The sequence below is a fragment of the Arvicanthis niloticus genome, chromosome 6, assembly GCF_011762505.2.
Source record: "Arvicanthis niloticus isolate mArvNil1 chromosome 6, mArvNil1.pat.X, whole genome shotgun sequence".
NCBI lineage: Eukaryota > Metazoa > Chordata > Mammalia > Rodentia > Muridae > Arvicanthis > Arvicanthis niloticus.
The window spans coordinates 26,420,579-26,549,917 of NC_047663.1; the positions used below are offsets into that span (position 1 = coordinate 26,420,579).

The window sequence follows — 129,339 nt, forward strand, 5'->3', positions numbered from 1 at the left end:
GGGTCAGGATGCTTGCCCGGCATGCACAAGGCCCTGGGTTCCATCCTTGGCATCACAAAAAAAAAAAAAAAAAAAAAAAAGTAGCATGCCCTCGTGGCTGAGCTCTTGCAAATCTTGAAAAATTGGCACAACAGAAATTTCTCCTGGCCAGCTGGGGCTTTGCCACCTCACTTGCACCCCTGTGGGTTCTGCATGGTACCCTGGTACACGGGAGTGGTGCTGCATGCTTAGCGGGGTAGGGCTGATCTCAGTCCCTGATTCCCACAATTCTCTCTCAGGCGGATTTTATATTTTTTTAAAGTCTATTTTAATGATGGGATATATGAGCTCTGGGAAGGGGGTGTGAGCTCCCTTTGGTAAAGTCTCGGTTCTGTGGAGGAGTTGAGTGGCCCAAAGGTGCTCTCACTCCGCCCGTGTGCTCTTACAAGGGCTGAGGCAGGCGTTGCGGTGTGTCCCTACCACGCCACTGTTCCCTTGTGGTGGTCGGACTCCAACCCAACCCTGAGCTCCCGATAAAGCTTAAAAGGCCGTCCTCTGGCAAACTTAGTAAATTGGAGAATGTTGCTTCTGTTTTTATCTAGAGGAGTATTTGACTGCTTATGCCTCTGTGAATTGTCATTGTCATTATGAAAGGTGTGCCTGAAAACAAACCAGAGTACCAGCCGCATTATGCACAAAGGGGTGAACACACTTAATTTATTAATCTACCAGGCTCAATGAGATCCTGTTGGAAAGTAACCCTCATGGAGGACAGTGGCCATCAGTTAAGTGAGGCTAGGCCTCCCCTCCTGATACTGACTGATTGTAATGCATGTTAGCCAGGTGATGCACTTTAGCTACCCTGGACAATACTACCAAGTGTGTGTGGAAGAAAGGAAGGCCTCTGCATGTGGAAAAGCCCCGTGCTCGGGTCCCACTTCCTGACATTGCAAGGACAACAGTGACAAGGCTACAGTGACTTGTGGGCGGAGTCAGGCAGTGCTGTGCGAAGTAAACTACCTCAAGGTGTGACGTTACCTCAGCAATGGTTTTCCTTTTGTTCCCTAAATCCCGGTTTTTAATTTTCTTTTTTTTTTTTTAATTTTTTTTTCTTTGCGGCTTGCTGATATTTTATATAAAAAAAAGAAAAGCAAAGCAAAAGAGAAGCTGATAGTCTTGAATATTTTATTTTTTTAATGAAAAGAAAAAATGAGAAAGTTATGTTTCATAATTTCTTAAAACATGAGCCAGTAACTCTTTAGGAGCTCTGTGGAGAACAGGCCCTGTGGGGAAGGTGGGGGTTGGGGGCTGGATCCAGGGAGGAGGCCACAGTGGACTAGAAAACCCCAAGGGACCCAGGTCCTCCCTGGGTTTTAATCTCTGACCTCGAGGTAGGATTTAAGATCTAGCAGAGCCTAAACCCTTGGGGGCCAAACAGCCGTGTCCACTCACCAAGTGGCCTGTGCACCCTCCCCCGCTGTCAGACAGGACCGTAGCTGGATGTTCCCACCAGTGGTACTGTTGTTTTATGATATTGCCTCCGTTTTATCGAGGAAAGAAATAATAACTAAAAAATATACTGTTTTAAGAAAAACCTGTATTTCTTAAAAAATAGGGGAGCCAAGACTCCGTTTATGGGAGAAAGACAAGGCCACCCTGTCACCGTCAGGCCACCTGGTTTGTCACTACAGTGCTTTTGCTGATGATTTTTTGGTTATTGTTTCATTCCCACCCCACTTTGTTCTTAGTCTGTGTCATTCTGCATAGACTGCAAGGCCAGCGGATCCTCAGTAACCTCCCCGTCTCCCTGTCTTCTTTAGGTTGATCTGGTTGATTCTAAAAGTGGACCTGTTAGGACATTCTTGGTTTTAGAGTGGTGGATAGCCAAGAGGGAAGAGGGTATGCTGACTGGGACTGGACCACTGCTCCCCATCACAGCCCCTCATAGGCTCCAGACCATGTAGCCCAAAGTCTTTAGGACGGTGACAGGCCAATAGAATTAAGCTTCCCACCTGGCTCTATATGCTTTGTCTCCATACAAAGCAGACAATGTTCAGACATCGGCCATTTAGTGATTTCAAGTGGATTTCTTGCAGCAAGCATGCTTTGATACCTGGTTCAGGTGACCATGGGGGATCCCACAGTACCTGGAATGAGATTGTTGGAGTGTTCCATTCCTTGGGGACCTGCTCCCTTCACACCTCAAGTCCAGTCCTTTCCTTTAGCTGAGTGAGCTCCCGGAAGAGATCAGAAAGTATGGCAAGGGACCTGAAAACTTACATGGACCGGGCAAGGTTCTACTCATGGCTGGACTTGCCCAGCAGCAAGATTGTGAAAGTTGGCTTACTAGAGAGAGTGAGAGTACGGACTAGGGGCAGAGGTCACAGGAAGGGAGAGCCTGGCCTATTTTGGGTTTTGTCTGGTGACTCAAGGGCCAGATCTTAGGGTGCTCCTTATCCTGCTTGTGACCTCTATTTTTTCCTCTCCCTGTCCTAGGTAAGATAGCAGATTATTACAAAAGCACTTGGAAGATTTGGATGGTTTTGAGAAAAGCAACTTTAAAAAAACTGCTTCTGTGCTCTAAGGTCTATGTATAGAGAGGTGTGTACGTGCTACGCACATATTTTTATGAAAGGACCATCTCTTGGATCTATTTTTTAAATTCTTGGAAACACATAAAAAGCCAAATGGTTTGACTCACTGACTTACTTTGAAGCTGCATCTGCTGCTAACACCGCAGTGGCTTTAAACCCTCTGGGGCCTGACTGCCTTTTGCAGTTTGTGGACTTAGTTGCTGGAAGGGGGTCTAGGTATGAGGACAGGGAAGTTGTGTGGCCTTTGACTCTTTCCAGTCCCTTCTGTCTTTCATTTTCTCCCTGAGCTCTCCACTTCTGGGGAAAACTCCTGCCTCACTATTGGCTGGAGACACCATGTAAAAACCTCCAAGGATGCTGGAGCAGGGTGCTCCAGTTGGTTCTGTATGTCCGTTTTCCTTTGTGCCAAAGACAGACAGACAGACAGAGGCTGAGAGGCTGTTTCTTAGATAAAGCAGTGGCCGGCCATCTTTCTACATCTCCTAGGCCTGTCTGTGAGGGGGAGGGTCCTGGAGATTGTACACTAAAGACAAGTACCACTCTTAAGCTCCGGGGGGGCATTTGGGAGTGGTACTTGCCATGGGCTAGGGAGCAGGGAAAAAGAGGGGGGTCCTTTGGCTCCCTGTTGCACTTTGGGGAAGGAGGGAATCTTTTGGGCTTCTTGTGGAACTGCTCTCCTCCCCTGTCCCCACTGCAAAGATGGCACCGTGGAGTTCCCTTCAGGCCTGGCAGACTGGCAGTGAGGAGGGCCTCAGTTAGCTCTCAAGGGTGCCTTCCCCTCCTCCCTTCCCAGACACCCTCTGCCAAACTGGGAACCAGCAGTGCTACTAACTACCTCAGCCCCAGAGGGCGCCAAGCCTAACTGAGCCCCAGGAGGAGCTGCCGCTTTAGGCAGCTCTTCTCCCCCTCTCTCGGGACGAGGTTGCCTCTCCTTTTCCTAAGTGTTCCTGGGGGAGATCCTAGTGGCTTGCCATTCAAACCACACAACTGTTTTGCCTGTTTGTTGAAAACCAAGGAGAACAGCTTGACAGGACATTGCAGGAAGATCGAAGAGAGCCCCCTCATCAATGCCAGGGGACATAAAAGCCATTTTCTTTCCAGATACTCGATGGTTTTAGGTGCAGAATGTTTCTCTTGTATTCAGACATAGAGTAATACCAGCTGAAACACCCTGTTTCTTTCCTTTGGATACATCTCAGTGAGGGTTCAAGATGGGAGAGGCCACATGCCTGAGGGGGTCTAGAGGCCCAAGCCTCAGCCCTGCAAAGTCTGATGTGGCACCATTACCAGTCCCCTCGAATGGTTGAATATGGACTGACAAAAGAAGAGAATTTGTTTTTCTTAAGTAGCAGGACGCTCCTGGAGCACGCGTTTTTCGTGATCGCAGATGATGAATACTACGAGTATAAGTGGATGAACTACCTCAATCCTTACAGTAAGATTGGAGATGAGGCAGGGACTCATGCCGAGGGGATGACTCCCAGCCAGGAGAGAGTTTTGGCTTATGCCACACAAGGTTTGTCATGGGGATCCGGCAGGCCTGCCAGGGTCCCCACTCACATTGGTCGGGTTGGCAGGGTTCAGTCATCTCGTGTCCCCTCCCCCCAACACCCGTTCCCCTTTTTACTCGCCTCACCTCACTCCCTTTACTCCAGCTCATCCCCCTCCCACCTGCTTTAGCTTGGATGGATGGACCAGCGGGTGAGGAAAGGAATGGTCTCCTCCCTTAGAGAGCCTGGCTGGTGGAGGAGAGTTCCAGGGCTGGCCAGGAATCCCCCAGTCAGCTCCTAGGTTTGGAACCAGGGCCTATTCAACAGGGTTTCTTGAAGATCCTCTACCTCCACTGAGTCCTCTTGCGGGTAGTGGGGGGAGTTGGCTCTGAGATGGAGTGGGATCTTTGCCCTGGGGCCTGGCCCAATCTACCCGGCTCACTCGGGACCTCCACTGAGTGCCCTAGCCCTCCCCACCCTCTAAAGGACCTCCTTAGAGAAGCCCGTTTCACTTTTGTTTTTATCTACCTCTTAGCAGAACAATATAGAGAAATTAGGTAGTGGCAACTCCACTTGCTTAGGTTAGGGGGGGAAAAGGTTTCTTTTTCCAAAGGAAAAAAAAAAATATTACCTTAAAAATACTTTCCAAAAAATCTTTAAAAAAAAAAATTAAAAACCAAAAAAAAAATTTTTTTAAGGAGGGAGACGATTTCTAGTAACCATGGGATTCATTCCCTACACTGTCCCCCCCCCCGACCCCCACCCCCTCATACATAGGGTTTTCCTCTGTGGCAGTCCTCACATAGTGATCTGGCTAGGAGCGGGTATCGCTTTCTCAGTGAGCTCCTTGGCTTGTCACATCCCCACCCCAGGGCTGCCAGTGAGACCCACCTGTGCTTCCTGTCACAGCTCCCCAGCCAGGTGGCTTCAGCATCGCAAACAGGAGCACTGGGTTGGGGTGCTTCGGGCCTTGGCAGGTGTCTGGGGAACCACTTGTGACTACAGTTTTATGTGAGCCGCTGCTTGTAAGCGCATTTGAAATGAATTTAAGCAGATTATAAATTTGCATGATGATAAATATCTTTTACCACCATTTGGAGTCACCCTTCTCTTCAGAATCTTGATTCTGGTTTCCGAAACCAGAGTTAAATCAAAAAGAGCCCACTCCCTTAAGGCAGAATGGATCGATAGACAGTCCGAAGACATGGCTTCCAGTGAGGACTTTTATTTTTCTGAGTGGAAATCTGGGAGGGATTGGAGGGCTGCTGCTTGTGACTGTTAGACTCTGTAATGGCGACAACTTTGGAATTGTATTTTACCAGAACTCTGCCGGCCATCACAACTCTGAATTGGATTGTGCCTTCCTCTCACTCTTCTCTGTTCTGGAAGCTGGGGGAGGAGGGACAGCTGGCTCGGACTTGGCAAGTTTGTTTTTTTGGATGGATGAGCACTCCGGGTGTCTTCCCGGTGAAAGTTGTTTCAGCCACAAAGCAATTTCATTCCACTGTTTTCAATCTCAAAATAAAAGGAAACTTATATTGAAAACTGAGTGTGTCTGCTTCTGGAAGTGGGGGGAGGTGGGATGCTCAGACTGAGGGAGGATGCTTTGCTAGGAAGGAGAGTACAACTCTGGGTGTGCCTGGGGGGCCCAGGGGGTTGACCGCAAGAGGGAGATCTGGCCTGACACTCTCTAGGCTTGGGCCGGGATTAATTAAAAACAGGAAGCTCAGAGCATAGGTTGCCTCTGCTCCCTTGCTGTCTGAGGAGCTCTTCCATTCTGCCATGTCCTTGCATTGATAACCTAGAACAATGGGTTATTTTTTTTTTTTAAGAATTATTTATTATATGTATGTATGAGTACACTGTAGCTGTTTTCAGACACACCAGAAGAGGGCATCGGATCTTATTACAGATGGTTGTGAGCCACCATGTGGTTGCTGGGAATTGAACTCGGGACCTCTCGAAGAGCAGTCAGTGCTCTTAACCGCTGAGCCATCTCTCCAGCCCAGTAAGTCTTTTTTAAAAAAGAAATAAAATTAAAACTTGCTCAGTAATGGAGCTCTCTCCTAGCACGTTTGAGACACAGGGTTCAATACACAGTGACACAGATGTACAATTGGCACATCCTTGAGTCTGGAGAGATGGCTTCCTGGCTAAGAGCACTTGCTTCTCTTGCAGAGGGCCCAGGTTTGGTTCCTCGTACCCACATGGCCATGTTCAAATATATGTAATTACAGTTCCCAGGAATGTGACATCCTCTTCTGAAGATGGGCGCCGCCCACAGGTGGCACACATACACAATAGTAAACAAAACACTCATACACACATCTGTATCGTTACCAGGGTAGTAAGAAATGCTAGTCATTAAGAGGCAAGCTGCAGAGCCAGTGTCCTCAAATCACAGTGAAGTGAGTAAATTCCGGAAAATCTAACCAAGATGTAAGGAAAGAATCATAAATTGAAAAGGAGAGAGAAGATACAGGCTGGGTGTGGTGGCGCCCACTTTAGTCCCAGCACTTGGGAGGCAGAGGCAGGAGGACCTCTGAGTTCAAAGCTAGCCAGGGCTACACAGAGAAACCCTGACTCAAAAAGCAGCCCCCCCCCCCCCAAAAAAAAGAAAAGAGATACAACTAGTAGCTATTAAAGAGTTACAAATGCAAACCTAGAACAATTGTATATTATTGAAAATCTCCACGAACTCTCTAGAAAACCAAAATTAGCACCTGACAGCCAGGAAGAAAGGCCTTTTGGATGGTGCAGCAGGTGAGCAGGCTTGCCTAGCATGCCCAGATCCCTGGCTTTCACCTCCAATACCACAAAGCCAAACCTAACCAAAACCCAAAGATGTCATCACTTCACAGCATTTTAAAGTTTATGTCATGGCAATTCAGAAAAACATTAAGTTGGGTGAGAAAAGTATAGTAGTAGCAATAATAGTGATAATAGTAATAGTGATAATGACAGCCGAGGCTGGGAATATGGCTCCATTGATAGAGCGTTTACCCCGCATTCACAACGCCTGGATACCATCCCCAACACCACAGATCCCTGTGGCAGTACAGGTGGTAGAGGTTTGTGGTTCACACTTGTATTCTCAGCACTCAGGACAGGAGGATCAAGAGTCGAGGCAGTTACAGAGAGAATTTGAGGCTAGCCTGGGTTACCTGAGAATTTTTTTGTCTCAGGAGTTAAGAGTACTTGCAGCTCTTCCAGAGAACCTGAGTTTGATACTCAACATCCAGGTTAGGCTGCCTGCAGCTGCCTGTAACTCCAGCTCCAGGAGATCCAAGGTGGAGGTATCCAAACTTTGCTAAGGTCCATTGAGGTAGGGTTACTTCCTGTCAGCTAAAAGAATAGAATCTGGGCTCAGGCACTCATATAGTACATATGTATATAAGAAGACAAACACTTATAAAAATTATATATATAATTATATAATTTTAATTATAGGAACTCAAATATGGCAGGATCCATAATTATAATTATAAAATTTTATGATTATTAATATATATAATATCTGAAAGGAGAGTACCTTAAATGAGAAAATGTCTCCATTAGTTCCAGTTGTAAGGCATTTTGCTAATTAGTGATTGATGGGGGAGGGCCCAGCCCACTGACAGTGGTTCCTTCCCTGAGCTGATGGTCCTAGATTCTGTAAGAAAACAGGCTGAGCAAGCCATGAGAAGCAGTACAGTAAGCAGCATTCTTCCATGGCTTCTGCATCAGTTCCTATCTCCAGGCTCCAATAGGAACCCTCACTAAGACACTTGGGTATCATGAGTGGGGTATTGCTGTATCAGGCCATGTTTGAGAAGGAGAGTAGAACTTTGGCACTTTGGGCTAGAAGAGCCATTGAGTGTTGACAGCTCAGGGGGATGTTCCCTGGGATGCAGCTTGGAAGATAAGAATATTAAGAGCAGTGCAGAGGACGGGAGACCAGACTTGAGCACTTTCCGAGGGAAGTTTAAAGACTGTCATGGCTGTCTGCTATGTAAGATTCTGTAGTTCTGGTTATCTGGGGCTGATGGATCAGGTGTGATGAACAAGATGCTAAACTACAAGATACTGGGAGCTACTAGAATGAAACCTTTGCTTTGCTGGGCTTCTCCATGCTAGTTGTCTGGAACTGAGAACTTATCGGTGATTAAGAAGAGACCAGTGAGCTGGTGGTGGTGCACGTCTTTAATTCCAGCACTTTGGAGGCAGAGGCAGGTAGATCTCTGTGAGTTCGAGGCCAGCCTGGTCTACAGAGCAAGTTCCAAGACAGCCAAGGCTAAACATAGAAAACTTGTCTTAAAAAACAAGAAAGAAAGAGAGAAAAGAAAGAAAGAAAAAGAAAGAAAGAGAGAGAGAGAGAGAGAGAGAGAGAGAGAAAGAAAAAAAGGAAGGAAGGAAGAAAGAAAAAAGAAAGAAAGAAGAAAGAAAGGAAGGAAGAAAAAAAAAGGGAGGCTGACCAAGCCATGGGGAGCAAGCCAAGGAGCAGCTCCCCTCCATGGCCTCTGTATCAGCCCCTGCCTCCAGGATCCTGCAATATTTGAGTTCCTGTCCTGGCTTTCTTCAGTGATGAACAGTGATATGGAAGTATAAGGCAAATAAACCCTTTCCTCCCCAGCTTGCTTCTGGTCATGGTGACTCATCATAGCAATAGTAACCCTAACTAAGACACGTGCTATAGAGAAGGGAGGCCTAATTATTCCTTTAGTGAGATACTGAGCTTGTCTTTCCCAGAAGCCCCTCCTGTGTACAGCTTCAGAGTCCATCAGGCAGGGCTGCAAAACCTGCTTGCTTTTCTGAGCTACTCAGAAACAGGTAACTGTTTTGAGACAGGGTCTCACTTTGTTGCTTTGGTTGGCCTGGAATCCGCTATGCAGACCAGGCTGTCACCAAGCTCACAGAGATCCACCTCCCAAGTACTGAAATTAAGGGCATGTGCCACCATGCCTGAGTTATTTTTTAAAGGGTTTGTTTGTTTGTTTGGTTGGTTGGTTGGTTGGTTGGTTTGGTTTTTCGAGACAGGGTTTCTCTGTGTAGCCCTGGCTGTCCTGGAACTCACTCTGTAGACCAGGCTGGCCTCGAATTCAGAAATCCGCCTGCCTCTGCCTCCCAAGTGCTGGGATTAAAGGCGTGCGCCACCACTGCCCAGTGTCTGAGTTATTTTTAAAGGTTTTACTTTGTATGTATATGTTGTGGGAGTCTGAGTGTATATATGTATCACATGCATATAGATGCTGGCAGAGGCCAGAAGAGGCTGTGTGATCTCCCATATGGATAGTGGGAAACAAAAACTGGGTCCTCTGGAAGAGTAGCCAGTGCTCTTGACCACTGAGCCCATTCTCCAGCCCATTGATGAGAATTAAAAAAAAATTACATTCAAAATTGTATGTGTGTATATACATATATGCATGCTTCTCATAGTGCACTCTGGCGGTCAGAGAACAGCTTGCAGGAGTCCATTCTCCCCTGCCAGCACGTGATTAGTTCATTAGGCTTGGTTAGCAAATGACTTTATCCACTGAGTATCTCACAGGCTTGCTTGAGGACAAGCATAGTAGAGTTTCAGAAATAGAGCCCTGGGGAGGGGAGCTGTGAATCTAAGTGTGAAGTGGAAACTTCTGGGTTCTTCAGAAAGTCAGTTGTGTTGGAGGCTGTTTTGCTGGGGCAAACACGAGGAGTGTTTTCCTGAAGTGGACACAGGTGAAAGCCTAAGGCAGGCTCATGAAGGAAGGTTTAGCTGAAGCAGACACAGGTGAAAGAATGTTTTGCTAAAGCAGGCACGTGAAAGGACATTCAATGAAGGATTCTTCGCTAACGACGTGCATGTATTAGTCTGCCTCACATTGCATAGTTGAGCTCCATTGGCACACGAAAAAAACTGGTGGTGTGCTGTGGCTTCTTGCCACTTCCTTGGACTCTGGCCAATTGGCAGAGTGATGTCAACTGAGACGGACTCACATGGAGTTTTGCTAAGACAGACTCATGTGCTGAGGCAAGACACGTGGTGAGGTAAGACCCATGAAGAACACAATATGTTTGGAGGGAGTATAAATAGGACTTAATGGACCATGGGGGGAGGGTTGCTTGTAGAGCTAGCTTTGCAGCACTTCTTGGTCTCACATCTTAGCTGATCTTCAATATGCTGAGAGAGGCACAGCTGAGTGTTCCTGGTGGTCCAAACCCTTCTTACTGACTCATGCTGATTCGGCTGAGGCCTGGCTGATCCTGCTGGGTCATGCCAACACTGCTGCTATCCCAACACTACTGAACTGGACTGCTGGTATGCTGCCGCTGCTGACCTGTGAGCTGAGCTACTGATTTCCTGACAACACAGATGGGATTTGCTCCAGAGAACCATTTGTAAACAGGTACATTTCCCCAGAATCCTAATAACCTTTCTTTTCCACTACCTCTGGTGGGTGATGGACTAGAAGGAAGGTAAAAGCATTTAAGAACCATCATTAAGCCAGGCGGTGGTGGCACACGCCTTTAATCCCAGCACTTGGGAGGCAGAGGCAGGCAGATTTCTGAGTTTGAGGCCAGCCTGGTCTACGAAGTGAGTTCCAGGACAGCCAGGGCTACACAGAGAAACCCTGTCTAAAGAACCATCATTAAAAGTAAGGTTTGAAAAATCAAAAAGACTACAGAGGTGGGAGATGAAGGAGAAGAAGGCAGCCATGCCCTTGGAGTTAGAGTTCAAGAAAGGCAAAATGTTCAGCAACAAAGGTCATGACCATGTTGCATGACCATGGTCATGCCGGCTCCATGCAGTCAGACACCGCACAAGGGGTGTTTGGAGAGCATGTTAGAAAGCCTAGAGTGTCAGGAAAAGCATGCCCAAGCCCTGGGCAGCAGTAGAAAGAAAATGATATTGCTAAAAGAGGGGCTGGGGAGACAGCTCAGGGGTGTTAAGCATACCAGCTGCTCTTCCAGACATCCTGAGTTCAATTCCCAGCAACTATATGATGGCTCACAACTGTCTATATTGGGGTCAAATGCTTCTTCTGGAGTGTGGGCATACATGCAAATAGAGAACTCATATACAAAAAATACATACATAAATAAAGAAATGAAAAAGCATCTCTTAGTTTTACATGCCTTTAATCCCAGCACTTGGGGCTGGTGAACCAGAGGCTAGCGTGATTGGCATAAAAAGTTCCAGGCCAGCCAGGGCTTTATAGTGAGATCCTGTATCCAAAAAGAAAAGGGTGTCTCTTGCTTCTCTTCCAAGTCTCTTTCTAAATATTTATTTATTTATAGTCCCCCCCCCTTTTTTTTTTTTTTTTTTTTTTGGTTTTCTGTGTAGCCCTGGCTGGCCTAGAACTGGCTCTGTAGACCAGGCTGGCCTCAAACTCAGAAATCCGCCTGCCTCTGCTTTCCAAGTGCTAGTATTAAAGGTGTTCACCACCATGACCTACCCCTAAATCACTTTTTAAAATGATCTTATTTTTATTTCTATCCGTGTCTGTGTGAGTGTATGCCATGTGTGTGCAAGTACCCAGAGGAGGTTGTCATTTCGCTGGAACTAGAGTTGGCAGGAACTTGTGAGCTGCCTGGCTTGTGGGTTCTGGGTACTTGAGTTCTCTTCAAGAGCAGCAAATGCTGTTAACCCCGGAGCTGCCTCTGTCGCTTGTGTTTCTAAATCCCTTATCAACAAGACTGAGAACCCAAAAGAGGAAACCCCAAATTCCTTGGTCACACTGTCTCTGTCACTGAGTGCTAGGAAGAATACAGGGTGAGCCACCAAGCCTGATTTTAGCGGAGGCCACTGAGAAACACGTGCTCTCTGCGTAGCTGCCAAGCTCCTTCAACATCTTTCCTGGAGATTAGTTTACATCGTTAGTCTCTTTTCAGTCCAGGTTGTGGCACTTTGCCAGAATAACTCTCAGAACTGAGCATGCTCTGTGTATTCGATCCCAGACAGTTTGATGGGCCAAAAGCCACGCCCACAGCTCTTTCACTATTTCTCCCCAGACTGGATATCAGATACCGGGCTTAACAAAAGGTTTATCGGGTTTTGTGGAACCACACAGTTAATCACTCTAGGAACTTTTTTGTCCGGTTGAACAGATCTGCAGCCCCGCCATAATCCCCTCAGACATCACTTCAAATGGATATGATAACCACACCTTTTGTTTAGTCTCTGCCCTAAAGCCTTGTGGTAGACTGCAGAAATGGCCACCAGTTCTTCACGCCCCTTTGTATTGTGACTGTAACAGTGCTCACAGGAGTTGGAATCTGTTTCTCACTTTTCATTGAGTTTAGCCTGGTGGCTTGTTCTCCATTAGCTAAGTAACAGAAGGGCTTGTCCAGGAGCCGGCGGCAGTGGCAGTAGTGGCACTCAAGAGGCAGGAGCAGGCAGGTCTCTTGAGTTCCAGTTTAGCCTGGTGGTCTACAGAGTAAGTTCCAAGACAGGGTTATAGATAGAAACTCTGTCTTAAAACAAAAACACAAACACAAACAAAAAATTATTTAAAAAATTAAAAAAACCATCCAAACCAAAGGCTTGTCAGAATAATGTGTTTGTCTCATGGTGGGGAGGTCTGGTTCAATTCCTAGCACTGGTCCAAGTTGGGGTGTCCCCTCCTGCTGACCTCTCAAACCCATCTTGTGAAGACACCTGTTGGAAGGTGAGGAGCCAGGTGGTTTAACTTTAACTTTTTCAAGGCTTTTTTTTTTTTTTTGGTTTTTCGAGACAGGATTTCTCTGTATAGCCCTGGCTGTTCTGGAACTCACTCTGTAGACCAGGCTGGCCTCGAACTCAGAAATCCGCCTGCTTCTGCCTCCCAAGTGCTGGGATTAAAGGCGTGTGCCGCCACCGCCCGGCGCTTTTTCAAGGCTTAATGATGGTACTTTACCCTTCCTTTTAGCCCACCACCCACCAGAGGTAGTGGACAAGAAAGGATTCAGGGAGGGGCAGGTAATGTGGTGGAGGGAGTAAATCTGTTTAGAAAGGTTCTTTGGAGCAATTCCCTCCCATCTGTGTTGTCGAGAAATCAGCAGTTTAGCTCACAGGCAGCAGTGGCAGCTCAATCCACCCGAAACTTGAAAACACCTCAAGGATATATCAGCAGTCTAGTTCGGTAGATAGCAAACACGAATCAGCAGCAGTGGCACTACCCAGCAGAGACAGCCAGGCCTCAGCCTCCGCACGAGTCACCAGGAGTTCTTGGCTGTGCCTCTCTGAGCAAACACTCGAGACCAATAAGAGTCGCACAGCTAGCTCTATAAGCAAGCCACGCTCGGCCTGTCACCTTCCGTAGTGTTCTATTTATACCCTCCAAACATCACGTGTCCTCCACGGGTCTGCATGTGTGTCTGTCACAGCTGACATCACTCTGCCAATCAGCCCGGGTCCACAGAAATGGCAAAAACGCCGAGGCGTACCATTAGAAGTGTTTTGGTGCATTTCTCTCTATGGAGTCCCGGCAAATGCAGCCCAACTATGCAATGTCAGGCAGACCAATAAATGTGTGTCCTTAGCAAAGAATCCTTCATCACGTGTACTTTCATGTGCTTGCCTTAGCAGAACATCTTCTATCCTGTGTCTGCTTCAGCTAAATGTTCTTCATGAGCCTGCCTTAGCCTTCTGCCTGTGTCCACTTCAGGAAAACACTCCTCATGTTTGCCTCAGCAAAACACCATCCAACACAACTGACTTTCCAAAGAACCCTTAAATTTCCACTTCAAGATGGAGCAGCCATCTCAGTGATTCCAACGAAGGCTTTCTCAGACTGCTCTTCAGGCTAACTGTGAAAGGCATGGATAAGACTTTCAGATCATTCTGACTCAGCCCCAGCTTAGTCTGAACCAAAAGCATCTTGCAATCAATCAGTCATGAGACAAAAACTTGTTTTAAGTCACCATGTTTTGAGGTAGTTTGTTATGATGCAAAACTAATCAGCACAAGTGAGGTGCTATGGTTCAAGTGTGTGTAGCCCTAGGGTTCCCTTTTTGGGGTGGGCTTTGTGGTACAATGTAGGTTACAGAATCTCTGCACTTGGTGCCTGGAGTGAGGATGCAGGGAAGTAGAACTATGTGTTGGGGCTAGCCTGGGCTACATAGTAGAAACCCTGTCTCAGAAAGAAAGGAAAGAAGGAAGGAAGGAAGGAAGGAAGGAAAGAGAGAGAGAGAGAGAGAGAGAGAGAAAGAGAAAGAGAGAGAGGAGGGGAGGGAGGGGAGTAAGGAAAGAAGAAAGAATCTAGAGAGGTAGCTCTGAAGTTCAGAGCTTATGTTGCTTTTCCCCCCTCTGAGACAGGGTTTCTCTATATAACTCTGACTATCCTGAAATTCACCCTGTAGATCAGGCTAACCCCAAATTCAGAGATCCTCTTGCCTCTGTCTCCTGAGTGCTGGGATTAAAGGCATGTGTCACCATGCCCAGAGCACTTGCTCTTGCAGAGGACCCAGATTCAGTTCCCAGCACCCACTTGGTGGCTCACAACCATTTCCAACTCCCAGTCCAGGAGATCTGATACTCTCTTCTGACCACCATGGGCACAGGCACACACGTGGTGAACACACATGCAGGCAAAATACTCATGCACGTAAAGTAAATCGGAAAGGAAAGAAAGAGTTCATTTGCTGGAAGCGTGGTGCTTGGTTTATTAATGTTGGGATTGTAACCAGAGTTTAGGATAAAAGTGTTGGCTCCTACAGCCCTACTGGCTAGGCCTGGCCACCTGTGCTACACTCTAATTAAAGAGAAAGGGGGAAAAGTATAGGCTTAGATTGTCCAAAACCTACTTTAATAAAGGTTCTTAAATGCTTCAACCTCCCTTGTAGCCCACCAACCAAGGGTAGGGGAGGAAGATTAATAGGATAAGGGGGATGTGGAATGTTTAGAAGCAGTTCCTTGTTGTCAGCAGTCCAGGCCACTCTAATGAGCAGTGGCAGCTTGATCCAGAAGAAACCTCGAGGCTCCACTGAGTCTAAGGAAGAGGCAAGAAGCAGCTGGAACACCTCCAGAAATTCTTTGGTGTGTTTCTGTTTACAAAGTCGTGATAAATGAAGATTAGCGAAGAAAGCAAGGCGAACCAATGCCAGGTTGTCGTCCACTGTTGGTTGCATTATACTTACACTCTTTCCAAACATCACGTTTCCTCTCAAGTGTCTGCTCCAGAAAAACATTGTGTGCCCTTTCACCAGACAGCTTCCAGAAAAACACTACATGTCTGTTCTTAGCAAAATATCTTCTCATAAGACAGCTTCCAGAAAAACACATGATCCAACTGAGTCGCTAAAGAAACCAGAAATTTCTATTTTGGAAAAAAAAAAAAAGAAGAAGAAGAATAGAGAGGAAAGAGACTATGTACATACGTCAGAGAGCGGAGCAGATAAAAGGTTCAGTGGCTCCAAGTTTATGGTGTATAGTGAGAATTTTGGTCTCTTTAAAAAGTCAGGGATTTTTTTTTTTTTTTTTTTTCTTGGTTTTTTGAAACAGAGTTTCTCTGTGTAGCCCGGGCTTTCCTGGAACTCACTCCGTAGACCAGGCTGGCCTCGAACTCAGAAATCTGCCTGTCTCTGCCTCCCAAGTGCTGGGATTAAAGGCATGCGCCACCACCGCCTGGCTCAAAGATCTTTTTTCTCTTTTCCTTTTACTTACTTTGTGTGCGTTTGTGCATATGCTCCTGTAGGTGTGTTCTTGCCACAGTGAATGTGTGCAGTGCAAAGACAACTTGTGGGAGTTGGTTCTTTCTCTGGGGAGATCCTGTAGCTCAAACTCAGGTTGTCAGGCTTGGCAGCAAGAGCTTTAACCAGCTGTGTTAACTTGCTGACGTTGTTTGTTATTTTGTTTTGAGATAGAGCCTCACTGCGTAGCTCACTGTTCACACCAGGGTGTCTTTGAACTGGAAGAGACCTACCTGCCTTTGCCTCCAGAGTGCTGGGATTAGACGTGGGAACCACCATGGTGGGTTTTATGTTGTCTGTAGCTCAAACTTGGGGCTTCATGTATAGTAAGTATTCTAAGTAGTCTACGAACTGAGCCCTGCCCCAATCTCTCTGTAATGGGCTGGGGTAAACTGAGGCAATAAAACACAAAAGCACAATCGAGTGTCCTGGTACATGTTTACAGTCCCAGCACTGGGGAGCGGAGACAGGAGGATCCTGGTTTTTAATAGACTGGCCAACCTAGTCTAATGGACAAGCTCCAAGCCAATGGAAAAATCCCTATCCTATCTCAAAAGCTGTGGATGGCAGTCTCCAGGAACACCAGCAGAGGCCGCTCAGGCGTAGCATCAGGCCTTGCATGCAGGAGGCCTTGGGCTCAGTACAAAAGGTTATTGCTTCCGTCCTCTGAGGGGAGCAGTCTATCTGGTCCCACTGGCTGATCATGCCTGCTCTAGGACACACAGCCTTGCCTTCATAGATAATGGTCCAGTTGCCCTCATTTAGGGATGGTCTGTCCTGCCAGGCTTTGTTCTTCCTGGGACCCAGTGTGACTTTAGTTTGAGGAAAGTCTTTGTTATCTCTGCTCCCTCTGCACTGTAGGGCAATGAGAGAAGGCAGGTGGACGGACCCCCCCTTCCTGGCTGGCTCGCCTGTGCAGAATCAAGCAGGAGTTGGAGCCAAAGTCTAGGCAAAAGGTTAGGCTGAGCTATAGTTACCTATGGTCTCAAGTTTGAGAACAAACAGCTTTTAGGTGTTTGTTACAGGAGGTTAGAAACAAGCTGGGGTCCAAAAGTCATCCCCCCCCCCCCGCCCCCAGCTGAAGTGTCTTCACCAAGGCAAGACTTACCCTTATTCAGGAGGGTGCTCTGCTTCTCCGATTGGAAAAGCAAGCACACCTGGGCAGGAAATACACTCGGTTTTTATTCAAAGTAAGGTGGGGACTGTGTCTTCTCCTCACTGGATGGACTCTGACCTGTTTTGCAAATGGCTAGTTTGAAAAGAATCAGTGAAGAGACTGGCTGGAGAGATGAGGTAGCTCAGTGGTTAGGAGCACTTGGTTGTTCTTCCAGAGGATCATGGTTCTGTTCCCAGCACTCGCACAACTGCTCAAAATAGGATGAGAAAAAGACAGAAGAAGGAAAGGTCACGACAGCTTCTAGGTATGGTGGAGGAGGAGTTTAGTGTAGATAAGGGGGAGAGAGCATAAAGAGGCCGGGACATCTGGGAGAGTCCAAAGGGAACATGACCCCCACCCAGGCCATGTGAGGAGGATGGGGAGAGGAGAGGGGAAAGCCAGACCAGGACGAGGCCAGGAATGTAGAGCAAAAGAGGGTAGGTGACCAAAATGGCTGGATTATATAGGGAACAGCCTCTTAGGGAAGAGACACCCAGCCCCTGGGTTGGAAAGTTCAGGGTTAGAGGGGGATGTGTGTCAGCCATACCCTGTAAAGGGTAGGGACCAAGGGATTTTGGGAGAACCTGATGGCTAGGTCCCCTGTGATATATATATGTATATATGTGATATATATATGTATATATATATATATATATATATATATATATATATATATATTTGGTTTTTCGAGACTGGGGAGATGGCTCAGTAGTTAAGATCACTGGCTGCTTTTCCAGAGGACCTGGGTTCAATTTTTAGCAACCACATGGGGGTTCACAACTGCCTATAATTCCAGTTCCAGGAGCAGGAGATATGACACCCTCATACAGATACACATGCAGGGAAAACACCAACACACAATAAATAAATAAAATAATTTAAAAAAATACTTAGAGGGGGTGGTGGTGCACAGAGAAACCCTGTCTCCAAAAAGAAAACAAAAATCATACTTGGAACCCTGGAACCAAGGTTAGGGTTAGGGTCAGGCTGACCTTGAACCCTTTGTTCCATTTCAGCCTCTGGATTGGCCGGGACTAAAGATGTCTGCTCTGAGCTGGTGATTCCTCCTTTCAAAATCAGCTCATTTAACGTGATATTGATCAAAGTGCTTTGCTGAGGGTTTTACCACAGTGTGAGGTAGGCGTACAGCCCCAGGAAACTCCCTGGTCTGTGTTCTAAGAAATAGGGAAAAAAATCTTGATCATTCATCCGTTATAAACAAACTTAATGAGAAACAGAGTAGTAATCACAGAGGCTACCACATATTAAAGGACCTTGACCAATTAGAAATAGCCCCAGGCTAATGACGGACTTTCTGACCCAGCATTTGATCCTTGATCATTTGTTCTCGTTTCTATCCATGGCCCCCATAGACTTTGTCCTGGGGAAGAGTGAGCGCTCCCTGTGATCTCAGCCCTAACTGCACGGATGGTCTGCGTGGTCTGCAGACTGGAACCTGGGTCACATCTCAAGGCAATCAAGTGTGCTCTGTGTGGACGGGAACTTGCTCTTCATCAAGGATTCCGATACTGAGGGGAAGGATGACCCGGGAATGACACCCTATCCCCTACAAGCCATGTGCTGTCATCCACAAACTTTCACCACAGGAAACAGCAAGGACCGAGACATCCTCGAAACGAATTAAACGCTCACCATCCCTAACCGACGTCCAAGGGCAAGCAGGGAATTGGCGTTGAATTGGCATCAGCTGGCTCAGTGTGGCGGTGCATGCCTTTAGCCTTAGCCGATACAGGAGCTCTGTGAGTTCAAGGCCAGCCTCTTCAACATAGTTCCAGGACAACATAGAGAGACCCTGCCTCAAAAACAAACAAAACACCAAACAAAAGCAAAACAAAAAGTCCTAGGAAGGGTTGGTTGCTTATACACATGTGTAAAAGTGGATGTGGGAGGTCAAAGGTTGATGATAGATGTCTCCCTATTATTATTCTCTACTTGTTTGAGATACAGTATCTCACTAAACCTAGAACTCTTTCATCTGGCAAGACGTGCTGCCAGGGAGGGTCCACTTCTCCAGTACCTGATGTGTAAGTACACTACTACCCGGCTTTTCAGGAAGCTGCTGAAGAACAGAGCCGACACTTAACTGACCAAGCCATCTGCCTCCCCAGGCTCAATTTATTTGTTTGTTTCAGAGTCTTGCTCTGTCCCCAACTTGTCATATGGATAAACCTGAGCAGTGGGCAGTTTGTTCCTCTGGTCATTTTGATGCTTCCAGACGTGTGACCTCACAGTTCCATAGCAGGTAGTCAGCCATATCCTGTGCTGCCAAATACCCTAAGGCCGAGAGTGCTGCTCAGTTGGAATGAAGCACTGTGTGAGACCCAAAACTGTGCTCCATCTGCCTCTGAGTCAACCAGAGTTAATTTCCAACTACAGGGTATCTCCAAGGGGAGTCAGATTACAATGCCATTAGATACCCCTTGAAAGAAGAAGTCTGTAAGCTTATATATATATTTAAAACCTACTTTAATATGTGCACTTAAATGCTTTGCCCTCCCTTCTAGCCCACCACCCTCCAGAGGTAGTGGAGAGGAAAGGTTCATAGGGCAAAGGAGGATGTGGACCTGTTTAGAAATTGTTCTTTGGGGTGAATCCAGTCTGCGCTGTCAGGGTCTCGGCAGTTCAGATCACACGGGTCAGCAGTACCAGCTTGATCCCCTCACAAACACCACTTGCGAATCAGCAACGGCAGTTCAATCCAGAAGAAGCCATGAGGCTCTGTTAGTCAGCCCACGTCCAAGAAGCTGCTGGAACACCACCAGAAGAAAGAAAGCGAAAATGAGAGAGAGAGAGAGAGAGAGAGAGAGAGAGAGAGAGAGAGAGAGAGAGAGAGAGTTAAGAGTTGTGTATGTGTACACCAGCAAACATGTATTACACATGCTTTCAGGTAGAGACTAGAGGTTGATGTCAGGTGTCTCTCTGTACCACTCTCTGTATCACTTTCCAGATTAACTTTGAGACAGGATTCCTCCCCGAATCTGGAGCTCACTAATTCAACTAGGCTGTCTGGCCAGTGAGCTCTAGGGGCCTGCCTGTCTTCCCCTCCTAGTGCTGGGATTATAGCCACTTGCCCCTGCACATGGCTTTTCCATGGGCACTGGGGATCCAAAACTCAGATCCTCACACTTTTGCAAGCCCTATTTGTTGTTGTTATTATTATTATTTTTACTTCTGTGTGTATGCCATGTGTGGGTATGGGTACCCTAGGAGGCCAGATGAGACCAATGGGTCTTCTGAAACTGGAGTGGTCACAAGCTCCCTGCTGTGGGTGCTGGGATCCCAACTTGGGTCCTTTGGAAAAGCAGTGGGTTTTTTTTGTTTTGTTTTGTTTAAAAAAAAAAAAAAAAAAAAAATCTGAGTTCTCCCTCTTCAGCCAAACATCAGCTTGGGAATGACCCGGACAGACTCTATTTGCTTTCCGGTTTAAAGGTTCCTCTTGATTATTTTATGGGCCAATTCACACACCATTCTAAATAGACCATTTCTAGTGACCCTACATAGAGAGGGAAATGGCAAATCAAAGCAATGATTCCACCCAAGGAAAGCGTGGTGGCTTTACTGGGAGTAGTCATCTCTCCTTCAGCTACTGTTTAGGAGCCAGATGCATCTTGGGTGACAAGATTCATAGCTGAGCAGGGTCTGCGACCTGAGTGTCACCTTCTGGGATTATATGAGCTAGTGTCTCAGTAAGGGTCACCACTGCTGTGAGGAAACGCCACGACCAAAGCGACTTGGGGAGGAAAGACTTTAATTTGGATTACACTTCTATGCCACTGTTAATCATTGACGCAACTGATGAACTCAAACAGGGCAGGAGCCTGGAGGAAGGAGCTGATGCAGAGGCCATGGTGGGGTGCTGCTTACTAGCTTGCTTCCCATGGCTTGCTCATCCCACTTTCTTATAGAACCCAGGACCACCAGCCCAGGGATGGCTCCACCCATAATGAGCTGGGCCCTTCCACTTCAATCACTAATGGAGAAAATGTCTTACAGCCTGACCTTATGGAGACATTTTTTTTTCAATTGAGGTTTCCTCCTTTCAGATAACTCTAGCTTGTGTCAAGTTAACGTAAACCTAGCCAGAATAGCTAGGAAGGAAGGACCCAGGTTAGAACACCAGCTTGATTTCTCCATACTCTGCACCAGAGCCTGTAATGTCTCCAGCAATAGGGACTTACTTTTTATTTTTGGCATGCTACTGACATCTTGTTTGGGGGCCTTAAGACCCTCAGTGATCAACAACTTATAGGTATCATTCCTGATACTAGGATTTTGTTTTATCCAGCAATCTTATTGCTTCCAGGGGTATTTTTTTCAATAGATACACACAAGATGCTTTCATCAAACATCTGGAATCATTCAAACATCTGGAAGATGCTCAAGAACTACTATTAGATGTTAGAATATATAGGTTTTGAAGACAGAGTCTCTCTACATATAGCCCTATCTGCCCTGGAACTCACTCTGTAGATCAAGCTGGCCTTGACCTCACAGAGATCTTGCTGCCTCTGCCTCCTGAGGACTGGGATTAAAGGTGTGTGCCACCGTGCCTTGCTTAGATGCTAGACTCTTTTTATTGAGGATAGGCAGACTCCCAAGGCCCACCATTGTTCATTCCAACCAAATGATGGTAGTTGAGGGGAACGCTAAATTAGAACAACAACAAAAATGTCAGCCAAGCCCAACACAGCACACGGAGAATCCCATCACTGTGCTGGCTGTTTCATTAATACTCTCCTAAATTAACTGTACTGTGAACATAGTCCCTTCAGGTCTAGGGAGCACAAACCATATGAACACTGATTTCAGGCAAGCAAGAACAGTTTATTGCACACACAGTCCACTGCTGGTCAGAGCAGGGACATAGCTCAGGGTTATCTGAACTGTGACAACAGACATTTTTTTCTATCAGCTTATAAAGGAAAAAAACCTCCACCAAAACCACAATGAGTTCATATGAAGGTGCAGGAAGTGCTGCCCGGTTGTCAGCTCTGACTCAAGGTATTTTAGACATGACAGTTCATACTGACCTTTGATTTGATGGGTCCTATGTAAAGCTTTGTGGAATTTCTTAAAATTAGCAAACCTCATACTGAACAGTCACAACCTACAGAACAAAACGGTATGTGGTCAGCATGTCCTTGCTCTGAGCCAAGTCACTTCTCTGTGTCAGTGACTGGCAGGCATGGAACAAAATGGTAACAGTTACTCTGGGGGTGGGGGTGTGTGTCAGACCATAACACTAGTGAAGTAACAGTTATCTAGGCCTTAATAAAGATTACAACCCAGTAATAAGTGTAGTCACAGGCAAATCTCCTGGTGACTGTGAAGTCAGTCCCGACAGGCTTGCAAGCAAGTGTATCAGGTGCTTCACCCAGGGCCTTTTCCTAGAAAGGTGCTATTCAAGGAGCTGGATGAGAATTGTAGATGCTGGTCCCACCATGTGGAAGCTAAAACTGGTCAATTCTCAAGATAAGTAGAGATCTTGTAGTGGGTTTTATGCCGTCTACCACGCTGGGTGTTTTCCTGAGAAGAACTGTTTCTTCGCTCATTTGCCACTTATTTAAAAAAAAAAAAAAAAAAATCCCAAACGTTTGATTTACCAAATGAAGACTTGGGAGCCAGATGCTGTGTTGTTGAAAGCCTGCTAGCTCAGAGAGCAGAGAAAGCACCCAGCTGGCCCTCCTACTCCACCAACATCACCGAGGAAAGAGTTCCTTCTTCTCCACGCTGCCTTAAGTACCCTTTAACTCTGTCTGTCCTTTTTCTTCCTTGTGCCCACTGGTTTCTAGTTCTGCCTGTTGTCTTAGGGTTGACTTTACTTAATGCTGTTTACAGAAAGCTCTCTGGATTAAAGATGTGTACCAGGGCTGAGCCACTCCACACAGTTTTTCCAGTTCACAGTTTTAGGGTTCACAATGTGATCAAATATCCTGCAACAATTTGATGACAAGGAGTCAAGCTGTTTTGGGCAAAAAGCACCGGCTCTTAGCGTGAGCCTAAAAGTTTTCAGCTGAAATCCTGTCACGTGGCAGCCTCTACTCCCATCTGTTGTTTACTTTGCAGGTTACCTTGAGTGAACAAATAATACATATCTCAGGACAATAAATGTCCTGTGACAAAAGTTGAATCAACCCCCAGGGAAGGTCGAGCTGTTGTTTCTGACGGGACCTCGCCTAAAGAACCTTTAATGCTCAACCAGACCTGTCTGTAAGCTTCAATTTTTCTCAACCCTATTTTAAATGATGGTCCTTAAATGTTTTAGTCTCCCTTCCAGCCCACTACCTACCAGAGGTAATGAAAAATAAAGGTTATTAGGATACAGGGAAAGTGAACCTGTTTAGAAATTGTACTTTGGAGTAAATCCCATCTGCATTGTCAGGAAATGAGCAGTTTAGTTCACAGAAGTCAGCAGCAGCTCAATCCACTTACAAACACTTCACGAATATACCAGCAGTCCAGTTCGGTAGCCTTGGGATAGCAAGCACAAATCAGTGGTGGCAGGACCTTGCAGAAAGAACCAGGCCTCATCTGGATTGGCATGTGAATTTGCATTTACATCTGAATTGGCAATTTTTTTTGCCACTTCTCTCTCAACAAAGGGTAGATCAACAAAGACATGAGACCAGGAAGTGTTGAAAAGCCAGCCATGCAAGCAAGTCCCTGTCACTGTCCATTCAATCGTCTTTATTACTTCCTCCAAACATCACATGTCTTCCATGGGTCTTGCCTCGATACGTGCCTTGTATGTCTCTGCATGTCTATCTTAGCAAAACTCCACGTGAGTCTGTATCAGTAGACATCACTCAGCCAATTGGCCAGAAGCTACCAGATCACCACCAGAAGTTTTTTGGTGTTTCTCTCTATGAAGCCATGACAAATGGAGCTCAGTGATGCAATGTAAGGCGAACCAACACAAATGTGTCATTAGCTATCAAAGGATCCTTTCGAGTTGTTGATTTAGCAAAACATCCTTTCACCTGTGTCCACTAAAACACTCCTTCATGTGTCTGCCTCAGCAAAACACCATTCAACACAGCTGACTTTCCAAAGAAACCAGAAGTTTGCCTGAGACAAATTAAAAATAAAACAAAAAAGTCAGAGAGAGGGCTGCAGTTGTAACTCAGTAGCAGAGTGGTTGCCTGGCATTTGTGAAGTGCTGGATTCAGTTGCTGGTCTTATGTAAAACCAGTCTTGGTGGTGTGTGATCAAGTTGGCTCTATTATATGGATGGTTCATTATATATAAAGGTGGTTCAGTACACACAAGACAATAGATGTCATACAGCACATTGGTAAAAACAAGGGCAAGGGCTGGAGACATGGCTCTTCCAGAGGTTCTGAGTTCAATTCCCAGCAACTACATGGTGACTCACAACCATCTGTAATGGGATCTGATGCCCTCTTCTGGTGTGTCTGAAGAGAGCAATGGTGTACTCATATACATAAAATAAATAAATAAATCTTTAAAAAAAGAAACAAGGACATAAGTCATCTGATTTCTCTTCGTTTCTTTGTCTTATTACTGTGGCTAAGGATTCAAACACTGTATTCGATAAGAATGGGCAGAATGGAAACCCTTCCCTCTTTCCTGATTTTAGAGGAAATGTTTTGTCTTTCTCTAGTCAGGATGCTGGATATGGGTTTATCAGCTATGACCTTATTGTGTTGAGGAGTTGGCCTGGTAATCTCAGCAGTTGGGAGGTTAAGGTAGGAGGATGTGAATTCAAGGCCATCCTGGGCTATAATCCTTTCCATCTTGGGGGGGGGGGTGGAGTGGAGAAAGAGGGTGGTGGGATAGAAATAGAAAAGAAATAATTCAGATTATTCCCATTGACAAACATGCTCGAGAAAGAAATCAGAACAACACTTCCATTCACAGGAGGTTACAAAATTACCTAAGCAAGGAACTGAAAAGCCTTCATAATGAAAACGTCACACACTGAAAAAAGATTTAAAAACAAAACAAAACAAAAAAAAAAAAAAAAACCAGGGTTTCACATATATATACCCAACTGGCTCGGAGCTAACTCACTATGAAGTTGAAGATGGTGTTCATTCTCTGACTTCTCTGCCTCCATTTCCCAAATGCTGAGAGAACATGTGTGAACCGCCATACTTGACTAAAGAAGGAGTTTGAAACAAGAATACATTAGCAGATGGAAAGAGCCTCCAAGTTCCGGGATTAGCAGGAATTCATATTGTGTAAATTCAAATCTACACATTCCATGCAATCCCCATGGAAATGTCAACAATATTCTTCACAGAATGGAGGAAGAAATCCTACAGTTCATCTTGCACAAGCACAAAGAACCCCCAGCAGCCACAGCAACCCTGACAAAATGAGCCACCACCATCACCACCACCACCATCACCACCACTACCATCATCATCACCATCAGAACACCAGATTCCAAATTATACTTCAGACCCATATGAAGTGGAAACTTCTGGTTTGTTTGGAAAGTCAGTTATGTCAAATAATGTTTTGCTGGGGCACGCAGGTGAAAGGATGTCTTGCTAAAGCAGACACATGAAAGACTGTTTTCCTGAAGCAGACACAGGTGAAAGGATGTGTAGAAAAAATATGACTGGGGAACCCAGGGATCCTTCGGCCATGCTGGGAATGCCCTGGGTTCCTCCAGCTGGAAGTTGGGCCTGGCTGCTCATTAACTAAAAGCCTCTCCACGGTTCCTCACTGCTCCTCACGGCGCGGCCCCAACACATGAGGAAGTCCTTGGGTTTCCAAAACCGGTTTATTGACATGGCGGATGGTGGATGGATCTGGATGCATACCCCATAAAATCCAGGGCAGACCTGAGTTAAATAGGGAGGGGAGGAGAGGAGAGGGTCTGGGGAGGAATGTTTAATAGGCTCCACCCTCTGGCCTTCAGGTACCTTATTAGTATGTAAATCTCTCTAGGGCCTGGATCTCGCCCTCCTGTGTAGGTGACGGAAGGGTGAAGGTGGAATGGAGATTAGACCTCGTGTTAGGCCCGACAAGGATGTTTTGCTATAGCAGACATGTGAGGGGGCACATGACGAAGGAATATAAATGTGACCGCACAGACGGTGGGAGTTGAGCACTGGTTTGGTTTGCTTCTCCTTGCTCTTCTTTGCTAACGGCACACATGTATTGGTTCACCTTACATAGTGGCGTTGAGTTCAACTTGTGGTGATGCTGCCATTGAGAGCATCAAACTTGCCAAAGAACAGCTTGTGGGGTTCCTGAAACCTCTTGGCACTTCAGCGGCACTGGGTTGGTTAGCAAGCCTTGCAGTTTCTTCAGGATTGAACTATAGCTGCTGTGTCTGCCTCTGTGGTGTCTGCCTACCTAGAGGACTGGACTGAAACTGCTGATACGTATTTGGTGCAGGACTGAACTGCTAAGAAAGAAGATTAAACTGGTCCCCAGAGAACTATTGCTGAACAGATCTACTTCCCCCGTATCCTAATAATTTTTCTCTTCCACTACCTCTGCTGGGTGGTAGGCTAGAGGAGAGGTTGAACCCCTATTAAAACAGGCTGCAAAATAATGTATGCCTACACCCATAATACCAGAAGAGCCTAATGCTGACACAAAAGCAAATACAGACCAAAAGAATCAAATGCAGAGTGTCCAACCTGTGACCTATGGGCTGCATATGTCCTAGGATAACTTTGAGTGTAGTCAAACATGTATGTATAGGGTACAGAATCATGTCTTAATGTCAAAAGAGATCCCAGACATAAACCCACACAGAGATAGCCACTTGAATTTTAACAGAGGTGCCAGGCAGCGTATATTGGAGAAAATACAATGTTTCACTAAATGGTGCTTGGGAAACTAGGCATTCATAGGCCAGTGAATGGAACTAGATACTTATCTCCTGGCACCCAAACAAAAACCAACCAACCAACCAAACAAAATCAATGCAAATGTATCAAAGGCTTCAATAGATGATGGGAAACTTTGAAGCTGCCTGAGGAAAAAAAGAAAAAAGAAAAACCTAGAGGATGTAGGCAGAAGATATACTTCCCAAAAAGTACCTCCATAGCCCAGGGAATAATCACGTGAATAAATGGGAATTGTGTAGAATCAAAAAGATTCTGCACAGTAGAGGAAACCAGAATGCAAGACAGACTACTGACTGGATTCAATGCCAAAGGGTGGGGAGAAGGTTCAATCAATAAGTGAGTGAGTTGAGGGCTGGAGAAATGACTCAGCAGTTAAGGCATGTGCTGCCCTCAGACAGGATGGCTTCCAGCATCCACGGTGGACAGCTCACTACTGTCTGAAACTCCAGCTCCAGGGGATCAGATGCCTCCGGGGGTACCAGGCATGCATTTGGTGCACATATACACATAAACTACGTATGAAGGCACATATGTATAATCCTAGCACTTGCAGAAACAGAGATGGAAGGATCAGGAGTTCAGAGTTATCTCCAGTTACATAGAGAGTTCTGGGAAGTTAGTGCTATGTAGTGAGACTGTCTCAAAGCAACACATATATGTGGCATAGGAGATTCCCGGGAAACCTGGTTTCAGAAGTATGGATGGATCCACCATCAATGACCTGCTAATATTTGACTAGCTACCTGACAGTTACCCCAGGTAGAGAGCCAATGACAGAACAAAGAAACATTCCACCCAAGTCCAGTGTGCTGAGCCAATGAATCCACAAGAACATGAGACAAGGAGTTACTTACCGGCAAGACCGCTAAGTCCCTCCGTTATGGCTGATGACCTCGTGGGGGCTACATCCTGGAGCACTGCTTCAGATAACCTCCTGTTCAGATCTCTAGCTCTTTCCAAGAGAACTTGCAGTGGTGTGCAGGAATGGGTAGTGGGTGGCATGTCAGGCTATGGTGGGCCTGGCATCCTCCCTGTCTTCTGCTAGGGAGTGGTGGTGGCTGTGCTATTATTACTGCAGACAGAACGGCTGTTTTCTTTACTGCGTTGCAGGGGTCATGAATGGTCTCGCATCCACCTGGAGGAAACAGTTCTTTATGTCCTCCTCACACCTACCCTTCAGGAGCTTATATTTATTCAGCTTCTACAAAGTCTCTTCCCCCGCCCCCCTAATTTTTGGAGACAGGATTTCACTGTGTAGCCCAGGCTGACCATGAATTTGTAACCTTTTACCTCAGCTTCCTGAGCTGGGATTATAAGAATATGACAAGAGAGGGTCTCACCTGGTACAGTCTGGAACTCCCTGTGTTGCCCAACCAGGCTGAACTTGAACTCATAACCCATTTGACTCAGCCTCCTAAGTGCTGGGATTATAAATGTGCATAAAGAAGATTTCCTTTTTTTTTTTTTTCTTTTTTGAGAAAGGTTCCCTCTATTTAGTAACTGGCTACTGGCTGTTGTCCTGGAATTCATAGATACCCTCTTGCCTCTGCACCCCAAGTGCTGGGATGAAAGACATCACCATGCCCAACCTTTTGGGTTTTTAATGGAAGCTTTACTGTATACCTGATACTAATAGACTGGATGAGAGAGCCCACACGGTGTCTATGATAGCTTGTATATGCTCAACCCAGGGAGGGGCACTATTAGAAGGTGTGGCCCTGTTGGAGTAGGTGTGTCACTGTGGGTGTGGGCTATAAGACCCTCATCCTAGATGCCTGGAACTCAGTCTTCTGCTAGCAGCCTTCAGATGAAGATGTAGAGCTCTCAGCTCCTCCTGCACCATGCCTGCCTGGATGCTGCCATGTTCCTGCCTTGATGACACTGAACTGAACCTCTGAACCTGTAAGCCAGCCCCAATTAAATGTTGTCTTTTATAAGACTTGCCTTGGTCATGAAGTCTGTTCACAGCACTAAAACCCTAACTAAGACAGTGTCCATATTCTTCTTGGCTTTTCTGTACTACATCCCTTCTTCCTTGTCTGAACAGGACCTCCATGCTGTGGGGTCTTATAGAGGCAGGATCAAAGGAACACTAGAACTTGGGACTTGGGTGGGGGAAAGGAGCCACTCACCTCAGAGTCTGGTTTGGAAGTTTCAGCAGCTAAGAGGAATACATATATATGTCAGCAGAATTAACAAAAATTTTGCTTTGACAGTGTCTTAGTTAGGGTTTCCATTGCTGTGAAGAGACACCATGACCAAGACAAGTCTTATAAGGATGACATTTAACTGGGGCTAGCTTACGGGTTCAGAGTTTGAGTCCATTATCATCAAGGCAGGAAACCTGGCAGCATGAAGGCAGACCTGGTGCTGGAGGAGCTTGGAGTTCTACATCTTGATCTGAAGGCAAACAGGAGAAGACTGAGGAGAAGGCCTCCAGGCAGCTAGGAAGAGGGTCTCCAAGTTACCTCCACAGTGACACAGTTATTTCCAGCAAGGCCACACCTCCTAACAATGACACTCCCTGGGACAAGCATATTCAAATCACCACAGACAGTATTTGCCTAAACACAATAGTCCTTTAATAGAGATTTCGTGGGTTAAACACATCAGTGAATAACTCAGAGTCATTGGCAGTGTTCTGGCGTCACATTAAGGGAGAAAATGAAAACCCTGTCCATGGAGTCAGTTAACCAAGAGCAAGTTCAGATTTGGATTCTCAGAGTCATGTGTTTGGTGTCTCTCATCCCTCTGTCTGTCCATTGCATGAGTCTGAATCCATGTCTGCCTCTGTACCTGTGTCTGTCTCTTGTCTGTCAGTCCCTAACAAAGGGCTTCAAGGTGTCTTTACTGAACAGCACAGAAGGCATCACGTGGGGAAAGAGTAAAGGGCACTTCATGGAAATCTTAGTTTACAAAGGGATTATATCCTTTGTATCCACTGTCTCCAATGGATCCCAACTGACGCAGACAGCAAACAGTACTAAAACATCACTGCTTACCCTCCAAAAGCCATAAACGAATCTTCACTTTAGGGGCATGGAGGGTACATCATAATTTAACTAATACATAGTCTAAGCTATGTGTTAGTGTAGGTCATAAAAACTGAGAGCTCTGTGGTAAATCCAAGCCAAGGGAGGTTATCTGTTACATTGTTCTCTTAAAGGGAGATTAAACAAACGGTGAGTACACAGTAGGATACCAGTCTTAAGGGACTTCAAAGTATATTATTAACTTTGGCTGTCGGGTTCAGCAAAATTCCAGACTCTTAAAATGTAAGAGACACGCCGGGCAGTGGTGGCACACGCCTTTAATCCCAGCACTTGGGAGGCAGAGGCAGGCGGATTTCTGAGGCCAGCCTGGTCTACAGAGTGAGTTCCAGGACAGCCAAGACTACACAGAGAAACCCTGTCTCAAAAAACAAACAAACAAACAAAAAATTTTCCCCCCTTGGGGCTGGAGAGATGGATAGTCCATAAAGTGTTTGCCATACAAACAGAAAAACTTGAACTCCAGCTGTCAGCACCCAAGCATAGAGGTCCATGTCTGTTGCCCCAACACTGAAGGGGCGAACAGGCAGATCCCCTGAGCTCCCCAGCTAACCAGTCTAGACAAACTGGTGAGTTCCAGGTTCAATGGGAGACTGTTTCCAAAAATAAGGAGGAGAATAATTGAGGAAGCCAAGAATCCTGGCTTCTCCTGATCAGAGGTGTCCAAAGAGAGGAACAGCTCAGGCAGAAGCCTGGAACTGTGTCTCTGGTCCACATCCCACTGCTAAGGACATTGTGATTCATTTTAAGACAAGCCGGGGAAGATCAGAATTTCTATGTCCCACTGAGAACCAATCACAAATCACAACACTGCAATGACACAGGAGTCATGATGGGATGACCCCTTTCCCACTCTGCCTGCGAGCTGCTGTGCTGCCCGCCCCGCTAATAACGGACTAAACCTCTGAATCTGTAAGCAAGCCCCAGTTAAGGGTTTTGTTTTCCTTTATAAGGGTTGTCGTGGGCATGTGTCTCTTCACAGCAATAGAACAATGACTAAGGCAGTCAACTTTGGTTAATCAGAGTAGACCTTCAATACTTAGGAATTTGCACGCCTTATTTATCAAAAAGACCGTTCTCATCAAACATATTGTTCCTTATCTAAATTTTTTACACTCAGGACAACAATTATCATAGAAAATCCATTCTAATTCAAAATGTCTTGAAGACGGGCTGTTGCCTCCTTAGTCTAAAATGGAGACATTATGATAAACAGACCTCAGTAGGGCTACGGAGTGTTTGTGAGCGCTCCCTTAGTCATCGAAGTCAGATGGTGGTGAACTTACAGGGACTCTCTTGTAATTTAAGTAACGGTGGCTGCCAGCCTCATGGTTGCTTCCGCTCTGATGAAGTCATTTGCCAAGATGGAGGCAAGCCACGTTGTTACAATTTTAAAACATCTATTTCCTTAAACAAGAGCTGAATCCAAGATGCATACACACTCTGCTTGTAGTCAGTTAAGATTACCTTATGTAAGGTTTTTTTTAAACTATCAATCTTTTGTTATAATCTTTTGTTATAATTTTTTTTTTTTTGAGGCAGGGTGTCTCTATGTAGTCCTGGTGGCTGTTCTGTAAATCAGGCTGGCCTCAAACTCTGCCTCACTCTGTCTCCCTAAAGGTGTGGACCATCATGCTTGGTTGCTTGTTACCACCACCACCCCACCTCTTTTTTTTTTTTTTAATTTTTTTTTATTTTATTTTTTTATTTTTGAAACAAGCTTCTCTTTGTGTAGCTCTGACTGTCCTGGAACTCTCTTTGTAGACCACACTGGTTTTGAACTCACAGAGGTCCAGCTGCCTCTGCCTCCCGAATGCTGGGCTTAAAGGCATGCATTGTGACACCTGGAACATATCTTACAGATTTTAAACCATACCTAATGAATTTACGAATCTGGAGATAAAGAATTTACATAATAGTCTTAAGAGATTTCTTTATGAGAGCAGACAGGAGAGAAATTAGAAAGATAAGTGATCTTTCTTTCTTTCTTTCTTTCTTTCTTTCTTTCTTTCTTTCTTTCTTTTTTTCCAGGCAGGGTTTCTCTGTATAGCTATGGCTGTCCTGGAACTCACTGTAGAGCAGGCTGGCCTGGAACTCAGAAATCCGCCTGCCTCTGCCTCCCAAGTGCTGGGATTAAAGGCATGCGCCACCACTGCCCAGCGATAAGAGATTTTTTAAAAAGAGTGGATGGATAAGTAGAAGAAAGCTTATAGATAAGAAACTTTTGGGATCATTTGTTTGTGTGGTGGCAGAAGTTGTTACAGTCTGTGAGAATTGGACAATTGAGTGTCATTTTGTGGCCATGGATCTGTCCTGAGGCCAAGGCATTCTGGGGAAGATACTGAGGCTAGCGTAATCTCTGAGTCCAAGGATGAAAAGAGAAAGGGTTGTGAACAGAACTCTTCCAGAGGGAAGCTTCTGTTGTGCCTCATTCAAGAGCTCCAAAAGACGACCAAGTAGCCCACTCTGATGTAATCGCACTCGGGTCTTCATTCAAGCTCGAGCTTGGGCAACAATGCAGTCTCTTTGATGCCTCAGAACGGGAGTGTGAAGCCAGAGTTCTCAGAGGGACAAGGCTTTATAGGAAATGGTGAGCAAGCAAGGGGGTTTGAACCCAGCAAGCACCTAATTTATGACTATTGTAAACTGATGGGTGGGTGTTCTGAACCAAAAACCAGGAGCAATTATAAAAGCTCTGAAAGTACATTTGAAACAATTCAACCAATCCTTGATTGACTGTTGCTAGAGAAGCAGCTAGAGAATAACTCTGGAGTATGGGTCAAAGATAAGCCACAGAGTCCTTCCTGGTACTTGGGTGCAGCTTGGGTTCAGCTATAGGTCACATTTTTTTTAAGATGGAGGCCAGTCCCAAGATGGAGTAGGTTTGGCCTTTCAGTTCCAGTGAGCCCCAGAAGGGAGCTGAGAGACAGCAGGGACAAAGGTCACAAGCAGAAATTCTGCCAGCAGGATTCCAGTATTGTAGAGGTCCAGAAGGGCATAAGGAAGAGAGTGAGAGAGTAGGCAGCTCCTGGGGGAGGTGAGGAAGAGCCAGAAAGGAGCTGAGAACATGTGGTCCTTGTGACAATTTCAATTTGAGACATTCCCAAGTAGATCAAGAGAGTTGTCAGAGAGAAATATCCCAATTTGAAGATGAGGAGAGGCATCCCTTTCCAAGTGATGGGGGGGGGGGGGGCAGGAGGGTGAAGGAGCATCCTGGCACACCAGTGTGGCTTTTATAGTAAGAGTAGGCTCCTTTGAGCCAGCAGAGACAAAGTAGGCAGCTCCAGGGTGACCCTTACCCAGCCAATGAGGAGAGAGCAGGTGGGGAGAGAGAGATGGGACTTTCCATATGATGGACTCCCAGGAGGGCATTGCAGGCTCCAGGAGTTAGAGAGGCTGAGAGATGCCCTGAATCACAGTGGAGATGAAAGGCAGACCCCAGAATTTGGAGGCAAATATGGTGAGTGACAGAAGCCAGCAGAAAAAAATGATTCCTAGATCCATATTTATACTTTAGTGGAACGAAATCTGCAGCTTGGTTCAGTTAGGAAGCCAGGTCCCTTGGAAAGGGGTTTATTTCTGCCCCACTGGGAGGTCTCAGCATCAGATGTATAAAGTGAGGGTGTGGCCACCCCAAGGTATGGTTGAGGGCGTGGTTTCTGCTGTAGATGTGTGGGAGACTACAGTCAGAGGCATCTGGAAGAGTCTAGAGCATAGAGACAAAGTAGATTGGTAGACTGAATGTGGCCAGCGGACTGGACTTGGCTATGGGAAGGCAGGGAGCGAGAGAGGAAGGGAGGGAGCCCACAAAGAGGAGCAGGAGAGAGAGGACCAAGAGGGAACAAAGGAGAGAAGTCAAGAGTGCATAGCTGAAATGGCAGGGTTTTAAGGGAGTGAGAAAGCGAGGCGGTGAAACTGAGGGAGCCTGGAGGGCAGCACCCCCTTTGGCATACTACTAAATGCCACAAATAGTCTTTTGTCTTGACCTGACGGGCACCATATCACTACCCAGAAAGCTGAATTCATATCCACCGTGAAAAGAAAAGGGGCTCTCTGACCACCGCCCCTCCCCCTTCCCTCTCTCTACCCCTCTCTCAGAGTGTTCCCCACTCTCTTCCCTTCTCTCTCTTTCTCTCTCTGTCTCTTTTTCTGTTTCTACTCCCTTCTCATCCCCCCTCCCCCCAAAAGGAAAAGAATAGGGGAGACCAGACTTATGATGGAGTTGGAAAAAAATGGCTTTATTCTTTCTTTTTGAGTTACGTGCCTATTCCATGGTGTATAGCTAGCAAAGATTACCCACCCACCCCCCCCCCACCCCATTCTGTGGGTTGTATATTCATCTAACTCATATGTAATTAAGGGTGACCTTGAATTCTGTTCCTTCTGCATCCGTGACTATATCTTTCTTAACTGCCTGGGTATTTACTTTGATTACTTTGTTTTTAACTGTACTTCCTTTTTGGGACACAGCAAGGTATACCGTGTAAGCAGACGATTGCACACGATCCTCTGTCTACCTGAAACTAGCCTTACGCACGCAAGCGGCCAGGATCAGAATAGTACAGTACAATCACATTACAGAAGTGACCCCGGAAAATCACCCCCAACACCTTTCGAAAAGGGTTTCACAAATGCAAATGCGGAACGATTTCGTGTGAAATTCGCTTCCCACGACCCAGCAAAAAGGCATCATGAGGTCGGATAGGTCCTTGTAAGAGGGATTGGGTTACGGATGCAGTTTTATTTTCTTGTCACTACAATTTGCAGTGGAGTGTTGAGGGAAAGGTAAGGGCAAAGGCTGAATTAGAGGGAAATAAAATTTGAACTGTAGAAGTGGCCGAGGTGACAGGGAGACGTAGGAGTAGGCTACGAAACTGTGTTTCTCTCTAGGGTGGACAGAAAAGTTTGATGATCCACCCGTGCAGGCAGAGAAAGAGGATCAATTTGGAAAGCAGCACAGGGGCTGGGTTTCGGAACTCAGTAAGCGCCCAGGTTACCCAGACTGTGCTAGGACCGACCTTGAAACCCGGAGGACGGCGCTCCCCGCTTCCGGAGAGAACAGATGGAACGTAAGGCTGTATCTGTCTGGGATGGAGAAAGCCGAGGTACGGGATCGTACTTTCTCTAGCTACACCTAACCTAGCTCCACTTTATCCTGAAGTTTGGTAAAACTCTGAATCCACTCTATCTCCCTCCGAAAGACCTGCCCACCAAAGAAATGTAGTGGGCTGGCCTGGGGGAAAGCAGAGGTGGCTTGCATTTTTAGCCCGGAACCCAAGGGACATAAAATACCCCAAAGTGTGTTGAGATGGGGTTACGCTGCTTACTGTTTGATTATCCTCCGCTTGCCTAGATTTCATCTGAAAAGCAAACCTCAGAACTGTCGTTGGGGCTGTTATAGTTTAACAAGTAAATTAAATGTTAGGACCTGACTGTAACTCTTCTACTAGGAAAAACTGGGGTGTTGTTGGTCACCGGAGGGATCATGTAGTACCCGGAGCATAGTCTCCTGCCACAGCACAGCCACAGTGGACCAACTCAAATAATGACAAAACCATTGGAACACAGCCTGTCCGCGAGGCAAGGTCCAGCGCCTGGGCGGGGGCTGTGAGATAGGCGCGGTCCCTGGAACTCGCAGCTTATTCCTGCTCGCATCCGGACCTGCGGTGGGAAGTCTGCAGAGGTGGTTGGAGCTGCGATGACTTTCAGGTAGTGAGTGTCCCTGGGCCAGAGGAACGTGGGCATGAAGAGTTGGGGAGGAACAGGTGTAAGGGCGGCAGCCGGCGGTGCTCAGACAGCGGGTAGCTGGCTGGTGGAGCCCCGGGAATCTTCGCGTGGGTGATAACGATCTCTGGGCACAGCGTGTGCCCTCCTGCCATCCCCCTGCCATCCCCCGTCTTAGCCGCTACAGCGGCTCAAACCTGGATCCGATTTTCTCATGGAAAAATCCGACCTGGAGGTTGTTCCACGGCCAAGAATAAACCGGGAGTGGGGGTAAAGGGGGCAAGCTCGAGCGTGGGGTCGTGCCTTGGGGGTGCCGGGTGCCCAGCTTGTAGCCCTAACGGGCTGAGGGGGGGGGATGGGGGTGGGGGAATGGGACTGGGCGCCTACCTGACTGAGCCTGGAACCCAGCGGTAGGCAAGTAAGTTCAAGAGCCTGGATTCTTTCCAGAGAGTTTCACGGCAGCCCTGCAGAGCCGATTTCAGAACCTTGGATGGGTCAGGAGTAAGATGCTCAAAGCACCACACAGCACGGAACGCTGAAGAGGCTTAGAGGTTAAACCATAATGAACGTGGAAAAAATTTTTTACTTGGGCATGTTCGATTAAGTTTTACAAAGTACCCAGAAGGATCAAAAGTGCGTGTGTGAGTTAGAAATCAGTTTTGTGTGTTACACCTCCCAAAGGTTATTTTTTCTGATTTTTTTTCTTTTTCCAAATACAAATGCAGTTAAGGGGCATGTAGCTCAGTAGGTGAAGTGCTTGCCTGATACTCAGGAAGCCAGTCACAGCTACTTAACAACTTAGAAGGCAGAGGCCCGCAATTCTCAGACCAGTTGGACAACCAGACTCAAAACTTTCAAATGGGCTGCGGGAGTTGGTCGGTGGGTGGTAAAGCGCTTGCAGAGTGCGCACCAAGACCCGGTTCTGGGGTTTGATTTTGTTTTAATGGCACACATTTGTTCCACAAAGGGTGCAGAGAGAGAGAGGGGGGGGGGAGGAAGGCAGATATTGTGTGTCCCCTTGGGCACTGCTAAGGGCTTCAGGAATCCCAGGGTCCTTCAATATTCTTTCTAGCTTCCTGCATGGGGGAGGGGCTGGGAGCTGGGAATCATGTTTAATAGGTCAATCAATATATGTTGATGAACTTAAGGCTGGCACATTTTAGGGCAAATTTTGTGTTTTTCCTTCACTTATAAAAAGCTAGAATTGTACCTTTAGATCTACGATTTTAATCCCTGCAGTTTGCTATTTTCCTGTTTCGATTACACAGTGCTGGCCAGAGTGGCCTTGGGGAAACACATTTCTTCTAACCTCTGACGTTCTACTTCTGACATGGGACAGTTCCCCTCAAAAACAAACAAAACACACAACACCCCAAAACAAACAAACAAACAACCCCCCAAAAACAAAACAAAAACCCAAGGAGAGATTATTGTCCTATAAACTAAACTGACCATATATTAATTATTCCAGTCATTTCAAAAGCCAGTGTGGTGGTGCATGTCTGTCATGATGGTTCAAGGTCATCTTTTGCACACTGTGAGTTTGAGGCCAGTCTGGGCTACAGGAGACCTTGGCCCCAAAGGTGGAAAATGTTCAATTCATTTTGTACCCTGTGGGGCAACCTAGGACAGGTTGCCAGGATTACGTGTCTCTGTAAAGTGGACAGAAAAGCCTGATAAAGGAAAAGGGGAGACCAAGATGGAGAGGTGCACTCCCTCCAATGCAGCACTGATTTGGGGTGTACTGGCTGTGTTCTGGATTCCCTCAGCAGCCTTCCTAACAACTCCTACAAGAATATACTGCTCAGATCTCCACAGTACAGTTGGGGAAACGGAGGGAGAAGGTTGTCTGAGGACCTGCTGGAAGAAGCTGGTTGTACTATAGCAATTGTTTACTAGAATTTTATTTAACAAGTGTTGGTAGGCTCTGGAGAGACTTTCCCTCCCTCCCTCCCTCCCTCCCTCCCTCCCTCCCTCCCTCCCTTTCTCCTTCCCTCCCTTCTTTTCTCCATCCCTCTCTTCCCCCTACCTCTCTCTCCCTCTTTCTCTCTGTCTCATTCTCACACACTCACTTAAAAAAAAACTTTAAAAGAAAAAAAAAAAAAAACCAAAACAAGCCCAGATATTGGATGATCCCTACTGTGTGTTGCATATCTTATTTACTCTATGTTGGGTATCTTACTCGGTCCTGGAAATACAAAAGTCCCAACTTTTTGGAGAAATGGTCACTGTAGTGTATTTGACACCAGCATCAAAACAGATGTCCTGGGCAAAGGCTTTCCTTCCAACATTACACTCTCCTCCCTTGGACCTTGAACACCACAGTTCTTTAAGTGAGCTTATATTACCTGCAGTGAAGTTGAGCATTTCTGAGGCTCTTGTCTGCAGGACAGGCACATGGAAGTCAGAGGACAACTTTTTCTTCTGCCTTGTTAGTTGCAGGGGGTCAAATTCATGTCTTCAGGGTAGCAAGTGTTACACTTTATTTTTTAAAAAAGGAGCCAGGATATGATTTATAGAGCCAGGTATGGCCAGGTGAGAGGGGTGCCTCAGTGGGCCCATGCTGAGGCATCCATTCCCCCTGAGGGACCAGCCATACAACGGGTTTAATATTGAATAGAGTTTATTTAGGATGTAGGAAGGGGAGTTGAGAAGGGAGTAGAGACAGGGAAGGAGGGGGGGTGTGGGCTGGCGGGGTGGGGGGGGTGAGGGGAAGAGACTGGCCAAGAACACACGGTGGGGGGAAGGGAAGAAAAGGGTCAAGGAGGAAAGAGAGTCAGAGAGAATAAGAGAGCAAGAGGGCAAACATCCCCCTTTATAGTAAGCCAGGCCTACCTGGCTGTTGCCTGGTAACTGCTGGGCGGAGCCTAGAAGGAATGCGAACAGCAAACACCTTTCAATTTGGACCTGTCTAGCCATCTTGCCAGCTTTTCATTTTTCCCTCCTTCTTTTTTTTTTCCCTTCTTTTCTTCTTTCCGATTTAGAGATGGAGTTTCATGTAGCCCAGGTTGGCTGTGAACTTATTAAGTAGCCAAAGGTGGCCTTGAATGCAGACTTTTCTCTCCACCTCCATGTACCACTGTGGCAGTTTTAACACCCTCTTCCTCTTTGGAATAGAATTCTTTTGGTAACCGATGAATAAGCAATAATTATTTTCTTGTGTCTTTTGTTTTTCTATTTACTTACTTTGTGTGTGTGTGTGTGTGTGTGTGTGTACATGTGAACATCTTCAAGTGGTGCATGTGTGGGGGTCATAGGACAAATTTTGGGTGTCCTCACCTTCCACCTTGTTGAGGCAGGCTCTTTCCTGCTTCTGCCAGTGGGAAGTGTAGCCCAGGCTACCCAGCCTACAACCTTCCTGATGACTCTCCTGGCCTTCCTTTCCATTTTGTTGGTTTTGTTGTTGGTTTTTTAATTATTATTATTATTTTTGTCTTTTGTTTGTTTGTTCTCGAGACAGGGCCTTACTACGTAGCCCTGGCTGTCCTAGAAGCTATGTAGATCAGGCTGGCCTCAAACTGGCAAAAGATCAGAGTGCCTCTGCCCCACAAACACTGGGATTAAAGACACAGGCACTTTGCCTGGGGTCCCCCTCCCATCTGTGGTAGAAATTCGGAGACTAGAGATGTATACTACTGCATTTGGCTTTTTATGTGGGTTCTGGGGTCAAACTCAGGGCATCGGGCTCCCACTGGCTGAGCTATTTTCCCAGTTTTTCTTTCATTTTAGGGCAATAGAAAGGTTATATTTTAAAAAGATTTTCAAGTTGTATGAAATATGCACAAAGGAAAGGGTTAACAAAGGCCTTGGATGTAGCTCTGTGGTAGGTGCTTGTCCAGTTTGCATGAGGGCCAGAGTTCATGCTCTATATCACCCAAAGCAGCGGAGCTTAGAAAGCTAAGATGTTTAATTCATACTTACTAAAGGATTACACTTCCCAAGCCAAGCAGTGTGGGTCTCCCCATTCTCATGGATCTTGGTCTACAAGGGCAGTGGGAGCAGAGATGTCCATCATCCATCGGGACATTCGGAAGCCCTGTGAGTGTGGAAGGTGAATAAACCATACCAGGACCTGCAGTCAGGAAGCAGACCAACTTTACTTAAGGCTTAAGGTGACTTAAGGCTTATAAAGGAACTGAGGGTAGGAACATCCAGGATGGGCAAAGGTCCTGGGCTGGGAGATTAGGGTATCTGGAATGTCTCATTAGTATGGAGGAAGCATTTTAGGAACCTCAGGTGGCTGAACAGGTTTTGTCAGGAGAAAGAAATTGATCCTGTAATCTAATTGAGGCTACACAGGGTTCCTCAGGTAGAGTTCAGGGATTTAGAATTGGAGTTCTCTGACCTTGACTTAGACAAGGTCAGAGAAGAAAGAAAATCTACTCAAGTAGGGAATCTCCCATATTGCTTGGAGCCTAGAGGCTATCCAGCCATGATGAACTTCTACTTTAATTAGCAAAGTCTTCCCACAAGGTATCGGTGGCACATTCCTTTAATCCCAGCACTTGGGAGGCAGAGGCAAGCAGATTTCTGGGTTCAAGGCCAGCTTCCTCTGTAAAGCAAGTTCTAGGACCGCCAGGGCTACACAGAAGAACCCTGTCTCAAAAATCCAAAAACATCCAAAAAGCCAATCACTGCTGTTAGTTTTTGTTGTTTCACATCAGTTTAGAGGAAACATCTATCATGATGAGATGAGACAGGATTCTAATCTCCTGGTCAAAGATCAGCCTCGGCTCAAGGGCTAGAGAAACCCTGTTTCAAAACAAAACAAAACAGGTTGAACAGCACAGAACAAAATTCTACTCTCTAAAACAGCTAGAGAGATTCTGTATGTTATAAAATTAATTCACTTGCCAGCTTGTTCTTATAAAGAATCCAGGTGGGTGTCTGTGAGGGGTGCAGTAAAGAAACTGCTGACATGACTACTCCATATGGTTAAAATTTTTATTATCGATGAGAGAGACAGAGAGACAGAGAGAGAGAGAGAGAGAGAGACAGACAGAGAGAGAGAGAGAGAGAGAGAGAGAGAGAGAGAGAGAGAGAGAATGGAGCAGAGCTAGATAGTAAGTAAATGAGAGAGAATTACGGGATAAGAAGGGGTACTAGCTGAGGGGAAGGAAATCTGTGAGCTAGTGGGAGAAAGAAAGAAGAGTCAGGATGCTGGCATGGACTCTGAAATGTTTAACAGGTACCTGTGATGTCAGAAGGTCAGCATGGGCATTGATATGCTGATAGGTGGCACAGGTTCCTTCTGCCAGAGAGAAGGGAAATGACTCTTTGGGCAGATGAGAACAGGCTTCAAAAGTCCCTGAGGAAGTCTGACTTTTATCTAACCACCAGAATCCTATAGTCCAGGTTGAGTTCATTTCTGGCTCTTTGGACAGCCTGAGACCCAACACTGAGAACCAGGTGGATGCTGGGAGCCAATTACACAACTACGAGTTCTTCAGATTAAATTCCTCAAGGGAAAAAAGTCTCTTCAGATTAAATTCCTCGTTAAGGGAAAAAGTCTAAAGGTGCAGTGCTTGGCTGGGGCTATCCATGTATTGTGAAAACAGCAGTAAGGAGCTGTTTTCACAATACAATACAAAACAAGACAGAAGTCCTCCTATTTTTCTAGGATGAAATACCCTGTGTAAAAAATTAAAAATTCCCAAAATCAAATGCAATGAAAGGTCTGGTGAGATGGCTCAGTGGGAAAAGGCCTTGGCATATCACAAGCCCCACAGAGCTGAGACTAACCCCTGGAACCACATGCAGGAAAGGGAGAACCAACTGCATGTCCTCTGATCTCCACATTTGCATGGGTATGTGTGCCCCACCTCATGCCTGTGCACCTGAGTACACAAACTCGCTCGAAGACACACACACACACACACACACACACACACACACACCCCAAGAGGGGCATAGTGGCTTTTTTTTTTTTTTTTTTTTTTTCTGAGACAAGGTTTCTCTGTGTAGCCCTGGATGTGCTGGAACTCACTCTGTAGACCAGGCTGGCCTCGAACTCAGAAATCCGCCTGCCGCTGCCTCCCAAGTGCTGGGATTAAAGGTATGTGCCACCACTGCCCGGCAGGTGCCTCATTTTTTAAAATCCCAACACTCTAGAGGTAGAGACAGGCAGATCATTATGAGTCTAAGGCCAGCCTGGTCTATGTAGAGCCAGAGCTATGTAGAGGAACCCTGTCTCAAAATAAAAATGAACAAATAAACAAAGCAACAGCAACAAACCCCCAAAAGCTTTTATTTTACATGGGGTATTTTTATTGCTACTTGACAAGTTGTGAATTAAAGCTGAGACCATTTAAAGATACTTAAGAATTCATTAAAAGTGACAGGGGCTGGGAATCTGGTTAGGGCTCTAGCACCACAGTCAATAAAATTAATCAATCAATCATAACCGTACTAGGTGTTATCCCAAATTAATTAATTAATTAATTAATTAATTTAAAAGACTTACTGTGTAGCCTAGGCTGACCTGGAATTTTCTTTGTATCCTCAGTCTCTTGAGTTCTGAGATTACAGGTATGCCCTACCATACTCAGGTTTAAACATATTTTAATATAAACAGAACTATAATTAGTCTAAAGCTTGAGGAAGTCTTCAGTATTCACTTCCTAGCTCAGCCCCGTGCCCTTTTGCTTACAGGTTGTAGATTTTCTTCTGGCAGAACTCTGCCAATTCACCATATGAAATTAAGCTTCTGAATGAGAGAGAGAAAGCCGGGCGGTGGTGGCGCACGCCTTTAATCCCAGCACTTGGGAGACAGAGGCAGGCGGATTTCTGAGTTCCAGGCCAGTCTAGTCTACAGAGTGAGTTCCAGGACAGCCAGGACTACACAGAGAAACCCTGTCTTGAAAAACCAAAAAAAAAAAAAAAAAAAGAGAGAGAGAGAGAGAGAGAGAGAGAGACAGAGAGAGAGGAGAGACATGACTGCTCCTAAGTATGGTGGAGGAGACAGTTTATTGTAGATAAAAAGGGAAAGCATAGCCAGAGGCAGAGACATCTGGGAGAGTCCAGAGTGGACGTGAGTAGATTGAACCAGGTCATGTGAGGAGAGATAGGAGGGGAGACAGGAAGTAGATCAAGAGACCAGGAGGGTAAAGTGTAGATAAAAGGGCCAGATAATGAAAATGGTTGGATTTATAGGGTAGGGGGTATGGTGTGCCAGCCAGGAGGGCCCTGTAACAGGTAGGGACTGAGGGAGGACGGGGGGCCAGCATCTTGCTTTCACAATTTTTTTTTGTTTGTTTTTTTGAGACAGGGTTTCTCTGTGTAGTCCTGGCTGTCCTGGAACTCACTCTGTAGACCAGGCTGGCCTCGAACTCAGAAATCTGCCTGCCTCTGCCTCCCAAGTGCTGGGATTAAAGGCGTGCGCCACCACCGCCCGGCTTGCTTTCACAATGTTAAGCAGTTTGGGGTTTGAGACTTAACAACCGCCTCAGTAAATCATCTGTGACTGCCACCAAGGTTATGTGCATGTTTGCTGATGCAAAAGCCAGTGTGAGAAAGGACTACACAACCAGTTACCAAAGCGATCCGAGGAGTTTGTCTCCCACCACACAGTCAAGATGGAGTCCCATTGCCGGGCAGTGGTGGCACATGCCTTTAATCCCAGCACTTGGGAGGTAGAGGCAGGTGGATTTCTGAGTTTGAGGACAGCCTGGTCTACAGAGTGAGTTCCAGGACAGCCAGGGCTACACAGAGAAACCCTGTCTCGGAAAAAAAAAAAAAAAAAAAGATGGAGTCCCCATGACCTGATCATACAGGTTTCCAATGCTGAGTCGACAGCTTGCTTGCCTTTGATGCAACCACTTGATAACCACAGCTGAAGGCATTCTGGTTCCCAGAAAAACCAGTGGCAGCCTGCTCGCAGAGTGTTGATTGACAGTCCCTTCCTGCTTTGCAAGTTATTTCTCCACTGGTAAAAGAAGCCAATTCAAACCAGATTGGATTATATTAAACTCAGGTTTATTGGGAAGCTGCTCTCGGACCAGTTCACTGGCCCCCAAGGACCGAGGTCAGAGAAGTCGCCATGGGAAGGGGAGGGGAAGAGAAAGAAAAAGCATGCTCTCAGAGAGAAAAAGAGAGAAGGAGAGAGGGGAGGCCAAAATGCCTGGATTATACAGGGAAGAGCTTCTAGGGAAACGACTGGAAAATTTAGGGTTGGGTGCAGGTTATGCCAGGTAGGGACTGAGGGATGCTGGGAGAACCTGGAGGCCAGGTCTGCTTTGTAAAATATGCAACTCAGCCCCTACCCCTACCCCCACCCCCACCCCCACCCCCACCCCCACCCCCACCCCCACCCCCACCCCCACCCCCACCCCCACCCCAGGGTCTGAAACCCTTTTCTGTAAACTCTAGACAACTGGACAGGATGGCTTTTTACATGGTCTCCAGGGGGTAAACTCAAGTTATTGGGCTCGCAGAGCAAGCACTCTTACTTGGGACCCCATGGGAGTCATTTTCGAAGCAGGGTTGGACGCTGTTAGGAAAACAACATAGATTTAAACACACAGTAACCAGAGGGTCTCAGAGAAAAGATTAGATATCCTCAAAGGTCAGCATGAACTTCCCAAGAAGGAGTCACACCAAATTAGTTTTGTATCTTTTATGATTTGAAGAGTAGTTTTGTCTAGTTGTGTTTATTTTATGCTGCATTTAATCCAACATCATATATTTTCATTTCTCTGAGAGCAGCTTTCCTCCTGTGTGATATCTTTTGGTTTAGGGCAGTAAGGGTCATCTGCATGGGACAGGGGAGCCTCTTGTGTGGGTCGCTCTGCCTGTGAACTCTATCAGTAGGGCAACCCAGGTTGGGCACCTGGATATGTGCACTGTCCAGAGAATCTATACCCAATATTGAAGCTCAGTTGTATTGTCTGTATTCTTAAAGATTTATTTATGCTTACAGGTATGGGTGTTTTTTGCCTGCTTGTATGTAGGTATGTGGACACCATATGCACCCAGTGGCCGAGGAGGTCAGAAGAGGGTGTCGGATCCCCTGCTTACTGACCTCTGTTGCTTCCTGTGGGTTCTTGGTCTTGCTAATGAAAGAATTTTAACGTAGATTCAGAAGGAGATTGAAGGCTGTTTTATTAGCATTTGAGAGGGAAATCAACAGGGCAGGAAAGTGTAAACCTTAGCATCTGCCGGGGAGGGGGAGAGGGCGCTGGATAGGAAGAGAGAAGCCTAGCCCTGTGGACGTGGGATCCAAGAAAGCAGGCATGTTCAGCAACAGAGGTCAGTAAGCAGCTGCTATTTGGTAGTGGGATGCTGGACAAGTAGGTTTAGGTTATGGCCGGTCCCCAGAGAGAGAAGGAGTAAAAAGGAAAAAGTTAAAACTTAGAAGAGGGACCAGCTAGATGGCTCAAGGGGTAAAGGTACTTGCCCAAAGCTTGACGATCTCAGTTCAGTCTCTGGAAGCCACATGGTGGAAGGAGAGAACTGACTCTTGAAAGTTGTACTCTGCTCTCCACACATGGGTTGAAGCAAGTTGGCTACCTTTCTCCACACAAGACAAACAAGACGAGTTGGAAAACGCTTAGGCTTTACAGTGAGGATCTGCAGCACTGCATTAAGGAAAGACTTCTAGACTTAAGAGCACATGATCTCATAAAAGGGATAATTATTCTTTCCGCTTTCATAACATGTCTTCCGATGAAGCAACTTTTGCGGTGTGGGAGTCTCCTAGCTCAGTGATTGACAGGTAGTTCCTGTTGTAGGAACATTAGGGAAAGGAGCAATGGGATATAATGTTCTTGTGGGAGCAGGAGAAAGAACCATCCAGGACTTGGGCTTCAGCTGTTCCGTTTCTGCTCATTTCAAAACAAAACCCTGTCAATGGTATATGAGCTGGAAGGGACACAATGGTAACTACTGACATGGATGACTGACTACCCTGACTGAGTTTTTATTTGGCATGGACTTTATAAGGTGGATGTTTCTTGGATGTTTCTTAAGTGTACTTCAACCAGCCTCCATGAAAGCACATAAGCTGTCTTCTTTTGACAGGATAAAATCTTTTTACTTATCCAGTAAAAATTAAACCTCCATTAATAATCTTCTACGAGCACAATCTCTGTTAATGATTGTGCCATAAGATGTTATCCTAGCTAGAGCCAGATTTGGGGACTCAGAAGTCTAAGAACGTGGGGCCAAGGGTGTAACTCAGTGGCAGAGTGTTTGCTGGACATACAGAAGGCTGTGGGATCAACCCGTAGCATTGCCAAAAAGTCCATGTCCAGGGATTTAAATCCACCACAGTGTTCCATGCCTTAATTCTGGCCCCTGGGTAGGGTATGTACAAAGTGGGTAGAATTGGCAGGAACAGAGAGTGCCTAGGGCAGGAAGGAGCAGGAAGTCAAGGGTATCTTTGTCTAGACGGTGAAACTGTGGTCAGCCTGTGATTTTTGTTTTGTTTTTATTAAAGAAAAGTCCAAGGGCCACGGAGGTGGCTCAGCATATAAAGCGTCTTGCCTCCAAGGGAGTCAAACTGCATTCAGTCCCTGAGTCCCACATGGTAGGGAAAGAGAACTCACTCCCAAAAGTTTTTTTTTTTTTTTTTTAACCTCTTTATAAGTATGCCAGGGCACATGCATGTTGATATACATCCCCAACACTCAATAAATAAATGAATGGGTTTTAAGAGCCTTAGGAGTTGAAGAAAATAAAGGTCTGTTTTCTGTTAGTGTTTAGTTTAAATGAATGTGTTTTGATACCATTTTACAAAGTTCAGACGTTAACTGGCAAAGAAGACAAAGGATGACCTAGGGAGGGGAAGAGTGAAATAATGATTCTGAGGGATTGGGTGAGGTCGGCCTCTATAGCAAAAGGTGGGTGAGCTGTCTTCACAGCCGAAAGGTCACCAGGGCTAGAGCTACAGACGTGTATGTGGTGTTCAGAATTGAAATTGAAACCTGGGCTTTGTACATAGCAGGCAGGCACTTTGACAAGTTATTTACATCTCCTAGCTTGTGGTCTAGAGTTGTGTGTGTGTGTGTGTGTTTTGGTTTTTTGAGACAGGGTTTCTCTGTGTAGTCTGGGAATCCCCCTGCCTCTGCCTCTCAAGTGCTGGGATTAAAGGCATGCGCCACTGCTGCCCAGCTGAGTTATGTATATATTCTTGCTCTGATGTTCTTGATTCAAAAGGTGCCTTTGAGATGGTGACAATCCTGCATCGGGGCTGTAGAAGCTGCGTCACAGAGTTAAGAGCACATATTTATCTGTCACAGGTAGCAAGTGCAGGGATCAGTGCTGTGAACAGCCACACCTGCCTACTGTTATTATTGTTACTTTATTTTTTTAAAAAGATTTACCTTATTTATTTTTTATATGTGAGTACACTGTTGCTCTCTTCAGACACACTGGAAGAGATGTGTCTGAAGACACACCTGACCCCATCACAGATGACTGTGAGCCACCATGTGGTTGCTGGGAATTGACCTCAAGACCTCTGGAAGAGCAGTCCGTGCTCTTCACTGCTGCGCCATCTCTCTAACTCCCTTGTTACTTTATTATTAATGGTGCCAAGGGTAGCAGTTAGGGCTTTGAGAATTCTAGGCAAGCACTTTACCACTGAACTAAAGCACTCAAGTCTGCTTTATATATTTTTAAAATTTGATCTGTTAAGAATTGAGTGGGTGTGGCAGTGCAGATGGTTAAGAGGTTAATAGTGCTTGCTACTCTCCTGGAGGGGACCTGAGTTCAGTTCCCAGAACCCATATCAGATGGTTCACAATGGGCTGGAATGTACTGGAACAACTGCAGGCTTAGGCCAAGAGGTTAAGAGCTACCTCTCCTTGACATGAAGTAAGAAATAGCATCACCCAGACTGCCAGAGATAGAACCCACCAATTAAGATACAGATTGCCTACCTCTCCCTAAGTTGCTCTTTTTTGGCTTTAAAACTGAATCTGCGAATTCACTTGGGGACCTTCTATTCCAATAGAGTCTGGACAATCATTCCTCCATTCACAGAGCCTAACATTTGGTGCACTGGCCAGGAATCACTGGAGACACCCATGCGAATAGTTGAACATTTTGGAGGACCCTCTCTCCCCACCAATTGGAGGCCAGGAGGGGTAAAACCAATGCATATTTTGGCACTCAGCATCTGGGGAATAAGGGAGATGCTCCCCAAATTCCACCTGGACAGCCCCACAAATGCCCTCACATGCAATCTGGAGAACTTCAGAGTTTTCACCTGGTTTCTGGAGTATCTGAATATTTTCACCTCGTTTCTGAACCAGCCATAGGTCTCCACTGCTCTGGTGCATGAAGGGAGAGTCCGTTTGAAAGGCTGTTCCTGTTTTGCTTTCATTTCTGTTTGTCACTGTGTGCTATGTTTATGACTGTTGTCATTCTGTATCAGTTTTTAGGATATCATCTTGAGTTTTAAAATGGGACAAGTGCAGAGCACCCCTCTGAATCTGGTTTCAGGCCATATTAGGGACTTCTTCCAGGTTATAGAGGACTCAGGGCTGATTGTTTGCTCCAGTAAGCTCATCACCTTTTGCAGGAATAAATAGCCCACCTTATAAGTTGGCTGACCCAAGGAGCAAACTTATTTCTCCATCATTTAATGGGTAAAAAGTGTGGTCTATGGGGCCTTGGGTCCCCCAGGGCCAGGTGCCTTATATCACTGTATGGTGAAAAGACCCCCTGTTTGGGTGGAACCCTTTTTGCTCACAGCTACAACACCCCCTGCTCTTCTTCAGAGGAAGAGGGAAAAAAGAGAGAGGATTATGGCCATTGCCTGAAAATTGGTTCCAGGGGCAAATGGGACCCCCACTCAGGTTCAGACTCATATTGATGTAGCCTTTCCCTTGATTTAACCAGACTGGAATTACGACACTGATGGAGGTAAGGAGAGACACCGGGCCTACCGCCAGATTCTAATGGGAGGCCTCTGAGAGGCTTCCAGGCAGCCTAAAAACTATCCAAAGTAAGCCAGGCTACCTAAGGAAAGGATGAGAGCCCTAGGGTGTTTAGAAAGATTCATGGAGGCCTATAGAACAGATACCCCCTTTGATCCTGAAGCTAGAGAAAACCAGTCAGCTATAAACATGGCTTTTGTTAAACAGTCCTGACATTAAACAAAAACTCCAAGGCTTGGAAGAGTCTGAAGGTAAGCAGTTGACAGAGCTGGTAGCTATGGCAAACAAAGTCTTTAACAATAAAGAGACCCCTGAGGAGCAATAAAACAGGGGACTGGCCAAAATATTGCTAAGCGCTGCTAACCGAGACCACAAGAACAGGGAACTGAGGGACACGGTTCAGAAAAGAGGAAGAGGTAAGCAGGGTATGACGGGTAGGGAATCCTGGTCTCAAGTGACACTTAAAAAAAAAAAAAAAAAAAAAAACAATATGCCCGCTGCAAAGAAACAGGCCACTGGAAATGTGGATGCCCCTGACAGAAAACTCAAAGTTCTGGAATCAGAGCAAGTCAGTGACTGAGGGCGAAGGAGCTCCCCCCACACACACCCCGCCCCCATGAGCCCTGGGTAACCCTGAAGATGAAGGGGAAACCAATAGATTTTCAGATGGACACTGGTGTCCAACATTCCATCTTAAAACAATCATTGAGGCCATTGTCAGATTGAAAAACATGGATAGAAGGGGCCACGGGCACCAAGCCCTATCCATGGATGACCCAAAGAAAGGTGGACTTGGGAATGGGACAGGTAACTCACCCTTTTATAGTCATCTCAGGATGGCCATACCCTGTGCTGGGGACAGATATCCTCATCAAAATGGGAAACCAAATCCATTTTGGCTGAGAAAAAATGGGAATGCTGATTAAGAATAGCCCATCCATGTTTTGACCCTGGCCCTGGAAGAATACAAGTTGTTCCCTCAGCCACTGCCCTCACCAAGCCCACTGCTCCAGAAGTTCCTAACTGATGTCCCCTGAAGTTTAGGCAAAGAGAAATTCAATCTGACTGGCCCCTCACAGGGTCCCAATCATAGTTCAGTTGGCTACCCTAATTCACATCAGACAATATCTAGTGCCAAGAGAGTTCTAGGTGGGGATAACCTTACACATCAACTGGATCTGAGAAGCGAGGATCCTGGTCCCTTGCTAATCAGCATGTAGTACACCCCTCCTTTTAGTCAAGAAGCCTCATTCCCATAACTATTGGCCTGTGCAGGAATTGAGGAAAGTAAGCAAGCAGATGGAGGATATTCAGCCCACAGTTCCAAACCCTTACACTCTGCTGAGCAACCTCCCTCCTGAGCACACACATATACTGTGCTCAGCCTGAAGGATGCCTTCCTCAGCCTGCCCTTGACACCCAAAAGCCAGCCCCTATTTACCTTTTAATGGCAAGACTTGGAAAGGGGCTTCAACAGACAACTGACTTGGACCGGCCTGCCTCATGGATTTAAGAACTCACCCACCATCTTCGATGAGGCACTGCATGAGGACTTGGGTGAGTACTGGAGAGTCCACACCCACATAATTCTACTCCAAGATGTAGATGACCTCCTGATAGCAGCCCCTGATATGGAGACCTGCCAAGAAGCAACACAGGATCTGCTACAAGAACTTAGTCAACTGGCCTACTGAATGTCTGCAAAAAAGGCCCAGCTCTGTCAATCTGAGATCATCATTCTGGGGTACATACTCAAGGTCAGGGGTGGGTCAATATATGTTGTCAGATGCCTAGCAACAGATCATCCTCAGTATCCCAGTCCCATCTACCTGATGGCAAGAATAGGAATTTTGTGGATCTGCTAGGTTTTATAGATTCTGGGTGCCAGCATGTACTGAAATATCCTGGCCATTTTATGAGGCTACTAGGGGGCAAGAAGACAAGTTAAAATGAACCACTAGAATGGACATGGTCTTTATGACTTTGAGGAAGGCCTTGTTAGAGACACTGGCCCTGCCAACCTGGACATTCACAAACTCTTCCACCTATATGTGGATTAAAAAGGGGGGGGGCATAACAAAGTGCTCACTCAAATTCTAGGCCTATGGAAAAGACCTATAACCTACCTATCTAAGAAGCTAAATTCAATGGCTCAGGGATTGCCAGCCTGTTTGGGGATTATAGTTGCCACAGCCCTGCTGATTAAGGATGATAACAAGATAACCACTCCTCATACTATTGAGGGAACCCTGAAAAACCCACCCAGCCACTGGCTGTCCAATACCAGGCTGACACACTGCTAAGCTCTTCTCCTAAATCCCCTTCACATAAGGTATAACCTGTCATCTACCCTGCAGCCCTGCTACCTGACCCATTCTCAGATATACAATATGACTGCTCCATAGTTTTGGGGCATGTTCAGAACATTAGGCCAGACCTGACTGACATACCCTGGGCAGATGTTGAACATGTCTATTTCATGGATGGAAGCAGTTTTGTTCAAAATGAAACCAAGATTCCAGGGGTAGCAATAATGGACTTGGCATGGGACTCTGTTGTTTGGGCAGTTGCTTTGCCATCTGGAACATCGTCTCAAAAAAGCTGAGCAGGTAGCCTTGACTCAGGCTCTAAAGCTGGCAGAAGCTGCCATAGTCAGCATCTATACTGACAGCAGATATGCCTTTGCTACTGCACAGGTGCATGGGTCCATATACCAAGAGAGGGGATTATTGACTGCAGATGGAAAAACAATTATAAAAATAAAAAAGAGATATTGGCTCTACTATCAGCACCATGGCTCAAGATGGCTATACTCTATTGCCCAGGGCATCAAAAGGGACCATCAGAGACAGCCAGGTGAAACAGGATGGCTAAAAAGTCTGCAAGGGAAGCTGGCATGGCTCCTACTGCTCACATTCTGGTAGCCTTGCCACCCCTTGCACTGTGCCCGACTATACCTCAGAGAACAAAAAGAATCAGGCTAAATGCAAAGGAATCCACAGAAAAAAAATGGATGGGTGTATACCAATGAAGGTCACACCATCCTACCCAGACAGCTCATTCACCAAACCCATCAAGTCCCACATTTGGGCCACCAAAAACTAGAAAAATTGCTAAGAGGGGCAAAATACAAAATATTTGATATAGGACACTGACCAGGCAATCTCAAGTTGCCTGACCTGCCAGGGTATGAACCCTTCCAGCCCCAGCTAAGAAACTCCAGAAACTAGAATCAGAGGCCAAAAGCCTGAAGCCAATTGGGAAATAGATTACACAGAGGTAAAGCCAGGAAAATATGGATATAAATATCTATTAGTATTTATAGATACCTTTTCAGGATGGGTAGAAGTCTACCCAACAAAGACGGAAACTGCCAATGTAATGACAAAGAAGATTTTGAAAGAAATCATACCAAGGTATGGCCTACCCGTCCTGTTTGGGTCAGACAGTGGGCCAGCACTCATCTCTCAGGTAACCCAATCTTTAGTACAGGCCTTGGGAACTGATTGGAAATTACGTTGTGCCTAGGAAGCCCAAAGTTCAGGTCAGGTAGAGAGGGTGAATCGAACCCTGAAGGAGGTCTCGACCAAATTAACCCTTAAAACTGGTGATAACTAGATGTCTTTCCTACCTTATGCCTTATATAAGGCTAAGTTAGCCACGAGGTCTAGAGCTACCTACTCCTTGGCACGAAGCAAGAATAGTTAGTCTGAATCAGCATCACCCAGACCCCCAGAGATAGAACCCACCAATCAAGATAGAAGTCACCTACTCCTTCATAGTGTTCCTCTTTTTGACTTTAAAACTGAATCTGTGAATTCAATTGAGGTCCTCCCATCCTGATGGAATTGGGCTCCTGCATGCAGGAATAAATGCTCTTTGTGTTTGCATACTGTTTGAGTCTGGGGTACTGTTCTTCAATGATTCATGAACCCTAACAGTGGCTGCTTACTGCCCTTGTCCAAAACATCTGCCCGAGGCTAAATTGAAGAGTTATGCATTTACAGTTTTGGCAAAGGAAATTTCAAAACAGCCTAGTATTGACTGTGTCACATGGTTACTAGTGGCAGTTCTTACACTGATCTATAATGAAAAGGATCAAAATAAGCAAGGAAAAAAAATACAAAATGTGCAGTCTGAGGAGAAGAAGAGCAGCAGGGAAAAGTGTAAAGAAAAGCCTGATCCCAAAGGAAGCTGAGGAAGCGATGACCTCAGGACACAGCCCCACCCAGCTAAGCTTGGGTAAAAGGGAAAGGAAGTAAGAAGCTTAAGGCCAGGCATGGTGGTACACATCTCGGGAGACGGAGACAGAGAAAGAGGCGGAGGCGGGAAGGCTGATCTCTGAGTTTGAGGCCAGCCTAGTCTACAGAGTAAATTCCAGTATAGACAAGTGTAAGCAGTGAAGGAAAACGTTGAAGATAGACATCTGAACTGGGCCTGGTAGCACATGGTTTTATCAGACCACTTGGGAGGCAGAGGAAGGCAGATCTCTGTGAATTCCAGGCCAGTCTGGTTTATAAAGCAAGTTTCAGGACAGCCGGGGCTGTTTGTTACACAGAAAAACTGTGTCTCAAAACCAAACCAAACCAAACCAAACCAAACCAAACCAAACTAAACCAAACCAACAACAACAACAACAACAAAAACCCAACAACAAAAAAACCCAACAACAACAAACCTAAAAACAAAACAAACAAAAACCAGAAATCTGGTGAAGATGTATTTGAATGAGGGGACCATGTTCCAGCACCAACAAGCAGCAGAACTTGGCAGGTTCAGCCATGTGGTTCTAGCTTTAGAGAAAAGTATACAAGAAAGAGGTTATAGAATCTTCTTTATGACTAGGGAAAGCCTTTTGAGTCCAGCATGTCTCAGGGGTGGTCCTTCATAGAGGCCATTGTGTGAAGCTGTGAAAGTGAGGCCTGGGTTGCCTTGGAGACCCCAAGATGGTGGAGACATCAAAGCCATGGGATCTCTGCAGAGAAAAGGCGCTAACAGGGAATGGAACCAGCCCAAGAGAAAATATGGTGCAGCCAATAAAGCTAAAAGGAGTTGGACATCTGAAGAGCACTTTGACATCAGACATGGAGATGCAGAGTTTGGAGTTTGCCCAGCTGGTTTTTGGTCTTGCTTTGGTGCAGTATTTCCTCACTCTGCTCTCTTCCCTCTCTTATGGAATGGCAATGTGTATCTTTTTTCAATGTTAAAAGTCTATGATCTGGTTTTTTAATTAGTATTATTATTTTGATTTACAGGAGGTAATGCTTAAGAGGTTGCTATGTGTATCAGAGATTTTGGACTTTTAAATATTTTGAGACTGCAATAGACTACGGGAACTTTTGGAGGAGGACTAAGTTCATTTTGCATCAGGGTATGGCTATAAGCCTACAAGGGCCCAGGAGTGAAGTGCAGTGGTTTAAATAAAAATGAGCTCCCATAGGCCCATAGAGAGTGGCAGTATTAAGAGGTGTGGCCATGTGGGAGGAAATACGTCACTGGGGGTGGGCCTTGAGATTCAGAAGCTCAAGCCAGGCCCAGTGTCACTCTCTCTCCTTGCTGCCTTTGGATCCTGATGTAGAATTCTCAGCTATCTCTCTAATAACATGTCTATCTATATTCTGCTATGCTTCCTGGCATGATAATAATAGATTAAACTTCGGAACTATAAGCCAGCCTCAGTGAAATGTTTTTCTTTATAAGGCTTCCTGCCATGCTTGTGGTGTCTCTTCACAGCAATAAAATCCTTACCGGAGACAGTCTGTGAAAACAGTTCCAGAAAGGATAAAATGGGTGACTTGTTAAGGCTCAGAAAGTTTTGAGTTACACTAAAACGAGGAAGGAGGAGGACACACTCAAAATGTAAACAAACAACTAAGGAGATATACAGGGCCCTCCCTCAGACTATAAAGACAGAGAGCAGCTTCTGGGAAACAGAGAAAGAAGCCTGCCTGAGTCCTGCAGTGAGCTCAGGGTTACCGCTTACCTGAGTTGTCAGCCATGTCAGCTTTTGGTGATGCTGTTGCCTTTGGATTGATTGTCTCTTGTCCTGTAAGAAACCTCTCAGCCAGATTCCCAATCAGTCCATTGCTTCACCAAGTTGGTTTTGGTATAATCATTACATTGGGCTGTTGCCATTCACTATTTAGACTGAGCAAGTGTTTGTTGTTGGCTCCCTGGGAAAAAGGAACAGAAAGAAAGACCCACCCTGAGTGTAGGTAGTGGGCTGGAATTTCACTCTCCCAACTTCCTGTTTTGCTTTGATGTGAAGAGCCCTTTGGGGCCTTCTTTGCAATGACTGATTGCGCTTCCTAAACCATCTGTAATGGGGTCTGATGCCCTCTTCTGGTATGTCTAAAAACAGCTGCGATGACAGGGAAATGAGTCCAGACTTCAGATCTTTTGCATGAACTTCAGCTCTCCCCTCCCCCTGTCCCCAGCAGGTCCCCTCTCCCCCTCTCCCCATCCCTTTCATTTGGGATCTTTCTGGGTCCCTTTTGTCACTTGATTCTTTCCTTCTCTGTTTTTGAATTGTCCTAAGAAATGCTTTTCTCCTTCTTTAAGGCAGTCTCTGCCCGGTGGTGGCGGTGGCACACGTCTTTAATGTTGGCACTTGGGAGGCAGAGGCAGGCAGTTCTCTGTGAGTTTGAGGTCAGCCTGGTCTATAGAGCCAGTCCCAGGAAAGCCAGGGCTACACAGAGAAACCTCGTCTCAGAAAACAGTAACAAGAGAGAGAGAGAGAGAGAGAGAGAGAGAGAGAGAGAGAGAGAGAGAGCGCGCAAAGCCTCTTATTGCCTTAGAGTTTACCGTTAGACTGGCTGGCCAATGAGCCCCTAATCCTAACATCCTTTATTGTCTTCCTGTTTAACTTCATATCCAACTTAAAAAAAAAAAATAATTGGGGCTGGAGCTGGAGAGATGGCTCAGCAGTTAAGAGCACTGACTGCTCTTCTAGAGGTCCTGAGTTCAGTTCCCAGCAACCACATGGTGGGTCACAACCATGTGTAAAGGGATCCAATGCCCTCTTCTGGTGTATCTGAAAACAGCTACAGTGTACTCATACATATATATAATAAATAAGTAATTCTTAAAAAAACAAATAATCCAATAGTGGTGGTGCATGCCTTTAATCTCAGCATGAGAGGCAGAGACAGGCAGATCCCTAAGAATTCAAGAGCAGCATGATCTACACAGTGAGTTCCAGACCAGCCAGGGTTATATGGTGGGACCTGTGTCAAACAAAACAAAGACAAATGAAGACGATTATTATTGAGTGTGCAAATGTCCGTGAGCAAATGCCATGGCTCAGGTGTGGGTGTCAGAGGACAACTTGTGGGACTTGGTCCTTCCACCCTGGGTTCTCAAATGAAGTCTTCAGGTTTGCACAGGGAGCGCTCTTGCCCACTGAACTGTACCCAGTTTTTGTTTGTTTCTTTTTGTTTTTTGTTGTTTTTTTTGTTTGTTTTTTGTTTTTTGGGTTTTTTTTTTGTTTGTTTTTTATGTGGGTGCTGGAGATTGAACTCAGGCTCTCGTGTGCGGCATTACTGTCTACACCTTCTATTTCCCCAGTTCTCCAGTTCTCAAGATCAAAAATTCGAATGCATTTTGCTTTTTCCGTGTGTCTTTTGCCAGCTCCAGGTTTCTGTGGCTCCTCAAGACATTAGCCACGATCTTAGGACTTGCCAGTGTTGTGTTTGTGGTCAGAAGTGTGTTCCTTACAGCGGAGCTCGGCACCTTCAAGCGAGAGAACCCAAAGCCCACGTTGGTTGACCCAGTGCTGAAACTTCTACCAGAGGAGCACCTGAGGAAACTCTTTACTTACAGCGATGTCTGGTGAGACTCTGGATGCTCCGGCCTCGCCTGTCTCTTTCCCACTTCCCTGTGGGCCTTAGACATTGTAAAAAATTGGAATGGGTGCTGGTTACTAAACCGAGTCTTTGAGACCAGGTGTGGTCTGTGGGATCCAGTCTCTGTTTCCTGCAGCACCCAGTGACCTTGCAAGTTTAGTGGGAGGATGCTGCCTCCGGCCATCTGCCCTAATGGGACTAGCTGCCAACTGACATGCTTGTGGCTCTTAAAGAAGCAAGATGGAAGGGATAATTCTAGAGAGGGCTGTTGGGCATGGTGGCGCACTTAGGAGGCTGAGGCAAGGGAGTTGCCATGAGTTGGAGGCCAGCCTAGGCCACATAGACAAGATCTTGTCTCAAAAAAGAAAAGGAAAAGAAGAAAGAGAAGAAAGGGGAAACAACCGTTAGTCCTTCCCTTCGTCCCCACTCCCTCATCCTGTCTCTGTGATGGGGGAAGGGGGTCACTGCTGGGTGGTTGCAGAATATCAACCCAGTTAGGACAGCCATGTGGTAAAAAAAAAAAAAATGTTTCAGTGTGAGTGACACACAAGTTTAGGGCTAAGGTCCCACCCGCCTGGCAGTCATCCATGTCAATAAGCTTTTCTCCTTTGTTCTAGGCTCTTCCCCAAAAATCAATGTGACTGTGACTCTGGCAAACAGCAGATGAAATATAAGTATCAGAATGCCTATAACCTGAAAGACCTTCCAGCTGTGAATGCCAGAAGACAGGCAGAATTTGAGCACTTTCGGAGGAGGTGATGCAGGCTGTGGGGGGCTCTTGGGTTTCTGGGAACTGCAAACACTCAAGTGCTTGCGAGAATGAGGAACCCTGAGAAAAAGTCTGGACCTCGGTCTCCTGAGGGGCCCCTAGGAGGAACTATTGGGAACGAACAGAGGAAGGCAATGGAGAAGAGGAGTCTCCAAGAAAGATTTGCAGGGTTTTGAGTACATGAAAGATTTCAATGAGGGGCTGGAGAGATGGCTCAGTGGTTAAGAGCACTGACTGTTCTTCCAGAGGTCCTGAGTCCAATTCCAAGCAACCACATGGTGGCTCACAACCATCTATAAGGAGATCTGGTGCCCTCTTCTGGCCTGCAGGCATACATGCAGGCAGAATGCTGTATCTATACTAAATAAATACATCTTTAAAATAAATAAATCTTTAAAAATGAAACCAAAACATTTCAATAAAACTGACAAAGAAAAAGAAACAGTGAGTTTGGCAGATGGTGTGGTACAGTCACCAGGTGCCCAGGCTAGCACAGAAGGTAATTCTATATGCTGGGCACATTCTTTCAAGTGCTACCAATGTCACTTTGTCTTTTGACAGTGCTAAAGACTGAACTTAGGGTCTCCTGTAAGCCAGGCAAGCTTCCCACCACTGAGAGATATTCTTTATGCCTCTGCTTCAGTTCTTTTCCTGTGGTGCTGGAAACCAAACCCAGATCCTTGTACATGCTAAGCAAATGCTTTACCGCTGAGGTGTAGCCCCATTCCTCCTCCTACCCCCATCTTCAATTACAAAGGATCAATACTAAAATCATTGGTTGAAGAAGAAATTAAAACAGGTTCTGGATGGCTTTTATTAAAGGGGGTTTGTATATGCTGGGCACTTGTCTGTAATCCCAGCAAGTGGGAAGCTGAAGCAGGAGGATTGTAGGTTTAAGGCTAGCATAGATTCCATGGCAAGACCTTGTCTCTAACCAACAAGCTAGAGTTGCTTGTGACAGCCCCTTTAAAAGTAGCTAAGAGCAGAGAGATTTTAGAGCAGAGGTTCTCAGCCTTCTGAATGCTGAGACCTTTAAATACAGTTCTTCATGTTATAGTGACCCTCAACCAGTAGTTTGTGTTGCTACGTCATAACTGTAATCTTGCTACTGTTGTGAATCGTAATGTAAATATCTGTATTTCCCAATGGTCTTAGGTGACGCCTGTGAAAGGGTTGTTCAGCCCACAGGCTGAGAACTGCTGTTTTAGAGAAATGCTTCTGATGCAGGCCTAGCTGGCTATAACTGAGTGTGAACCTTGCTTCCTTCTCGCAATGTCTATATATGATAATTGTTTCAGATATAGAAATATATCATCTCAGTAAGCAGGCATATACAAAGGGCTTGACAGAGATGAAGATAGTCCTTCATTAAGATTTGCTTTTTAGTTGGGCTGTGGTGACACACATTTTTAATCCCAGCACTCGGGAGGCAGAGGCAGGAGGATCTCTGTGAGGTTGAGGCCAGCCTGGTGTAGGGCTACACAGAAAAATCCTGTCTTGAAAAACCAAACAACTGGCAGGGCGGTGGTGGTACACGCCTTTAATCCCAGCACTTGGGAGGCAGAGGCAGGTGGATTTCTGAGTTAGAGACCAGCCTGGTCTACTAGTTCCAAGACAGCCAGGGCTACACAGAGAAACCCTGTATCAAAAAACCAGAAAAAAGAAAAGAAAAGAAAAGAAAAGAAAAACCAAACAAGAACAAAAACAGATTTACTTTTTTTTATTATTTTAAATCATATGTATGTGTGTATGTGGGTAATAATTTTATTTGTTCTTGTTGTTGGTTATGAGTGTGCTTTTTAAAATGCATTTTGTTGTACACCAACTCTCAATGCTTGCTTTCTCCTGAAGAGAAGGGCTGCCTCGCCCACCACCTCTGCTGGCTCCACCCAACCTTCCCTTCGGATACCCAGTCCATGGTGTGGAGGTGATGCCCCTGCACACAATTCTCATCCCAGGTAGGTACATCTGTATCCTTAGAGGCCCCACAGGTGATGTTCTCTCTGTTCTCCTTAAACAAAAGGATGAATCAGGAGCCGGCTGTTCACTGGGTGTCCATGTGCACTGGCACAACCCAGGAAACTTGGTGGGATTTCAGTCTGTGTTAGATCCCACATCCACAAATGACCAAGCCAGCTCAGTCAGTTAAAAGGGTTTTGAGGGAGGGAGTGAGGATTAAAGAAAAAAAAAAAAAAGAGAGACAATTACATAGAATTATAGTATGACTCCAGCCAGTGCTGAGACCGGTTTAATTTTTTTCCAGTCTGTTTTTAGACCATTCTAGGTACATGCAAAGAATAGGTTCATTTCTAGCTCAAAGACAAAGTAGTCAAGGAACAAACCAGGCATAAACAAAGTTCCCATGGTCACTGTATTCAGGGACTTAACAAGATGATCAAGATACAAAGAACACATTCCTCAGCTGTATTCATCTTGGGCCTTGTCCTAGCCCAATGTCAAATTTTTGCCTGAGCCTACTTCCTTGTCCTAGCCCAATGTAAATATTCTTGCCAATATCCTAGATGCGGTGCCCAAAGCTCCACACACACAACCTGGGATCTCTATAGCCGTGGCTCCCCTGAGGCTCTGAGCTAATACAGAAGTTGGGATTCTGTGGGCATCTGGGAATCTCAGGGAATAATTGACTTTCAAGGGTCTTCCAGCATCAGGAGCACACTGATGACCCCGTCTTCAAGAACGGCATCTTGAAAAGGATACTTATGTCAGCTCAGCTCCCTTCTAGGTAGGAAGCCTGGCTTGGCAGGTAACGGTGTCTGCACCTCAGCTGATACCTGAGGTCTATACTCAGGAGCCACATGGCAGAAAGTCAGCTTCCTCAGGCTCTCCTCTACCCACCCTATGTGAGCTGTGGCATGCATGTACCCTCCCACCCTCCTGCCACACACACACATCTATGTGCATAAAATAAAACATTTAAATATAAATTAAAATCACAATTAAATTCCTTTCCAAGCTCAACGTGGTACCACTCACCTGTAATCACATAGCAGTCAGGAGACTGAGACAGGAGGATAGGAATTTGAGATGAGCCTCGGCTACACAGTGAGACTGTTTTAACCCCATACCCCAAACTCTTCAAATTAAAACAAATAAAATAAAACAATAAAGACAAAAATAGCTCTTCACAGGGTCTTTATGCATACCTTTGGTTCAACATCACTTTCTTTCTGAAAGCCAAGTGTGGGAGACCAGTGTTTCCCCACAGAGGTGGTAGATGGACTCTGGACCTTCTGGTGGGTTCTTGCCCTGCTATGGGCTCTTGGCATCTGGAGGCAAACAGTCCCCCATCCCCTCCCCAATGAGTCATGGACATGGAAAAGACCTCAGTGTAGCTGGGTGACAGTGGCACTCAGGATCCAGTAAGTCTCCATGAGCGAGACCCAAACTAGCCAAACCCACACTGCAAACAGGTGGAGAGTGCTTGCCTGAGATAGATAGGAGGCATGCAGGTACCAAATCCATGCAGAGCCTTCTGGATGGAACAAGAGGAAGGAGAAGCTGGCTGTCCTTGGCTCAGTGGCAGCCACCTCTTCACTTCTGCCTTCCTTTCTGGCTGAAGTCACACTTAATTACATCCCGTGGGATGACTGATGTATTTTGCCTGGAGGGAGAAGACTGGATTGAGTCCAAGACTTCAGACAAGGGCTGTGCCAATGTGTCGTACTCTTAACCCTGACAATATTTTTGAGTAGCCATTTAAAAATGATCTCACAGTTTGGGCAACTTAATTATTTAAAAAAAAATAAGATCTATTTATCTGATCTTTTGTTTGCTTATTTAAAACATTTACTTATGCATATATGTGTGTATGTGTATACTTCAAAATGTGTAGATGTGTCTGGAGGTCAGAAGACCGTGTTGAGTGCTCTCTATTATGTCAGGCATTTCCTTTGGAGGTAGGTTTTCTGGGGCTCATGTTTTCCCTGCAAGGTTGGAAGTCAGCAGGTCCCAGCAATCCTCCTGTCTCTGCACCCATCAGGGCTAGGGTAACAGGTGTGTGTGGGACACCCATATTGATATTAAGATGCTGGGATCTGAACTTGGATCCTTATGATTACGTAGCATTCTTCTGAGTCAGTTCTCCAGGCTGTTTTGTGTTGCAGTGAGTTTTTGGCTGCATCACTTTGTGCTCCTGGCTGGTCACACTAGAGCACCTGCCCAGGAGCTACTTCAGATCCTTAAATGAAACACACACTGGTCATTTACCCAAAAACTCACAAGGCTGGTTGGTTTTATCTCCTGCTGCTTGTCCCGCTGGCCACAGGCACCTTTATTGATAGATCAAAAATCAATTAGGGATTAGGGCCTTCAGTGTCTGGACACGCAGATTCAAAGCATAGCACCAATCTGTTTGTTCTGTAGTATCTATTTATTTATTTAAGATTTTGCAAGATAGGGCTTTTCTGTGTAACAGCCCTGGCTGTCCTAGAACTCATTCTGTAGCCCAGGCTAGACTCAAAACCACAGAGATCCACCTGCCTCTGCCTCCCAAGTGCTGAGATTAAAGGTGTGTGTCATCATGGCTGTGAGTTATTTATTTATTTACATATATGTATTTATTTTTAATTATGTATTAGCGTTTTGCCTGCGTGTGTGCCTGCAGGCCAGAAGAGGGCACTAGATCTCATTTTGGATGGTTATGAGCCACCATATGGTTGCTGGGAATTGAACTCAGGACTTCTGGAAGAGCAGCCAGTGCTCTTAATCTCTGAGCCATTTCTCCAGCCCTGTGTTTTTTATTTTTAACGAAATAATTTTAAATTGCTCAACTCATTTAATAGTTTCAAAGAGTGTCATCACAAATGATTTGAAAAACCTTGGAGACTGTCTTGTTTTGTTGTTTGTTTTTTCCTGTTACTCTGATAAAAATATCCTGAAAACAACTCAGAAAGGATTTATCGTGGTTCACATGGTGATCCCGGCATTGTAACTCCAGTTCCAGAGGATCTGCTGCCTCTGAACCCCGTGAGCAAGAGGTCCATGGTACACAGACACACATGCAGGCAAAACGCCCGGACACATAAAATAAAATAAGTCAACCTCTGGTCTCCATACACATGTATACATCACACACACATACACACACATACACATATGAGCTGGGGACAGACGGACAGACAGACAGAGATTACAAAGCAAGGAGTGTTAAAGCAAACTATGAAGAAAGCTGAGACTCCAGCAGGTAGCAAGGTTCTGGTTCTAGAACAACGAGTTTTAGAATAAAAGACTTTATGTCACAAATTGGAATTCAGTGAAGGAAGATGGGTGACAGGAACATAATCTGGAAAACAAGCTGGGGTCAGATCGTGAAGGATTTTTAAATTTTTTTTTTTTTTTTTTTTTTTTTTTAAACTATGATACATGTTCATCTCTACCCTCACTACCTTTTCTAGTTCTCCCCCTCCAGATGAACCCGATTTGCTTCCCAGTTAAATCCCCCATTTTGCTTTTATGTCCTTAAAAATGCACATACATACATACACGTAGGCAAAATACACTCATACATATAAAAATTTGTAATTAAAATTTAAAAAAGAAATAAATATGTTCCAGTGAGTTTTATTAGGCTTGCTTGCACGAGTATGGTGGTGGTGATGGGTTACTTCTTATTAAGTGAACAACTTACTGTTAGCTATACCACTGAAGATAATATCCCCGTCCTCCAACCATTAACTGCCAATAGCCCTTCAAGAGAGGGGCAGGTCCTCATGAGCTCTTCCTCTATCCGTGATGGGCCTGGTCTTGTTCAGATAATTGCAGCTGCTGTGAGTTCATGACAGAAAAGGCCACGTCATGTCCAGGAGACAGCTTTCTACAGCACTCCTCCCGGGTTCTGACTCTAACATTCTTTTTGTCAACTCTTGTGTGATGTTTCCTGATTCTTAGAGGGGGTTGGGTAGAGATGTCTCCCTTAGGGCTGACACAGTCATTTTATTCAGACACATGTGACTCCTCATGTCTATGTAAGCCAATGACCTTGAACTCCTGACCTTCAAGCATGCACCACCATGTTTAGGGTTATGTGGTGCTGGAGATCAAACCCAAGGCATTGTGCATGCTAGGCAAGCACTCTGCCCCCATACTCTACACGCACACTGAAACTTTATACTCATTAACCAATAATTCCCCTGTCTTGGCATATTTTCCCGTTGCTATAAAGAAAAATACCCTGACAAAAGCAGATTAAGGGAGAAAGGTTTATTTACCTCATAATTCCAGCTTACTGACTGTCATGGTGAAAGTCAAGGCACTGGGAACAGGAATCAGCTAGCCATACTATGTTTGCAATCAGTCAGTAGAAGGGGGCAATGGATACATGCACATTTGCATTTGGTTCATTTTATCCATTCACACAGGCCAGAATCCCCTGCCTAGGGAACGGTGCCACCCACAGTGGGTGGGTCTTCCCATTACTCCAGAGACATGCCCAAATGCCCTTCTCCCAGGTGATTCTAAATTCTGTCAGGTTCATAATTAACACTATCACATCCTCTCTCTCACCCCCTGGGAAGTTGCACTCTATTTTTGAGAGTCTGACTATTCCCAGGTTCATATAAGGATCATTCATTATGTCTCCATTGTTGTTTTGCCTTCAGTAACACGACCATCTGGAAGGGGCTGTGTGAGTTCACAGAACCCAAAGCTGAGGATGAGCAGTGGAAGTCTTAGACTCGTGTGGGTTTGAGACCATGGGACCATCTCACAGCCCCAGGAATGGGGACTATGTAGGCCAACCATCTGATAGGAAGTGACACTTGGTGGGGCTCTCCAGATATGTAGGAGTCAGAGGCAGGAAGGTAGGTGTATGAGGGAGCTTCAGTGTCCACTCAGACACTTTCCCCCTCTCCTGTGTCTTTTAGGCCTCCAGTATGAAGGGCCAGATGCCCCAGTCTATGAGGTAAGAGTCCCCAACTCAGCGTTTTTAGCTCTGATTTCCCTTCTACAAGTATGGCTGATCTCAGCCTTTAACTAGACCCTGTCATCAATCCAACTCAAACCCCACATGAATACAAAGTGGGACAGGGGGGCATTGCACAGTTTTCCAGCCTTTGGAGTGGCTGCAGGGAGAACTTCCAAAGCTACCTCCACGTCTGTGTGTGCTTTAGGAGCAAGCAGCATAGTGAGACCTTAGAGACCTTGTGTTGTCCCAGGGAAATGTTAATGATCCCCCCAAAACATACACAGGAGCCGATCTGATGCAACCCACAGCAGGGTCTTTATTCTACTCGAGCTAGCTCAGTCCCCCCTCCCAATGCACTACCGCGCAGGATGGTTTTGATGGTGGGGGAACCCCGAATGTCTATGGGGCAAGGCTTTATAGTAAGCAGCAAGCAGGGAGCATGTGTTCAAGCATCTGATTGGAAAGCTACTGTGGCCTTTAACATAACTGGCTGGTGTTGGGAGTCAGATTATAAACCTAACTTCTGCTCCCCTCTGCATTGGTGGTCCTTAGAAGGGGGTGGGCTTGTAACCTGGGGGTGCAGGTTTGTTGGGGAAATAACCTGGAGACATTAGTCTTGTTGAGAATGTAACCTGGAACTGCTGGTCTTGTTGGGGGATTAGCCTAGAGACCTGGTTTTGTTGGGGAAGCAACTTGGAAACTAATGCTAGATACCAGCCTGTTAGTTTGCCTGAGTTCAAACTTAGATCAAGTTCTCTAAAATGAAGTCTGAACTTAAAAGATTTAGCATCTCAGTTGAAAGAGGAGGAGAAGGAAGAGGAAGAGAAGAAAAATAAGGAGGAGAAGAAATAACCTAGAAGTCTTTTCTTTCTTTTCTCTTTCTTTCTTTCTTTCTTTCTTTCTTTCTTCCTTCCTTCCTTCCTTCCTTCCTTTCTTTCTTTCTTTCTTTTTTTTTTTTTGACAAGCGTTACTCTGTGTAGCCCTGACTGTTTTGGAACTCACTCTGTAGACCAGGCTGGCCTGAAACTCACAGAGATCCTGCTGCCTCTGCCTCCTGAGCACCAGGATTAAAGGTGTGCGCCACCACCGCCCGGCTCTTGAAGAAGTCTCAATGAACAATGTTCCATAAAGACAGAGATATTTGCAGGAGTGAGTCCTTTAAATCCATGAGTCTTTAAGTCTCGAGGGGAAAGGGAGTGGGGGTGGGGGAGGGAGGGCTTAACTGTAGTATGTATTCCCTTTACAACCAGTCTTATCCTGTCCTAGCTCCTGATGAGTCTGTCTACCCTGGGTGCTCTGCCCCCTGCTGGCTATTCTGGGTACTTGCCTTTCCTGTGACTGGATTTTTCTCCATCCCCGGCATTTAGAATCTTTCAGGGTTTAGAGGATGGGAGACTAAGGGGTTGCAGTCAGGTGGGAATAGCATTTTATTGGGTAGGATATCGAGCTTCTAGAGATGGACGGGGTGACTGACAGCTGTACAATAATATGAATACTTCTAATGTCACCCCTAGGTCACCCTGAAAGCTTCTCTGGGGACACTGAACACCCTTGCTGATGTCCCAGACAATGAGGTTCAGGGCAGAGGCCAGAGTCAGCTGACCATCTCCACCAGACATCGGAAGGTCCTGAATTTCATCCTTCAGCATGTGACGTACACCAGCACAGTGTACCATCTCCACAAGGTGGACGTAGGTGAGAGTCTGTCTTCTGATCTCAAAATGCTGGAAAAGAGCACTGTGCCCTCTCAAAACCTTCCTCCAGGACTCTTCCTGTGTGCCAGTTTCTGAGCCCAGACAGTTACCTTCCTATTTACTGCACCCAATAGAGTCCCTGCTGCTATTGACCTCACAGAGTGACTTGAAAAACGTCACTGACACTGTTTGCCTTGCGTACGTGGTCACCAAGTCAGTGTCCTGTCACTGTGGCTAATAACTGAGACAGCATAGAGATAGAAAGGCTCTGGCTAACAGGCTTGGAGGCTCCGGTCCATGGTGAGTTAGCCCTTGTGGCATGGCAGTATAGTATGGTGGAGACTCTTACCTCATAGCTAGGAAGTGGCTGATCCTACTGCCACCTTAAAGGTGTGCCCACAGGGATCTGAACACCTCCCGTCATACCCTAGTTTCTAAGGGCTCCACCTCCCAGTGTCAAAACAGTGGTTTACACTCATACTATGCAGACCTTTGGGGACACTGATGCAAACCACAACACCACCCCATTCTGTCTGTTATAAATGGAGTTTTGTTTTGCTTGATACAGGGTTGTAGATAGCCCAGGCTAACTCCAGACTCTGAGCTTATGTGCCTCCAGTTTCTACCCCCTGTACGCTGGGATTATAGGCAATGCGCCTCTAAGTACAGTTTATGCAGTGCTGAGAATCAAAGACAGGCCTTTCTGTATGGTAGACAACCACTCTACCAACCCAGTTACATCCCTAGTCTTATTGTTTCTTGAGATATGCTCTCATGTAACCCAGGATTTTTCCAAACTCTCTTATGTAGTTGTGGCTGGCTAGTCTTGAGCTCCAGATCCCCTCCCTGCTTCTCCCAAGCTTTGGGGTTATAGATGTGTACCCCACACTCTGCATTATACACGTGTACCCCCACACTCTGCATTATACACGTGTACCCCCACACTCTGCGTTATACATATGTACCCCCACACTCTGCTTATTTTATGTTTGGCCATTTGTTGAGGCAGGATCTTGTGTGTGTCTCTGGCTGGCCTCAAAGTCTCAATTGCTATGCCTTGGGCTCCATTATGTCACACATCACTGTGCTTGGCTGGCCTTATCCAGTCCTGTTAGCTGTTCTCAGCAGCTGTTTATTTATCTGTTTAATTTCCACTAACTTATTTATTGAGAAGGGGCATGAACATATCACATTGGAAGTCAGAAGACACCTTGTAGGAGTTGGTTCTCTCCTTCTACCATGTGAATCCCAGGGATCGAACTCAGGTCATTGAGTTTAGCAGCAAGCACCTGTAGCTGCTGAACCACTTTGATGACCTCTCTAGAACTTTTAAAGCTGCTTCAGCTTCTGTTGAGGAGGTAACTCACTTAACCAGCCTGTGCACCAATATCTTGTGAGCAGTCCTTCAGAGAGAGAATGTGACCAGTTCCAAGGATATGACCTTGTCTCTCTCCAAATCCCCACTCCCTCACCCCCCATTACAGAAACTCCTGGGAGAACAAATCTTGCCACCCTCAGGACAGTCTCAGTTTTGTCTGCATCAGTTAAAAGTATCCTTTTCCTTTTTGAGCACAGCAAAAGGGGGAAAGAATGTAACTTGCACAAATAAAAGCTCAGCTTGGTTCATAGAGTACTTGCCTGGCGTGCACAGAGCCCTGGGTTCAAGACCCAGCATCATATGAAATTGGGCATGGGGGTGCTATGCCTAAGACCCTAGCACTTGGGAGGTAGAATCAGGATAACCTAGCAGTCCTGGGTTATCCTTCATAGCTGTAGTAAGCATCCTCCCCACCTTCAGATTTTAAAGCCTTTCCCTTCAAAAAGTGACCCTGTGTTCTAAGGTACAGTGGCTATTACTGTTCTGGTCTTGCCATTGGAGACATGACAGAGGGTCATGGCAGAGTGGTCCAGATCCTTGGATCTCCAGCCCGTTCTAGCAGCCCATCCTTAAGCAGGTTGCCTCAGGGATGCACAGCAAGTCAGAAGTCAGGGTGCCACAGAGACATGAGCCCTCAGCCTCCTCGAAGGCAAGACTCTCCCTGCAGCTGCTGGTCTCCTTCGGTTCCTCAGGGCATCAGAGTCTGATCGCATCTGACACTGCCTGGGCTCTGACCTCTCTTCTCCTTCCAGTGAGTGTGGAATCCAAGTCGTCAGTGGCCAAGTTTCCAGTGACTATCAAACAACAGACTGTACCCAAGTTGTATGACCCTGGACCTGGTAAGGCTCTTATCCCTGGGGCTCTGGCATAGTATCAGGCCTGGTGAAATTCAGAGGTCGTGGTGGCTTGAATGACAAAGGCTCCCCCCAGACTTGTATATGAATGCTTAGTCTACAGCTGGTGGAATTGTTTTGGGAAGGGGTAGGAGTTGTGGCCCTGTTGGAGGAGGTGTGGCCCTGTTGGAGGAGGTGTCTCACTGGGGGATGGGCTTTGAGGTTCAAAAGCTCATGCTAGAGTCTTGCTTTCTTTCTGCCTCCAATTTGTGAATAAGATATAAGCTCTCAGCTACTTCTAAAATGCCATGTCTACCCGCTTGCTGCCTTTCTCCCAGCCATGATGGCCATGGACCCAGCTTCTGAAACTGTAAGCAAGCCTCCAGTTACATGATTTATGTATAAGCTGCCTTGGTCACGGTGTCTCTTCACAGCAGTAGAAAAATAACTAAGACAGGGGGAACACTTTTTCTCTAAGATTCATTTTTATTCTTTTTAATTGTGTGTGTGCACACACACATGTGTACACATGCGCCCTTGTGTATGGGTGTTCACAAAGGCCAGAATTTCAATCTTCCTACGGCTGGAGTGTTTGTGAGCCACCTGACATGGGTGCTGGGAGCCAAACTCTGGTCTTTGGCAAGACCAGTACATGCTCTGAACTGCCAAGACGTCTCTTCAGTCCCCTCAGTCCCTTTTTGAGACAAAGTCTCACTTGGCCCAGGGTGAGCTCAAACTATGTAGGGCATATAGTTGAGAATATTATTAAACTCCTGAACCTCCTGCCTCACTTCTCCCTGGGCTGGAATTTTATGCAAGCTCCAGAAACTCAGTTGCTAGGGATGAAACCTAGGGCTTTGGGTGTGTTAGGTAGGCATTCTGCCAACAGTTCAATTTCCATCCCTTCCATAATCCAGGATAGACTGGTAATCCTCTGGATTTAGCCTTGTTAGTGGTGAGATTACAGGTAATTGGTGTGTGTGTGTGTGTGTGTGAGAGAGAGAGAGAGAGAGAGAGAGAGAGAGAGAGAGAGAGAGAGAAAGAAAGAAAGAGAGAGCGCACAGGCAAGCACTCCTGCTACAGTGGGGATATGAAGTCAGATGACAATCTCAGAATTGGTCCTAGCCTTCCTTCCACCTTAGGTGAGGCAAGGTCTCCTTTTCTTGTTTGCTACTGCATATGCCAAGGTACCTGGCCCTAGACCTTCCAGAGACTCTCCTGTCTCCACCTTGCGTCTCACTGGGGTTATGGTTATGGCTATTAAGCCTACCTTTACATGGGTGCTGGGAATTTGAACTTGGATCCTCATGTTTGTGCAGCTAGCACTTTATCCACCAAGCCACCTTCCCAGTCCTGAGTGAGTTTTCTTATTAATGTTGAATCCATAAACGTTCTTTTAGTGATGCTGCTTTTTGTTTTGTGAGGTTGCATATTGTTTCACAGCCTGGTTTTGACTTCACCATCATGCAGCCTCTGCCTCCCAAGCACTGGGATTATAGGTGTGAGCCTGTATACCTAGTTCTCTCTCTCTCTCTCTCTCTCTCTCTCTCTCTCTCTCTCTCTCTCTCGATTTATTTTGACTAATGGTTTTGAAGGTCATTTTTCTCACTGCTGTAACAAAATACAGAAGCAGCTTCCTGGAAAAGGGGTTCATTTGGCTCATGGTTTGAGGGTCCCACCCATCACCATCACAGCAAGGAAGGTCTGTCAGTAGAAGTGTGAAGCAGCTGGCACACTGTGCCTGTGCAGGGAAGAGAATACATGCTGGGCTTCCTCTTTCCTTCCTCTCTCCTTTCTTTCTCCCTCTCCCTTTCTCTCTTTCCCCCTCCCTTTCTTTCTCTCTCCTCTCTCCCCTCCCCCCTCTTTGTATGTACTTATGCAGTCCAGGACCACAGCCCATGGAAGACTCACACTCACTCATTCACTGTGGGTTTCCCTACCTTGGAAATTACTAGATGATTCCAAATCCTGTCAACTTGACAGTCACACTTAACATTCCCAGAAGGGTCCATGGCGGTGGGAGCATGCTTAGTTCATGGTGTGTGTCGGGGGAGGGGGGAAGGGGGAAGGGGGAGTGAATATCAGCTAATTTTTCAGTGGTTTTTAAAACATGCATACTTTCTTAGATACATGATGAGAATCATTGTCTCCTAATTTTTACATCTTTTTCCTCAGTGATAATGGCCTCCAGAGGCTCATATGTTTGGTCTCAGTTGGTGGAACTGTTTAGGAAGGATTAGGGGGTGTGGCCTTGGAGGAGGTATGTCACTGGGTTGGACTTTGAGTTTTCTTTCTTTCTTTTCTTTTTTTTTTTTTTTAAGATTTATTTATTTATTTCATGTATGTGAGTACACTGTAGCTGTCTTCAGACACACCAGAAGAGGGCATCAGATCCCATTACAGATGGTTGTGAGCCACCATGCGGTTGCTGAGAATTGAACTCAGGACCTCTGGAAAAGCAGTCAGTGCTCTTAACTGCTGAGCCATCTCACCAGCTCCGACTTTGAGTTTTCAAAAGCCCATGCCAGGACCAGTCTCAGCTTGTGCTTGTGGTCTCAGTCTCTCTCTCTCTCTCTCTCTCTCTCTCTCTCTCTGTCTGTCTCTCTCTCTCTCTTTCTCTCTCTCCCTCTCCCTCTCTCTGCTTGCAACATATGGATCAGGATACAAGTTCTTAGCTACTGCTTCAGTGCCATGCCTGCCTGTCTGCTAACATATTTCCAGCCATGATGGTTATGAACTAACCTCTGAAACTACAAGTAAGCTCTCAATTAAATGCTTTCCCTTATAAGTTGCCTTGGTCATAGTGTCTCTTCACAGCAATAGAACAGTAACTAAGATACTTGTCATGTTATATTTGGTTACAATTTCCACCATGGTGTCCAATAATAGTAGCAGGCAGTTTTGTTTGCTCCTGACTTTAAGAAGAAAATTCTTGCATGATACCATTCACGTTGCCATGTGGCAGGTGTTTCAGGATAAGAAACCTCTCCTCTTCCATCTCCTTTCTAAGAATTTTTATTATTAATGAATATCGAGTCTTTTTAAGATCAATGTATTTATTTGTGTGTTTATTTACACTATGTATGTGCAACATGCACTCATTCAGTGCCTAGGGGGGCCAGAAGAGGGCGCCAGAGCCCCTGGAACTGCAGTTTCAGGTGGTTGGGAGCCACCAGATGGGTGCTGTGAACCCAAGTCATCTGCAAGAGCTGCTGGTGCTTGCTGCTTCAGGTGTTTGCATCTTGGTGTCTTTTCTGTGGAAGGGGTGACCCTTTTCTCTTTTACCCTTTCCATGTTTATGTATACATATGTTGTGCTTCGGTGTAAACACGTCTGTTTGTGTATCAGTGGTGCACATGAACACATACACATGTACATGAAAATCGTGCGGAGACCCAAGGTTACTGCCTGGAATCTACCTCCATGGCACTTCCACCTGGTTCACTGAAATTCGGTGTGAGTCAAACCCAGATAAACAGCTAGTCTCCCTGGACAGCTTACCCTGGGGATCCCCTGAATCCATCTTCTGAAGCTAGAATTACAGGCATGTTGCCACACCCTCCCAGCACTTCTGTGGGTTTGGGGGATGTGAACTTGGGGAGCTGCACATTTGAATGGCAAATGTTTCAACCGCTGAGCATCTCCCCAGCCTCTCCAAGTCTTGTGGGTTTCTTGTTTGTTTTAATAAATCATGTGCTTTAGTGAATAGCCTGGTCCAGGTCCTCTGGTCTTCAAGTAGACTTCTTTCTAACCATGCCTTCCTGAGATAGAGGCAGTGACTTCTCCTGTAAAGCTCTTCTCAGAACTGATGGCAAAGGTAGGCCATGAGGCCTTTAAATCTTGTCTTCTTTTCCTGGGCTTTGGGGCATCTCAACTTTTAGTTGTTAAGGTGGAAGCAGGACACAAGTTGTTGCTAACAAGCATGATGGAAATGAGGAATCCAGACAGCAGGAAAATGGCCCAGCAAAAGCAACCAGGGACAAAAAGATTTCACCAAGTTGGGTAACCTTAAAATGTTTCCCAGTGCAACTGAAAAACGCTAATTAAACACCCCCTGTGTACAGAAGGCATGAGGTTCCTAATGCTGACAGGGTTAGAGGATAAAGAGGCCATCAGATAATGGGAGTGTAACTCAGTGCTTGCTCAGCACGAGTAAGACCCTAGGTTCGAATCTCCGGCCTGGTAGGAAACAAAACAAAGCAAAACCCATCTGAACAAAGGAAATCTGGAAGGGGGTTCTTTTTTTTTCCGAGACAGGGTTTCTCTGTATAGCCCTGGCTGTACTGGAACTCACTCTGTAGACCAGGCTGGCCTCGAACTCAGAAATCTGCCTGCCTCTGCCTCCCAAGTGCTGGGATTAAAGGCGTGTGCCACCACTGCCCGGCTGGAAGGGGGTTCTAGTATTCACTTCTACATTTTTCTCTAGAGAGGAAGCTCAGAAACCTGGTGACCATTGCCACCAAGACTTTTCTCCGTCCCCACAAGTTTAAGATCCTGCTTCAGAGTATTCGAAAATACTACCCAGACTTAACCGTGATTGTGGCTGATGACAGCAAGGAGCCCCTGGAAATTAACGATGACAACGTGGAGCTTTACACCATGCCCTTTGGGAAGGTACGTCCCCCTCAGACCGGGGACATCCAGCTCCCAGAACAAGAAGGCCCCAGATTCAGCTGTTTTCCTGCTCTTCTCTAGGGAGCAGAGTCCTGCGATAAGAGGGGTTGGGGCTTCTCTTGTTCAGATGCAGAGGGAAATTAGATCGATCTCATTATCCCGCATTAATGAGGTGGTAGTTTATTCTAATCTCCTCCTATTTGATGTGGAAATTGACAGGGGTTCTCACAGGTGACATATGGGACCTGACAGCTGATTGTGATGTGTGGGGCCACAGGAGCCTTTTATTCCCTGTGATTGTGCCCAAGCTAGGCTCTCCCTCCCTCCCTCCCCGACCCATCTGCTTCCTTTCCTCTCTCCTTCCTTCCCATCTTCCAAGCACAAAAAAGGGAAGAATGTCACTGATAGCAAATGTTCCCCAAACCAACATCTCCCAGGAGGTAGAAGGCAACTGTAAGATGAGAGAGGACTCCAGTCTATTCACAGAGGCCACTGGACCAAGGAGGGACTTTCCAGTCTTTGTCTCAGTCTCTGATCCAGAAAGTCACTGTCCCTGCCATGTTTCTCTGAGGCAGACTGTAGTTGTCAGCCTTGTCTGAACTACAGGATTCTACAGATTCCAAGTTCACCCATGGTGGGAGGAGGCAGCCTGGCCACTGGGAATTCAAGAACTCCCCCTCCCCAGGTGACAACTGCTGATCCAACCCCATGCTGCCTACAGGGCTGGTTTGCTGGTAGAAACCTGGCTGTCTCACAGGTGACTACTAAATACGTCCTCTGGGTGGATGATGACTTTCTCTTCAGCAACAAGACCAAGATTGAGGTACTGGTGGATGTCCTGGAGAAAACTGAATTGGATGTGGTAAGGGACAATGGCCAAGCCCAGCCAACTGCAATCTGTAGTGACTAGGAAGAATGGAGAAAGAGAAAGGAAAGTTAGTGTCAGAGGGAGGAACTGACAGGATGAGGGGCTCGCCGCTCAGGCCAGAGAGCATGAGCTCTGCTTTTGACTCCTCAACTGTTTTCTTTGAGCAAATTTTATACGCCACACTAAAAAATGTTTACGATTGTTCAACGAAAAAAAAAATACAGTAAAAAAGCATATTTGTACAAGATTTCTAATTATTTTCTTGGACTATATGAGGTTTAAGAGAACTGTGCTCTTGTTCAGTCACAACATTAAAAAAAATTTTTTTTTTAGATTTCCTTTTATTTTATGTGTATAGTTGTTCTGTCTGCATGTATATCTGGGCCAACAGAGGCCAGAGGAGGGTGCTGGACCCCCTGGAACTGGAGTTAGACGTGGATATGAGCTGCCACATGAGTATTGGACAGGAATAGAACCCACGTCCTCTGCAAGAACAAATGCTTTTAACCACTGAGTCATCTCTGCACATCCCACTGCCCCCACATTTTATTTTAAATATGAAAATATAGTTGGACACGGTGGTACACACCTTTAATCCTAGCACTGGGGAGGCAGAGGCAGGAGGATCTCTGTGAGTTCAAGGCCAGCCTGGTTTACAGAGTGAGCTCTTATGTCAAAGACACCACCACCACCAAACCCTTAAAGTTATTCTATGTTTGGTGGCGCAAACCGGTGGAAGCGGGTTGATGGGAGTTCGAGGCCAGCTTCCGCTACAAAGCAAGTGTGTATGTATGTGTCTACACATTTGCATGTGCGTGCCTGCATGTGGAGGAGACAGGGATTCAATGACCCTGCAACAGTGTGGGAGGGGCTGTGGCCACATAGCGGAGCCACTGGGTCCTTTGGAGGCTAGATCCAGAGTACAGTTCTTATTCTTTTAAGAGCTGCAGTCCAGGGGGGCTTCCTAGAGGGATGAACACTGATCCTGCTCAAACCCTGGTTTCGGTTTGCTGACTAGGTAGGCGGCAGCGTGCAGGGAAATACGTTCCAGTTCAGGCTGTTGCTGGAACAGAGCGAGGATGGGGACTGTCTTCACCGGAGGCAGGGATCATTCCAGGCCCTGGATGGCTTCCCCGGATGCGTGTTGACCAGTGGCGTTGTAAACTTCTTCTTGGCTCACACAGAACAACTCCGAAGAGTCGGTTTTGATCCTGTCTTGCAACGAGTGGCCCACGGAGGTGAGAGGCTTGGAGGGGTGCGCCAGGGAATGGGGAAATGGGCTCCTCCTCGGAAACCCCTTCTTGCTACTCCAGGGATCTCCTTTTTCACCTCAGACTATGGCGCTCATGGTCCCTCAGCTCTCGATGTCTCCTCACGCTGCCTCTGCCCACTTCAGACACATTCTCCTGCCTTCCCTGCAGCTCAGTCCTTTACCTTTGTCGGCTTCAGTCTTCTTTCAGAGTCTTTGCCACCTAAAACTGCACTCAGGGTCTGCCCTCTCCCTCTCCCCTTTCACCCCTTCCGAATCTCCAGAACCCACAGTACCGTTTAGTGGAACCCAGTGGTGCCGATGCCCACACTCCAATCTGATAAACTGAACTGAGGTTATCTGTTTCTTTCCTTCCAGCACCAGGGCTCCATGGAGCCAAGTGTGTGGCCACGCTTCCCTGTGGCTTGGAACCAGGTTCTCTTCTCAGCTATGGGTGGGGAACCACGGCTGTCTGTCTTTAGCTACCTTTTGTCTCCTGTTCCTCCTCTCTTTGCAGAGTTTTTTATCGATGGGCTGGGAAGCCTGTTGGTGGGCTCGTGCCCAGGGGTGATTGTAGACCATCAGGAAAGAACACCATCAAGGGATCCGAAGCTGGCTGCCTTGGAGACGTCTTACAGCAGATACCGGGCCAACACCAATTCTCAGGTCCAATTCAAGCTAGCACTCCACTACTTCAAGAACCATCTCTACTGCTCCACTTAAAAGTACAAAGAACAGGAAACGCAATACACAGAGTGGCTGTGGGCAACAACAACAACAACAACAACAACAAAATAGTTGGACTGGACGTAAGGGGGTAGCAAAAGCAGACTCCTAAAAAGGTGAACAGGGAGCAAAGTAGCTAGAAGCTGGAGCTAGTACAGGGAACCCTGAAGTTGGCTCAAGATACCCCAAGACCAAATTCTTAGCACAGAAAATTTATCTGCCCCAGAGGGGGAAAAGGGCAGGGAATAAGAGACAAAGGCCGAATGGAGGTGGCACACACCAGAGGCAGAGGCAGGCGGATCTCTGTACATTTGAGGCCAGCCTGGTCTACAGAGCGAGTCCAGGACAGCCAGGGCAACACAGAGAAACCCCGTCTTGAAAAAACAAACAAACAAAAAGTTGATTTAAAATGATGCTATTCAGAGCCAGATTTTATGGTTGGTGTACTGCTGTAATCTGAGAGCTCAAGAACTGGAGTAGGAGGTCAAGCTCAAGGCTGGCATGGGCGATGGGAAAGCCCATCTTTGAATGAATGACTAGGGGGCTGGAGATAGCTCAGTGCATGTAACTGTGATCAGTACTGGTGCTGAGGACCCACGTGATCAGTCACAACTTCAGTAACTGCAGTTCCCGGGGATTGGAAGCAACCTCTTACCTCCAAAGACTCCTGCATACAAACAATGCATACATAAACTCAGGCACATACATATATACGCACACAAAATAAGTTTAAAATAAATGAAAGAATGAGTGAATAGCTAAATATTAACCAAATAATTTTATTATTTTTATTTTGTCAAGACTGCCTGGCCTAGAACTCACTGTGTAGAACAGACTTACCTCAAACTCATGGCAATCCTCCTGTCTCCACTTCCCAGTGCTGAGATACGAGGCGTGAACCACGATTTCTGGCTTGATTTTCTCAAAGAATTATTTATTTTATATATATGAGTACACTGTCTTCAGACACACTAGAACAGGACATCAGATACCATTACAGACGGTTGTGAGCCACCATGTGGCTGCTGGGAATAGAACTCAGGACCTCTGGAAGAACAGTCGGAGCTCTTACTAACCTCTATGCCATTTCTCCAGCCCTCTGGCTTGATTTTTAAACTTTTGACTTTTAAATACGATACTTATTCATTATAACTTTTATATTTTGATTTTAATGGGATATTAAAATAGATGTTAAAATTATAGGATATTCTAGAATAAAAATGACTTCTAAAGTCATGAAAAGTAACACTAATTTTAAACTTTACATTTATTCCAATTTACCCTTTGTGCAAATTTCAACACTCTGAACACACTTACATTTTATCTTTTACTTCCAGAGGTAATTATTTCTCTGGGCTTGATCATAGAAAGCCAAGTATCATCTTGGAGGGGTAAGGAGATGGGGATTGCCCCAGCTGCTGGGTGTGGTGTGGGCCTTTAATCCCAGCCTTGAATTCAGAGATTCTCCAACTAGGGCTATACAGTGAGCTCTGGGTTTTTTTGTTTGTTTGTTTATTTGTTTGTTTGTTTTTTGTGGGTTTTTTTGGGTTTGGTTTTTTTTTTTTTTTTTCAGAACAAAACCAAAACCCAAATCAGGGGCTGAGGAAATGGCTCAGAAAGAGAAATGCATGCTACTCAAACATAAGGACTTGAGTTCAGATTCCCAGAATACAAAGTAAGGTATGGCTGCTAGTCTGTAACCCTGGGCATTCTCACAGAAAATGTAACAACCTCCATTTTGACAGGATTGTCATTAGCATGCTCAAGTAGAGCACAGTCTTTTCTCTACTTGAAGATCTAGAACCATCTCTCCAGGAGAGAGAAACAGTCAAGATGGAGCTGAGAGAGAGGGAGAGGGAGCTTCCTATGATCCACTAATCCCTCTTCCCCAGGAACACAGGACGTTCTAAAAGGATGTGAAACATTCTATCCAATTCAAAGGGTTCAGGAACTCCCTAAAACCCACCAGACACACCAGGGCCCCTCCTTTCCAAGGATATTAGCTGTAAGGACTGCTGAGACAAGTTGAGCTGCCTGAAACATTCTCTAACCTGTTGAGCTGCCTGCAAGTTGTACAGAAGGCTCCAAGTTTACAGCTTTTGTGACATGATGAGCTCTCATGGTGCAGCTGTCTTTTGAGTCATTTCTGTTCCTGTGGTAATCCCTCACCCATACTTCTGTATGTAATTCCAATAAAACTCATCAGTCCACTACATTGGACTTGGGTGGTATCCTTATTTTGGTCTGTCATTTGTCCCTGACTGGAGTAAGTAGATGTTTGTCCCCATCTTCCCAAGTGTCACATGGCAATGTGATATTAAGAGTTTCTAAGCACAAAACTGGAACATTTCTTCCTTTGTGTCTTCCTGTGTCCCATAGCAAGTGGTTCAGTGACCAAGTCTGTTAAGACACTCACCACATTTAAAGATTAGGAAGCCCCAGGGCCCGCTCTTGAGATTTGCCAGCCACATCAAATGGGGTGAGAGGGCAGGTTTAAAAAAAACAAACAACAAAACAAAACAAAACAAAACTCAACTCCCTTTCCTGTTAACTCATACTGCAACAAGCACGGACAGGAAAGCAATTCTTTAATGCCACCCAAGGAACACAAGTAGGGTTTCAGTGAGAGTGTCAGTTAGTGAGATTAAGCTAAGAAACTGGTGAATTCCCAGGACAAATCTGAGCAGGGAGACGTGGGGACACAAGGGCAGTGACTGTCACCCTTGTAAACACAGAAGGAACTGCCATCTACAACACTGTAGGAATATAATCCTCTTGAGAACCCACACCAGGCCGGTTGTGGTGACAATGTCTTTGATCTCTGGTCTACAGAGCCAGTTGTGGGGCAGGATAGTGAACTCTGGGGAGTGGACGGGGGGGGGGGGAGATTGATTGATTGATTATGCTTATGTGTCCTGTTCAGTCATGGACCCTTTGGGAGGGCAGGGGCAGGTCTATGTAGCCCTAGCTGTCCTGGAACTCAGAGATGAGCCTGCCTGTGCCCACAGAGTACTGGAATTAAAGGCATGTGCCACCATTCCCAGCTCACAGCCCCTTTTTAAGAATGAAATAAGCAGAAAAAAAAATGAGGTCTACAAATGTGTTCAGTGTCGCTACCCACGTCCGACCCGCGGAATAAGGCAACAGCAACCGTGTTCTTCTTCAAGCGGTTTATTCAGCTATCCCTGTACAGTGCGCTTCCTCTCTCTTTCTCTTCTCCCTCTTTCCCCAGCTCCCGCAGCCCCTTATAAGTATTGCCTTGATCCTATCAGTAGCTGCCACGAAGTCACTAATTGGCCACTCTCAATCACTCGAGGTGAGGTGATCGGGTAACCACACCTCTCAGCGCATACAACTTCATATATGGAGTTGTTTTTTTTCTCAAGCAATGCCTATGCCAAGTGCCACTTTGTAATGGTGAGAGTGGAGCCGCTTCCCACAGCTCCTCCTCTTTTGTTTTATGCAAGCAGAAGGACACAGAGGTCTGACCCCCCTGTATTTGAAGGGAGATTGTCAACCCCATTTTCACCACCTGCCGTCTACAGTATGGTTACCATGGGCGACTCAACCCGATGCTGTTTTCCAGGGGACAGGAACTATGGCAAAACCTGTATGCAGTCAGACATATGTCCGAGGACGTACAGCGCCCTCTGCGGTGCTATGCCCTACATCCTGCTGCATGTTATAACTCAGAGCACTTCAAATAGCTTAGCCAGATTTGTGGGGACTGGCCTCCTTCAAGAGCAGCAAATGCTTGAACAATCATGGCATTAGCATTGCGCTGTTGCATACGCATCTTCAGAATGGACCATAGTGCTAGGCAACTGACAAGAACAAGGCAAAAGCTAAGGGCTGCAATTCCCGCCCATTCTTTTAGGTGGTTCATTGCAGATCGGATCCAGGAGGCCAGGCCCTCAGCAACAGACAGGTCAACACAGGTGGAATTCACATGCACCATGGCTAGCCACAGCTTCTGCATCAAGCCATCGAAATCTTCCGTCCAATTTCCTGTAAAATACTGAGACAAATTTCTAGACAAATGAGCTGCTTGACTTGCATTTTCATATCTTACAGATGTCACACAAAGACCTGTATACTTCCACTGACAGCCCAACTGAGCTAATTCCATGAGCATGTCTACTTGCTCCTGGACTAGATCCACTCTTTGATTCACCAGCATAATGCCGGCTCTCAATTGAGAATTAATCTGCCTCTGTGTATCCAGGGCCATAGCCGCATTGGCCTGCTGCAGTAGCAGCAGTAGCTGACACTGCAATAGGTGTCACAATGGCGGCAGTAATACCAAAATCCCTGCATGTCCTAAACAGGGTCATAGCTGATGGGGCCTCCACTGGCCAAGGAACTAATCTAGGCATTCCCATCTGAACTCTTTAGTTTCTCCCTGCAGGGTCAGGATCTTTTCCCCCATCACCATCAGCATGAGCATCATCTTCACTAGCAACATCATGATTAGATAGGAGCTTCTGTTGTCGGCTTTGCGCTGGCCGAGTAAGTCTCTCTGGAACCCACAATGGCTGTTGCCCATCCTGTGGAAAAACACAAACAGACCCTCTCGCCCACACCAACACTGGATCTGGGCCATTCCACTGACCAGTAAGGATATCCTTCCATAACACTTGTCCTTTATTTGCTGGAGACTGTTGCGCATGTCACTCTGCCGCGGACTTACCCTCTTTGTCCAATTGAAGATAATTGAGAGTAAAAAGAGCAAGTCTTTCTCTAGGTGTCTTTCCCATACCTACTCCCCCTTTTTGTTTTATTAAACACTCCTTCAAGGTTCTATGGGCACGCTCAACTATGCCCTGCCTTGGGTTATATGGGAGTCCAGTGGAATGAGATATTCCCATGGCTTTGCAAAAGCTCTCAAATTGGGAGGAGGTGTAAGCTGGGCCATTGTCTGTTTTTAAGGACTTTGGCATTCCCTAGGCATTCCATGCCTCAAAGCAATGCACAATGACATGTCTTGCTTTTTCTCTGGTCATTGCCGAAGCGGCTATGACTCCAGAGGCAGTGTCTACAGATACATGTACATACTTTAATTTTCCAAATTCAGAAAAGTGTGTAACATCCATTTGCCAAATATGCAAAGGGCATAAACTCCAGGGATTAACACCCACAGTTGGGATAGCAATATATGGCAGACAGGAATTACGGCTTTTCACAATGCTACGAGCCTCCTCGCGAGAGATCTTAAATCGAGTAACCAATGCTCGTGCATTGACATGAAATTGTTCATGGAATGTCTTAGCGTTTTGAACAGGAGTATGAGCAGAGAATATAAAGATAGCTCTGGTAGCCTTATCTGCCAAATCATTTCCATCTGCCAATGGACCAGGAAGTCTAGTATGAGCTCGAATATGTTATACATAAAATGGATTTTTCCTATTTAAAATTTCCTGCTGTAATTGAATTAAAATTTCTCGAATTGTACTTTTAACATTTGTTTTTCCTACTGCTTCCAATATCTTAAGAATATTTACCACATATTGGGAATCAGAAATTAAATTAAAAGATTCTTTAAATTTTTTAAATACCATTAATACAATTCGTAATTCAATTACCTGAGGGGACTCTATGGCAAACTGGACAACTTTGGGGCTATCACCAGAAACCACATATGAGCCACAGCCAGTTTTAGATCCATCAGTAAATATTATTTTTACATCTTTTAACGGAACAGCGCTAGTCATCTTTGGAAAAACCACTGGATGTTCTTTTATAAATTGTAATAAGGGATCCTTGGGTAAATGATTATCAATAATACCTAAAAAGGAACATCTCAATATAGCCCAATCATCCATGGTGGCACATAATACCTCTTGTTGCTGGGCTGTATAGGGTACCACAATTTTTTGTGGCTCACGTCCAAAATATTGTATGCTTTGTTGTAACTCTTGTAAGGCCAAAGCAGCCACAGCACTTGGATAATACTCCAAGATCTTTCCAGGTGATATTTTTGGATGTATCCAAAGCAAAGGTCCTCCCTTCCAAAGAACTCCAGTGGGCTGCTTTGGGGTAGATAAGATACACAATTCTAAAGGGGCTGTTAAAACCCTCCTACGCAAGTAAGAAGTCGACAGGGCCTTTTCTACCCCATCCAGGGCTACTCGAGCCTCAGGTGTCAAACTTCTAAGAGACATCAAATCAACATTTCCTGGCAATATATCATATAGTGGTTGTAATTGGCTATTAGACAATCCTAAACAAGGCTGAATCCATTGAATATCCCCTAGCAATTTCTGAAAATCATTTAAGGTACACAATCCATCCTTACGTACTTGAATTTTTTGTGGCCTTATTTCTTTTGTAGTAATGACAGATCCCAAATAATTAATTACTTTGTCTTGTTGTACCTTCTTGGGGGCTATAATTAGGCCAAAATGTCTCAATTCCTCAACCATCAATGTATATGCTTCTTCTAAAATTTGTTTACTCTTTATAGCCAATAAAATATCATCTATATAATGATAACAATAAAGCTTTGGGAATTTTTGTCTAATGTTAACTAATGCCTTATCCACATAGAGTTGACACATGGTAGGACTGTTGGTCATACTTTGAGGCAAAACAACCCACTCACATCTCCGGTCTGGTTGGGCATGATTAATGGAGGGAAGAGTAAAGGCAAAATGCTTGGCATCTTGTTTGCACAAGGGAATGGAAAAGAAGCAATCTTTTATATCTATTACTATAAGCGGCCATTCCTCTGGTAAGGTAGAGGGCAATGGTAAGCCCCTCTGAACAGGTGCCATAACTTCCATCTGGGCGTTAATGGCTCTAAGATCATGCAATAATCTCCATTTTCCAGATTTCTTTTTGATAACAAAAATTGGCGTATTCCAAGGAGATGTGGATGATTGAATATGTCCTAAAGCCAATTGCTCATTTACTAATTCTGTGGCTGCCTGTAGCTTTTCTGAGGAGAAGGGCCACTGAGGAACCCAAGCTGGATCCTCAACTTTCCATGTTATGGGTAATGCTTCCTCAGCGGCCCCTGAGAAAAACCCAGCCCTGTTCTTCCCTTTTTCGAGTTGGGTAGTATAGGGGATTTCCTGCCCTGTAGATACTTTCCCAACCCATGTTCAGGGTGGTGCCCCATGTGTTTCACAAGCTTTGGGGCAGCTGTTCCATAATCTGCTTCATTAGTCAATATAAAACCTATGTCTTTTAACAGATCTCGTCCCCACAATGACACAGGAATTTCTAAAACATAGGGTTGCATAGTGTTCTGAGCCCCTCCATGTCCCCTTCGCCCACGAAAGAGACACATGAGGCAGTGTTCGGGTGGTTACCACAGTGAGGCTTTATTCTTGTATCAGCAGAAGCGGAAAGACCCCAAGCCCGGAAAAGGCACTGCTATATGTACCCTAGAGTGGTGTGTTCACCTCTGATTGGCTGTTCACTCATTACTCATAATACGCCCCTGGATGGGCAGTGACTTTGGCGCGCTTTTTGCCTTTTGCACCTGCGTAGTTAGTTGTTTACTTGTGGGAGGACAGGATGCCCGCGCCATCTTGTAATGGTGAATGCTATCATGCTCACGCGGCTCCCAACATCTCCCCCTATCAATTTTATTAAGATGGAACAGCCTTTTGCCTATCAAGCGCAGCACCAACTCAGTGAGGGAAAGCAGAGGCCTGATCCCCTGTGCAAAATGAGATATTGTAATGGGTTTCTTCGCTCGTTGTCGTGCAATGAGGAATACTTCCCATACCCATCTCGATGCCTTTTGACGGGGAAAGGGAGCTTCCGCCCTGGGGTGCCACCAGGGGAGGAGGTTTCTTGGCATCAAACCTTTGTGCAATCAGGCATACTTTCGGGAAATCTATCCACACTCGTGGAACATTCCCTGTCGAGTACCCACTCACAACACCTCTAAATATTCAGGTACCACAGTTATTCAGGCAAGGGCTGGCTAGACTTAGACCTCTCATCGACCCAGTGCAATGGGCTGAACCCTTGGGGTGCATCGACTGAGGGTCTCAGTCATCAGCTACTTTCTTAGCCTACATAGCCAAATTTCAGGGGAAGATGCTTGCTCAAGGCTACGAGTGCTTGGGCGATAGCGACCTTGTCACGTTTTTGTTGGGCTCTGAGCTTGCAGACCAATCATAACATGAACACTAATCCACAACATAGGGCTGCACCAAACAGGCCTATCCCCACCCTTTAAGAAAGAAAGAAAAGGCAGAGGTAAGCCAAGAAGTAAAATCGCCAGGGGTAACAGGGTCCACTCGTGTTCCATTAAGGCTCGAAATCCGGATCTGCAATTGCTGCTGCATCTGGTCCAGCTCCCTAGTCCACTTCCCTTGTAAATAAGCAGAAAGATTATGGCTTTGAATAAATGTATCATTCATAAATCTCAGAGGTGTAATACATAGATGTGGGGTTGCTGACACGCAGCTCATTTGAACCACATCTGTGAGTTGTTCTACATGGGCTTGGAGCAAATCAACTCTCTGATTGACCAACAGAATGTCTGATGCCAGGTGTGCATCCACTTTCTGTGGAGTGGTCAAAGCCTCAAAAGTCCTTTCTGAAATTTGATTAACAACAGTAGCTGCTGTAACTTGATTAGCCAAGGCTGTGCCAGCTGTCACAGCTGCAGCTGCAGAGATGGTAATAGCAATGATAATGGCTGCAGTTATATCAAAATTTCTCTTCTGTCGAAATAAAGTCAAGGTCCCAGACGTCTGAACGGGGATAGGGATCCATAGTGGTATACTGGCTATAGGGCCTGCTTATAGACGAGAGCAGACCAGCACTGGGACATAAAGCAAGTTACATTGGTACAAGTTAGCAGAAGCGGCGCCTTTTAAGAAGGCAAGGGCATAGGTTTTGGAAAAGCAGATAGGATAGCCATCTAAACTCACTATATATACTAGGAACCCGATTTAGGAGAGTCCAAATGAGAACTGAGAGCATCTGCAGGTGAATCCTTCGGGGGGTCATTTTCAGGAACCGTGAGTCGCTGCGTCAGTCGCTCTGGCAGCCAAAATGGGTTGTTTTCTTCCTGTGGAAAAACACAAACCGCTTCCCGGGATCTTATTAAAATAGGATCCGGGCCTTTCCATCGACCAGTCAAAACATCTTTCCATTTTATCATTTCTTTTGGCCTAGTTGGTTCTAGGCAATGGCGATCAACCGCAGTGTTGCCCTGACTGTCCAAATTCAAAAAGTTGAGGGTAAAAAGTGCCAGAGAAACAGTAGCTCGTGGCACCATGGGTAGAGCTTCCTCAACTTCTCCTTTTTGTTTTATCAAATAAGTTTTAAGGGTACGATGAGCATGCTCAATGATGCCCTGTCCCTGAGGGTTGTAAGGAAGACCAGTCAGGTGTGTCACCTCCATATGGCAACAAAATTGTTGAAATTTTTGAGAAGTGTAGGCTGGTCCATTGTCAGTTTTAAGGATTTTAGGCTTTCCCCAGGCACTCCAAGCCTCGAGACAATGTTGAATAACATGGGCCGCCTTTTCTCCAGTCAATGGAGAGGCGAACGTAACTCCAGAACAGGTATCAATGGAGACATGCAAATATTGTAATTTGCCAAAGGATGGGATGTGAGTAACATCCATTTGCCAGATCTGTAATGGCCTAATTCCCCGAGGGTTAATTCCTGTATGGGGAACAGTTAGGAATTGACAGCAGTTTTGGCATTGAGTCACGATATCTCTGGCCTCCTTTCTAGAGATGTTAAACCGACATTGTAGTGTCTCAGCTGTCACATGAAACCTTTTATGAAAGGCTTTAGCCAAATCTAATTTGGCTTGATCTGCCAGGTCATTTTCACGGGACATAGGTCCCGGTAAGCCTGAGTGAGCTCTAATATGAGTTATAAAAACAGGGAATCTTTGCTTAGCCAGGGTAAGCTGAATCTTTTGAAAAACTTCTACAAGTCTGCTAGATGTCTTAATTAACCCAGCAACTTCTAATGCTTTTACTGCATTAACCACATAGAAGGAATCTGAAACAATATTTAAGGGACCTGGAAAGATTTCCAGAACCTCTGACACTACTAAGCATTCCACAATTTGAGGTGAGGTTTCATGGTATTGTTTGGATGTAACCTTATCATTAACCACATAGGCACCCACTCCTGTTTTTGACCCATCCATATAAACTACCATTCCATCTGGGAGTGGCTCCTGAGACACAATATGTGGAAATATGATAGCTTGAGTTAAGGCAAATTGTAAGATGGGATAATGATTATCTATTTGACCATTGAAGGAAGTAACCAGCACTGCCCAAACATCAGAGGTCACCATTAATATTTGGACTTGATGGGCAGTATAAGGCACTATCAAAACCTTAGGCTCCCTTCCAAAATGAGTAATGGCTGCTTTTAGTCCATGAAGGGCAAGCTGAGGGACTGAATCTGGATACCTTTCAATAATCTTTGCGGGAGAAGCACTGGGATGAATCCATAACAAGGGCCCCTCCTGCCATAATACACAGTTGGTAAGTGTCTAGTTTTAAAAACACATAAATCAAAGGTTTTGGTTTCATCTATGCGTTTTAACTGGGAATCTTGTAAAGCATTTTCTACTACTTGCAGAGCACGGCTCGCAGCCGGTGTTAAGGCCCTCGGTGAGGAAATATGAGCATCCCCTTCCAAAATATCAAATAAAGGTTTCAGCTTGGCCGAGGGAATCTTAAAAAATGGTCTTAACCAATTTATATCACCTAATAATTTCTGAAAATCATTCAAAGTATGTAAATGGTCTCTACGAATCTCCAATTTCTGAGGAATTATCTTTTCTGGATAGATAACCGTCCCTAAAAAGGAGCCAATTTCTGAAAATTGAACTTTCTCAGTAGCAACATGTAGACCCCACTGTTCCAAGGTGTTTAATAATAAGGGGTATGAGGTCTGTAAAGTACTTAAATCCTTATGACACATAATAATGTCATCTGTGTAATGGGCCAGCAGCAGCGAGGGGAATTGTTTCTTAATTGGCTCGAGGGCCATTTGTACATACAGCTGACATATAGTGGGGCTGTTGGCCATGCCCTGAGGCAGAACTTTCCACTGATATCTTTTATCAGGTTCAAAATGATTAATAGTAGGTAGTGTAAATGCAAATCTTGGTCTATCTTGTGGACACAAAGGAATAGAGAAAAAACAATCTTTAATATCTATAATTACAATTTTCCACTGCTTAGGCAAGGCAGAGAGTAAAGGCAAGCCTCGTTGCACAGAGCCAAATAGTCGCATCTGTGCATTGACGGCTCTTAAATCATGTAAAAGTCTCCACTTTCTGGATTTCTTTTTAATGACAAATATGGGTGTATTCCAGGGAGAGGTAGAAGGTTCTAGATGACTGAGCTGCACTTGTTCTTTAATTAGTTTTGTAGCAGCTTCCAATTTTTCAGAGGATAGGGACCACTGAGGAACCCACACGGCCTCCTCTGTGAGCCAGGGTATGGGCATAGAACCCTCAATGGCAACTAGGGAAAACCCAGGCCTTGTCTTCCTGTGTTTGATTCTTGTGAGACAGGATCTAACCTTCCTTGTTCGTTCCTGCCCTTCTTTAAATCCCATGCTCTTCATAATGTTTATAGCTTGTGGGGCGTATTCACTAGTCAGAACTAGCCCTAGGTCTTGTAAAATATCTCTTCCCCAGAGACTGACAGGGAGAGGAAGCACATAAGGTATAAAACTTCCTGTTTGACCCTCTGGTGCCTGCCAAGTCAACAAGCAAGAACTGACTGCGGGACTGGCCTCGTATCCCAATCCTTGTAGGGAGTGGGAAGATCTTTTTATAGGCCATGCCTTAGGCCACCAATTAGAAGAAATAATACTTTTATCTGCTCCCGAATCCAGAATTCCAGTAAAGTTCTTCCCCTCTATTGCTAACTGTAAGGTGGGTCTAGTTTTAAGGTCAAAGATCATCTGTTCTATCAATGGCATTGCCTGCTCTGGTTCACCAAAGATTCTGCCAGCTGCCTCAATCATGCGGGCCACAATGTCAGAGAAAGACTCATTAGATGTCTGAATTATCTTGGACAAATAAAGGTTACTGCCTTCCTTCCTAGGGAGGGACTTCCATGCCTTTATTGCAGCTGATGCTATCTGTACGTAGACCTGGCAGGAATAAGCGGTCTGGTCGTTCGCGTGTACGCCAACTCCAGCCAGCATGTCAAAAGTCCATAATTGTTGTCCCTCAGTATTTGCATTAATCCTGGCTTGTGCTTGTAGTGCCTCATGCCATAAGGCCTTCCACTCTAGGTATTGGCTCATATTGTTAAGTATGGCCTTCATTGTGTCCTGCCAGTCTCCTGGCGTCATAGCAGCTGTACTTAATCTCTCCACTTGGGATATAGTAAAATTAGCCCCAATTCCATATGCACATACTGCCTCAGCTAATTCTTTGATCTGTCTATACTCTACTGGGGCATGGACATGAGCGCCTTCTGCCGCTTCAAAGACCGGAAATGCAAGCTGTAGTTGTCTCCGATCTCCTGGGCTGAGAAATGAATTAGAGGCGCTGCCCGAGGCATAGGCCAGAGGCAAGGGCGGGGCCGAGGGATTCAAGGTCTTTCTTAATCTTATCCCAGAACGGCTATTTTTTGCATAGGCGGCTGCTTCCTGCTCTAGGCTCTCTTCCTCTCCTTGCGTTAGGTCTTCCTCAGAGCTGCTAAGGTCTATGGAAGCAGGCTCCTTAATGGGGTACAGGGGGGTCCCCCCGAACTCCACTCTCTCTTCACCAGCCGGTGAAGGGTCCTTAACCTTAACAGGCCCTGCAGTGGCCCCTGTTCCTTTTGAGTACTCTTTCCTATGACCAGGCTCCTTGGCCTGCTTCTGTTGCCCAGGCTTTTTTGCCTGCTTCTCCTTTCCAGGCTCCTTGGCCTGATGCCAGCTAACACACCCTGTTTCTGATACTCTGGAGTGGACCTCTCCTGAAACCTCTTGACTTGCACTAATAGCTGTGTTGTGAGTTGGATCTTTACAACACAAATAAGCTAAAAGCGAAAGCAACGAAAACCTGCGTAGTTAGTTGTTTACTTGTGGGAGGACAGGATGCCCGCGCCATCTTGTAATGCTGAATGCTATCACGCTCACACGGCTCCCAACAGAATAGTGCCAGAATGAGCTTCTCCATCCTTCCATGTTAAAGATCGGGCACTTATATCAAGGGATTTGCTATATCCTAGCCTTTGTAATAATTGTTCTGACTTTTGAATAGGCCAACCTGTAGGCCAATCTTTTATGGCTATAATACTTTTGTCTGCTCCTGTATCTAAGAGGCCAAGAATACTTTTTCCTTCTATCTGTAACTCAATAAGGGGTCTCTGTTCTAAATCTATGGCATAGCCTATATAAGGCGTGCCTGAGGATCCAAACCCTCCATCTTGCCTTTCTTTATCAGCTGAGGGAAACAAAGAGTGGCAGCTTGGTAGCACAAGTAATTCTGCAATTCTATCCCCTGGGGAGATCGCAGCTATTCCCCTGGGAGAAGATACCATGATTTTTACAATGACAGTATAGTCAGAATCAATTACTCCAGGGTGAACAATGACCCCCTGCATAGTGGTAGAGCTTCTACCAATCAAGAGTCCCACTGTTCCTTCAGGCAAGGGTCCTTTGAAATCTGAGTCTACCAACTGGGGTCCCATTTGGGGTGTTAGTACAAGTCTGGTGGTGGCACAGAGGTCAAGCCCTGCACTTCCTCTTGTTGCCCTTCTTGCTGATTCCATGCCATTGGCCTTCTCAGGGATGGCCAGGATCTCTCCTCCTCCATTGCCCCATATATTTGAGGGCCCTGAGGACGGGGGCCCCGTGCCCCATTTTTTGGCTTAGTGCCACCAAACCCGGGAGCAAGCAGTTGCCCATTTATGTCCTTGACTGATCTACATTCATTGACCCAATGGTTCCCTTTTTTGCATCGAGGGCAGAGCCCTGGGGAGGGTTTAGAAACTCTCCCACTCCCTCCTTTTTGGGGGCAGTTCTTCTTTAGGTGGCCGGGCTGACCACACCTAAAGCAATTCCCAGTATTGGTTCCTTGCTTCCTCATAAGTTGCATGACTGCAGCTGCTAAACCAGCATTAGATAGCGGTCCATCTATCTTCGTGCATATCTTCATCCAGACCTCCAATCCCTTACTTTTAAAGGGGTTGATAGCCTGTCGGCACTCCTTGGTGCACTGTTCAAAAATTAGCTGTTTGATTAATGGCATGGCTGCATCGGGATCTCCAAAAATTCTACCAGCGGCCTCTACCATTCTGGCCACAAAGTCAACAAAAGGCTCAGCCAACCCCTGGGTTATCTTTGTTAGGTTCCCTTGTATTTCTCCCCTATTAGGAAGGGCCTTCCACACCCTGGTGCCTAATTGATTAATCTGCTCGTATACCTGCATTGGGTAATTAATCTGTTGGTTGGCAAACCTATCCTGTCCTAGTAGCATGTCTTGATTCCAGGCCTGTTGGCCTGCAACCACATTAGCAACGGCCTGTTCTGCTGAGAACTCTATGAAAAATGCTTTCCAATTAAGATATTGCCCAGGAGTTAAGCAGGCCTTGGCTAGGCTCATCCAATTACTTGGGGTCATGCAAAATCGATGAAGAGATTCTAATTGTGCTATGACAAAAGCTGCACTAGTAGTGCCATAAGCACGGACCCCCTCTGCGAGCCGTTGAATTATTTTAAATTCCAAGGGCTCATGTACTCTATTTCCCCCTCCATCCTGAAATACGGGGAAGCACTGCTGTGCCCTAGCTTCTCTCCAGGCCTCTGGACAGAAAATCCATCCGCTAGACATAGCTAATTCTGGGACATAGGGTGGTGGCCGCCGCAAATTTGGCAGCCCTGGGGCAGAAGGTTCCACATTAAGTTCTGCCTTCTCCAGCCTTCTTACTAATTTTTCTAGCTCTTCCTCAGTATCAGTATCCTCTCCCTCCTCATCTGTTTCTTCTGATTCCTCTGACTTTGCCGATCTCTCCTCTTTTAATTGCTTTAATGCTTCGGATCCTTTTTTAAGTTTCTTCTGACATCTTCCTTCTTTATCCTGGATGCAGCTATGCACCAACTTCCACAAAGGGCGGACACCACCTTTTAACTCTCCTTGCTCCCATACAAGATCAAGATCCCTCCCAAGCTTATCCCAGCTTTTAAGTGTCAAGAGACCTGAAACTGCAAACCATGGGGCCACTTTATCAATTTCTTGTAAAAATTTTTCTAATGTAGAGAACTTTATCCCCAGCCCTTTGGCTTTTAAAAGCTCTTTCAGGGCAAAAAAAATTGGGTGACTTTGTGAAGTTCCCATCTTATAAGAAACTTGTCTGAAAACCCAGAACTTTATTGGCTAGTTTTACTTTAGCGCTTTATCGTCTCTTCCAAGAGCCTGACTTGTTCCACTAACGGGGGAACCTACTTTCACTTTCAACTGTCAGTTTCAACTCTCGCTGTCAACTCTCGCTTTCAACTCCTCCCAATACCGGGAACCTATCTTGTCTCCTACCCGAGAACCTAACTTGTCCCACTTACCTGGAAACTTACCCAGTTGATTGTCCTGAAGACGAAAGAAGTTCTGAACACGTCCCTAGAGGTTTCGGTGGATCCCGGTTTTCAGCACCACTTGTTGCTACCCACGTCCGACCCGTGGAATAAGGCAACGGCAACCGTGTTCTTCTTCAAGCGGTTTATTCAGCTATCCCTGTACAGCGCGCTTCCTCTCTCTTTCTCTTCTCCCTCTTTCCCCAGCTCCCGCAGCCCCTTATATGCATTGCCTTGATCCTATCAGCAGCTGCCACGAAGTCACTAATTGGCCACTCTCAATCACCTGAGGTGGGGTGATCGGGTAACCACACCTCTCAGCACATACAACTCCATATATGGAGTTGTCTTTTCTCTCAAGCAATGCCTATGCCGTGTCACTTTGTAATGGTGAGAGTGGAGCCGCTTCCCACAGTTCAGGCTCAGCCTCGAGGGAAGGTAAAGCCTAACAGAAGTGTTGGGATTCTGACCCAGGATGAGAGGCTGGGGTTCCTATTTCACATAGCAAAGCAGACCTGTCCTCCAGGTTCTCCCATCATCCTTAGTCCCTACATGAACTTGTCGGAGGCCCAGGGGCTGGGCCTCTCAGTCATCTCTCTCGGTGGGAGGCCCAGGGGCTGGGCCTCTCAGTCATCTCTCTCGGTAGGAGGCCCAGGGGCTGGGCCTCTCAGTCATCTCTCTCGGTCCGAGGCCCAGGGGCTGGGCCTCTCAGTCATCTCTCTCGGTGGGAGGCCCAGGTGCTGGGCCTCTCAGTCATCTCTCTCGGGGCCTCTCAGTCATCTCTCTTGGTGGGAGTCCCAAGGGCTGGACATCTCAGTCACCTCTCTCGGTCGGAGGCCCAGGGGCTGGGCCTCTCAGTCATCTCTCTTGGTAGGAGGCCCAGGGGCTGGGCCTCTCAGTCATCTCTCTTGGTCGGAGACCCAGGGGCTGGGCCTCTCAGTCATCTCTCTCGGGGCCTCTCAGTCATCTCTCTCGGTGGGAGACCCAGGGGCTGGGCCTCTCAGTCATCTCTCTCCGTCGGAGGCCCAGGGGCTGGGCCTCTCAGTCATCTCTCTCAGTCATCTCTCTCGGTAGGAGGCCCAGGGGCTTGGCCTCTCAGTCATCTCTCTCGGTCGGAGGCCCAGGGGCTGGGCCTCTCAGTCATCTCTCTCAGTGGGAGGCCCAGGGGCTGGGCCTCTCAGTCATCCCTCTCAGGGCCTCTCAGTCATCTCTCTCAGTGGGAGGCCCAGAAGCTGGGGATCTCAGTCATCTCTTTCGGGGCCTCCAGTCATCTCTCTCGGTGGGAGGCCCAGGAGCTGGGCCTCTCAGTCATCCCACTCAAAGCCTCTCAGTCATCTCTCTCAGTCATCTCTCTCAGTAGGAGGCCCATGGGCTGGGCCTCTCAGTCATCTCTCTCGGTGGGAGGCCCAGGGGCTGGGCCTCTCAGTCATCCCTCTCAGGGCCTCTCAGTCATCTCTCTTGGTGGGAGTCCCAAGGGCTGGAAATCTCAGTCATCTCTCTCGGTAGAGTCCCAGGGGCTGGGCCTCTCAGTCATCTCTCTCAGTCATCTCTTTCGGTTGGAGGCCCAGGGGCTGGGCCTCTCAGTCATCTCTCTCAGTGGGAGGCCCAGGGGCTGGGCCTCTCAGTCATCCCTCTCAGGGCCTCTCAGTCATCTCTCTCAGTGGGGGGCCCAGAAGCTGGGGATCTCAGTCATCTCTTTCGGGGCCTCCAGTCATCTCTCTCGGTGGGAGGCCCAGGGGCTGAGCCTCTCAGTCATCTCTCTCAGTCATCTCTCTCGGTCGGAGGCCCAGGGGCTGGGCCTCTCAGTCATCTCTCTTGGTCGGAGGCCCAGGGGCTGGGCCTCTCAGTCATATCTCTCGGTGCGAGGCCCAGGGGCTGGGCCTCTCAGTCATCTCTTTCGGGGCCTCTCAGTCATCTCTCTTGGTGGGAGTCCCAAGGGCTGGACCTCTCAGTCATCTCTCTCAGTTATCTCTCTCGGTCGGAGGCCCAGGGGCTTGGCCTCTCAGTCATCTCTCTCGGTCGGAGGCCCAGGGGCTTGGCCTCTCAGTCATCTCTCTTGGTCGGAGGCCCAGGGGCTGGGCCTCTCAGTCATCTCTTTCGGGGCCTCTCAGTCATCTCTCTTGGTGGGAGTCCCAAGGGCTGGACCTCTCAGTCATCTCTCTCAGTTATCTCTCTCGGTCGGAGGCCCAGGGGCTTGGCCTCTCAGTCATCTCTCTCGGTCGGAGGCCCAGGGGCTTGGCCTCTCAGTCATCTCTCTCGGTCGGAGGCCCAGGGGCTGGGCCTCTCAGTCATCTCTTTCGGGGCCTCTCAGTCATCTCTCTTGGTGGGAGTCCCAAGGGCTGGACCTCTCAGTCATCTCTCTCAGTTATCTCTCTCGGTCGGAGGCCCAGGGGCTTGGCCTCTCAGTCATCTCTCTCGGTCGGAGGCCCAGGGGCTGGGCCTCTCAGTCATCTCTCTCAGTGGGAGGCCCAGGGGCTGGGCCTCTCAGTCATCTCTCTCGGTAGGAGGCCCAGGGGCTGGGCCTCTCAGTCATCTCTCTTGGTGGGAGTCCCAAGGGCTGGACATCTCAGTCATCTCTCTCGGTAGAGGCCCAGGGGCTGGGCCTCTCAGTCATCTCTCTGGGTCGGAGGCCCAGGGGCTGGGCCTCTCAGTCATCTCTCTCAGTGGGAGGCCCAGGGGCTGGGCCTCTCAGTCATCTCTCTCGGTAGGAGGCCCAGGAGCTGGGCCTCTCAGTCATCTCTCTCAGTGGGAGGCCCAGGGGCTGGGCCTCTCAGTCATCTCTCTCAGTGGGAGGCCCAGGGGCTGGGCCTCTCAGTCATCTCTCTCAGTCATCTCTCTCGGTAGGAGGCCCAGGGGCTGGGCCTCTCAGTCATCTCTCTCAGTCCTCTCTCTCAGTTGGAGGCCCAGGGGCTGGGCCTCTCAGTCATCTCTCTCTGTAGGAGGCCCAGGGGCTGGGCCTCTCAGTCATCTCTCTCGGTCGGAGGCCCAGGGGCTGTGCCTCTCAGTCATCTCTCTCGGTGGGAGACCCAGGGGCCGGGCCTCTCAGTCATCTCTCTCGGTTGGAGGCCCAGGGGCTGGGGATCTCAGTCATCTCTTTCGGGGCCTCCAGTCATCTCTCTAGGTGGGAGGCCCAGGTGCTGGGCCTCTCAGTCATCTCTCTCGGTGGGAGGCCCAGGAGCTGGGCCTCTCAGTCATCTCTCTCGGTAGGAGGCCCAGGGGCTGGGCCTCTCAGTCATCTCTCTCGGTGGGAGTCCTAAGGGCTGGACATCTCAGGCACATCTCTCGGTGGGAGGCCCAGGGGTTGGGCCTCTCAGTCATCTCTCTCAGTCATCTCTCTCGGTCGGAGGCCCAGGGGCTGGGCCTCTCAGTCATCTCTCTCGGTGGGAGGCCCAGGGGCTGGGCCTCTCAGTCATCTCTTTCGGGGCCTCCAGTCATCTCTCTAGGTGGGAGGCCCAGGTGCTGGGCCTCTCAGTCATCTCTCTCGGTAGGAGGCCCAGGGGCTGGGCCTCTCAATCTTCCCACTAAAATCCTCTCAGTCATCTCTCTCAGTCATCTCTCTGGGTCGCAGGCCCAGGGGCTGGGCCTCTCAGTCATCTCTCTCGGTAGGAGGCCCAGGGGCTGGGCCTCTCAGTCATCTCTCTCAGGACCTCTCAGTCATCTCTCTCGGTGGGAGCCCCAGGGGCTGGGCCTCTCAGTCATCCCACTCAAAGCCTCTCAGTCATCTCTCTCAGTCATCTCTCTCAGTAGGAGGCCCAGGGGCTGGGCCTCTCAGTCATCTCTCTCGGTGGGAGGCCCAGGGGCTGGGCCTCTCAGTCATCTCTCTTGGTGGGAGTCCCAAGGGCTGGACATCTCAGTCATCTCTCTCGGTAGAGGCCCAGGGGCTGGGCCTCTCAGTCATCTCTCTGGGTCTGAGGCCCAGGGGCTGGGCCTCTCAGTCATCTCTCTCAGTGGGAGGCCCAGGGGCTGGGCCTCTCAGTCATCTCTCTCAGTGGGAGGCCCAGGGGCTGGGCCTCTCAGTCATCTCTCTCAGTCAGCTCTCTCGGTAGGAGGCCCAGGGGCTGGGCCTCTCAGTCATCTCTCTCAGTCCTCTCTCTCAGTTGGAGGCCCAGGGGCTGGGCCTCTCAGTCATCTCTCTCTGTAGGAGGCCCAGGGGCTGGGCCTCTCAGTCATCTCTCTCGGTCGGAGGCCCAGGGGCTGAGCCTCTCAGTCATCTCTCTCGGTGGGAGACCCAGGGGCCGGGCCTCTCAGTCATCTCTCTCGGTTGGAGGCCCAGGGGCTGGGGATCTCAGTCATCTCTTTCGGGGCCTCCAGTCATCTCTCTAGGTGGGAGGCCCAGGTGCTGGGCCTCTCAGTCATCTCTCTCGGTGGGAGGCCCAGGAGCTGGGCCTCTCAGTCATCTCTCTCGGTTGGAGGCCCAGGGGCTGGGCCTCTCAGTCATCTCTCTCGGTGGGAGTCCTAAGGGCTGGACATCTCAGGCACATCTCTCGGTGGGAGGCCCAGGGGTTGGGCCTCTCAGTCATCTCTCTCAGTCATCTCTCTCGGTCGGAGGCCCAGGGGCTGGGCCTCTCAGTCATCTCTCTCGGTGGGAGGCCCAGGGGCTGGGCCTCTCAGTCATCTCTCTCCGTAGAGCCCCAGGGGCTGGGCCTCTCGGTCATCTCTTTCGGGGCCTCCAGTCATCTCTCTAGGTGGGAGGCCCAGGTGCTGGGCCTCTCAGTCATCTCTCTCGGTAGGAGGCCCAGGGGCTGGGCCTCTCAATCTTCCCACTAAAATCCTCTCAGTCATCTCTCTCAGTCATCTCTCTGGGTCGCAGGCCCAGGGGCTGGGCCTCTCAGTCATCTCTCTCGGTAGGAGGCCCAGGGGCTGGGCCTCTCAGTCATCTCTCTCAGGACCTCTCAGTCATCTCTCTCGGTGGGAGCCCCAGGTTCTGGGCCTCTCAGTCATCCCACTCAAAGCCTCTCAGTCATCTCTCTCAGTCATCTCTCTCAGTAGGAGGCCCAGGGGCTGGGCCTCTCAGTCATCTCTCTCGGTGGGAGGCCCAGGGGCTGGGCCTCTCAGTCATCTCTCTTGGTGGGAGTCCCAAGGGCTGGACATCTCAGTCATCTCTCTCGGTAGGAGGCCCAGGGGCTGGGCCTCTCAGTCATCTCTCTCAGTCATCTCTCTCGGTCGGAGGCCCAGGGGCTTGGCCTCTCAGTCATCTCTCTCGGTCGGAGGCCCAGGGGCTGGGCCTCTCAGTCATCTCTCTCAGTGGGAGGCCCAGGGGCTGGGCCTCTCAGTCATCTCTCTCAGTCATCTCTCTCAGTTGGAGGCCCAGGGGCTGGGCCTCTCAGTCATCTCTCTCAGTCCTCTCTCTCAGTTGGAGGCCCAGGGGCTGGGGATCTCAGTCATCTCTTTCGGGGCCTCCAGTCATATCTCTCGGTGGGAGGCCCAGGGGCTGGGCCTCTCAGTCATCTCTCTCGGTGGGAGACCCAGGGGCTGGGCCTCTCAATCTTCCCACTAAAATCCTCTCAGTCATCTCTCTCAGTCATCTCTCTGGGTCGGAGGCCCAGGGGCTGGAAATCTCAGTCATCTCTCTCGGTAGAGGCCCAGGGGCTGGGCCTCTCAGTCATCTCTCTCAGTCATCTCTTTCGGTTGGAGGCCCAGGGGCTGGGCCGCTCAGTCATCTCTCTCTGTAGGAGGCCCAGGGGCTGGGCCTCTCAGTCATCTCTCTCGGTCGGAGGCCCAGGGGCTGAGCCTCTCAGTCATCTCTCTCGGTTGGAGGCCCAGGGGCTGGAGATCTCAGTCATCTCTTTCAGGGCCTCCAGTCATCTCTCTCGGTGGGAGGCCCAGGTTCTGGGCCTCTCAGTCATCTCTCTCGGTGGGAGACCCAGGGGCTGGGCCTCTCAGTCATCTCTTTCGGGGCCTCCAGTCATCTCTCTCAGTCATCTCTTTCGGTTGGAGGCCCAGGGGCTGGGCCGCTCAGTCATCTCTCTCAGTGGGAGGCCCAGGGGCTGGGCCTCTCAGTCATCCCTCTCAGGGCCTCTCAGTCATCTCTCTCGGTAGGAGGCCCAGGGGCTGAGCCTGTCAGTCATCTCTCTCAGTCATATCTCTCGGTGCGAGGCCCAGGGGCTGGGCCTCTCAGTCATCTCTTTCGGGGCCTCTCAGTCATCTCTCTTGGTCGGAGGCCCAGGGGCTGGGCCTCTCAGTCATCTCTCTCAGTGGGAGGCCCAGGGGTTGGGCCTCTCAGTCATCTCTCTCAGTCATCTCTCTCGGTAGGAGGCCCAGGGGCTGGGCCTCTCAGTCATCTCTCTTGGTGGGAGTCCCAAGGGCTGGACATCTCAGTCATCTCTCTCGGTAGAGGCCCAGGGGCTGGGCCTCTCAGTCATCTCTCTCAGTCATCTCTTTCGGTTGGAGGACCAGGGGCTGGGCCTCTCAGTCATCTCTCTCAGTGGGAGGCCCAGGGGCTGGGCCTCTCAGTCATCCCTCTCAGGGCCTCTCAGTCATCTCTCTCGGTGGGAGGCCCAGAAGCTGGGGATCTCAGTCATCTCTTTCGGGGCCTCCAGTCATCTCTCTCGGTGGGAGGCCCAGGAGCTGGGCCTCCAGTCATCTCTCTCAGTGGGAGGCCCAGGTGCTGGGCCTCTCAGTCATCTCTCTCAGTCATCTCTCTCGGTTGGAGGCCCAGGGGCTGGGCCTCTCAGTCATCCCTCTCAGGGCCTCTCAGTCATCTCTCTCAGTGGGAGGCCCAGGGGCTGGGCCTCTCAGTCATCTCTTTCGGGGCCTCCAGTCATCTCTCTCGGTGGGAGGCCCAGGGGCTGAGCCTCTCAGTCATCTCTCTCAGTCATCTCTCTCGGTCGGAGGCCCAGGGGCTGGGCCTCTCAGTCATCTCTCTTGGTCGGAGGCCCAGGGGCTGGGCCTCTCAGTCATATCTCTCGGTGCGAGGCCCAGGGGCTGGGCCTCTCAGTCATCTCTTTCGGGGCCTCTCAGTCATCTCTCTTGGTGGGAGTCCCAAGGGCTGGACCTCTCAGTCATCTCTCTCAGTTATCTCTCTCGGTCGGAGGCCCAGGGGCTTGGCCTCTCAGTCATCTCTCTCGGTCGGAGGCCCAGGGGCTTGGCCTCTCAGTCATCTCTCTCGGTCGGAGGCCCAGGGGCTGGGCCTCTCAGTCATCTCTGTCGGGGCCTCTCAGTCATCTCTCTTGGTGGGAGTCCCAAGGGCTGGACCTCTCAGTCATCTCTCTCAGTTATCTCTCTCGGTCGGAGGCCCAGGGGCTTGGCCTCTCAGTCATCTCTCTTGGTGGGAGTCCCAAGGGCTGGACATCTCAGTCATCTCTCTCGGTAGAGGCCCAGGGGCTGGGCCTCTCAGTCATCTCTCTGGGTCGGAGGCCCAGGGGCTGGGCCTTTCAGTCATCTCTCTCAGTGGGAGGCCCAGGGGCTGGGCCTCTCAGTCATCTCTCTCGGTAGGAGGCCCAGGGGCTGGGCCTCTCAGTCATCTCTCTCCGTGGGAGGCCCAGGGGCTGGGCCTCTCAGTCATCTCTCTCAGTGGGAGGCCCAGGGGCTGGGCCTCTCAGTCATCTCTCTCAGTCATCTCTCTCGGTAGGAGGCCCAGGGGCTGGGCCTCTCAGTCATCTCTCTCAGTCCTCTCTCTCAGTTGGAGGCCCAGGGGCTGGGCCTCTCAGTCATCTCTCTCTGTAGGAGGCCCAGGGGCTGGGCCTCTCAGTCATCTCTCTCTGTAGGAGGCCCAGGGGCTGGGCCTCTCAGTCATCTCTCTCTGTAGGAGGCCCAGGGGCTGGGCCTCTCAGTCATCTCTCTCGGTCGGAGGCCCAGGGGCTGAGCCTCTCAGTCATCTCTCTCGGTCGGAGGCCCAGGGGCTGAGCCTCTCAGTCATCTCTCTCGGTGGGAGACCCAGGGGCCGGGCCTCTCAGTCATCTCTCTCGGTTGGAGGCCCAGGGGCTGGGGATCTCAGTCATCTCTTTCGGGGCCTCCAGTCATCTCTCTAGGTGGGAGGCCCAGGTGCTGGGCCTCTCAGTCATCTCTCTCGGTGGGAGGCCCAGGGGCTGGGCCTCTCAGTCATCTCTTTCGGGGCCTCCAGTCATCTCTCTAGGTGGGAGGCCCAGGTGCTGGGCCTCTCAGTCATCTCTCTCGGTAGGAGGCCCAGGGGCTGGGCCTCTCAATCTTCCCACTAAAATCCTCTCAGTCATCTCTCTCAGTCATCTCTCTGGGTCGCAGGCCCAGGGGCTGGGCCTCTCAGTCATCTCTCTCGGTAGGAGGCCCAGGGGCTGGGCCTCTCAGTCATCTCTCTCAGGACCTCTCAGTCATCTCTCTCGGTGGGAGCCCCAGGGGCTGGGCCTCTCAGTCATCCCACTCAAAGCCTCTCAGTCATCTCTCTCAGTCATCTCTCTCAGTAGGAGGCCCAGGGGCTGGGCCTCTCAGTCATCTCTCTCGGTGGGAGGCCCAGGGGCTGGGCCTCTCAGTCATCTCTCTTGGTGGGAGTCCCAGGGCTGGACATCTCAGTCATCTCTCTCGGTCGAGGCCCAGGGGCTGGGCCTCTCAGTCATCTCTCTGGGTCGGAGGCCCAGGGGCTGGGCCTCTCAGTCATCTCTCTCGGTCGGAGGCCCAGGGGCTTGGCCTCTCAGTCATCTCTCTCGGTCGGAGGCCCAGGGGCTGGGCCTCTCAGTCATCTCTTTCGGGGCCTCTCAGTCATCTCTCTTGGTGGGAGTCCCAAGGGCTGGACCTCTCAGTCATCTCTCTCAGTTATCTCTCTCGGTCGGAGGCCCAGGGGCTTGGCCTCTCAGTCATCTCTCTCGGTAGGAGGCCCAGGGGCTGGGCCTCTCAATCTTCCCACTAAAATCCTCTCAGTCATCTCTCTCAGTCATCTCTCTGGGTCGCAGGCCCAGGGGCTGGGCCTCTCAGTCATCTCTCTCGGTAGGAGGCCCAGGGGCTGGGCCTCTCAGTCATCTCTCTCAGGACCTCTCAGTCATCTCTCTCGGTGGGAGCCCCAGGGGCTGGGCCTCTCAGTCATCCCACTCAAAGCCTCTCAGTCATCTCTCTCAGTCATCTCTCTCAGTAGGAGGCCCAGGGGCTGGGCCTCTCAGTCATCTCTCTCGGTGGGAGGCCCAGGGGCTGGGCCTCTCAGTCATCTCTCTTGGTGGGAGTCCCAAGGGCTGGACATCTCAGTCATCTCTCTCGGTAGAGGCCCAGGGGCTGGGCCTCTCAGTCATCTCTCTGGGTCTGAGGCCCAGGGGCTGGGCCTCTCAGTCATCTCTCTCAGTGGGAGGCCCAGGGGCTGGGCCTCTCAGTCATCTCTCTCAGTCATCTCTCTCAGTTGGAGGCCCAGGGGCTGGGCCTCTCAGTCATCTCTCTCAGTCCTCTCTCTCAGTTGGAGGCCCAGGGGCTGGGGATCTCAGTCATCTCTTTCGGGGCCTCCAGTCATATCTCTCGGTGGGAGGCCCAGGGGCTGGGCCTCTCAGTCATCTCTCTCGGTGGGAGACCCAGGGGCTGGGCCTCTCAATCTTCCCACTAAAATCCTCTCAGTCATCTCTCTCAGTCATCTCTCTGGGTCGGAGGCCCAGGGGCTGGAAATCTCAGTCATCTCTCTCGGTAGAGGCCCAGGGGCTGGGCCTCTCAGTCATCTCTCTCAGTCATCTCTTTCGGTTGGAGGCCCAGGGGCTGGGCCGCTCAGTCATCTCTCTCTGTAGGAGGCCCAGGGGCTGGGCCTCTCAGTCATCTCTCTCGGTCGGAGGCCCAGGGGCTGAGCCTCTCAGTCATCTCTCTCGGTTGGAGGCCCAGGGGCTGGAGATCTCAGTCATCTCTTTCAGGGCCTCCAGTCATCTCTCTCGGTGGGAGGCCCAGGTTCTGGGCCTCTCAGTCATCTCTCTCGGTGGGAGACCCAGGGGCTGGGCCTCTCAGTCATCTCTTTCGGGGCCTCCAGTCATCTCTCTCAGTCATCTCTTTCGGTTGGAGGCCCAGGGGCTGGGCCGCTCAGTCATCTCTCTCAGTGGGAGGCCCAGGGGCTGGGCCTCTCAGTCATCCCTCTCAGGGCCTCTCAGTCATCTCTCTCGGTAGGAGGCCCAGGGGCTGAGCCTGTCAGTCATCTCTCTCAGTCATATCTCTCGGTGCGAGGCCCAGGGGCTGGGCCTCTCAGTCATCTCTTTCGGGGCCTCTCAGTCATCTCTCTTGGTCGGAGGCCCAGGGGCTGGGCCTCTCAGTCATCTCTCTCAGTGGGAGGCCCAGGGGTTGGGCCTCTCAGTCATCTCTCTCAGTCATCTCTCTCGGTAGAGGCCCAGGGGCTGGGCCTCTCAGTCATCTCTCTCAGTCATCTCTTTCGGTTGGAGGACCAGGGGCTGGGCCTCTCAGTCATCTCTCTCAGTGGGAGGCCCAGGGGCTGGGCCTCTCAGTCATCCCTCTCAGGGCCTCTCAGTCATCTCTCTCGGTGGGAGGCCCAGAAGCTGGGGATCTCAGTCATCTCTTTCGGGGCCTCCAGTCATCTCTCTCGGTGGGAGGCCCAGGAGCTGGGCCTCCAGTCATCTCTCTCAGTGGGAGGCCCAGGTGCTGGGCCTCTCAGTCATCTCTCTCAGTCATCTCTCTCGGTTGGAGGCCCAGGGGCTGGGCCTCTCAGTCATCCCTCTCAGGGCCTCTCAGTCATCGCTCTCAGTGGGAGGCCCAGGGGCTGGGCCTCTCAGTCATCTCTTTCGGGGCCTCCAGTCATCTCTCTCGGTGGGAGGCCCAGGGGCTGAGCCTCTCAGTCATCTCTCTCAGTCATCTCTCTCGGTCGGAGGCCCAGGGGCTGGGCCTCTCAGTCATCTCTCTTGGTCGGAGGCCCAGGGGCTGGGCCTCTCAGTCATATCTCTCGGTGCGAGGCCCAGGGGCTGGGCCTCTCAGTCATCTCTTTCGGGGCCTCTCAGTCATCTCTCTTGGTGGGAGTCCCAAGGGCTGGACCTCTCAGTCATCTCTCTCAGTTATCTCTCTCGGTCGGAGGCCCAGGGGCTTGGCCTCTCAGTCATCTCTCTCGGTCGGAGGCCCAGGGGCTTGGCCTCTCAGTCATCTCTCTCGGTCGGAGGCCCAGGGGCTGGGCCTCTCAGTCATCTCTCTCAGTGGGAGGCCCAGGGGCTGGGCCTCTCAGTCATCTCTTTCGGGGCCTCTCAGTCATCTCTCTTGGTGGGAGTCCCAAGGGCTGGACCTCTCAGTCATCTCTCTCAGTTATCTCTCTCGGTCGGAGGCCCAGGGGCTTGGCCTCTCAGTCATCTCTCTCGGTCGGAGGCCCAGGGGCTGGGCCTCTCAGTCATCTCTCTCAGTGGGAGGCCCAGGGGCTGGGCCTCTCAGTCATCTCTCTCGGTAGGAGGCCCAGGGGCTGGGCCTCTCAGTCATCTCTCTTGGTGGGAGTCCCAAGGGCTGGACATCTCAGTCATCTCTCTCGGTAGAGGCCCAGGGGCTGGGCCTCTCAGTCATCTCTCTGGGTCGGAGGCCCAGGGGCTGGGCCTCTCAGTCATCTCTCTCAGTGGGAGGCCCAGGGGCTGGGCCTCTCAGTCATCTCTCTCGGTAGGAGGCCCAGGAGCTGGGCCTCTAAGTCATCTCTCTCAGTGGGAGGCCCAGGGGCTGGGCCTCTCAGTCATCTCTCTCAGTGGGAGGCCCAGGGGCTGGGCCTCTCAGTCATCTCTCTCAGTCATCTCTCTCGGTAGGAGGCCCAGGGGCTGGGCCTCTCAGTCATCTCTCTCAGTCCTCTCTCTCAGTTGGAGGCCCAGGGGCTGGGCCTCTCAGTCATCTCTGTCGGTAGGAGGCCCAGGGGCTGGGCCTCTCAGTCATCTCTCTCTGTAGGAGGCCCAGGGGCTGGGCCTCTCAGTCATCTCTCTCTGTAGGAGGCCCAGGGGCTGGGCCTCTCAGTCATCTCTCTCGGTCGGAGGCCCAGGGGCTGAGCCTCTCAGTCATCTCTCTCGGTCGGAGGCCCAGGGGCTGAGCCTCTCAGTCATCTCTCTCGGTGGGAGACCCAGGGGCCGGGCCTCTCAGTCATCTCTCTCGGTTGGAGGCCCAGGGGCTGGGGATCTCAGTCATCTCTTTCGGGGCCTCCAGTCATCTCTCTAGGTGGGAGGCCCAGGTGCTGGGCCTCTCAGTCATCTCTCTCGGTGGGAGGCCCAGGAGCTGGGCCTCTCAGTCATCTCTCTCGGTAGGAGGCCCAGGGGCTGGGCCTCTCAGTCATCTCTCTCGGTGGGAGTCCTAAGGGCTGGACATCTCAGGCACATCTCTCGGTTGGAGGCCCAGGGGTTGGGCCTCTCAGTCATCTCTCTCAGTCATCTCTCTCGGTCGGAGGCCCAGGGGCTGGGCCTCTCAGTCATCTCTCTCGGTGGGAGGCCCAGGGGCTGGGCCTCTCAGTCATCTCTTTCGGGGCCTCCAGTCATCTCTCTAGGTGGGAGGCCCAGGTGCTGGGCCTCTCAGTCATCTCTCTCGGTAGGAGGCCCAGGGGCTGGGCCTCTCAATCTTCCCACTAAAATCCTCTCAGTCATCTCTCTCAGTCATCTCTCTGGGTCGCAGGCCCAGGGGCTGGGCCTCTCAGTCATCTCTCTCGGTAGGAGGCCCAGGGGCTGGGCCTCTCAGTCATCTCTCTCAGGACCTCTCAGTCATCTCTCTCGGTGGGAGCCCCAGGGGCTGGGCCTCTCAGTCATCCCACTCAAAGCCTCTCAGTCATCTCTCTCAGTCATCTCTCTCGGTAGGAGGCCCAGGGGCTGGGCCTCTCAGTCATCTCTCTCGGTGGGAGGCCCAGGGGCTGGGCCTCTCAGTCATCTCTCTCGGTGGGAGGCCCAGGGGCTGGGCCTCTCAGTCATCTCTCTTGGTGGGAGTCCCAAGGGCTGGACATCTCAGTCATCTCTCTCGGTAGAGGCCCAGGGGCTGGGCCTCTCAGTCATCTCTCTGGGTCGGAGGCCCAGGGGCTGGGCCTCTCAGTCATCTCTCTGGGTCGGAGGCCCAGGGGCTTGGCCTCTCAGTCATCTCTCTCGGTCGGAGGCCCAGGGGCTGGGCCTCTCAGTCATCTCTTTCGGGGCCTCTCAGTCATCTCTCTTGGTGGGAGTCCCAAGGGCTGGACCTCTCAGTCATCTCTCTCAGTTATCTCTCTCGGTCGGAGGCCCAGGGGCTTGGCCTCTCAGTCATCTCTCTCGGTAGGAGGCCCAGGGGCTGGGCCTCTCAATCTTCCCACTAAAATCCTCTCAGTCATCTCTCTCAGTCATCTCTCTGGGTCGCAGGCCCAGGGGCTGGGCCTCTCAGTCATCTCTCTCGGTAGGAGGCCCAGGGGCTGGGCCTCTCAGTCATCTCTCTCAGGACCTCTCAGTCATCTCTCTCGGTGGGAGCCCCAGGGGCTGGGCCTCTCAGTCATCCCACTCAAAGCCTCTCAGTCATCTCTCTCAGTCATCTCTCTCAGTAGGAGGCCCAGGGGCTGGGCCTCTCAGTCATCTCTCTCAGTGGGAGGCCCAGGGCCTCTCAGTCATCTCTCTCAGTCATCTCTCTCGGTAGGAGGCCCAGGGGCTGGGCCTCTCAGTCATCTCTCTCAGTCCTCTCTCTCAGTTGGAGGCCCAGGGGCTGGGCCTCTCAGTCATCTCTCTCTGTAGGAGGCCCAGGGGCTGGGCCTCTCAGTCATCTCTCTCGGTCGGAGGCCCAGGGGCTGAGCCTCTCAGTCATCTCTCTCGGTGGGAGACCCAGGGGCCGGGCCTCTCAGTCATCTCTCTCGGTTGGAGGCCCAGGGGCTGGGGATCTCAGTCATCTCTTTCGGGGCCTCCAGTCATCTCTCTAGGTGGGAGGCCCAGGTGCTGGGCCTCTCAGTCATCTCTCTCGGTGGGAGGCCCAGGAGCTGGGCCTCTCAGTCATCTCTCTCGGTAGGAGGCCCAGGGGCTGGGCCTCTCAGTCATCTCTCTCGGTGGGAGTCCTAAGGGCTGGACATCTCAGGCACATCTCTCGGTGGGAGGCCCAGGGGTTGGGCCTCTCAGTCATCTCTCTCAGTCATCTCTCTCGGTCGGAGGCCCAGGGGCTGGGCCTCTCAGTCATCTCTCTCGGTGGGAGGCCCAGGGGCTGGGCCTCTCAGTCATCTCTCTCCGTAGAGCCCCAGGGGCTGGGCCTCTCAGTCATCTCTTTCGGGGCCTCCAGTCATCTCTCTAGGTGGGAGGCCCAGGTGCTGGGCCTCTCAGTCATCTCTCTCGGTAGGAGGCCCAGGGGCTGGGCCTCTCAATCTTCCCACTAAAATCCTCTCAGTCATCTCTCTCAGTCATCTCTCTGGGTCGCAGGCCCAGGGGCTGGGCCTCTCAGTCATCTCTCTCGGTAGGAGGCCCAGGGGCTGGGCCTCTCAGTCATCTCTCTCAGGACCTCTCAGTCATCTCTCTCGGTGGGAGCCCCAGGGGCTGGGCCTCTCAGTCATCCCACTCAAAGCCTCTCAGTCATCTCTCTCAGTCATCTCTCTCAGTAGGAGGCCCAGGGGCTGGGCCTCTCAGTCATCTCTCTCGGTGGGAGGCCCAGGGGCTGGGCCTCTCAGTCATCTCTCTTGGTGGGAGTCCCAAGGGCTGGACATCTCAGTCATCTCTCTCGGTAGGAGGCCCAGGGGCTGGGCCTCTCAGTCATCTCTCTCAGTCATCTCTCTCGGTCGGAGGCCCAGGGGCTTGGCCTCTCGGTCATCTCTCTCGGTCGGAGGCCCAGGGGCTGGGCCTCTCAGTCATCTCTCTCAGTGGGAGGCCCAGGGGCTGGGCCTCTCAGTCATCTCTCTCAGTCATCTCTCTCAGTTGGAGGCCCAGGGGCTGGGCCTCTCAGTCATCTCTCTCAGTCCTCTCTCTCAGTTGGAGGCCCAGGGGCTGGGGATCTCAGTCATCTCTTTCGGGGCCTCCAGTCATATCTCTCGGTGGGAGGCCCAGGGGCTGGGCCTCTCAGTCATCTCTCTCGGTGGGAGACCCAGGGGCTGGGCCTCTCAATCTTCCCACTAAAATCCTCTCAGTCATCTCTCTCAGTCATCTCTCTGGGTCGGAGGCCCAGGGGCTGGAAATCTCAGTCATCTCTCTCGGTAGAGGCCCAGGGGCTGGGCCTCTCAGTCATCTCTCTCAGTCATCTCTTTCGGTTGGAGGCCCAGGGGCTGGGCCGCTCAGTCATCTCTCTCTGTAGGAGGCCCAGGGGCTGGGCCTCTCAGTCATCTCTCTCGGTCGGAGGCCCAGGGGCTGAGCCTCTCAGTCATCTCTCTCGGTTGGAGGCCCAGGGGCTGGAGATCTCAGTCATCTCTTTCAGGGCCTCCAGTCATCTCTCTCGGTGGGAGGCCCAGGTTCTGGGCCTCTCAGTCATCTCTCTCGGTGGGAGACCCAGGGGCTGGGCCTCTCAGTCATCTCTTTCGGGGCCTCCAGTCATCTCTCTCAGTCATCTCTTTCGGTTGGAGGCCCAGGGGCTGGGCCGCTCAGTCATCTCTCTCAGTGGGAGGCCCAGGGGCTGGGCCTCTCAGTCATCCCTCTCAGGGCCTCTCAGTCATCTCTCTCGGTAGGAGGCCCAGGGGCTGAGCCTGTCAGTCATCTCTCCCAGTCATATCTCTCGGTGCGAGGCCCAGGGGCTGGGCCTCTCAGTCATCTCTTTCGGGGCCTCTCAGTCATCTCTCTTGGTGGGAGTCCCAGGGGCTGGGCCTCTAGGTCATCTCTCTCAGTCATCTCTCTTGGTCGGAGGCCCAGGGGCTGGGCCTCTCAGTCATCTCTCTCAGTGGGAGGCCCAGGGGTTGGGCCTCTCAGTCATCTCTCTCAGTCATCTCTCTCGGTAGGAGGCCCAGGGGCTGGGCCTCTCAGTCATCTCTCTTGGTGGGAGTCCCAAGGGCTGGACATCTCAGTCATCTCTCTCGGTAGAGGCCCAGGGGCTGGGCCTCTCAGTCATCTCTCTCAGTCATCTCTCTCGGTAGGAGGCCCAGGGGCTGGGCCTCTCAGTCATCTCTCTTGGTGGGAGTCCCAAGGGCTGGACATCTCAGTCATCTCTCTCGGTAGAGGCCCAGGGGCTGGGCCTCTCAGTCATCTCTCTCAGTCATCTCTCTCACTGGGAGGCCCAGGGGCTGGGCCTCTCAGTCATCCCTCTCAGGGCCTCTCAGTCATCTCTCTCGGTGGGAGGCCCAGAAGCTGGGGATCTCAGTCATCTCTTTCGGGGCCTCCAGTCATCTCTCTCGGTGGGAGGCCCAGGAGCTGGGCCTCCAGTCATCTCTCTCGGTGGGAGGCCCAGGTGCTGGGCCTCTCAGTCATCTCTCTCAGTCATCTCTCTCGGTTGGAGGCCCAGGGGCTGGGCCTCTCAGTCATCCCTCTCAGGGCCTCTCAGTCATCGCTCTCAGTGGGAGGCCCAGGGGCTGGGCCTCTCAGTCATCTCTTTCGGGGCCTCCAGTCATCTCTCTAGGTGGGAGGCCCAGGTGCTGGGCCTCTCAGTCATCTCTCTCGGTGGGAGGCCTAGGAGCTGGGCCTCTCAGTCATCTCTCTCGGTGGGAGTCCCAAGGGCTGGACATCTCAGTCACATCTCTCGGTGGGAGGCCCAGGGGTTGGGCCTCTCAGTCATCTCTCTCAGTCATCTCTCTCGGTGGGAGGCCCAGGGGCTGGGCCTCTCAGTCATCTCTCTCAGTCATCTCTTTCGGTTGGAGGCCCAGGGGCTGGGCCGCTCAGTCATCTCTCTCAGTGGGAGGCCCAGGGGCTGGGCCTCTCAGTCATCTCTCTCAGTAGGAGGCCCAGGGGCTGGGCCTCTCAGTCATCTCTCTTGGTGGGAGTCCCAAGGGCTGGACATCTCAGTCATCTCTCTCGGTAGAGGCCCAGGGGCTGGGCATCTCAGTCATCTCTCTGGGTCGGAGGCCCAGGGGCTGGGCCTCTCAGTCATCTCTCTCAGTGGGAGGCCCAGGGGCTGGGCCTCTCAGTCATCTCTCTCGGTAGAGGCCCAGGGGCTGGGCCTCTCAGTCATCTCTGTCGGTAGGAGGCCCAGGGGCTGGGCCTCTCAGTCATCTCTCTCAGTGGGAGGCCCAGGGGCTGGGCCTCTCAGTCATCTCTCTCAGTAGGAGGCCCAGGGGCTGGGCCTCTCAGTCATCTCTCTTGGTGGGAGTCCCAAGGGCTGGACATCTCAGTCATCTCTCTTGGTAGAGGCCCAGGGGCTGGGCCTCTCAGTCATCTCTCTCAGTGGGAGGCCCAGGGGCTGGGCCTCTCAGTCATCTCTCTCTGTAGGAGGCCCAGGGGCTGGGCCTCTCAGTCATCTCTCTCGGTCGGAGGCCCAGGGGCTGAGCCTCTCAGTCATCTCTCTCGGTGGGAGACCCAGGGGCCGGGCCTCTCAGTCATCTCTCTCGGTTGGAGGCCCAGGGGCTGGGGATCTCAGTCATCTCTTTCGGGGCCTCCAGTCATCTCTCTAGGTGGGAGGCCCAGGTGCTGGGCCTCTCAGTCATCTCTCTCGGTGGGAGGCCCAGGAGCTGGGCCTCTCAGTCATCTCTCTCGGTAGGAGGCCCAGGGGCTGGGCCTCTCAGTCATCTCTCTCGGTGGGAGTCCTAAGGGCTGGACATCTCAGGCACATCTCTCGGTGGGAGGCCCAGGGGTTGGGCCTCTCAGTCATCTCTCTCAGTCATCTCTCTCGGTGGGAGGCCCAGGGGCTGGGCCTCTCAGTCATCTCTCTCCGTCGGAGGCCCAGGGGCTGGGCCTCTCAGTCATCTCTTTCGGGGCCTCCAGTCATCTCTCTAGGTGGGAGGCCCAGGTGCTGGGCCTCTCAGTCATCTCTCTCGGTAGGAGGCCCAGGGGCTGGGCCTCTCAATCTTCCCACTAAAATCCTCTCAGTCATCTCTCTCAGTCATCTCTCTGGGTCGCAGGCCCAGGGGCTGGGCCTCTCAGTCATCTCTCTCGGTAGGAGGCCCAGGGGCTGGGCCTCTCAGTCATCTCTCTCAGGACCTCTCAGTCATCTCTCTCGGTGGGAGCCCCAGGGGCTGGGCCTCTCAGTCATCCCACTCAAAGCCTCTCAGTCATCTCTCTCAGTCATCTCTCTCAGTAGGAGGCCCAGGGGCTGGGCCTCTCAGTCATCTCTCTCGGTGGGAGGCCCAGGGGCTGGGCCTCTCAGTCATCTCTCTTGGTGGGAGTCCCAAGGGCTGGACATCTCAGTCATCTCTCTCGGTAGAGGCCCAGGGGCTGGGCCTCTCAGTCATCTCTCTGGGTCGGAGGCCCAGGGGCTGGGCCTCTCAGTCATCTCTCTCAGTCATCTCTCTCGGTAGGAGGCCCAGGGGCTGGGCCTCTCAGTCATCTCTCTCAGTCCTCTCTCTCAGTTGGAGGCCCAGGGGCTGGGCCTCTCAGTCATCTCTCTTGGTGGGAGTCCCAAGGGCTGGACATCTCAGTCATCTCTCTCGGTAGGAGGCCCAGGGGCTGGGCCTCTCAGTCATCTCTCTCAGTCATCTCTCTCGGTCGGAGGCCCAGGGGCTTGGCCTCTCAGTCATCTCTCTCGGTCGGAGGCCCAGGGGCTGGGCCTCTCAGTCATCTCTCTCAGTGGGAGGCCCAGGGGCTGGGCCTCTCAGTCATCCCTCTCAGGGCCTCTCAGTCATCTCTCTCAGTGGGAGGCCCAGAAGCTGGGGATCTCAGTCATCTCTTTCGGGGCCTCCAGTCATCTCTCTCGGTGGGAGGCCCAGGGGCTGAGCCTCTCAGTCATCTCAGTCATCTCTCTCGGTCGGAGGCCCAGGGGATGGGCCTCTCAGTCATATCTCTCGGTGGGAGGCCCAGGGGCTGGGCCTCTCAGTCATATCTCTCGGTGCGAGGCCCAGGGGCTGGGCCTCTCAGTCATCTCTTTCGGGGCCTCTCAGTCATCTCTCTTGGTGGGAGTCCCAAGGGCTGGACCTCTCAGTCATCTCTCTCAGTTATCTCTCTCGGTCGGAGGCCCAGGGGCTTGGCCTCTCAGTCATCTCTCTCGGTCGGAGGCCCAGGGGCTTGGCCTCTCAGTCATCTCTCTCGGTCGGAGGCCCAGGGGCTGGGCCTCTCAGTCATCTCTTTCGGGGCCTCTCAGTCATCTCTCTAGGTGGGAGTCCCAAGGGCTGGACCTCTCAGTCATCTCTCTCAGTTATCTCTCTCGGTCGGAGGCCCAGGGGCTTGGCCTCTCAGTCATCTCTCTCGGTCGGAGGCCCAGGGGCTTGGCCTCTCAGTCATCTCTCTCGGTCGGAGGCCCAGGGGCTGGGCCTCTCAGTCATCTCTTTCGGGGCCTCTCAGTCATCTCTCTTGGTGGGAGTCCCAAGGGCTGGACCTCTCAGTCATCTCTCTCAGTTATCTCTCTCGGTCGGAGGCCCAGGGGCTTGGCCTCTCAGTCATCTCTCTCTGTAGGAGGCCCAGGGGCTGGGCCTCTCAGTCATCTCTCTCGGTCGGAGGCCCAGGGGCTGAGCCTCTCAGTCATCTCTCTCGGTGGGAGACCCAGGGGCCGGGCCTCTCAGTCATCTCTCTCGGTTGGAGGCCCAGGGGCTGGGGATCTCAGTCATCTCTTTCGGGGCCTCCAGTCATCTCTCTAGGTGGGAGGCCCAGGTGCTGGGCCTCTCAGTCATCTCTCTTGGTGGGAGGCCCAGGAGCTGGGCCTCTCAGTCATCTCTCTCGGTAGGAGGCCCAGGGGCTGGGCCTCTCAGTCATCTCTCTCGGTGGGAGTCCTAAGGGCTGGACATCTCAGGCACATCTCTCGGTGGGAGGCCCAGGGGTTGGGCCTCTCAGTCATCTCTCTCAGTCATCTCTCTCGGTCGGAGGCCCAGGGGCTGGGCCTCTCAGTCATCTCTCTCGGTGGGAGGCCCAGGGGCTGGGCCTCTCAGTCATCTCTCTCCGTAGAGCCCCAGGGGCTGGGCCTCTCAGTCATCTCTTTCGGGGCCTCCAGTCATCTCTCTAGGTGGGAGGCCCAGGTGCTGGGCCTCTCAGTCATCTCTCTCGGTAGGAGGCCCAGGGGCTGGGCCTCTCAATCTTCCCACTAAAATCCTCTCAGTCATCTCTCTCAGTCATCTCTCTGGGTCGCAGGCCCAGGGGCTGGGCCTCTCAGTCATCTCTCTCGGTAGGAGGCCCAGGGGCTGGGCCTCTCAGTCATCTCTCTCAGGACCTCTCAGTCATCTCTCTCGGTGGGAGCCCCAGGGGCTGGGCCTCTCAGTCATCCCACTCAAAGCCTCTCAGTCATCTCTCTCAGTCATCTCTCTCAGTAGGAGGCCCAGGGGCTGGGCCTCTCAGTCATCTCTCTCGGTGGGAGGCCCAGGGGCTGGGCCTCTCAGTCATCTCTCTTGGTGGGAGTCCCAAGGGCTGGACATCTCAGTCATCTCTCTCGGTAGGAGGCCCAGGGGCTGGGCCTCTCAGTCATCTCTCTCAGTCATCTCTCTCGGTCGGAGGCCCAGGGGCTTGGCCTCTCAGTCATCTCTCTCGGTCGGAGGCCCAGGGGCTGGGCCTCTCAGTCATCTCTCTCAGTGGGAGGCCCAGGGGCTGGGCCTCTCAGTCATCTCTCTCAGTCATCTCTCTCAGTTGGAGGCCCAGGGGCTGGGCCTCTCAGTCATCTCTCTCAGTCCTCTCTCTCAGTTGGAGGCCCAGGGGCTGGGGATCTCAGTCATCTCTTTCGGGGCCTCCAGTCATATCTCTCGGTGGGAGGCCCAGGGGCTGGGCCTCTCAGTCATCTCTCTCGGTGGGAGACCCAGGGGCTGGGCCTCTCAATCTTCCCACTAAAATCCTCTCAGTCATCTCTCTCAGTCATCTCTCTGGGTCGGAGGCCCAGGGGCTGGAAATCTCAGTCATCTCTCTCGGTAGAGGCCCAGGGGCTGGGCCTCTCAGTCATCTCTCTCAGTCATCTCTTTCGGTTGGAGGCCAGGGGCTGGGCCGCTCAGTCATCTCTCTCTGTAGGAGGCCCAGGGGCTGGGCCTCTCAGTCATCTCTCTCGGTCGGAGGCCCAGGGGCTGAGCCTCTCAGTCATCTCTCTCGGTTGGAGGCCCAGGGGCTGGAGATCTCAGTCATCTCTTTCAGGGCCTCCAGTCATCTCTCTCAGTCATCTCTTTCGGTTGGAGGCCCAGGGGCTGGGCCGCTCAGTCATCTCTCTCAGTGGGAGGCCCAGGGGCTGGGCCTCTCAGTCATCCCTCTCAGGGCCTCTCAGTCATCTCTCTCGGTCGGAGGCCCAGGGGCTGGGCCTCTCAGTCATCTCTTTCGGGGCCTCTCAGTCATCTCTCTTGGTGGGAGTCCCAGGGGCTGGGCCTCTAGGTCATCTCTCTCAGTCATCTCTCTTGGTCGGAGGCCCAGGGGCTGGGCCTCTCAGTCATCTCTCTCAGTGGGAGGCCCAGGGGTTGGGCCTCTCAGTCATCTCTCTCAGTCATCTCTCTCGGTAGGAGGCCCAGGGGCTGGGCCTCTCAGTCATCTCTCTTGGTGGGAGTCCCAAGGGCTGGACATCTCAGTCATCTCTCTCGGTAGAGGCCCAGGGGCTGGGCCTCTCAGTCATCTCTCTGGGTCGGAGGCCCAGGGGCTGGGCCTCTCAGTCATCTCTCTCAGTGGGTGGCCCAGGGGCTGGGCCTCTCAGTCATCTCTCTGGGTCGGAGGCCCAGGGGCTGGGCCTCTCAGTCATCTCTCTCAGTGGGTGGCCCAGGGGCTGGGCCTCTCAGTCATCTCTCTCAGTGGGAGGCCCAGGGGCTGGGCCTCTCAGTCATCTCTCTTGGTGGGAGTCCCAAGGGCTGGACATCTCAGTCATCTCTCTCGGTAGAGGCCCAAGGGCTGGGCATCTCAGTCATCTCTCTGGGTCGGAGGCCCAGGGGCTGGGCCTCTCAGTCATCTCTCTCAGTGGGAGGCCCAGGGGCTGGGCCTCTCAGTCATCTCTCTCGGTAGAGGCCCAGGGGCTGGGCTTCTCAGTCATCTCTGTCGGTAGGAGGCCCAGGGGCTGGGCCTCTCAGTCATCTCTCTCAGTGGGAGGCCCAGGGGCTGGGCCTCTCAGTCATCTCTCTCAGTGGGAGGCCCAGGGGCTGGGCCTCTCAGTCATCTCTCTTGGTGGGAGTCCCAAGGGCTGGACATCTCAGTCATCTCTCTCGGTAGAGGCCCAGGGGCTGGGCATCTCAGTCATCTCTCTGGGTCGGAGGCCCAGGGGCTGGGCCTCTCAGTCATCTCTCTCAGTGGGAGGCCCAGGGGCTGGGCCTCTCAGTCATCTCTCTTGGTAGAGGCCCAGGGGCTGGGCTTCTCAGTCATCTCTGTCGGTAGGAGGCCCAGGGGCTGGGCCTCTCAGTCATCTCTCTCAGTGGGAGGCCCAGGGGCTGGGCCTCTCAGTCATCTCTCTCAGTAGGAGGCCCAGGGGCTGGGCCTCTCAGTCATCTCTCTTGGTGGGAGTCCCAAGGGCTGGACATCTCAGTCATCTCTCTTGGTAGAGGCCCAGGGGCTGGGCCTCTCAGTCATCTCTCTCAGTGGGAGGCCCAGGGGCTGGGCCTCTCAGTCATCTCTCTCTGTAGGAGGCCCAGGGGCTGGGCCTCTCAGTCATCTCTCTCGGTAGAGGCCCAGGGGCTGGGCCTCTCAGTCATCTATCTCAGTGGGAGGCCCAGGAGCTGGGCCTCTCCTCAGAGACCCTTCACTATACAATTCAGACATTTGTTTTGGTCTGGGTGTCCTGTTGTCCTCCCTGTCCCCTCGCCTCCCCCCCCCCCCCCCCCCCCCCCCCCCCCTCTCCTCTGCATTTCTCTTCCCCTTTCCCTTTGTCTCCTTGTTGACCTCCCTGCTCTCAGTCCTTGGGATTGGTGAAGGAGTCCAAGAGCTGCCCCAATAAACCTGCCTTTATACTTTAACTTGTCTTGAGTTTGCTTAGTTTGTCTTGATAACGTTTCAAGAAGCTCAATGTCAGATAGGTTTATTTCTCAAAACTGAAAATCTTTAGTGTTCCTTCTGATAATATGCAAGAGTTACAAACTATTTTTCTTTTTTTTTCTTTTTCTTTCTTTCTTTTTTTTTTTTTTTTTTGAGACAGGGTTTCTCTGTGTAGCCCAGCCCTGGCTGACCTGAAACTTACTCTGTAGTCCAGGCTAGACTCAAACTCACCTGCCTCTGCCTCCGAGTGCTGCCTCTGCCTCCGAGTGTGTAACCCCCCCTTCAACATACACACACACTAGAAAAGTTCTTATACATTTACTCGGAGACAAACTCTCACCGATCAGGCTTTTGGACCTGGACTAACCATGCTCTTGACTGCATGCACAAAAGAGGAACTTAGCAGAAGAGTGGACAGCTCATAATACTGGAAGGGGGTGGACAAAACAAGCTCAGGAAAGTGGCCAAGACCAAGGACTGAGGCAACCAGGAACCCAACAAGGCCAGTTTGCTTGGGATATCACCTGAGGAGCGAGTGGACATGGTATGGCTGCCCTACTGCACTGAGGCCGATGGTGTCAGAGACACCACCAGAACTGGATCCAGCTCTAAAATCTCTGGCTTCTGGGTGTCAGTCTCTGGACTAAGTCCAATTGGCCAAGCTAAAGATAGACAGGCAGATGTCTGATGTGCGAGTGTGTGCACACGTGCACACACACTGAGCCTGGAGAATAAGTATATCTACCTTGGACACAGCCTAGTATCACTCAGACTTGCAAAAACATTGGGTTTCTGGAGAAAGTGAGACATGCTATTTTTGGATGTTAACTTGACTATAGCTAAGATTAACCAAAGTCCAAAAAGAACGTACCTGTGAGGGACTTTTGCACAATTTGAAGCAGGAATATCCACTTTAAATCTCTCTCTCTCCATATATATAATACACAATCACTTATAAACAGAAATATTTATATTATATAGTCTACTATATATAATATATATTATATTATATATTATATATAATATATAATATATATATATATATAAATATATATATATATATATATATATATATTCATCCTATCAGTTGCTACCCTATAGAACCCTGACTAATACAATGTCATACAGCAAACAGATTGCACTAGTGCATAGCTCTTCTGTTTGCTTGTGGACAGCATCTTACACATAAGAACTAGAAAACAGAGCTGTTCGGTTTGGTTTGTCTTTTGTCTCAATACAAGTTTGGGGGTGGGGGAGTGTTTCTGTGATCACTAAGGTCAGCAGAGTAATTGATCTGTAGGAGGCAAAAAGGTTGTTCAATTCAACACAGTTAAGTAGCCAGTGTTGGTTCAAACTTTTCCAGTCTGACCCCAAGTAGTTTATTGGGTGAAAACTTTCCTGGTGATGATTAACCTAACCGGTTGCCTGTGCACAGCAAAGCTTAAGACATGACCTCACTGAAACTCTTTGTAAAGTACAGTACATGTAACATCTTCCAGAAAGATAGTTTCTATAGACTGAGAAAAACATGTTCAACATAAGGGTCTGGGGAGGAACTGTAAGGCTCCGGAAGCCCCCAAAGGGGACCCCACTCTAGTCACAGGATGGCGCGCACCCAAAGGACACACGGAAGACCAACTTGCTGCAAGAACACGAGGTAGTTTAATGGCAGAACGTTCTGGGCCGACATGTGTCTCAATGTAGGAGACAGGGGCATCGACCTCGTGGCTCCAAGGTTTAGGGTTAATATAAGCTCGGGGTGAGGAAAAGGAGAAACTTTCGAGCGGGTGCACACGATTGGTTGTTTTCCAATTTTTGAACATCTGGCCAAACCCAAACCGGTCCATGGGGGCGGGGAGCAGTTCCTGCAGGCGGATGTTTATCTTTTATCTTCATTCCTGGGATGGCTCGGTAGCCCATTGTCCTGTAACTCTGCATTCTTTGTTTACGGACTAACTGGCCTCTGGTTGGCAAACCAGAGGGGCAACTTTAGCTACTCAGGCTAGGGAGAAAGAATTTATAAGGCCCTTTTATATCTGTTTTTCATGGGACGCATAAAATTTTCTTTTAGAACTTGTGAGGTCTCAGGCTATCAGGTCACAGGTTATATATATAGTCTACTCCCAGCCTTCTGGGCAGAAAACACGTCATACATCTCTCTCACAGAACAGACATCCCTGAGTATTTAACATTCCTGGTTTCCTTAGTGCTTATCTGTGAGGAAGAAACTTCTGTGCCTCACACACAGGTTATTTCTTAAACTCTTGTAGCGCACCTACACAATCGTCATCCCAATACTCACTGTATTGTAATAAACAATATATAGTCAAGAGCCTTCTCGAAGCAGCCTCGAGGCAGATAGATGTCCAGTAGGATAATGCTCCGAAGGTGAATTGCTGAGTCAAATTGTTGACTGACCTGACTGGGTTTCACTAAGGATGGGAGCGCTAGAAGTTTCCGTAGTCCGGCCTTTAGAAGCGTGGGGCGGAAGTGCAGAACTGGAAGCGCCAATCTTCCTATAGATAATTTGCATAACGCCGAGCAGGGCTGCGGCAACCATGTGGGACACACTCTCCAGCATCCCGGTTTGCAACCCAGCTTCGTCCGGGGTTTGAACGGCTGTGCCACCACGTGCCAGTCCGCGTCCTTCCCCGCTGGGCCAAAGCGTCCTCGCCACAGCCCTTCCAATATAAACGCAGGAAACAAGTAGAAAGCCCAGGCTGCGTGCGCCGAACCTCCTGCCCGGAGTCCGGGACCGGAGCCGGCTTTCTCCGGACTTGGTCCGATCGGACAACCAGCCGCCCCCAGGACTCGGAGTCAAGAGCCGGGTCCCCTGGAGGAGCACCGGAAGAGGTGACACCTCGGGGCCCATGAATGTTTGGAATTCGTAAGAACATGGGAATCTCAGTGGTTCCGTGTCTGCTCGCCACTGCGGCCACCAGCCACGGGCCCAAGCCAAGTGTAGCGAAGCTGAGAAAAGGTTACCCAACGTCATGTGGCTTGAGAAGGCTGCCGGGCGCCTAAAGCCGCCAGCAGGTCCCATGGTGTAATGGTTAGCACTCTGGACTTTGAATCCAGCGATCCGAGTTCAAATCTCGGTGGGACCTCACTGAACCTTTTTTTTGGCCCTAGAATCCCTGTTTTGGGGCCTGCAGGGAGTAGCAAGCAACCCGAGGCTCCGCGGGGGATGCACTGACCTGTAGGATGGACGTTCAGCTTCCCTCCCTGTGTCACAACACGCTTACAATTCAGGAACAGCCTGGGCTGGGAGGCACTGCGCACGCGCGCCGAGTCGGGCGGAAAAATAAACGTGTTGATGAAGACTGAACATAACTTTACCCTGGAGGGAAAACGAAAGAACCCGAAGGATCCCGAGGCTTTCCTGTCTGAGTACCGCTGCACTCGCCGCGCCTGGGAGTCCCCGCCCCCTATTCTCTGATTGGCTGCTGTACGGAACATGCGGCGGGATTGCTTTGTGAGCCGCGAATGAAGTGGCGGGACAGGGACAGGGGGCGGGCAACTGGTGCCAGGGGGCCTCTGATTGGATACAAACAAGTGGTTCCCGGAGGCTTGTGCGTTTAGGGGTCAAAAACCGGTGTTTTGGTCTTGGTTCTGCGTTGCTCACCCGGCGAGGTTGTGTTTCAGTTAGACAACAGTCCCTTAGTCAGCTGACAGTCGATCAGTACTGTTTCTCACCGACCGTGGAGTGTTTCTGAGAGCGAAGGGCAGGAATCACTAAGGATTCCTCCAGCAGCATCGCGCCGCGAGTGAAAAATATGTACAGGGAGTATATCTTCTTTGGAATCAGATCTGGGGTTTGAGACATGTTTGTCCCCGTGGGATAAATGACGAGGGAGCCTGCTGACGCATTCTGGTCTCCCTACAGAGTGATTGGCACTGTGGCTATAGGTTATCACTCTTGGGAGGATGCCATGGAAACAAAAAGGCACCTCTCTCAGCTCTCTTATTAATTCTCTAAGCATGTCTCTTGCAGACACGACCCACACACTCTTTAAAACATCTGAATGGATCAATTTGAATGAACCATCCCAGCCTCAAAAATATCAAGACGTGACAGGAGGCTCACTTGTGCTACCAGAAAATAAAGCTGCTTGTTAATGGTACATTAAAGAAATTAAGATAATGTCCAGATGGATAAACATCCTGATGGAAGAGACTAGAGAAGCAAGATGCAGCACCACCTTTATGGGCAGTTTATAATAACAAAGGTGTCACGAAATTTAAATAATAATAAAAGGTAGCACAACAGAGTTAAGAGAAAGGACCTACTTGAAGTCCGGGATCAGATTCCTGTCTACACCAAAAACAGCAGTGAATCCCACGAGAACTGTTGACCTGAAAGTGACAGGAGTAGTGAGCTTTGGCTGACGACATAGGGGAATACCTACATCTCAGTTTAAACAAGGCTTGAATAAAACGCACAAACGCTGAATGTACTACCCCATGTTCTTATCAAAAGAGTGAAAATATCTGGGCGTGTTGCTCAATGGTAAACTGCAAGGCACTCAGGGCCTGACATACTAAGAGAGAGGGTAAGACACAGATTTGGAATATGCAGGTGTAATGCATAAATAGCAAATAAATCTAAATAAATTCTAAAAGCCTGTAAGGAAACTGCCTGCAACAAAAATATATCAAAACCATGTGCTAGGGGGCATAGCTCAGCAGGTAAAGTGCTTGCATGCAACCATGCAGACCTGAGCTCCGTCCACAGAAACTCATGTCAGAGAGCTGGGCATGGTGGCGATTGTGTGTAATCCCTGGGAAGCAGAGGCAGAAGGGTCTCAGTGGGTCACTGGCCAGCCAATAAGAGAACCTGTCTTAATAAATAAATAAATAAATAAATAAAACAACTTGAGATTGACCCCTGGCTTCCACATTCACCTCCACATATACACACACATTGTTAAACAGCAAAATCAAGAGGAAAATAGCCTCAGACTTGAGTGGCCCCTCACTTTGGAAATCCAAAGCAACCATCACATATCAGAAGATGTAGCATATCACTAAAGAGCTAAGTTGGACACCTCACACCCACCCGATAACAATGCTAAGTGTATCTGAGAACATGGGATAAGATGGGCTGGGAGCGTAGGTCAGCAGTAGAACACACACACAAAGCCCTGGGCTGACACCTGGACATACATGGGTTCAGTCACATAGGCACAGACACATTAATAGGACAAAACCCACAGGTACTGCTCAGCATCATGGCACATCCCTATAATGCCAGTTCCTGGTGTTGGGGTCTGAAAAAAACAAAACAACCCAAGTAGTCACAAGAGTCCAGTAAAGCAAGATCCTTATTGGAATTAGGTAGCAAACACTGGCCACTCAGGGACAACAGCACGAACTCGGGAATTGACTGTGTCTTTGAACGTTCATTTTGTAAGTATTTTAAGCAGATGTCAAAATCTTACTGCAGTTAGGCCGCTACTGATTGATCAGTAGAACAGACTCTAGAACTGAACTGCCTGCGACCCTGAAGAGAAATTGTACAGCATTTTTAAAGGATGGAACCCCAAAGTGAGGAAGAGTGGAGCTGGCTGTGGCATTTTCCAGTCATGTTTTGACATGGGTTGGGCAAGGAAGCAAACATTGGTGACTGCCCTCATCCAGGTCACCCAGTTTCAGGGTCTTGAGTCAATTTTGCAGTCAGGCCCCCTTCTGACCTAGAAGTCAGAATGATAAGGGAAAAAGGAGTGGGCAAGCTGCATGTGGTCAATTTAAGTCCTGACAGGCAATACCTTTACAACGTGTACACCTTAGCTTAGATAACCCGAAACTTCCTTCTTACGTCCTTTACTGGTTAACAAACATGAACCACCTGAAGCAGGATAGGAATTGGTCCCCAGGCCTGGGAATGAAACTTGTTTTGACCCTGCCAGCAAGATGGAGGTTGTGAGATGGCTGGACTCAGGCAACTATCTCTCGACACCAGCACGTGGCAGGAAGAGGTAGGAGGATTGCTGAGAGTCTGAGTTCAGCCTGGAGTACATGGTAAGTTCAAAGGTAAATCGCAAGCTTTGCTAAATAGAGCCTCGTGGTGGTGGCACATGCCTTTAATCCCAGCACTCAGAACACAGAAGCAGGTGGATCTTCATGAGTTTGAGGCCAGCCTGGGCTACAAAGCAAGTTCCAGGTCTGCCAAGGATACACAGAGAAAACCTGACTCGAAAAACAAACAAACAAAAGCAAGTTTTGCTAAAATAGCAAAAACCTTATTTCCAAAAAAAACCCCAAAACCCAGGTATGAGTCCACGTTGTTCTGGATATTTATTATTCTACACAGAGAGTTAGATGCTCAAAAGTTACTTATCTGGAGGCTGGAGAGATGGCTCACTGGTTTAGAGCACTGGCTGCTCTTCCAGAAGACCAGAGTTCAATTCCAAGCCCCCATGTGGCAGCTCACAACCATCTGTAACTCCAGTTTCAGGCAACCTGATGTCTTCTTCTAGTCTTTGTGGGCATCTGGCATACATGCGGTGCACAGATATAAGGCAAAATACTAATACATATAAAACAAATAATAAATAAATCTTTAAAAATTACTTAAGATGATTATGGGTTGAATACCTGAGACCCCACAGGTCTCGAGGCCTGCTCAGGCTACACACTAAGACTGTCTAGGCTCAGAAAATAAGAGCCCTGGCTGTTCTTCCAGAGGACCTGGGTTTGATTCCCAGGAGCTACATGATGCTCACGACTGTATGTCACTCCAGTTCCAGGGGACCCAATGCTGTCTTCTCAGGCACTGCATGCACATGGTGTACACACACACACACACACGCATGCACGCACCACAGGCAAAACACTCCTACCCTTAAAAATAAATCAGCAGCTCATTTGGTGGCGTGCTTGCTTAGCATGCAGAAAACCCCTCATTCATTCCCATCACCAGATGCGTGGAGCATCTTTAGGAGGTGATGGCAGGACAAATGGGTGTTCAAGACCATCCTCAGGGCCTCTAATAGGGAGTTGGAAGCTAGCCTGGGATCCAGCAGAGACTGTCTCAAAAAATAAAATGCTTATTTTAGCCGGCCATGATGGTGCCTGCCTGCCTTTAATTGCAGCACTTGGGAGTCAGAGGCAGGCAGATCTCCACGAATCTGAGGAGAGCCTAGTCTACATAGTGAGTTCCAGAACATCCCAGATGTGCTGAAAGACCCTGTCTCAAAATAAATAAGTAACTATTTTTAAAAAGACTTTGTCTAAAACAAAACCTATCCAGAAATATGGTTTTGCTTTTACTAGACATATGGATGTATTTACAAGACCAGGTTGAAGCCTAGGTGTCATACAAAGACCTGGATAAAAACCTATCCCACCTCAACTGGCAGGATTTAGCTAGGTGAGCAATTTGAATGTATTAAGCCTCTTTGGTAAAAGAATAACCATGGTGCCTTTTGCCTGCCAGTGTATGGAGAATTTGTAAAACAAACAGAAAAGCCCTAGCTAGGTGTATTGTCACACGCCTATAATCCCAGCACTTGGAAGGTCGGATCAGCAGGATCAGAAATTCAAAGTCATCTTCAGCCACACAGCAAGCTTGAGGGAAGCATGAGATTCTGTCAGAGAAAGAAAGAGGCCAGGGAGATGGCTCAGTGGGTGAGCTCACTTACCACACAAGCCTGGTGGCCTGCAACCTGCCTAGAGAGGAAGGAGAGAGGTGACACCCAAAGGTTTTCCTCTGACCTCCTCACACACCCCTGGCACACATCCACCTCCCTGCAAACTCGTCAGGAACGTGTAGACACACATGCAATATGAGAGAAGACAGAAGTACTCAGATCTATGTCTGTGCTATGTCCAATAATGGTGACTTCTTGAAAGACAACCAGCACAGTGAAGTTCTAGAAGTTCAGATACTAGAAAGAAGAAACACTAATGCACAGAGGAAATACTTAGAAAGCACGGACGGCTACTTAATGTATTTGCTTATGTGTTCTTAGTCTGGGTTGCAACAGAGGCTATGGAGAACTCATGGATGGAAGTTCAAGGGGCAATTAGGAAGAGCACTCTGGTGATCTTGCTGTTCATCAGGGAAACGGTTCTGAGAGATAGAGCTTCTGGTGCCTAGAAATCTCCTGGAGAACTCGAAGTCCTCTATCTGCCATGGTGTCAGAGGTTTCTGCGCTTGGGAGGCGACTGGGCACCACGCTCTCATCAGGCCTTCTCAGCTTCTGTTGGCAGGGAATCCTCACTTCCAACTCGGAGCTTTGCTGGCCATAAGCTTTCAAATCAGTTTTCCAGGGTGAAAACAAAAAGTTTCCCTTTTTGTTTTTGTTGGGTTTTTTGTTTTGTTTTGTTTTGTTTTTTCATTGGTATTAAGACAGTGAGATAAAATATTTTGCGCGCGCGCGCGCACACACACACACAAACACACACACACACACAGAGGCTGGAAACATGGCTCAATGGCTAAGAGCATAAAAGCACCCATTTCTCTTGCAGGGGATCTGGGTTCGGTTCTCAGCACCCACATGGTGGTTCACAACCATCTGTAACTTCAGTTCCTGGAGAATCCAATATCCTCTTCCGACCACCTTGATCCTAGCACTTGGGAGGCAAAGGCAGGTGGATCCCTGGGTTCAAGGCCAGTTTGAACTACAGAGTGAGTTCTGGGACAGCCAGGGCTACATAGAGAAACCCTGTCTCCAAAAGCCCAAATAACCCACTAGTATTCACCATTAACCCACTAGTATTCACCATTAACCCACTAGTATTCACCGTTCTCTCTCTCTGTTCTTTCTCAAGCTCCAAGTTCTCTAACCCTGCCTTCTCATTTCCTAGCCCCTGTAGCTTTGGGAAAAACTTCTCTTTTCTCACAACAGTCTGAGAAGTCCCTTCTCATGCTTTTCTTCCCAGGAAGGGGACATTGACTCTATTTTCTGGAATGTGCTAGAGAACAATACCTTCTGTAGCATGATGTCCCAGTCTGAGTCACCAGCAGAGGGCAGCACCCTGGCACCAGCAAAGCTGCATTTGAATCTTACCTTCCCGAGACTGTCCCTTCCTTGTCTTGACTTCCACTGGCAGGTAAGATAATGTTCCTGCATCACTTCTCACACAGTTTAGCACACAGTAGCCTGTGAATTGCAGAACACAGACTCCATTCACACCAGCTGGCCAGCAACTTTAAGGTCAATGAGATAAAGCAAGCCTTGACCTCTGTCCTCAAGGAGTCTGAGATCCTTAAAAGAAAAGAAAAGAAAAAAAAAAAAATTGGAGCTGGAGAGACAGCTCAGTGGGTAAGAGCGCTTGATGTCCTGGCAGAGGACCCAGGTTCGATTCCCAGCACCCACATGGCAGGTCATAACCATCTATAACTTCAGTTCTGGAAAGTCCAATGCCCTCTTCTGGCTTCCATAGGCACCAGACATGTATACAGTGCATATAAGCAAAACACTTATACATGTAAAATTAAAAATAAAATATTCTGTATTATTATTCTGTGGGGGAATGATGTGTGCACATGCTTGTTGATGTGCGTGTGCATGGGAGGAGTACTTGTAAGAAGGAGGTCAGAGGACAACTTTCAGGAGTCAGTTCTCTCCTACTGTGAGTTCTTGGGCTTGAACTTGGATAATCAGGCCTAAGCAGCAACCACGTTTATTTGCTGAGCCATCTCATCTTGATGAAAATATTGAAATTGAACCTCTAATCCTGACCCCTGGAAGGCTGAGGCGGGTGAACATAGAGGCCAGTTTAGACTGTAGAACAAGTTGCAGACCAACCTGTGATAAGTATTGAAAACCTGTCTTAAAGCCAAAACAAGATGGGCATAGTAGTCTACACCTTTAATCCCAGCACTTGGAAGGCAGATGCAGGTGGATCTCTTGAGTTCCAGGCCAGCCTGGTCTACAGAGCAAGGTCCATGATAGTCAGGACTACACAGAGAAACAAAACCAAAACCAAACAGCAACAACAAAAAGCCAAAACAAACCAAGAAGGGCTTTAAGTGAGGACAAACTCCTATAGAGAGAATGAACTGGAGACAAAGAAAGCCCTGGGCAGGAGGGGAACTCCCCAGGAAGCTGTGGGGCCTTTAACTAAGGGTCTTTAACTAAGGCTGTGGCAAAGGGAGACAATAAAGCCTTTACCGATGGGTGCTTGAGGGCTTTACGGTCATGGAGAATTAGTGTAGCTAGGAATTAGCTCGCCCCACAGCAGGTACAAGCCTATAATCTCAACACTTGAGGAATTGAGAGAGGAGGAACAACTTGATCAAATCTAGGCCATTCTCTGCTGCCTAGTATGTTAGAAACTCACCCTGTCTCATCAGAACCCCTCTCAAAAAGAAAACAAGCATTTGAAACTTGAAGATGACTTAGCCCAATATTACTGGAACAGGGCTTGGAGAAGCAGAAGGGCACGCCTCCTCCCCAGCTGTGGAGCCTCTGAATGGCAATCCCCTGGTCTCTGCTTCTCTGACCCAATGGCTCTCAGTCCTCTTCATTGCCCTTCCTCCTTTGGCTGTCCTGAATTGCTGGGGTTCCTTCAAGCTCTCCCTTGTGGCCTTCTTCTTGCAAAGGTGCACAGCCTTCTCAAGCAGTCTTGGAAGATCAGCTACCATTTGTCAATGATTTGGAGTAGGGTCCAGAAGTTAAAAGGGAAGAGTGGAGGGGAATCTCTGGGCAAGTGTGTGGAGGAGACTTAGAGGGTGGGGTGGGGTTGGGATGGTGGGGTGGTTTGAGGGGGTTGAGCAAGTTGGGGGGTGGAATGGGTTGGGATGTACAGAGGGTTGGGGATGGAGGTGGGGAGCTGGGGATGGAGGATGTCTGTACCTGTTGCATCACTGTTCACTCATCCGTCAAGGACCATGATAAAGTTGAAGGAAGCATTCTGAATACTTTTCTCTGTCTGTTTTTTTTCTCTATTCCTTACCTCCACTCCGTTCCTTCTTCTAACCACATCTGGGAGGATGGCTGAATTATACTGCTTCCCCTTTCTCTGGAAACTGCTGCTCTCAGTTGTCCCTGAAAGTCATTTCTGCTTCCTGGGAAGTTTTTAAAGGTTCTGGTCAGGTGGTCAAAGTCATGGAGCATAACTAAGGAACTGAAGACAAAGAGATCTAGGAAAATATTGAGACTAGACCCTTTGGGGGTGAATCCAGATGCTGAAAACAGTAGGCAGTTCTCTAGTGGCAGATCAAAGAGAGAACTACAGATTGTCCCCACTGAAATAGACAGTGATTTAGGAGTTAGTGTTGTATCTGCCAATATCTGTGGACCATGGAACGTCTTCTAGACAACCATGATGTCTTTGATCATGTTGTCTTTAACCAAAAAAACTCTTCCCAGCTAAAAAAAAAGAAAGAAAGAAAGACAGGAGGAAAGAAAGAAAAAAAGAAAGAAAGAAAGAAAGACAGGAGGAAAGAAAGAAAGAAAGAAAGGAAGGAAGGAAGGAAGAAAGAAAGAAAGGGAGGGAAGAAGGGAGGGAGAGAAGAAGGCAATAGATGAATCTTGGAGCAGAAAGATTACATTAGTGAAAAACCTGGAGAAATCCAAAGTCTCGAGTTTTATAAATAGCACTGTACTGATGCTAGTTTCTTGGGTTTGTTTGTTCATTTTTTTGTGGGTATCCATTCACTCGTGTACAGGTCAATATCTCAGGGCCTCTCTGTGATACTGCTCTGTGTCAGAGCAAAACTCTCAAGGGTTGATTCCCTTCTTCCACCTTGTGGAGATCCAACTCAGGTTGTCAAGCATGACAGCAGACATCTTTACTCAGTGAAGTATTTCTCCAGCCCTCTCTTGCTTGTTCTTGTGAGGCAGTGTCTCACGGTGTAGCCCTGGCTGACCTGAAACTCGCAATGTAGAACTTGCAGGCCTCGTGCCTCACCCTCTTTTTTCCACGGGCTGGGGTTACAGGCTTGCACCACCATGTCCATTTCTTAATCTCGTTATTTTAATAAATGTCATAGTCATACAAGAGGTTACCATTGGGCAGCTTGGGAAAGGACAGAGGGGAATTTTGTTACTTTGTAATTCTGCACTTTGTCTGTAAATCTAAAAATAGTTCAAAATAAAACCACTGAGCCGGGTGGAACTGGGTGGGGTGGAGGGTAGGGGAAACTGCCGTCAGGGTGTCTTAAAAACAACAAGAAAACTAAATAAAATAAGACAAACAAACAAATAAAACTACCAAAGGAAAAATTTAAAAAGCTAAGAAACTAATGGTGGTAGGATCTGATGGCCTCTTGGTATGTGATCAGAATCTTCAAGCCGTGGCTTCAGCAGCATGGTGGGAGGACTTGGGAAAGGCCCAGTGTAATGTCCCAGGCTTGCTGGGTGACACCACTGTGCCCAGGCTGGGTGTCATTGGAAGAACTGGCTGGTGTGCTCTAAGGAACCAATGGTGCCAACCTCTCAGGGTTCAAACCCTCAGAGATCTATGAAATCAAAGACAGAAAGGGTGGCCTGGATGCCACCAGGGACCCACTCTCAGAATAATCATGCCCCTTCTCTTTGTGTGTGTGTGCCTGTGTGCATGTTTGAGTGTGTGCAAGTGCACCTATGAGTGTGTGTATGAGAGGTGTGTGTGCCTGTGCCTGTACGTGCATGTGTAAGCAGAGGTAATACATCTTTCTTCAGATGCTGGTCACGTGTTTTATTTTGTTTTGTTTTTGAAACAGAGTTTCTCTGTCTCTGGCTTAGAACTCAGGAATCAGCAAGTCAACTAGGTTGCCCAGTGAGCCCCAACATTCCATGTGTTTCTGCCTCCCCAGAACTGGAATTACAAATGTTCATTACTGTGGCCAGCTTCCTGCCTTCCTTTCTGTCTGTCTGTCTGTCTGTCTGTCTCTTTCTCTCTCTCTCTCTCCCTCTCTCTTTTTCTTTCTATCTTTCTTTGAGACAAGTTCTTAGTGTAACACTCTGGTTGTCATGTAGCTCAATATGTAGGCCACGCTGGCCTTCAAAATTACAGAGATCTACCTGCTTCTGCCTCCTGAGTGGAATCAAAGGCATACACCACCATGCTGCCACAGACCACCTGCCTTTTTGAAAACTTGGCTTTGAACTTGCAAGGACAGCACTTTACTGATAAGCCATCTCACCATCCCCCACTCCTATCCTTTTAACCTGCTCACCTGAGGCTTGGGCACAAGAGGAAGGACACAGCACCACAATTCCATTAAGTGGAAGATGTGTTCTGTGCTTGGATAGCTGGCATTGTTTATGGTACTACAGAGACAGAAGTTGTATGTGCACTTGTATACTGTGTATGCTTTAGTCAATTCCATATTCAAGAAGCTGGGGCAGGAGGATCTGATGTGTAAGCATAGCCTGAGCTGGTTTTGTGTGTCAACTTGGCACAAGCTGGAGTTATCACAGAGAAAGGAGCTTCCCTTGAGGAAATGCCTCCATGAGATCCAGCTGTAAGACATTCTCTCAATTAGTGATCAAGGGTGGGAGGACCCATTGTGTGTGGTGCCATCCCTGGGCTAGTAGTCCTGGGTTCTATAAGAAAGCAAGCTGAGCAAGCCAGGGGAAGCAAGCCAGTAAGTAACATCCCTCCATGGCCTCTGCATCAGCTCCTGCCTCCAGGTTCCTGCCTTGTGTGAATTCCTGTCTTGACTTCCTTTGGTGATGAACAGCAATGGAAGTGTAAAATGAATAAACCCTTTCCTCCCCAACTTGCTTCTTGGTCATGATGTTTTGTGTAGGAATAGAAACTCTGACTAAGATATCTACCTAGTGAGAATATCTCAGCAAAACAAAGCAAACAGACATATCCCAAATAGAAAACAGTATTGGGCCAATGACTGAGCTCGAAGCTCAGAAGATCTTGTGACTCTTACTGTGCTTTGGAGTGGCTAGGAAAGCACAGCCTTCAGAGAACGTGTGGCGTACAACAGTCTGAGTGAAGGTGTGCAAAAGAAAAGGCTCCTCTAACTGGGACCCTGGCCAAGAAGAAGGGGAGGAGCTACTTGGTTGAGATACTTGGGATAGAAATCCTAGCTACCAAGGATGTCAGGTCTCCTGGAACTTGAATTACAAGTAGCTGTGAGCCACCATGCCGGTGCTGGAGCTGAACTTGGGTCCTCTGCAGGAGCAATAAATGCTCGTAGCCAGAAAAACCATCTCTCCAGCCTTTCCCCATTCTTTAATCATTGCTGGGCATGGTGGTACATACCTTTAATCCCAACACTGAAGAAGCAGATTAGATGTCTATGTTCAAGACCAGCGCAATCTATATAATTAGTACTGACTGTTCTGGAATTTACTTTATAGATCAGCCTGGCCTCGAACTCACAGAGATCTGCCTATCTCTGATTTCCTAGTGCTAGGATTAAAGGTGTGTGCTATCCTACTCAGCAGTACTGACCTTTAATTGCTGTTGTTTGGTCTTCACTTTTAGCTTGGAGGTATTTTGAGTCACCTTGGAGGCACAACTTTAGGTGTTTCTGGCAGTTTCCATAAAGGATTAACTGAGGGGAGATGATACGAGATTAACACCTTCTAAATGGTGGCTGAGTTAGAAAGATGAATAAGAAAAATGCAGTGATACCTGCCTTAGCTTCTTCTTTCTGACATTGTTACCTTCTGCAGGTATCAAAGGCTTCTTCAGCCTTCCAAGGTGGACTAAATGAAACCTGGCTGCTCTCCAGAGAGCTTTCAGTCTTCTCACAGTGAAGCACCCAGCTTTGTGGACCGAGTAGCTACAATGTTACCAGCTTCTCTAACCTACGATGGACAGTGTTGGAATGCCCAGCCCTTATGCTATAAACCAGCTAGCAAATTCCCTTTGCACACAGTCTATTAGTTCAGTTCCTTTAGCTCATGCTGACTAATACAGCTGTTATTCGTGAATACATGCTCTCCTCCCCACCAATCAGATATCAAGCTCGGTAAACTTTACTTCCCAAGGAAACTCTTCAAGCCATCCCCACTACTACTTATGGCCTTTACTGTTTGTCTCGCCTCTTCTTCCAAGAACAACCACTTCTTAGTTTCCTTTCCAACCTTCTCTTTCCACTTGCAATCTTGTCAAGAGCAAATTACTACTAGGTGTGGTGGTTCACACCTGTCATTCAGCACTGAGGAGGTAGAGGCAGAAGTGTTGGTCTGAGTTTAAGGTCAGCCTGGGGTATGGTATGAGATTCTATTATAAATAAGCAAGCAAGGAAACAAACACACACACACACACAAAACAGAAACATCAGTAACTAACATCAGTAAGTCATTCTCAGCAGATAAAGCTGTGTAGCCCAAAAGCAAGACCCTTCTGATCATCCAATCTGCCACGGACCCAGGACTTCTTGACATTCAGTTCCAACCTGACTGCTGTTCCATTTAAAATATAGATCTTGGGTTTGGAGAGATAGTGCAGGAGATAAAAGCATTGGCTGCTCTTCCAGTGGACTCAGATCGGTTCCCAGGACCAACAGGGTGGCTCACAACTGTCTGTAACTCCAGCTCCAGGGAATCTGATGTCCTCTTCTGACCTCCGAGGGAAATAGGCATTCACGTGGCACATGCATGCACACATACATACATACATACATACATGCAAGCAAAATACTCATTTACATAAAACAAGTAAATCTCAAGAAGCAAAGCATTAAAATACAATTTGAGCTGGGCATGGGGAAGCACAGCTTTAGACCCAGCTCTCAGGAGTCTAAATAGCAAGTTCCAGACTATCTGGAGCTACATAGTGACTTCCTGTCTCAAAAGAAAGGAAAATGACAATTAAAAAAAAAGTTTGAATGAGACTAGTTGCATGGGCTCATACATTTGAATGTTTAGTCACCAGAGAGTAGAACTATTTGAAAGGATTAGAAGGATTATGAGGTGTGGTCCTGTTAGAGGAAGTGTGTCACTA

At 48.7% G+C, this 129,339-nt stretch overlaps 1 protein-coding gene, 1 long non-coding RNA gene and 1 other non-coding gene across 5 annotated transcripts; 2 read left to right on the forward strand and 1 right to left on the reverse strand.

The window, feature by feature from the left end:
• Nucleotides 1-34,550: 34,550 nt before the first annotated feature.
• On the forward strand, nt 34,551-77,483 carry B4galnt2 (beta-1,4-N-acetyl-galactosaminyltransferase 2 (SID blood group)). 3 transcript variants are annotated; one of them, XM_076935921.1, is made up of 11 exons: nt 34,551-34,856; nt 55,986-56,186; nt 56,818-56,955; nt 58,821-58,927; nt 63,851-63,888; nt 65,406-65,586; nt 67,716-67,802; nt 72,223-72,410; nt 73,096-73,272; nt 74,297-74,516; nt 75,045-77,483. In XM_076935921.1, the coding sequence occupies exons 3-11, from the start codon at nt 56,864-56,866 to the stop codon at nt 75,248-75,250; spliced, it is 1,296 nt and encodes a 431-aa protein (XP_076792036.1). In that variant the 5' UTR covers nt 34,551-34,856; nt 55,986-56,186; nt 56,818-56,863; the 3' UTR covers nt 75,251-77,483. The 3 variants fall into 3 exon arrangements, with proteins under 3 accessions (XP_076792036.1, XP_076792034.1, XP_034363105.1); XM_076935919.1 differs by lacking the exon at nt 34,551-34,856 and adding an exon at nt 34,969-35,460; XM_034507214.2 differs by lacking the exon at nt 34,551-34,856 and adding an exon at nt 34,974-35,460 and having other exon boundaries at nt 73,132-73,272.
• A 37,643-nt stretch (nt 77,484-115,126) lies between these two features.
• On the reverse strand, nt 115,127-117,894 carry LOC143442688 (uncharacterized). The gene is made up of 2 exons (XR_013111078.1): nt 117,778-117,894; nt 115,127-117,199 (listed from the first exon to the last, which is right to left on the reverse strand). It is a non-coding gene; the product is annotated as an uncharacterized LOC143442688 (long non-coding RNA).
• Trnaq-uug (transfer RNA glutamine (anticodon UUG)) lies at nt 116,523-116,594 on the forward strand. Its single transcript has one exon. It is a non-coding gene; the product is annotated as a tRNA-Gln (tRNA).
• Nucleotides 117,895-129,339: the final 11,445 nt, after the last annotated feature.

Coding starts and splice junctions, on each gene's coding strand:
- B4galnt2 (XM_076935919.1), top strand. Junction 56,187..56,817: donor TTTACTTACAGCGATGTCTG/GTGAGACTCTGG, acceptor CCTTTGTTCTAG/GCTCTTCCCCAAAAATCAAT. Junction 58,928..63,850: donor GCACACAATTCTCATCCCAG/GTAGGTACATCT, acceptor TGTGTCTTTTAG/GCCTCCAGTATGAAGGGCCA.